Below are 143,973 nucleotides of genomic sequence, written 5' to 3'. Positions count from 1 at the left end.
ATAAACACATAAAAATTGCAGTCCTCTGCTCCCTATTTCATGGGGACGCACTGAAAACCCAGAAGCTCCTGATAATGACTCACAACTTCAAGTTAGTTTTACTGAACGGTATGGCCAAACAAATAAACTGGAAAGTTTAGGGCAGATCCGCATGTAAGGGGACAAATTATGCGGGCCATTCTAGTCTCCACTAGCAACATGGGGAAATACTCGCTGTAGTTTTTTTGACCACAAAAGGCACAATAGGCACAAAGGGGAGTGAAGAAACACGGCATAGAAATAAAACCGTGGATGGGAGGTAAGGGGAGAAAAACTAGAATGAATTTCCCTGAGTCAGTAAAGCAGAAAATAATTGTTACTGTGGGGATCAACTCTGAAAAAGTCTGCAGTGATTAGACTGCCAAACTTTAATAAATTGCAACTCGTGGGTGTTATGTGGTCTAAACAATTCTGTTAAAGGGCTTTTCACCAATGAGTGGAGGCTATGAATAGTGGAAAGACTTAAGACTTCTTTTTTTTCTTTCCAGAACTGCTCACAGAGTTTAGATGCTGCTGTGTCAGAGAATCCAGCTTCAGAAACATAAGAGTTGTCTTTCCGAGAGTCTGATAATCAACAGCTCTGATTAAAGGTGATAGATGTATTGACAGAGCCTAACGCAATTATCCCAAACACAGAACCTAACCTGGAGGGAGTGCTTCTCCACTATCTTAGTTTTTGGGTAGCCATTTTTAACAACAGAGTTGAAATCGCTTTTGGTAGTGTTTCATAGACACGTAGGGGATGTAAATACAGGCAAATGAAAGGTGTGGGGAGCACAAACCCTGTAACACCTATAACATTTCACAGAACCATGGCTCACCAAATTTGGATCCAGGTTTTCAAGTGGGACACAGATATTTTCTTTCTGAAGGAGGAGCCGCAGTTTTGTGCTGGCCAGTCAGAAGCACCTTAGGGTTGTTTTTCAGAGGATTTTAATTTTGACTCAAATGTTCAGGATCTTTTATGTGTTTTTTGACACAAGAGCTGTCTTAGGAGCTTGCCAAGGGGCAGTTATTAGCCCTGTAATTCACAATTTCTGCAGTTGAGCTAATGCAACAGAGCAAGATTAGAAAACAAACCCATTTTGGTATTTCTTTTTCCTTAACGCAGAGGATTTCTGTGATCCCGTTTAGGATGCAGCTTCTAAAACTATTATATATGCACAGATTTGGAGGTGACGAATTGCAGCAGCCAGGGCAAAGAACAGAGAGAGGGATTTCATAATTGGCCTTACCTCTGAAGAAAATGTGATGTGTCACTATGACACTTATATACAGCCTGATACACAATTCTGCATAGCGTGTTCCTGGCTGCAGATCTTAAGGATTTAATCTTCCCTGCCACCATCACCACCTATGGCCCCACGGTTGTGCTGGCACAGCTGTTTGTAACTGCGCTGGGGATCAAACCAATGCTTGGATTAAAAGCAGCACCGTTTTTAGTAACACTTTTTTTTTAACTGAGATCAGTTCTTTTTTCCAGTTTACTGTGTGGCCTTACGTACTGTTGTGCTGACACAGCTGTTGAAAATGTACCTTTTTTGGTGGCAAGACAGGATATGGGAATTTCTACTGTTTTTGCTGGCTTGCCACCAAAAATGGGGGGCTGTATGTGAAACCACACCCCACCCCCCCCCCCAGCAACCCTGAGAGCAAGGCCAGTTGCTGAAATCTCAGCAATTAAAAAGAGAAGCTATTTCTGAGCCTCAGGGAATGTCTGATACCTATAGTTAGTGTGCTGCTTCACTCTGTTGTTCTCCTCTTGCCTGGAGAACAGAACATTTTCTTGACATGTTTTGAAAAGTAACTTAGACCATTGCAGTTACTCAGCTGTAAGTTGTATTTGATGTGTGTCCAAAACTGTATTTTTCAAGTGAGTTCCAGTGAATGCAGTAATAGTAGAAATCTTTCAATGGGCTTTTTGTTTAGTGAAATAAAATGAACAGTTGTTTATCACTGTGTGGAGTGTTTGGTATGCAGCCAATAATAATTTACTAGTTAGTAAGAATTCTGCTAAAACATACATACTTGTGTTGCTTTCTTTTCTTGAGTTCCTGCTTTCTTCCATGCAAGAAATCATTCCAGTGGTCTTAACGGCCATTCCATCACTCGTAAGTGAAATCTGGAATGCTATAAAACCTCATTTACCCTTTCCTCAGTCTCTCCTTGTATATCCTTGCTATATTCCCTAGACCACCTTAGATAATGTCTTTTTTAGCTTAGATTTAAGGCCATAAAAAGCTCTGAAGCAATAACGTAAGTACTTGTGTGATGAAGATTTTTCATGCGGTTTTTCCTCAGGCCTTTCCCCCTCATCCAACCTGTATGTACATGATTAATGATCTCTCTTTGATCAAGCTTCTACATGCATTGCCACTGCAAGTTCTGCTTCGTATAGTTATGTTCAGGCATCTGGATTGCACATGGTAATTTCTTTAGTTTTTTATCTAGTGTCTTCCTTTGCATAAATGACAAACTGAAAGAAAATAGTAGAAAAAGACCTTGCATTATATCTTAAAATATCATCCACGGAGATCTTGAGTTCTTGCGACTCCTGCAGAGTTCATGGAAGTTGCAGCTGCTCAGCATCACTCAGGGTTAGATATTTGGTTTCCTGTTCTTCACATTAATGCTTTTATTCGATCTAAAGCAGGTGCCGTATTCTTATTTGCAAATGTATTTCTCTTTCGTGGATAAGGAATTCAGGTAAGAGTATTAAATTAATTAAAATAGTTATCTGTCACTGTGACATACTACTGGTGAGTAAAACAAGCTGGGTTTTCCACCTAAAAGAAGCTTTGTATAGAACACTGTGCATTATCATGCTAAATTATGGATTTGATGGGAAACAATATGACAAACTCTGATCTCAGTTATGCTGCTGTAAATCCAGAGTAATTCCATTTATTTCAGTGGATTTTTTTTTTTTGTATCTGTAACAGTTTAATTAAGAGGAGACTTTGGTGCTGAGATGATAATCCTGTTCTTGGACCAGGAGCAACATAAAGTCAGCACAGTTATACAGGTCTAAAAGAGTGTTAATGAGGAGTTAGTAACAAGGCAATTATTGCTGCCGGGAATGCTTACAGCTTAAAGAAGGAGATACAGTCACTTCTTTCAAAATAGCTTCAACCCAGCCCTCAGTAAAGTTAAGGAGAAGGCATGGGCATGGTGATTATACATTCCATTCTTGTGTGTGTATGGTCTAAAACAGCTTGGGATTTGTACTGATGCAAACTTCAATCACACAGGGTTATTTTTTTCTTTGAAAGGGCATTTATGTGCATAAGGATGCAGATAGATCTTGAGTACAGTAGGATCTGAGGTCTCTGACATTTCACTGGCTTCTGAGTCTCAGTACCCATGAGAACTGAGTCTGCAGTCAGAAGCAGTTTGTGCTCCTGGATGGGTTATAACATGCCAAACTGAGCCACAGGTTTTCACTCCACAGCTCCTGAAGGAGCACGAAACATACTGCTTTCTATGGGTTTTATGTTTTAAACAGCTTGGCTAATGGTTTTGCCAGGCTGAGCCATAGATAGTTAATTATATCAATGCTAATTTTCTACTTCTTTTTCACACAAGCATCTTATCCAGTGATTCAGACTCATACTGTCCTAACAGGGTAATTAAATATTGGTGTGACTTGGTTGTTAAAATACAGTCCATGATAATTAAAGCTGTATGGGGATAGCAGGATTCTGGGGCCCTGTCCTGGTGCCTGTCCCAGCCAAGTCACAACTTCAAGTCAGGATGAGACCTGGGTGCCTGCTATTCTCCTTCCTCCTTTTCCGCAGTGCCCTTGTTCCTGTGAAAGGAAAAACACTCCAAACATGTCCCTGGTTGGGGCCACTGGGGAGCCTGCAGCCATGGGCACACCACGATCCACACTTGCCATACATTTTAGCCATAGCATTTCCCAAGGCAGTATGGTTCCCCAGTTTGCTTTAACCACTAGACACACACCCCCCCCCACCCCCACCCCGTCATTTAATATGGACTAATTTAATGTTACTGTATGTTAGGGAGTTTATATATGTGCACGTCAATAACCATTACACTAGCAAGAGAGCTGTCCCTATGTATGGCTGTGTTGCCAGCCTGGCCTTAATAGAAACTGCCCTTTCATTTTTGGATGCTGTTCTGACAGTGTTCTTGTTAAGCTGTTTGCTTTTGATAGCTAGAGAGATGCACCTCTTCCTGTTAAGTGGTCAGTTTAGTCCCTTCAGCATAATAACATATTCAAATTAATGTGCTGTCATGCAAGAGACATATGTTAGAGAGCAGACTCTATGCTGTCACAACATTGACTGTTGAGATTTGAGAATGAAATAGCAGTCCTCGTGATGGCCTTCAGGGAAAAGAAGAACACATCTGGTAGCCAGCTCATGAACTGGGATTTGAAGCGCTCTGGAAGCAGACAGACTCTCTTAGCATTAACTACTCATAGATTTTGTATCACCATTATGTGAAGTTTCTGAGCATGCTTAAGATGGGGTTAGATCATCTGCTGGCACACACTGGAAGTGCATTGATTTCTTACATTAATCTTTAAATAGAAAAGCTTTTTATTTGATAGGCATGACTTAAGGCTGGTTTACCTGTGCTATTCATGCTGCCATGGCTGACGTAATTGAAGAATACAAACCATCAGAATGGGCAAGTGAGATTAGATGCTTATAGTGATGCCTTCCCAAGTCCTCTGGAGCAGTGTAACTGCATCTGGGGTGGAAGGGCTTTCGGTACTTTTAACTAAGTTGACTTCTAACTCTAAGCTACGTCTCAGCCCAAATCAGGTGGAAATTACCTCCTTCTCAGTTCAGCCTGCAGAAAGGAAGACATGAGCAGCTCCTAGTCTGCTGTAATGCTGAAGTTTGAACCTTCCTGGCAGGTGAACCCTGCCAACTTGCTGAAGTGAAAGAGTAACACGCATCCCCTGCCCCCTGTGCTGTTGTGAAAGCAGCAACCGGCAGCTGGTGGGAAACAGTAACTTCTGCTGTTTGCAAAGTCAATTCATGCCCGTCCCTAAAGTTGTGCAGCCTCCTTTGAGTGGACTCTTGATTTAGCTGTGTCAGTAAAAGAGTCTGGTAGTCCCAGCCACTTGCCGTTGCCTTTTCCCAGGAATTAATGCCCTCTCATGATGTGTTTGCAGAGATGCTTGTGTGAGTGCCCCTTAACCCACTTCAATCAAACTGGGTTAGCAAAAACCTCCTACTTAATCCATTTAAGCTAAGTCTGGCTCAGGTTGACCAAAGTAGGTTAGGGGGTGTCCACACGAGCCGCTCTGCAGGCAGATCTGAAGAGGTGGTAATTTCCACAAGAAGAAGTAGGACGGGCTGAGCAGGGGGAGTGGATGTGAATCAGCAACTTCTCCCATCCCCTCAGCTGGAGGGAGAAGAGGACGCCCGCCGCTGCCCCACGCTGCGGTCACACGCAGGCGTGCTGGGCAGCTCAGCTGGCAGGCGGAACTTGGGAAGCCACAGCGATGCAGCTGTTTTCCCATACACCCCTTTCCGTAGTTGCAACAGTAGAAACACTTTGTGCAGAGCAGCTGTTGCTGAGAATGCCCAGCAGACGAAAGCCTCTGCGGGCTCCTCAAGCTCTCCTGTTTGAGCGTTTGTCCTTGGTCAGGAGTTGGTGCAGGTGGAGGTCCAAATTATGGTCAAATGAGTGCCAAAGTGGATTCTCGGCATTTGCATTGCCAATTCCCGAGTCAGCCGCAAGCACCCACGTTCCTTTGATGTCTACAGTATGGCAGCTTTCTATAAAAGACGTCTGATACAGAGCTTGGGTAGCGATCGGGCTCGCAGGCCCACATAAAGCATACGTAAGAGCCGGGATCGGTGCTGGGAAGGGCTTCCTTACTTCCAACACAGTGCTGCTGTCACAATCCTGGTCGCGGGGGTTGCAAGTATTTAGCTGTCCCTTTGGTTGGCTTGAGCCTGCAGAGAAGTTTTAACCTCAGATCTGTAGGTTTAGCATTTTCATAAGATTTGGAGTACATTAAAAATATGAAGGGTGATCTAGGGAGTATGTAGGTGTGGGGGCAGGGAGAATATCTGTATAAATTACATGCCAGGGCTGTGACTTTATGTTGAAGGGATAACTACTAACAAGATCTGAAATGTGTCCTAACAATTGCATTCTTGCTGAGGTATTTTTCTCTCTCCATTACCAACTTTAACTGAACTCATTATTTTTTTGTAGTAAGTCAAAGGTCGAAGCAATCTTGCTATTTCAGGAATAAATGACAAAGTTCTCCCCTCTCTCAGATGAGGCAGAAGTTTAGAGGTCACACAGATATCAGAAACACATATGCAAGGGATGTGAATGAAGGAGGAAATATTCACTGCTCTCATCATTTTAGGGCCTAGAGAAAGATGAGGGGCCTTCAGGCAATTCCCAGCCTGATGCTGACCTTCCTTCCTTGTCTCCCTGTCCCTTACCCACTCCTGGATGGGAGGGAGAGGAACTGGGAACAGTAGCTGCATGTTTTCTGAGGAATCTCTGTAGCAGATCTCTATTTATAAGGATTCAGCCAATCTGTGTCCCCCTTATGCAGCACAAAGAGATGAGGCAGGGCAGTGCATCTGCTCATACATATTTCAAATCCCTTTTTTTTTGTCCTTAGGGTTGTTTTCACTTTTATTTTAAAACAGTTAGGGTAAATCTGGCTGCCCTAAAGCTAGCTCCTCTTCTATATAGTTTACTCTTGTTGATTTAAAAACAAGAATCATGAGAAAGATTTGCCAGCATAGCATTTGCTATGCAAAATTTACATGCAGCTGCTTTGAACTAAATTCCCAGCAGAAGTGAAAGGATTTTGAGGCTTCCAGATCTTAGCAGACTACTGTTTTTTGCAGACAGAAATCTGTACGATATGTACTTCTCCAGAGATCCCTCCCAGCCAGCTAGGACTGTACTATCCTTCCCCTACCCCAGTGCGACATATTATCAACTTTTGGGAGGGTATCCTTCTGGACCTAGAAAGTTAATTAGCTCTGCTTGCGAATGCCTGCCACTGAAGTGACTGATTGCTTTTTGGAGGGAAGGAAAACTCTTGTCTCTAGAGTTGAAAAGAGCAAAACCATGCAAATTCGTGTAAATCTTCATGCTTATTTCTCTTCTGTGGGGCAACACTCTTCTCCATATGTGGGGAAAATTTTCCAGCAGTTCTATTTTGGTTTCTGGAGTTGTAGGTTGGATCATAAATCTAGTCTTATAGATAGAGAATATGATGAGGAGTGTTTGAAGGCTGTTTGCAGATCAAATGCTGGTCACTTCAAGTAAGATAGTCTTGCCTTGCCTGACTCCTGCCTGACCAGTTTCACAGAAGCTGAGAATCCGTTGACACTGATAGTTTTTTTGGGTAATGAAACCATGATCTAATCTAGGGCCAAAGTGGTAAACAAGTGGTTTGCTGTTTAGACATGTAAGGCAACTAATGTAATTAAGGTAATGCAGGCCACTTACAGCTGAGGTGAAGATGTCTCCTGCGTTGACACAGGGACCTCCTCACTCCTCCGTGGCCATGCTAACTTCAGCCAGTGGACGCTTTTCTCCTTAGGAGCAGGATCAATTTGATGCCCCGTAAATCTTAGTAGGTATTCTGTTCATTCCTCAGAGAAGTATCATGAGGGTTAATTATTTCTCTGCTCTGACTCAGACAGTGATTTTGTGCCAGAGGATTCTGGCAGTAAGTATAATCCCAGTGATACCCTCAGTGAGGAAACCATTGTTAACGATGTTGATGAGGAAGTGCTAATGGAAGCTGAACCAGAGCCTGATATAGAAATTGAGAGACCTAAGGCAAACAAAGGAAAGAGGTTGGAAACCTGGCTGTTTTCAGCCTTCTGCAGCAGATCTTACGAAAAATAACTCTTTGTCTTCTTCCCCCTTCCCCCCTCCCCATCCAAACGCAGGCTGCAGAATGGATCTCCTGAGGCTGAGCTGTGCTAGAGGGAGGGAGGAGATTTGCTGCTGAAGTGCTGGTGCCGATCGTCGTTCCCCTGGGAAGACGTGCAGCAAGGAGCAGGTTTCAAATAGAGTGTGTCTTCAGCAAAATCGGGCTGCCAGATGGGGCCTGAGGCCCTCGCTCTGCCCAGGCTCCAGAAAGGCATCGCTCCAGAGCCAGTCAGCACTGTGAATTATGAATACGTTGGCCATGTTACTCTGTTTAGGACCTGTACTCTGGAGTTAGATGTTGCATGAATAAAACATGTTTTCCGTACTGTTTTTCTCTATCAGTATTTTATAAAGTCATGATGAGAGACCAGTGATATCTACCTGCTGTGTAACTGTGCTGTGAGAGGCAAAAGGGTTCCCTGTGCCAGCACACAGAGCCAAGCACAACGTAGCCCTTAAGAAGTTTCCCTTGTCCCAAAGAGATTATCTTCCTCTGCTAGTCTCGTGTGGTTTCCAAGGCCCAGTTTAAACACATACAATGACATAGGATAGATAGCTATTTTCCATACATGGCATTGGTTGTTCAGCAGGAAGCATTCATTGCTTTAAGATGGTACTGAAAGGGATTCTCTTCTGCACTCCAAAAGAGAAGCGGGCAGGATTATCTTGGGTCACATCTTTCTTCTATTAGTCAAATGGTGAAACCAGACATCTGAGTTGTTTCAGTCTGTGACCTTACCCAGTGCTTCCTGACAGATCTCACAGCTTTTCTGTTGTCCCTAGTTTATATGCAGGATTCTTCAGTCCCCCTGGCAATCTGCATTCTTTCTTGAGCTTTTTCCTGGTATCTTGGGCCCTTGGGACATCACAGCCTTGCCTTGGTTTCTGTGTGGCTGCATAGCTAACCACTCCAGTAATTCACTGCCTTAGTCTGGATCCCTCCGTTGAACAGGCTTAAAAGTATTCATGGCCTTCTCCAATGTTTCTTGATGCTATTCAACCTATACAGTCTTCTTTCAACTTGCATTCTTCCTGGGATGCCTCCAGAAGCAGAACAGCAGGCTCCAACGTTCCCTGACACTGTGGCCCTTTATAGCAACCAGCAGTTTACACATTTGTCATTCAACTCACAGTCTGCTTCACTGTTCCTGGCATCTTTGGGTTGCTCTCTCTCATTCCCTAACATGCTATAGCCTTCTTCAGGCTCAGCAGCTGCTCCAAGAAGGTTCCTAAGGCTGGGGAGCTTTTTGCTGAAAACGTTTTTCAGATTCTCCCTCATGCTCTCTAGCAATGAATTTTCTTCTATTTTGTGATACAATATGGTTTTCCTTGGCATATTTCTAATTGCTTCGTCATTTACCTTTATTGGTCCCTGATCTCCAGCAGCATGTGTTATTCCCCATAAAATCCGGACACTCTGTGACTTTATTATTTCAAACATACTTGTAGCTATACCCAGCGGTTGTAGCCCTTCTCGATGCAGTTGCATTCACTAACATTCCCTTGTGTTAGCTGACTGTCTTTTGTGTCCCCGACAATTCTCAGCCTTCTCTGGTTTTCATCATCATCCTGAGGCTTGCATCTCATAGAATGGTGAGGGTTTCTCAGAGAGCTCTGTCATGATGATGTCTCCTCTGGTTTTCTGTATCACCCTGGGACCTTTCTTGACATACATATCTTATTCAACTTCCCTTATGTCCCACAGCACTTACACAGGCTTTTCCTACATCCTCAGCAACTTTCATGGTACTCTGATGTCCCCTGGCTGTTATCTGGCTCTCTTTGATCTTTCCCAGCTGAATCGCAGCACTCTCTTAATATCCCTCTCTATCTCTGGCTTGCTAATGGTTATTTCCACATTCTTTTTTAAGTTTGACTCAAAACATTTTTGCTCATCTACAAACATTCACAATCATGCAGCCAAAAAGGACTTCCTGGTAAAGTAGCAGTTCAAGCATTCACTTTGTTTCTCTGACAACTTTTTAAAAAAGAAAATACGTAGCTGTCTTAATGAATTCTGAGAACAGGAGATTGTTACAGCATTTGTAGAAATGTATATGAGCAGTCTGAGACTCTTTTACTAAGTGACTAAAGTAAGGTAAGGACTATACCATGGTGAGCTTGCCCTGTGTGTAAAGACTGCAGAGAGTAAGACTGGCAATGCTCTCAAAAATTCAATCCGTAATAGCAGTGCCTTTGCTTCTCTTTAATAAGATGCGTAGCACTGTTCAATGCAAACTCACCTAGCAATATTTGTAAAGCATTTGCAATATTTGGGTGGTGGGTACTGTGGAAGTTCAGACTGTTGCTATTCTTACATTAGACATCTTTACCTGTAATGATTAATAAGAAAATCCTGAGTTGGATATGATAAAGCAATTTTTACTTGCCTGCAAGCTGGCCTCAAAACATGTTTGAGGTTTGAAGTTTTCAAACAGAAAAAAGAAACAGATGCTGAAGTTTACAAAGCTGTAGAATTGGCTTCATTCTAATATCACCTCTTTTGAAAATACATGAGCATGCAAGTTATATTTCTTATTAGCTATTCATGTCATAGCATCATCATCATCAGACTCATCTCTGCTGGTGTAATGTAAGCCAACTGCATCCATTCTATGTGGATATCATTACAGAGTGAATATTTCTTCATAAAAATTCCAACTCTCAAGCATGTTTGTATACTTTGACTCTCTCCTTGTCCCCAGTGCTTTGATTGCAGTAAGAATCCTGTTCCTGTCATTTGTCTTGTGCAAACATGCGCACCCGTTCCTGGTTTCCACTTACAAAGACTACAAAAAAATCCACATGATATAAATCATACAGTAGTGCATTACAGTTTTATTTAGTTCCTTAGTCAACCATGCTTTTAGTTATATCCAGCACTAGATGCCACGTTTAATTGTGCAAGGGCTACATGCTTATGTGCTTACTTTATTTCCTTTACTGCTGAAGTTCTAAAGCATTCAACAGCACTTTAAATATGGATTTATTACTGCTTACATACCACTGAACTGCAGGGGAGGGAGGATAAAAATGTTACCGACTACAGTGGGGTCAGTTTCTTCTGTTTAGCAGAAGGGGAAGAAGCTGAACCTGGTGCCAGCTATTTTTGCACTAGCCAAGTCCTGTCATCAAAACTGCACGGGGGCTGTGCTAACTTAACTCTGCAGTAGGGTGAGGTTAACTTAAAATTCCAGATGTACGCTTCCACAGACCCCTGGTCCTTCCCTTGCCCTCTCTTTGCTTCGCTCCCTGCAGCCCCTTCTGGGACAAGTGCAGAAGCCATCTCAGCCAGGTGGACATCGTCAGGTGAAGTCTGTGATGGTTGTGACTGCTCTGGAGAACTTAATTCAGCAAGTGATCCAAGTTCAGTCGTGGCCTGACTGGGTATAGATTTTTTTTGAAACATGAAAGCTGAGCTGGACCTGGCAGCTTTTAAAACCTGGAAAATGTGAGGTGAAAGGAAAACCAACAAATATTGAATGCAGTCTATATTACTTTTGCATCAGATAGATGTTTCTTTTATTGTTTTTCCTCAATAGGAATTTCCCCGGCATGAAGGATTCCCCTGTGGGTGCAGGGTGGGCATGACTGCCTTCTTTCCAGATATAGGCTGTCATCATGGAGACTGGCAAATAACCATAGAAGAACTTAGGCTCAAATGGACCTCCAGAGGTAATTTGGTCCAACCTCCATTCCAAGAAGGGCCAAGCAGATGAGGCTGCCCTCTGATAATCCTTCTCTGATAGATGGCCCATGGCAAAAGTAAAGCCTTCAAGTTTAGATTAGAAAAGCATTTCTTAAACTTCTTGCGAGCATAGACCTCTCCTGAATCATATGTCTTCCCAAGATTTTCCTGAGTGCAGCACTTCTGCCCAGACTAGGGAACCGCTAACCTCCACTAATTGATAGCAACAGCTCAAATTCCTCCAAGGTGAGGGAGTGAGAATTGATTATAATTTACTCATTTGAAGTAAGAAGATCTATTTCTTTGCCTTGGAAGAACTGCACTGCAGTGAGCAGTTAGATGAGCTTGCATAAGTACTTGCAGCCATTCTCATGCCCATATTCTGCAGGAAATGAGCAGCATCTGGTAAGTAGATGAATTGCTGTTCTCTATCTTGGTTTTTTTGTGATACCTTTTTTTTCTTTCTGTAATTTACCTAAATTTATGGGTCATACTTCTTAGTTAAGAAGTAAAATATTTTTTCTCTCTCTTAAATGTTTCAGACTCCTTGTGATTCTGTTTGAATCCTTTTTCATTGGAAAGGATACTCTGAGCTGTCTTTGGCCTAGCACTGGATAAGTACCAGAATCGGAGAACTCCTGGTTTACAAGCAGATTGAACACGGGCATTGCAAAATTAAATTTTCTATTGCTTTTGCTTTGTAGTTTGCCTCACGGCTGATGTAGCGGCATTGCCTCTAGCAATGCTCATTCTCTCTTTAGCCTCTGTATTGATATTTCTCCCAATAAGTGAGAAATCTATTTTTGTGAGCATCTTGTGACAACCGTCTCAAGTGACATAAGCCACTGAACAGCTATTGAACATATCTAGGCTAGATTCAGAATAGTAAATTAGAGGGAGAAGTCTCCACATTCAAATAGCAACAACAGATTAATCTGGACAAAATTTTTGTCCTTCAGCTTCTACTTTGTGTGACAACTGTCCGCTTAAAATAGTGTTGAAATGAAAAAGAAAGGAAGCCGCGACAGTACTTTCAGTCCCCCTGCGGAAAGTGTTGGTTCACCCCTAATGCATAATGCACAGCCTCTCCGAAATACACATCCCGTCAGTTCTCAGTACCTGCAATGTTATAAAGCAGTTCAGAAAAGAAAGGGAAGAATAGCTTCTCCAAATGCAGCTAGAGAGAGAAGTTTGAGAGAGCCCTGGATATAATTACCTGAGCTGGAGTCCAGCCAGGAGAATGCTGAGCTAAGGAACACTAAAGTTCTGACTCTGCACAAGGGATCCAGACAAATTTAAAAGAAACTGCAATAACAGAAGTGGGATTTGAGCATCTGGGAAGACGTTTGAGAGAGTGAATGAATACAAACTAAGGCCTCTAGGGAGTCTGATAGGAAACAAAAGGAGCAAAATCAAGAACGGAGGAGTGTAGTGGTAATATATGTGGTACTGACTGTCTTGTACTCCATCAGTGCTCCCTGGTGAAACTGTATCTCGTACATGATCTAAGAGAACTAACTTCTCTGAGTTCATTTAACCCTCTACCCAAGCCAAGCTTCATGAACAAGGATGGAAATGAGACAAGTTATCTCTGTTGTGTTCTTAAATGGCAATGAATAAGAACTGAGTCAGACCTGATAAATACTGTAAATCTTTAACGTAACACCAGGTTAATTAGCCACCATTAAAGGAAAGCTTGTGGAGGAAGAAGGACTTCTCCCTGTTGGGGTGCTCCCCAGCTAAGGAGACCTGGTCTCAGCCTAGAAGGATTTTACCTTTAATCCCAAATTCCTTAAAGGGTAGTTATTCTAGCATACTCCAACACTTGGCCACTGTTTCTTGCTAGCACTGGTATCAAACAAGCATTTCAATTTTCCTTCACTCATACTCTTTTACAAAGTCTTCACAAGTCCACAATCAGCAAACTGATATACCCAACGGAAGGATGATAAGGGGTCTGCTATCGACTGCCTTTCATTTTAAGGTCCTATTCTGTTTTTCTTTGTATTTGCTGGGAGCGAAAAGCATACTCAGGCAGTTACCATTGATCAGACCGTGCACAAAGCTTTTCGGTGCTTCTGTACTGTTCTCATTCAGGCATTCTAAATGGTTTATAAGGTTTGTCAAAGAGAAGTGGTTTAAAAAGGAATGCAAATGAAAAAGCGGAGAGCTGATGGATGAGAGCAGGGAAGGTGGTCCAGAAGGCAATGTTAAAAAAAAGAAAAAAGGAAGGAAAAAAAAAGGAGGGGCTGGAGGGAAGGTGGAACATGAGGAAATCCAAGTGGGGTAGCATCCGGGATTTGAAACTCTGCATTCCTCCCACTGGCAGGTTTTTTCTTACTTTCCCTTAGCTCTTTCTTTTTTCACATTCCTTTTCCCCCAGCTCATTTGTTTTATGCCAAGAGGCTTATTTGTCTTTCCTGGCTTATTTGTAGTGCATCTGGATTTAGGCATTCTGATAAATCAGTTCCTCTGAAGACTGTGATCTAAAAATGAATGTTGGGATGGATTTTGAGCTAATTTAAACTGATATACATCTGATGAAGTGAAGTTTAGCCATGTAAAATTCCACTGCTTGAGCAAATGCATAAACAATGAACATTATTCCCCTTCAGTGTGTCAGAAAAAGAAATAGTCTGCTCCTTCCAAAGAGATTATTTTAAATTTGAAACACGTACCTGTAAATGTCTGTATTTTGCAGTTTTGAAAATCTAAGCATCGAAATGTATTATTTTAACACATACCACACTTCAAGAGATTGTCTTCTACTGAGCATGTTGTTTTTGAGAAGTGGTAAAACTTTCATTAGTTTTATCTGCCTGAATGTATTGGTTTAATGGTGTTTTATTTGTTCCTATAATATCATGTGTGCTTACTGCGCTTTAGCAGACAAATGCCAGGGTCAGAGTGCAAGCTCAGACAACAGCCTGCAATTTTCAGCACCCTGCAGGATTCAGTATTTCATTAGTATTTTTTGGTTTTATTTTATTATTAAACACAGAATGAGAGCACCATAAAACTGATTCATCTTGGTCACTGTTCTTATATGAGTGGCTTGGAATTGAAAAAATATATTTTAGAGACAGCTTTGCTTCTGATCTTAGGGAAATCACCGATGGGAATTAGTTAGGCACTGCTACTTAAAAAAAAGGGCAGATAATTAGAATCCAAATTTTAGTCATGCTGCCTTTGAAAGCAAAACAAAATCAGTAACAATCTGAAATCACGTCCCTTGCCACTTTTCACTTTCGTCAGAGGATGCCCGATTCCCACTAACGCTAAGAGCATTATTCCATTTTGAGAGATGACCTCTGGTGAATTTTGCTGCAGCAGCTACAGGAGTTGCTGCCCCAGGCTTCCCACCCTGCTGCTCTGCTGGAGGTTATCACCACCCGAGCGACGCTGGCAGAAAAGAGTACGTCACACTTCAGTTTCTTGGTGGAAAGCCTGGCTGTCTACTTACATTCACCTCAGCTGGATTTTAATCTGGGTTGGGACCCATTCCGCCATGGAGGTGGAAGCACAGGCTTCCTGCCGCGCACTTGGTCGTCAGGTGGAAACCTACATTAGAAGGATGGGGCAGCCAAGGGTGGCAGCTCTTGATGCTACCACAGCAATACTCATCTGTCAGTGGCGGGGGGAGGCATCAGCGCGCCGGTGTAAGACAACTGCGTGGCAGCAGCAAATTAGGCAAGAAAGAGGTGAGGGACTTGAATAGCAAAATGAACAAAAATACACATATATAGAAACAAGAAAAGGGCAAAATGCTTTAAGATCAACCAAGAATTCATATGGTGAGTAAAGTGATAGTTTATTGGAGAGCTACAACTCGACATCTTTCTTTCCTAACAAATATTTTTCTCTCGCTTCAAGCTACAGTCTGGGTTCTGCTAATTTGCTTCATTAGAAAGGAAAAACCCGAGAGAGAGCCACTGGATGAGTTGGGGCTTTTGCAATGGGAAACGGAAACTTTCAGCTATGTGTCAGTAGTTGCAATGCTGTCTGGATGGGGTCTGATTGTACTACCAGCTAACGCAGTTTAGTATCTTCCGTGAAATGGCTCACTGATGTCAGACCAGGTCCTAGTGACAGCTAATGCTGCTTTGCCACCGGCTGGGCAGTCAGAGCAGAAAGGACAGAGGATGAGCACACAGTGGACACCGACTTATAAAATTGCTTTCAAAACAGCAACAGATAAATCAAGTGAGACAAATATGGGGATAAGCAGCAACAGGTGTGTGCTTTTATATTCATATGCACAAGGGCCAAGTGCCACCACACCAATGGCGCTTAGGCCTTTCATTATCTCTGAAGATATGAGAATTACACACAGAATAAAAGTGCAAGGACATTATGGCGTCCACTGGATCTACCACCTGCCATTAGAGTGAAAAGCTCTCATCAGCTTTAAACATTTGGAGTTCAAAGATACAGGCATGCCAGCCCTAACTAACTGCTGTTAGTTCTTGTCCTTTAGGCCAGCCAGAGACCCAATGTTTAGACGTCTAATTTCTTAATTCATTATTAACCTTAACTCTGACTAGGAGCAAAATACATTTGTCCAGCAAACTGTGTGCAATCGCTCTGGGAACTGCTGAGCTCCTGCCTTTTTGGTGTGCTGTTGAAAATCAAATTATATAGCTTTAGCAACAGAACTATAATTAGGGCCAATGGAAGACTGTGGGTACGATAATATTGTGGATTCTGCAGTTTTTGTCATGTTGCTCCATAATATGCCAGAACCTGGTAGTTTTATTGCTCCGCAGTGCATTAACACTGTCAGTGAAACATCCCCTGCTTCCTGACGTGAAACCGGCCCTTCTGTGAGCACATTGCCAAGGCTGGCCTCAATTTACAGTAATCTGCAACTGTGCTCCTCCTGGAGTCGATGGCAAAGCTCCTGTTAACTTCCGCAGGAGCTGGGCAGGCCTAGGCAGGGAAAAAGCGGGATGGATAAGGAAGATGACAGAGCATAGCTGAGGAGAAAAGAAGGCTGGCTATCGGGTTTCATTATAATCTCTCCAGTTATCACTGGATCTCATCCTGATATCACCAGGAGGTTTGTTCATAGATTCAAATTATGTTGTAACTAAAATTTAATCAGTACTTATTTTCCTGTTCTCCATCACACTATGAAAATCTCTCCTCTAGGCTACTGCCGCTTCTGCTTCTGGGCTCTTTTCCTCCTCAGATCTTCTTCTGCTTATCCCTTATTCCCGCTGCACATCTTTCTTCCAGCCATTTCCAGATCTTGCCTCTTGGGGGGTTTCATTCTCTCCCCTTGCACCATCCAACTCCCAAAATAATCAGCTGTGGGCAGGCTAATGACTGACTGTGATGTGCCATTGCTGGCCCTTTCAGCCAGGAGAATACACCTCCTGAGATCATTCTTTCAGGATGTCAGCAAACTCAGGCAAATGTTACAGGACTGATATCATAGTTGGAAGCTGCCCAGAATCAGTTTTTATCAAAAAAATAACAAAAAAAAATAATATCAAGTTTTAACTCTCGTGACTATAGAGGTGGTCTGAAGACGTAATACAGGTTCAAATAATTACAAAGATAATGCAAGATCCAGGCCCATGCTTCATTCCTTGTGACAGAAGAGGGAAATAAAAATGAAGAAGGAAAAAAAAAGTGAACTAATTGTGGGAAAGAAGCACAGAAAGAGAGGAGGTGGAAAAGAACACAGGGATGGAGAAATACAGAATGCTCTCATTTTTATAGAAAAAGTGTGAAACAAACAAACAAAAAAGAAATAAAAGCCTAAGGAGTGAAGAAAAAATAAAAGAAAGAGGAGCAGGAAGACTAGCGAGATAAGCTTGGGCTCGGTTGAATTCAAGCTGAGCACTGCAGCGAAAAGTTCCAGCTATGGAATTAACAGTCCAGATTCTTTAGATTGCAAAGTTGTCCATGAAGAGACTGGCTCTCCTCTGCGCTTACACAACACCCACCGACTTAGGGACTACCACCACATGAATACTTACTAATGCTAATAATAAAAGGTTGAAGTCATTCTTGTGCACCAGATGACTTGGAGGAACCTCTGCATGAGGTGGCAGAAATAGACTGTATGAAAATGGAAGTGGTCAAAGCAGATGAGCAAGGGTTGAGCTCTAATTCTTGTATTCTTTTGTTTCTTATTTTCTGAATGCATCGACATTACAAGTGCCCTTGAAACTAGTTTACGTGCGCATATATATATACACACACACTCACACACACACATATATATAAAAGAATTTCTTAGCTTTTGAAGGGAGGAAAGTTGATGTCCTCTCACGCGTTACCATATTTACTTCCCTTTGTTTCATTGGAAGGGCTGGAATTCCAGATCCATGTTGAAGCAGAGGTCCACAGACAACTCTTACTATGTAGAAGTGTATCATCCTCTGTGCAAGCTGCAAGGAGACAGGGCATTCACTTTTTTAATGGCTCTCAGTAGGAAAATAGAAAAATACTGCAAGTCAGAAATGCTGGCTTCTATTCCAGATTCTGGGAGGAACACACCTAGGCACAGAGTCAGCTCCTAACCCAGCTGTGAAGTGTCCAGCTCCTAGTTGCTCTAGCTTTTCCTTCTTACAGTCCCAATTTCTCCCCCTCTTACCCTTACCTTTCCTTGTCTCCGTCCCTGTTTCTTAGTCTCTTTCCAGCTTCACATTTTAGGCATCCCCATTGCCACGTTCCAGCTGCCAGGAGCTCCTTCTCCTAGCCCATGTCCTAGGCTCCCCTGCTTCCAAGCTCCCTGGTACTCCAGGTACCCCCTGGTACCTCAACACGGGGCTGCTCCCCCTGCTCTCCCACCCAGCTCTCTGCCATGCCACACGAGTTTAATCCGAGCCTGTCCGTTCTTGACCGAACGAGTGCAGAGCAATTTTCAGAGGTTTGGCCAAACTCGGAGGCTCGCGGTATGAACAACAAAAGGTGCCTCCTTCGTATCAGCACTCATGATCCTTTCCTCCTTCAGAATAAGGATGGGCTAGGATTTCTGCAGAAAAGGATGTGAATGTTTTTAAAGGCAAACAGATACCCTTCTTTCTTGCCTGGGTTACTGTGGCTAGAATTATCCAAAAGTATTCAGATGAGGTGGATACCCAGCATGGTAACTTTCAGCCATCATAGTTAGTACTTGCTAATATTGTAATACTGTAATTCAGCTAGAAAACAGTGACTTAAACGGAGAGTGTAAAAACCTCAGCTACAGGAAGCCTTATCTTTATTATCCATAATGTCACAACCTAATTTACAAAATAGCTATGTCTACTCTGCAAATTGCAGCCGAAGACCTCGGTTCACCTTAAATACATTTACAGTCTCTCAGCCTTCTAAGACAGGGAATTTGTTACCACGCAGGCACAAATGGAGGCACAGAGGCATCAGAGGGCGGTTTAGGCGTACCACAGGGGGAACGGGAGGGAGGAACAGATCCCGCGTTACCCTGAATTCCCATCGTACGCTAAATATCGTCATTTTCTTCCCGTGGTGTCAACAGAGTTCATGAATTAACAGTAACTGAAGCGTAACGTGTGCATTACAGGTGTGCCAGGAAAGGCAGTCAGCAGTGAGGTCTCCTTGTGCTATACACTGGCGAGACACAAACAGTTCTTTTCCCAAGGGCGTTTACGATCCTGGATGCTGTTTGCTGTTGTATCAGTTATGCCAACAGTTAATTAATGCATGACAAAGCCCAACCTACTCAAAGATCCTTATGACTTGCAGGATCGTGGCTTAAGAAATGAAATTAAAAACTCATTCATGACAGTTTTTTGCTGACTTCACCTCACCAGCTTGTTTATCATTAGCACATGACCACGGCTGTCACTGATTTACATATGAAACATAAGAGGGTTTTTTCTCAGATCCTGACGTCCCAAGGCTATGCGTGTGTACATAAAATGTATGTAAAAGAGAGGAGCTCTGTTTTCCAAGTGTGAAAAGGAAATTGTTCTAACGTGAGACATACGTCATTGGCATCCCTTTCCCTCTGTTCCCAAACATGGTAAAGAGCAATAAAGCTGTTTGTGGACTATAATGTCACATCACATAAGAATGCACAGTTCTCATTTTTTTATGCATATATGTATATAACAATCTCAGTGCGGGCATCCAAAGTATTAATGGTTATGAAATACTGAGCAACAGCCATGTATAATAGGTAAATGACACATAGCAAAGGAATCTCCCTTCAAATCAGATAGCACATGAAACCGTTCTGGTCTGTGACAACTACACCACTAGATTTTTTCCATGTTTATCCAAAGTAGCTTAGTAAGCATATCATGCATGCCATTCACTAAGTCTGTGTACCAAAATACAGAGTATGATGACCCTGAGCAAAGTCTGCAGTGCTCGTAAGCTTGTCAAAAAGGGGAACTGGCTGATGTTGCTGCTGCTGTATTTATTTCAATTAATCTTTGTAAGAGAAGTGACAGAAATAGCTCCCATTCTACTACAGCTATTCAGCTGTTATTTCGGTGGAATTATACCTGTGTAACTGTCTTATAAAAAGAGGTAGGAGTTGTGCACATGTTCTTTGAGCTAATGAGACTTCAGAAAAGGTTGTCAAGAATGGCACAAGGCATATCTATTATTTTCCATTCAGAACCAACCCATTTATCTTTTCTGTTTGCTAAAAAGGGCAATTTCAGGGTTTTTCTGGTGACTGTAAAAAATGTAATGCTAGATGCAGGCTTCCTTCTGTCCCATATGTCTTAAGTGTACAAAGCTTTTTTTAGAGAATAGCTTTCTTTCAGGGCAAACCAGTTCTTACTAAAAATAATTCTTATGAGATCAGATAAAATGAGAGGAATGTTTCTGGCGGATCCTGGTGCCTTATTTACAAAAAAATAAGGCCAGATCAGCCTAATCCAGGCCTATAATACAAGGAGAGAGCTGAAGAGCCTTCCCTGTTCCCCAGGGCGGTGGTTGACAAACCGGGAGCTATTTTGGTGGCTGTGGTCAGAGGATGCGAAGATCCCGTACAGACTCCTGCCCTGGCCCCTGGGACTGGCCCACAGAGACCGGCACGGCCACACACTGGGCTTCTTGAAAAGGCACGGGGACAATCTGTGTGCCCATCTGGGCACCTGCAACCGCAAAGCACATGAGCATCTCTTAGAATAGTGGGACCTACCTAGATACGCATCTGTTTAATGAAAAAAATTCAGGTCTAGCTATGACAGAGCTAGAAATACAGCGAGGACTGGCTCCGTGCACGGAGGTGATTCACCCCCCAGCAGGTCTGGAGGTTGCATCCAGTATGAAAGTAAAAACTTTGATGGCTTTTTAGCACTAATGTCCTTTTGACTTTGAACTTCACAGTTCTGTCTCGTCTTCCTTCACACCAATGTCTCCTCTCCAGCCTTTAGTATTGAACAGTGCCAGACCCCCTCTAATTTCTGGTATTGTGTATTATTTTCAATCTTTTTAGCCCGTTATTGAGGTAGACAGCAAGTCCCTGAGGCAGGGGCTTGCATCATCTATTAAAAAAAAATGCTCAGTAATTATTTATGATTCGTTTGTGGGAGAGGATTGCAGCATTTGCGTACATTATTTAATAACAGATATGGACCACAACTGTTAAGCAGACAGAAAGATCCATATTGTCAGGAAGACTGAAGGTGATTTTGCAGATTGCACGTGTTGTCAAAGACCTACGTCAGCAGACAAATTTACTGCATGTGTATGTTCAAATCAAGCCAAAGCATACCCGTTGCCTTTTAGTTGCTTAAATATTTGTTCACACAAAGCATTGTGAATTGCTTATCCACACAGTTACTTGAACTGCATCAAACCAGCTTACATGTAATTACGTGGTCTGGTTTTACATCTAGCTTTCTCTACTCTTCATTTAAGAGCAAACCTGAAAGGTCTGAGAGGGGTTGGGGTCTTTTTCTCCAAATAATGCATTTCCTTATAACAATTTCATTGACTTACTGTGTTAAAAAATTGTCCCTCGATCAGGTTAATTTTATTTTCGAACTAGAAGAAGAATCCCAGGATCCAGTTGTTCATTTATAATTCAGCACTAAGCTAAAGAAACAAGAGCAGAAAATGCATAGTTGTAAATCATGCTAGCAGCCACAGAACAACATAATGCCGAGCAGCCATTTTAGGTCTTCGGTTGCTTTATACCCTTTCCACATAATGAAGCCTGTTAAATGAATCCTTATGGGAATCATTCATGAGGTTTGCATTTTGTACATGAAATTCCAAGTACAAGAGATTAATTTTGTGAAGTAAATGGTCTGTATTCTGTAAAAATTAGTTCAAGGTACCTTTTTTTGGAAAGGGTTCTTGCTTTCTACGCGTAACAATAGTATTATCCTTTTAATAAAACGTAAACCCATTCTCTCTGGAACAAAAAAGAAACAGATTTCAGTGGGATTATTTCAGTCAGAAGGAATAAAGGTGGCAAACACAGTTCCTGGTGTATTTTCTTCAGAAGGATTCCTAGATAGTCTATAGCTAGATACATGGACCGGATCCTACCTTCTCCTCTATTACAGAAACCTCTGAAAGAAACAAACTGTTGCTGTTTCATTTCAGCCTTCAAAGTGAAGCCCTAACAGTGCGTGGAGTAGAGGTTCTTCCTACTAAACGGGTGTAATCCTAGCCCACTCTTCTCGTAATGCTTTGTTGATGAAATTAGCACTCTCTCTCCGTTCCCAAAATTTGCTTGTGGATAGATATATTATTTTTCTCAATGAGAAATAATGCAGGTGTCCAATCAACCCCAAGTTTGTGCATTCATTATTTCTATTTAAGTCACTTAGAACGGTGCAGATGCCTCTTCTATTTGATGATTTGCTTCCAGAGGAAGATTAGAGAATTAATTAAAATATACAATCTAATTTAATTGGAATCATAAGATTTTGTTTCTAGGAAACAACTTATGAGTACAGATGAGTCTAAAGTTGTGCATTTATATCTAAGTATAGAATGTATCATTTCAAGCCGCTCCACCGAAGTTTGAGTCTGAGGTTAGTTTTCAGACTGCGAGTCTAATTTAGTTTCAGAATGGAGAGTACAGCTTAAGATTCCCAACACCCAGAGACCTGGGTGGGGGCGTAGGGGGGGAAACATGTGATTTTGCTTTCAGTTAATTTTAGATTTATTTCTGTTTATGAGATCAGTTGTCTATTTCTAAAAGTGTTTTCGTTTTGGCAGACTCTTCAAATGAAAGGCTTATTTCGAGACATTTCCTGTTGAGTAACTGATGTTACTGCTGCTGAGAGGTAAAGGAAGACATATACAATGCTGAAGGGAACGTATGGGAGTGTCATGGTAATGACAAGCATGAAACCAAAGACTGCCAAGATCTTTCCTTCCATCATAGAGGAGCTTAACAGGCAGTGCAGAGGGAGAACACAGTATATAGCATTAGCAGATCTATCCCTCCAGCCTTTTGGGTCAGCTCTACTAGCCATGTATTCTGAACATGGATTATGATTTGTGTTTCATGTGATCATAACTTCTAACCCTTCCCTTTTCATGTACAAAGATTCCCAGTCAGCTTTGCAAATTATCTATTTTTGGTGAGCACAGGGATTCTTCATCATTTATTTCCATCCTGCTAAAGACACCAGAAACCAGCAAAGCAGAATTCTGCATGATACTCCCATTTGGATGAAGCCATGGTAAAGTGAGATAGAGGCAAAAATTCTATCTTTTGAGTTGAATATTCAGAAATCTTGGCATTTTGATGAATTCTGGAAGACCACTGTTCCCAACTAAGCATTCCTTTCTGTCTTCCCCTACTAATGGTCACTGCTGTGCAATTACTCTGTGGTTTCTGTACCCATCTAAAATTCTTATCCAATTTCACAGCTGTAATAATAAATTTAACATTAAACAAAGAGTTTCTTTATGTAATAACAGGAGAAGAGACAATGAAGATGCAATACTGGACAGTTAAGATGAATCTTTTTTTAATTGCCTTGTGGATACTCTGCTTTTACATTTAAGTCCTCTGAATACACTTAGACAAGCCTTTCCCTGGTTCTTACAGTCAGTCAGAAGTCCTTCGTACAGTTGCCGTAAGAATGCAGTAGCTGGACAGAAATCATTAAACGAGTGAGGTCAGCATCTCAGGAGAGTACGTCTGCAGAACTTGATAGGTAAAAACTAGGTTATGGAAAGTTCTTAGCTTTTGAGGAAAACCTGTTGTAAAGGATTTAGCAAACGTACATAGTAGGGTATAGGAACAGAAACACATTTGTTGCTGCTGGAGAGCTCTCGCAGAAACCAGTAAGATGTGCAAAAGGTGAAAGAGAATTTGAGGGAGAAATGCTTATGAAGCTGAGCGACCTTATGAATTGCAGCTAACAGAATTCTTAAGAGGAAGAACAAAAAGGCAGTCTCTTATGTGCTTCTTTAATGTAATTAATTAATGCATTTCAAACCACTTTTTCTGTGCAAAGGGAACTTAATTATAGCATAAAATTCAGATGCAATTGATATAAAAGATCTTCATGTAAATGAAAATACGAGCTGCTGTGTTTGAAACTGAAGGGAAGAGGAAATGCCCTGTTGTAAGGTCACAGCTTATGTGGGTCAGAGTCTCATCTGATTTGCATGTGCTAAAGGTCCAACTCACACAGAAAGCAACATGCTCAGATGCTTGTGTAGCATATAAACCAGCATTACGTTGTCATGGGTGAGACTGTAATGCAGAGATAATGACGATAATTTGCTTATTTCTATGAGTTAAAAGATCCATTCCAAAATTTGCCTGGAAATACTACAAATGAAGAGCTTTGTAGAGTAAGTTCCTTGATTGAGCTGTGCTCAAGCAGAGACCTTCCCCCAGTCCACACCAGGCTGATCTTCCTGAAAAAATAATCCACTTTGGGCTTTCCTCAGTGATCCATATGTAAGCGGAGGTAAGAACACCTCTTTCTTAGTTAACTTAGGAGTGTAACCAGTATTTGTTTATTAGGGTGAAATTTCCTACATCTCCGTACAAGTCAGTCAAGGATTCAAAAGCAATGCTTTTAGTCTCCTTTTGTTCAGGTTTGATGGCATCACTTCTAGTGATGCGCTTCGACCTAATATGATCTGATTCATGTGTAAAATGCCCTTAGGATTCCTTGGGCTAGTTCATCTTCTGTGCTTTAGCTAGCTCCTCTCCCTTCCCAAGCATAGTCTGCAGCAGCTTCCAGCCTGCTTTGAGTTACCACAAGCACAGTCAACCCGAGAGGACCATTAGGAAGCGGGAATCCCTGCACTTTGGTAGGATGGGGGGCACATCTCCCCTTTCAGCTGTCCTCCAAACACACTATCTATTCCAGATTGTGGAGAAGCACGTGAAGTGAACAATGATTTTTGTCACATGAACCTTGTAATGTGTCTTTTTTAAAACTTCTGTTGAGCTTCCATGATGAAGTTAAGAGATGGAAGGGTGATGCATAGCAGCTTTATTGGAAGAAATGGCTGGCCGCCTTTGGATTTGAAACAAAAATTAAAATGGTAAATGCAAAGCCCACCTCTACAAAGGCAGACTGACTTCGGTATTACATTTTCTCTGGGATCAGGGTTAGAATAATGGTCTATGAAACACTATTATATGGTATTTCTTTAACAACATTCCCTGCCTTTGTAGATCTATATATTATTTTTTTCCTCAGGAAAAAATGCTGATTAATTCCTACAGGCTTTTATAATTTTTTTTTCATTATAATCTCACCACCTTTTTGCTAAAATAACACTTCTTTTCCTGCTCTTGTTCTCAGCTGTTGCTTCAAAGAATCACACAAGGATTTCCCTTGCTGCTGGGTTTTAGGAACAGGCTTGCAAATCTTGCACCGCTTCTCATTCACATCTGCATTTTTCACCCTATCAGTCACCTCTTGTGGAAAGGGACAGGCTTCTCATCTTTCTAGCGTTTTTTTGTCTGAGCATGTTCTTTTACCATCACATCAGGTCATATTACTGATGATTTTATGAATACACCAACCCTATCAGATGCTAATGGTTATGATTGCTACCAGCTTAGGGTTGTTCTAAACCATGAACAGGTAAGAGATGGAAGGCTTTTTATTTACTTGCAGATATGCCAATATCCTAGTTGTACAGTTGTTTTAATAATAATAATTTCAAACATTACAAAGCTGGCACTTCCCCTCCACCCACTGGTGTAGTCACAGCAGAATGAATGGTTCATTGTTGTAAGAGTCATTTCGCTGCACAAGGCAACCCCTATTCACAATTAGAAGGTTAGAAATGTTCAGCCAGTCATGACAATTAAATAATATGATTGTCTGAGCATCCCTTAGGGTTATAAATCAGTCTGTCTTCACACAGTTGGTGCTACCTGTTTTTTATTATAAATCCACAGAATCTTTCAGAGTGACAACAACCCTTGTGGAAATAGTGTTGTGAAATATGATTTCCATTTCCATGGTCAGAAGCAAAGAGCAGTTGGCTGCACCTTGAAGAAAGACATTAGTTTCGTGCACCCAGGACTAGAAATGTTGGAGGGAGCATAGAACAAAGCCACAAAATGGCTTTGAGGAAGCTTTTGAGAAACTGAGCTATGGGAACGTTGAAAAAGCTTGTTTAGTGACACACAGCAGTTGATCTTTTAGGGATAGCTGGTGTCTGAAGAAGCCCATGATAAAATTTACAGCTATTTGGAGGAGGAAAAGACAGGGAAGGTAGAATTTTTCTAAGCATAGTAAGCCTAAGAGAAACAAGGAAAGTTTTACAAAGAAGAGCTTCCTGAGAGTGGAATGTATTCCAGATAGTAAAAGGTTGTTTTTTTAAACAAAACTCTAGAAACGGTCTAGTGAGGAACATTTCTTTATTGGTCTTTCTCTACTTCTATTTTTTTATGTTCTCCAGAAGAGCAATGCTTTCTTACTAGCCAGTTAGAAACCCCAGCATTCTGCAAACATTTGAAAAAGGCCATATTCCTGTGAAAACCTTTAATTTTTTATGTAGACTCTCCAGCAGTACTTCTTAATAAGTGGTATGCTTGGAAAGCAGTCAGTTGACCATAGTACCTAAAATTCCTGACTGCACCATGCCAGTCAGTGGCAAACAATCAGTGTGAGTTGTTTAGAAAAAACCCTGTGAAATAGGAAATAGGATGAGAGACAGTTTTGTTCTGTCTGAAGCTGGAAGGAGCAGGAGAAAATCCATCACTGTTTATATGGTTGTATTTGTGAAACATGGGAGCTAAACTAACAGGAAGTGGAGAATAAATACTCAGCAGAGAAAGCGATTATTGTTGAGATAGAGATCCCTACTGCTGGAAGTGTCACTTAGAGCCAATTGCAAGGAATTCCTTCTCATTGATTTTATAGAGTATATCTTAATTTTGAAATTGTTGCTAACTAGTTATAGTAATAATAATGGCATGTGTTAGTGTTGTAATCTCTTAAGAGCTCATTTCTTCGCATGTCTTTTTATAGAAACATTAATTCATTTGGCAAACATTTTTGTGATGTTCTTTCTAAAATACTGAAGAAGAAGAATATTTTTGCAACTGCTGCTTTGTATATTTTGGGTCTCATGCACGATTTATCACTTACTAAATTTGAAATCCAAATTATGGAGTTGGCTATAGCTATTGCCAGAAAGCAAAATCTGCAGTGCTGGAAAGGACTAAAGAGGTTATCATCATCTTACTAAGCTTCTACCTTTATTGGAACAATATTTGTATTGTAAGTTACTTCCAGCTTTGCAGTCCACAGGTGCTCACTCACAATAGCAAAAGTGTTGTCATTCATGTATAATCGGGACATTATTTTTACTGCAAGTTATTCCAACTTTGCAGTCAGTGGAAACTAACCAGCTATAGTAAAAGCGTTGTCATTCATCTATAACTGGGACAGTACTTTCATCGTAAGTTATTCCAACTTTGCAGTGAATGGAAACTAACCAGCAATAGTAAGCGTGTTGTCAGTCATCTAAAATAGAAGGGAGGAGAAAGGAGAAAGACAGTCAAAAGACAGAACATATTTGCAATGGAGTCACAGTAGAATATTCCCAGGGTTTCACAACATGTTTTGCAATTGTTTGTGGGGTTTTTGGGTGGGTTTTTTTGTCCGTTAAAGATAAATTGCAAAGCACAAGGTAGCTTTAAATTGGTGAAATTTGGTACAGGCTTCCAACGGCAAGGCTATACCACCTCCTTTGGCATCTGCCTACCTAAACTCAGACAGAATGAAGGGGTATGGCGCAGGGAACGTGCTCTGGTAAAGCCAAATCTCTGCCGGTGTTGGGGCCGAGGAATGAGATGAGCAGCTGCCTGCAGAGCTCAATGTGGTTTCAGCTAGAATGTACCAGATAACTAATACCAGCTAACTGAGCTAAGTATTTTAAAGCTAGCTCAGATATGGGAGACTGCAGTGTAGACATCCTCTTAGAGCAATAGCTCTTTCAGGCAAGAAGCCTGCCCTTTTTTAATGCTACAAGTGCACTGTAGGCACTTAACAATTATTAATAATAACTAATTAATAATGGCCCAAATCCTTGGCTGTGGTCGAGGAACTTAAAACATAACTCATCTGGAGTTGTAAGAAAAGATGGCTCAAAAGAATCTTAACCAAATCTTGGGCCAGCTTTGTGCCTGGACTTTCCTCCAGCATAAGATAAAGCAGCAGAGTACAATTTGTTCTAAGACATTAGCAAGGCAGAGCAAAGAACATAATGAATAAATTTCATTGGTAATGCATAAGAAGAATGCAGACTGGTGGCAAATAAGACCATTAGGGGATAAGAGTATAAAATTAGATGGAAAGTAAGAGATGAGATCGGCCTATCGCAGTGGTCCTAAATCAACATGTCATCTCAGAAACCACAAAAGTCAGCAACTGAGTGGAGGTGAATGAAAGACAAGGGTCAAAACAACAATCATAATTTATCTGAGTGTCAGAAAAGCATTTTTACACTTAATACACAATGCATTGATTTACACTCGATAAACAGTATTTACACAAAAAGAGACTTCAGCCCTCACTGAATAGCCTGCAGCACAATACAAATTCTTTTCATGATAAATCTAGGGGGAAAAAAACAATCCATTTTTATTCAAGGAATTTTCACTTAAATATTTGAGTCTACTGGGAACAGACTGAAAGACACATACCATACTCCAGACTCACGTCTACAGAGGCTTGTGGTTAGATTTGCTGATGCTATTTGACAGTACGAGGGGCACTATTAGGAACCGTGGTGGAAAGACGCACAGTGGAATGCTTCAGCTGTTGTTTTCATTCCTCTTTGGAGGTGCTTGATGGAAGATCTATGAATTGTTTACTTGTATAACAGGGAGCAGGGTACGCTGGTAGGAAGACTGAGCTTCACATTAGGGAGTCAAAGGACTGTGTTTGATAGCAAATTTTGCTTCCTTTTCTGGTGATGTTTTGCCTTTTTTACAACAAAACAAAAATATTATTCCATTAGGAAAAGCCCTTGCTGGAGATTGTTGTCGTTATCTGCTGAGTCATGCCAATAACTGTTTATTTTAGCATTCTTAAAGAATTTTAGAGATAGTTTACTTCCCCTCCCTCAGAAGATGGTTGAGAAATACTGCATAATTTCATAAATAAAATAAAGCTAAAGACTTTTGGTCGAAAGCATTTCCTTTAATGGTCTGCTATGCAACACTTCAGCAGTCGGCTGACTCATGGCAACCTGAAATTGAAAATGACTTGGGGGCAAGGGAAAGAAAGAAGAGGACAGGAAGAATTATACTAGCCAGTATATTTTAACTACCTATATAGTAGTCTGATCCTCATCTTGTTCAGCTAACCATGACCTCATGGAATTGGTTCAGGCGTCAGCTCTGTGTCTGGTCCAGAGCAAAAGATGTATTTATAAATTAGATTAACTTAATCAGTGATGAGAATAATATATTAAATTACTTAATTCAATTCTGTTTTGATAATCTTAGATGCTAACAGGAGCGCACTCTCAGAGCCATTTTCTGTTAGCCCACCATTTTTGGAAAGCCCTTCACTATAACCAGAGAGAAAGCTCATGCTTTTGTTGTCGCAATTCTTTCACTTCTATTGTATAGTAAATTGCATTTTTTTTCTATACTAGTTCTATGGAAAATAATCCAAAGAAGTGAAATAAAAAATCTTTTCCTACATATTCAAAGCCCAAACTCTAGACATATTAAGTAAAAAGAACAATAACCTTCAAAAAACCAAAACCACCAGAAAAACCCACTTCCTCCCACTCCAGAAACCTCTCCGACTGTGTATCCTGCATTATGCTATTTACAGATCATCAGAGAAGGCCAAAATGATCTTGTATAAGTGCTGCTGTCCTAGGACACTGACTGTAGTGAGATATATGAAGATCTCGGCTACTTTTTCCTCTTAAATACAAACAGACTTTCCAAAGAAACAAAGACCGCAAAGCGGGAGGTTGTTTCAGAGATGATGGGGGAAACCTCACTGTGAGAGGAAGGATTACTCCGCTTTTTGAAGCTTTTGGATTCTCTGAATGTGTCCAGAACATTAGTCATGCATCCTCCTCATGACCCTGTATTAAGGATGATCCATGCTGATGAGATGCGATGGAGTCGGGCTGGGTTTGCTCAGCAGTAGCCTGCCAAGCCTCTTGCATCTGGTTGATACTAAACAGAAACACATTCTCTTCTGGTTTATGCCTGGGTGAGCCATTTCTCTAGCATTCAAAAAGCCTTCATTAGTCGGGTTGTTTGGAGAGAAGGCACACCATGCTGCTCAACCTGAGCTGGCTTAGCCTTTGGAAACATCTGAATTCCAGTCCTCAGCTGCAGCTGAGCAGCAGAAAATGCAAGAGGGAGGGATGCGAAGTGGCTTTGGGGTATTCCGAGCTGCTTGGATCCGAAGGAAGGAGGGCACGAACACAGTCCTCGGACGCAGGTTAGAAGAGCCATTACGTGGCTCTGCCTCGTAAATTGTCAAGGGCCTCCGGTTATTAGCGTGACACCACCAGCTACGAAGGCTTTCTGCCACATTGTTTTTGTCATTGCCAGGAGAAGGGAGAGAGGTGGGAGGTGATGCGGAGGGCATTAACACCCATGCTGTGCTGCTGGAGGATCCCGTCAGCGAGAAAGATAACGGCAGAATCGCACAAAGTGACTTGGACACATTGAATGATTACAGCTTGAGAACAGGCGGGCCCGCTACAAGAGATTACAGATTTCTCAATGCATAATTCAGTATCATAAACATGTACAAGACACTAACTCATTCTTCTGCTAGACTACTTTAATTTCTTGACAATAACATCGCTAAATTGACCTGGAAAGAAAAAGGCACTCAACATTTATAATTGATTTCTGCCCTATATCATCTTGGCTCCCTTCCTTCTCATGTAACTGCTAATATGAGTTACTGCAGATTTTAGTATTTTGTTACAGATTAATTCAATGGGATTTTTGACTAAGCTAGCGTCCAGAATGACTTTGCACTTGGTGACATCTGCGATGCCAGCATGCAAAATGATTCTTCTGGCATTTTTACAAATTCTATCGTACCACAGAGTATGTCTTGAGAAATCCAGCTATGACCATATCTGATTTGGCTAAGAACACCAAGTAATATAACACAAATAACGATAATAGTTATTTTGCGGGAGTAACAGCTTCTGGCTATTTTCATTCCCTCTCAGGCAGACTTGCAGCCCAGGCATACTTTCAGTGGTTTTTATATACCTGTCACAGTCAAACTTCCTAGTCAAGTAGTCCTATCAGAACAGTCACATTATGATCCTGATTTTTTCTGGTATAGAACTGGGATCTTGGAACGAAATCCTCCTTCTTCTGACTGTCTCTGCTATTCCTTGTACTGATTTATCTGCTGAAGCCCATCAGATATATATCTTAGACGTATCTATATAGATAGTTAGATACAGATCTTAACATTTATATTTGGCTGCCTTCAAGATACTTTTCACCGTCAGAATGGCTTTCTCTTCAAACCTTTTATTTGGAGGGTGTTCTGGTGATGGGAAGCCTAGATCTTAGGAAAGTCGTGATTCCTTAAGAACTGAGGTCCACCATCAGTCATTAGAGTCCTCAGTATTTGCTGGAAGCAATTAAGGTAAATTTATTTACCAGATTCAGTTGTGTCCCCTTCTTCAGACTGCGTTTACATTGTTGTCACAAGTACCCACTTAGTTTTTAAGAGTATGCTGCTGCTTTTCTTCTGATTACTCATCTGCATTTTGTGATTCACCTCTACTGCAACATTTTCATTGACATCATCCCTCTGCCAGTAAAAACATGTTAGTTTTCTTACTAAACTGTTATTCCTTAGCTCCAGTTTCAGAGCCTGTCCTTTTTCCTGAATCAGTATTTTCTAACAATTGACCATTTTTTTCATTGACTAGCTCCTCTCTTGCTGCGTTGCCGACACCATTAATTGACAGTGGACGACCCTGCCTCAGATGCCATACTGATCATGGAAGAGGTCGTCTGCGTAGCGTCAAATACCTGGGATTCATGGTAAAACCCATCAAATGTGTGAAACCCAGATCAGAAAAATATAAGGAATAAATAAACGCTGGTATTTGTTAGGGAAAAATGAAATCAGAGATGCAAAAGCACTAAGATGCCTTAGCGTCACTGGTAAATCGCAAAGACACTTGCTCATCACTGCCGTTAACGGGGACGAAAGAGAACGGGTGCTCGGTCCTTGACAGAGATGAGCTGAGCAGGAGCTGGGTTAAAGTTACGCGTACCGTGTGCTGGATCCGCTGGGAGTACTAAGAGCAAAACGTAAATCTGTATTTAGCACAGACGTGGGGCTACGGAAAGACGTAAAGCTGAAGTAACATTCCCGTACTCCTGACCACGCGTCTCGGGCCCTGCGCTTCCGAGGGCACGGAGAGGCAATGGAAGAGCCACGCAAACCCCGCGTGAATTTACCTGCCGAGCTCACGCAGTGGGCTGCGAGGGTTGCATGTTTTCTTTCCCGCACGCAGGCTCCCGTGTTACCACTGTACCGAGCGCAGGTTACTTGGGGGGGCCACAGACCCCGCTGCAGGGAGCGGAGGGGCCGGGGTGAGGAAGGGGAAGGGTCTGCCCGGTGCAGGGCTTCGCCACCGGCCTTGGCCAGCCCGGAGACCCGCCGAGCTCCGCCGGCCGGGAGCGCAGCCCCCCCCCCTCACCCTCCCCGCCGCTCCGGGGCGTCTCCCGGGCGCCGGCTCACGGCACGACGCCCGAGGCGGGCCCGGTTCCGCTTCCCCTGGCCCGAGGGGCGGGCCGGGACCAGGGTCTCTCCGCGGTGCCCTGCCCTGCCCCGCCGCCGGCCCCGCAGGACAATGGCACGGGGCCGCTGAGCGGGCGGGCGACCGCCGCCTCCCGAGGCCGCGCTGAGGAGCGCTCCCCGGGGCGCCGCCGCCGCCGCCTCACCTGAGGACGCTCCCTCCTGCCCTCCCTCCTTCCCGCCCCCGCGCGGGGCCGCCGAGCCCCATTCACCCGCACGGGCGGCAGCGCGGCGGCGGCGGCGGTGGGCGCGGCCTCCGCGACCCGCCCCTTCCTCCCGCCCCTGCCGCCGCGTCCCCTGCGCGCCGCCGCCGCGCCCCCCGCCCGCCGCCGCTCCCTCCCTCCCTCAGCCCCGCCGGTGTCTCCGGCCTCCCCCGCGCTCCCCGCCCGCCCATTCTCCTCCTCCTCCTCCTCCTCCTCCCCCCCCGCCCTTCCCGCGCGTTGGTTCGCTCCTCCCCGCCCCTTTCCCCCACCTCTCTCGGTCCCCTCCCACCCCCCGGCTCCCCGCGGTGGTCTGGCCCGGCCCGGCGGCGGAGGGAGCGGCGGAGACGGGCGGGGAGGCGCTGGCGGCCGGGGGTCCTCGCTGTCCGTTGACGCGCCGGCCCCTGCGAGAGCGGCGAGGAGCGGAGCGGGGGAGAGAGAGCGGAGCGAGCGAGGAAGCCGGGAGCGGCTCCCCGACCCCGGGCAGCACCATGAGGTGAGGGGCCGGCCCCGGAGCGGGCGGGCCGCCGGGGCGGGGGGTCGTGGTGGTGGGGAAGCTCCGTGCCCTTCGCCTCTAACGGTCCACAGCCGTGAACGGGGCGGGGGGCGGAGGGGGGGGGGGGGGGTTGTCGGCCGGCGGAGGGGGAGGGGGCCGAGCTGAGGGGAGCCCCGCGCTGGGGGAGGGGCCCATTGTTAGTGGCGGGTGGGGGAGGGGCGGCCCCGCCGTCCCCGTCCCCCGCGGCGGCGAAGTTGCGATCGGGGGGCGGCAGCGGGGCCCGGGCCGGGGCGGGAGGGGGGGGGGGGCGGCCCCGCTCCGGCGCCTCCCCCGGGCTGGGCGCGGCGGTGCGCGCCGGCACGGCGTGAGCCCCGGTCGCCCGTCTCTTTTCTTTCTCTCCCGGTGGTGTTTTTTTTTTTTAATAATTCCCCCCCCCCCCCCCCTTCCCTCCGCCTTAACCGGCGGGTGTTGCATTGCAGCAGCAGCTGGGCTTTTCCCTGTGTAATCAATAAAGAGGCGGCGGGGCGGGTGGTGGTGGTGGTGGTGGGGGGGGGGATCCCCCTCTCGGCAGCCGGGAAAGTGTCGCGTTTGGAGGTTTCGGATGTAAACACAGAGGTGGACGGGCTGCGGGTCGGGGAGGAGGGAGGGAGGTGGGTTCCCCCCCCCCCCCCCCCCCGCCCGCCTTCCCGCCGGGGACTCCCGCTCCCCGCCGGCTCATTCATTTGAAGGCGATTTTCTGCCTCCCTGGCCCGCCCCCCCCCCCCCCCCCCCCTCCCCCCGAGCTCTTTTTAGTGCCTGTTCTGTTTCCATAATCTTCTTTCTGGATTGGTGCAGGACCCGGTGAGAAATGCGGCTCGGTAGCCCGAGCGCTGGTCTGTCTGTTGGGGGACGGTGTGCTCCCTGTAGGCCTGTCCCCCACTTAAACAACCGGGGAACCGAGTTACTCTTTTTTTTTTTTTTTTTTTCCCCTCCCACTGGAAGATACTGTCTGCCTTGCAGTTGGATTTGAACCTTCTTTGTCTTAAAGACGACCGTAAGTCGTGAGGTCCTTTGGAGAATAGCTCGGCAAGATCTCTGTGATGAAAATCAGCAAATTCCTCTGCTGCGTAAAACTGATGAGGCATTAGAATTCTCTGTAAATTACAGGAAAATCCTAATTACATTTTTTTGAACTTCAAGGGTTCTCCCCACCCCGTGTGTGTGCACCTTCCATGGAGAGGGTAGCATTGTAGCGGGAAACATGGGAACAGTCTCCCTGCTGGTTTGTTTAGAATCGTGTTCCTGTATTTCCTTCTAGGTTTCTTTGTTAACTGTAGGTATTTATGTCCTATGTTATTTTAAGCTTTGTTTTGTCTTGTGATAATTTATTTTCACTTATTCATGTTGCTCATGTAGAAGCCAGATACCCTGCAAAGAAAAAGTTACAACTCCGAAAACTTATGGTACATATCCAGGTCCCTTAAACAGAGGCTTTTTTTTTTTTTTTTTTTTTTTTAATTATCTTGACAGTCTTTAACACAATGAGTGCTGTTAATCTAGCAAGAGTTGGCATAAATATTTTGAGAAGCCCCACATAAATTTGGTTTTCTTACTGGCCAAAAGTGCTTTAATTGTGCAGGTGATGCGGAGTGAAGTAAGCTATACCAGCAAGACTGTTCTTTTGCTGATGTAACTGTATGTGTGCTAGGACTTCTGCCAGCTTGGAGGGAGCACAAATATTTCTCTTAACCAGCATAACAGGAAAGTGTCTAGGTTGAACCTACCCTTAGGTTGCTTATTTAGATGTTTGAATAGTTGACTTGAAGCAGTTAGTAAATATAGGCAAATGAATATATTATAGGTCTGAAACTTTCTACCTGCTCATGAGTGCAGAGCGTTAAGCTGGTAAGAGGGAGAGGTAGTTGCAAGTTGGATGGTCGCTCTGAGGGATCATTGGATATATCAAAGAAATCTGACTTCAAGAATGCTCAGTTCCAAGCCTTTCACAAAAAGAAGCAAACTGTACCAATTAAACTACACAGGCTAAGAAAATGATGTGGTTAAAGAAGTATTTTCTTTCTATAGAGGCACTATTAAATTGACTCAGTTTTGTTTAATTGGTCCGACTCCAGTATGATGGCAAGCTTTCAATGCACGCTCTCTCTTTGGACTTGTTTAGACTACGATTGATGGTATATTTCTGAAACATGTTTAAACAATATCTTCATGCTGTGTTTTGTTCGGGCAGTGTCTTTTAATGTATTTGCTGGTCAAGGCGAGTTGTGATGGGGGAGGAGTGACAAGGTGCACGGGACAAGTGACCAGCGTTTCATATACAGCTCCTCTATTTGCAGGTAGTGTTAAATCTTAGCAGTTAATACTAAACACATACTTTTTTTGACATGATATTGATGGTCTCCTGGAATGCATGAACTGCATTCTGCCATTGCTGTTCTGCAGGTAATATGCAGTTGGTGCTCCAAAGAATGCAAAAACAAATAAATACTAGAAGTCATTCTGAGATGAGCTGGGGAAAAAAAAAAAAGCCTGCAGTTTCTGTTCTGTCCTTTGGCACATACATGTGCGAGAGCCTATTCCTCAGCCATCACGAGCCTGAACTAATTCTGATAATGATTTTGTGTTAAGGTCTTGCATCTTGTCTGGGTGGTTAGCTCGTCAGTTACTGAAGAGCTAACTGGTTTTTCTTATGTCAAATAAAACTAAACATGATTGTAAAGAGCATCTTCATATTATAAAATCAGCAATTCAGTAAGACACAAACATGAGTGGTACACAATAATTAATTCTTGCAGAAGTCTGGTTTGTCTTCAAATTAAAAGTATATGCTATTTGAGTAGCATCTGTTAGGGGTTTTAGGTTGCTGATAAACTTTGAATATTAAATATCCCAGTTAAATGGTCAAGCCTAAGTATGAAGTTACTCGGTTCAGGAGCCGGCTTGAATAGTGCTTGTGTGTATCTCTCTCCTCCGCTTTAGGTAAACAGTTGATTCCCATGAACACCTGTTGTTCTTATTGTATTGTGGTTAGCTGACTAAGTACTGCTCTTAATATAGTTTCCTGAATGCACTTCATAATAGGTATCCAGGAATAGGCATATTCAGTGATGTTCCCGTTTACTAGCTGACTGGAATGTGGTGGGGGGAAAGGTAGTTAAGATCTAGGTGACAGCACAATTTGGTGCCCCGGTTCTAGTAGTAGCATAACTTCCCATTGTATTCATACAAGAAGAACATGCGTGAACAGACTTTTATTGAAGCATATGTTGAAATCTGTGTTACGGAAGCTGATAAACATAACTGCTAGAGCTGGGATTCTGCAGTGAAGCTTAACTGAATTATCATCAATTTTTATTTTTTTGGTATCTAGCTCATTTTCTATGTTAACTCCAATAAAAATAAATGAGCTTTCCAAGATACTGACTTTTTTTTTAATCAAACTGTACAGCCTTCTCTTGGGATTACTACATCCATTTCTTTGTGTGGGAAAGAATTGTTTTTCATTAGCGTGCTAGTCAGAAAGCAGACTGCTTAGTCTGGTTGCATTACCCAAGTTGCAGGAACTGGGAAAGAAAGAGTATTTTTTAGAATTTTAAATTCTGGTATTTCCAGACCCCAGTATATTCCTGTTTATGACAGGCTACTATGCGTATCATGTTTGTGAATGTTCATTCTGTATTTAAAGAGGGCAAGCAGCTAAATTATTCTAGATTTTGCCTTTTTAGAAAATCATGTCATATTCTCGCTTGTGTTTTAAAGGTAAAAAGATAGCTAAATTTGTGGTCTCTAAACCATATTAAAATTTCTACTTAATTACATTTAGCAGCTATTCTGCTCAAGTATGTTGCTTTAGAATGTAATTCATGTTATCATTTAAAAGTCAGTGTATTTTGTGCCTGGGTTAGTAAGCCTTCATTATATTAAATGTTGTGCTAAGAAAACCGATACCATACTGATTGTTTTTTTGCGTCTTTAATACATGAGTGAAAGCCCACGGCAGAAGTAACAAAACATGTACCTTCACTAGGACTAGGAATTCTTGAAGGAACCCACACACGTTTCCTATGGTTTCCAGAAAAGTGGGTATCCAAGAGCATTGTATTATTAGTGACAGTATTTAAGGTAGTAAAATACCAGAGTAGCAAAGCCATTTATTTCAGTGGTGGCATTAAATTATTGTGTACATCAATATGTAAGGTAGAACTATGGAATTGTGTCTTTAGTTTTAATAGTTGTACAAATAGCATATTTGAAGTAGAAAGCTTAATTTAGTTGAGAAATATCTGACAAAATGTTGGAAGTGCAAGCAGGCAGTTAAATTAGACTGGATACGCGTAACTGCAACCAGTACAATTCCTAAAATTGCTCATATCTCAAGAGTAAAATTGGTGGTGTAATCAGTTGGGGTTTTCTTTCAGGTGGATACAAGAATTCGGGTTACTTTCCCTTTTCTTAAGTAAACTAACAGATGGACTGAGTCATCTGTCTGATAGAAGTGCAGTCTTTAGCTAGCACTTTATTTGTGACAGTTGCGTGTAATTTTTGGACAGGTTGTTTCTGCCTACCTGATACGGAATCTGACAACTGTTTTGCCCTCAAGGTCTCTGGGTAGTTTAGTGAATTATTTTGATAGTAAAAGTATAAGTCTTTAAAAGATTACTGTAAGAATAGAGGACGTGGGAATCAGAATACAATTTTTTTAGAAAAAGCTATTTATGACCATCTTAGCAATTATGTTGTCAGCCTCTAAAAATTAGAAACATTCTGGGAGTGTGTATAATTCAGGAATGCTCTCTGGAAGGGTACGTACAGGTTTTTTCTGACTCTGATTCAGGGCTTCATGTTATTTGTTGTTGGAGGTCAGAAAACAAGACCGAGTGAGTTAGTGTCCTACTTCAGACCACTATAGCGTAAAAGCCTTTTTTCTACACTTCCGTAGAAAGGAGAGGAATTATTCTTCCAGCACCTGTTCCAGCGGATGCTTTGCTAGCACACTTAGGGCATAAGTGACGTGTTTCGGCGCTGCCTGAGGCATGTGATTGGAAATACTTCGTAATGAGGACTGCTTCTTGCCATGCCAATGCACTTCATGCAGAGCTGTTATAGAGGAAAGTTATTGAACCACTGGATAGTCATTTGCTTTCATTACTAGAGAGCAAATGTATTTTGTGAAACAGATATTATTCCCTTCTTTACTTTGACCTTTCATCTAGAATTGCTCTTGACAGTTCATGCCTGCTTCCACTCAGCAGTGTAGAAATACATGTACCAGCTCTCTAAACATCCAGACATGCTTAGGTTTTAAGAGTGCTGTAGTGTTGAGAGAAAGCAGAAGATATGTGCTTTTTATGTTTGATTAAAAAAATTTGACTTTTAGTAGTAGCTACAAGTAAACGTGGCAGAGACAGAAGTCACGCAAGCCTTATTGAACAGCTTAAATATATTAACTAATTTTGTGACGGTGCCTACCTCAGTCCCCCACCCCTGCCTTTCCCTGCCAGTCCTTCGGAATTGTATAAAACTGTTTTGTGTTCTTGGGTGGTTGGCATCTCTCTTGGGATTCATGCAAGAGCAAAGTCACTTTTGTATCTGTCAGTATTCAGACCTGCCAGATGAAAAGACAGTGTTGTGTCCCTACTGTCCCTCTCCGGCCCTGACTTCCCATGTGTTCTCACAAACCTGGAAAAGAGCAAGGTTTTTATGTAGCTTTTTTTTTTTTTTTTGAATAACATACAGAATTTTTTTTCCCCTTTTTCTACCTTATTTTAACTTTCGAATTTTCTGACTTAAGAAATAAAAACACGTATCTAAGTAACTGAGTCTGAAGTAGTTTTGCCTTGTTTTAAAATGCCCTGTACCAATACAGGTTTTAGAGGAAAACATTGGGGTTTATGTCAGATACTCCTAATTAAGTATTATTGTATATAAGAATATAATATTATATAATATATTATATACATTATATATAATAATGTTATAATAATTGATAAGCCTCTCCCTTACTATCAGTTTTTACAAGTCTCCTTCATTGTAACTATTTTGTGACTAATGTGTTAGAAGTTCCAAAAAAGTATGTGAAAAATTATGCTTGCCACCTTTTGACAGTGTTACACATGTGCTGCTCCTGATGTTACAGTTCTGTAGATGCTTATGGGCAGTTTATGGAACTGCTCCTTGGGAGATGATGTGATGTTTTTCTGGGTTTACTGCCCAAATGCTAGTGACAGCCTGGTGGAGCAAACGGGACTGTTCAATGTGATGTGAAATGAATTGTCAGTCTACTCTGGATTAGTTTTTCCAGTTGAACTTCTGGTAATAAGCACATGTTTTGGGTATCTGTGCACAAGTTAATGTGAGGAGTTGAAGTAAGATTCTCTTGCTTTCTGTGAGTAATCTTTAGGCAGGGCTTGTTAAAAGAAAACACAATCAATATTCAGGCAAAAAGAAAATCTGCTCTTAGTTTCACATATTGAAAATTCTTCAGGTGAAGATGGCTTATACAAAGGAGGAATAGTAAAAACTATTTCAGTTTAGTCCCTAACTAGTATGCTTTTTTGCTAAGTGTGTAGGTTGGTAGTGTGGATTTTTTTCTTTCTTTTTTTCCCCTGTTTTTTCTTTTTTTTGTCATTTAAATTATGGTAAAGAAAGGTGCTGACACCCAGTGAAGTATGGGGGAGAGGAGTGGAAACTGATTGCACTCCAGAGGGTGATAGAAAAATGCTACTTTGCTGGACTGGTGTGCTGCCAGAAATAACTCCCTAAACTCTAGTTTGCAGCACAAACAAGATTGGAAGGACTTTGTTTCGCGTGTTCTCTCATTCTTTTGTTATTCTTCACAAATTTGAAACTTCTTCTCTGTTTCCTGAATCAGGTTACAAAATAATCTATACTTATTTCAAATTCCATACAGAAGGTGAGGTGAAGTGGTTGTGTGTTCTGAGTATACTAGCCTAGTTTGAAACCTAGTTTAAAAGAGAAAAAGTTTTAAAACTTGGAATGTAGCAGAATAGTAAAAGAACAAGAGTAATCATTGGTATTGCTAAAGCCTCTATTATGCCTTAGTTGCAGTTTTATAGCAACTAGAGAAATATTTTAATTTTCTTTCTAGAGGAAGTAAATTTTGATGTATTTTGATGTCATTCTCCTTAGAGCAATTTCCTAAAATATAGTTTAATACTTAAATTATTTTTTTTAGGCCACTGACTGCTCTCACTTTATTGCAGGTTACCATACAGTGATACAGTTTTTTTAACTGAAACACTTTGAGGGGCGCCTAGTTAAGGGAATGTTTTATTGTGGTCTCGTCTGGCTACTGGTAAATGCTTTTATATTTCAGTTGTATAGACCAGTGTATGTCTTCATATGTGGTCATATCTGCTAGAATTGTGTGTTTTGTGGAGACTTTCATTGAAGTTGCATTTTCTTCTTCTTGTATGGGATTGAAAGTGCAAATACTAAGTGGGAAGATCATTAGGGTTCTGTTGTAGTTCATGTATGTCCAACAAAACTTCCAATGCTGCTGTATTAGTGGTATTTTTACTGGCATTGGTGGAAAGAGGCAGTTGGTATTTTTAGGTTCCATTCAACTTTCTGGTTGGCTTTGCCAATGTGACTTAAGCATATGCTCTGAGTAAATCTGGGCCTTGAACCTGGTAGTGTTGCTGCTTAAAATTGCTAGCTCTTGAAATAGCTTTTGTTAAATCTAAGTGTTTTTCAGGTACCAAGCTTCCAACTCTACGGTAGCAAGAATTTTTCTTTTCTAGCTGCTCTAGATGTTCATGTCAATAATGCATTACAATGAACAATATACACTGCTACTTGTTTTGAAAACTTGTTTTCTCAGTATATTTTCCTGTTCTATAAAAATCTCTTTCCTCTTCTTTGCTTTCTTTTAAAAGCTTGGAGCCTTTTATAAACAGTGCATAGTGATGTGTACACCTCTTATTTCCTCTCCTGTGTTGAACTTGTGTTGATATTCAAGGAAAGTATATGATCCTTTTGGCAAACCTTAGTCCATTAAACAATGCTGACTCTTCTATAAAAGTACTCAGTCTAAGTTAATGGAACAGATTTTTTTGTTGTCGTTGTTGTGGGATTTGTACTTTAAATTGAACACAGTGAACATACTAGAAAACTTGTACTGTGTTCTTGAACATGTTTACAAAGCCCTTTTTTAGAAAACTGCAATTGGCTACTGTGGATTAAGTTAAATGGTCTTTACAACTTCAGAATAAACATTGTTATCTGTTGTCTCAAATAGATGGTGTGGCCAGATGACAAAACGTTGAAACCTAGTCCAAATTAACCTAATTATGGCAGACATAATGAATCAAAGCAGTGAATGACAGCACTGTTATGAAAATGATCAGTGCTGAAGCCCAGCATTTCTGTATGTTAGGTCTAATCACTGAACACATTACTTAAGAGCAGGTGTAGTTTGGTTGTAGTTACGTACTACTCCAGCAAAAACACTGATTATTTATTTATTTATTAAATTTTGTTTAGAGATACTTTTTCTAGGTCAGAATATTCCTGCTTTGATAGAAGTGTCTGAATATAGTCAGAACTCAAGAAGCTACTATTAAATTTTAATTTATTGTTATACACTGATGTATTTAGTTGAATCACTTCGGTGTGAGTAGAACAGGAGGATGGCGCAGGAAGTAGCTGATAGTTAGTATCTCCATTCAGTGTGTGTATGTTTATGAAAAAAATATATATTGAACACAGGACTGCCTTCCCAGTCAGGTAAGAACTGTCTGGTCTGAAACTGAGTATGGAGGCAGTAGTCACTGTCTATAGTAGTCACTACTTCTCTCTTGGTTAGAGCCTGCTGTTTGGGGGGGGTGAGTGAAGACATGAAAGACCTACGCAGTTCAATGTTCTTCTGACCAAGAGAAGGCTGAGGAGATAGGTTCATCTTAGAAAAGTAGCGGGGAATCCGTGTCTAATCATGAGCAGAAGGAAGAGCAGAGGAATGGCTAGAGCACTTGAGTAGTCAGTTGTTGCTAATAAACTTAATCAGAAGTTGAATCCAGTACTTCAGCTGCTTCTTCAGCATTGGGAATGAGGTTTCGTGGCATTTCAGTGGTCTTGTTGGGTTTTTACCTACTGAGTGGAAATGCAGTCATGGGTTTCAGATGAAAATTTTGACTTGAGATTGAGGAAGAAGACAAAAGCATCAAATACATAAAAGAAGTAAATTAAACAAATTTTGCACCCTCAAGATCTTGTGCTGCGATCTAAAGGATTGTGCTAGTACCATTGTTCTAGTTTCCACAGTATGGTGTCCTGAGTCTAGTAGGCTTTGTTTTAGCTCAGTTGGCTGCATCGTACATGAATTACTCTCAAAATTATTACTGCTGAACTTTACATCTGACCTTACAACTAAGTTGTGAGGTGAAGAAATCTGGACTGATGGATTCAGGGACTTCATTTTGTATTTTCAAAATATCTTTGAGTAGTCTTTTCATAAAGTTTGGAAGAACAGTGCATCTCTGGCTTCTTGGTTTGGCATACTATAAAGGCAACTTTAAAACCAAAAGGTATTCCTGTATATTTTTTTATTTGCTGTACATTTCTTATTCACTGATAGAACAGTTCTATGTTCCTGTAACTGCCAGTTTCCAGCAGTAGCTAAATCCACAAATGGATGGCAGTAAGATAAACACAAAGGTTGCCTTGAAAGTTATGAATACTGTTGCTGTAGTTGTGTTGCTGTAAGGATATAAACAAGACAAAGGTTTTATAAGGAGAGGCAATATCTTTTATTAGATCAACTGCTGCTGTCATGGGGAACAGGACATGTGCAAGCTTTCAGACATTGAAGTGCTGAGTTCCTGAGAAAGTTATTCAATTCTTTGGAGACACCATGTGGAGATTTTGTACTGTGTGGATTGTTGCAGGCACGTTGAAGATACAGGTAAATGTTGTTGTGTGTTTTATAGGTAGCTCATAGTTTTGATGTCTGACGTAGTAGCAATATTTGGTATAATTCTTATTTCAAAGAATAAGGAATTAGGTGCTTGAAAACAGTTAAGCAGCTGTAGGATGCTATTTAAATTGCCATTTGTTTTTGCATTACTCTGCAAAGATGATGTCTCCATAAAGGAAGTGGAGATTGCATTGCAGAGAAAAATGCCAAAAAGTAAAACTGTGAAAATACTTTTCAAATGTTACTGTTTGTGTGTAAAGTGTGAAAGTGTATCTTCCTTTGAAGTATCTGGCTACTGGGAATCACGGGGGGTGGGGGGAGGAATGCTCGGAGTGCCTTGAGGAGCCCATCTGTGTTATTTTTGTGGGGATGTGGTCTTGGTCACTAGTGTAACTTGTGTATAGTAAATCTGTAAGGTGCGGATAGAAGTGGATTGCATTGCAAGGGTTGCATCTTTAGACATGACTAATGCTTAATAATACTTAATAGTAGGTTTTTATTTTTGCGGTATTGAACTCCCTAGTTAGTCATCACAGGATAGAAGAGTGTACAGTTAAGCCAGTTCTGAATACTCTGAATATCTTGCCTTTGATTCATGTGTATCCTTTTTTTAGGGCAGATGGATGCAAAACAAGCAACGTCTCCTCTTGCACTCCTCCCTGCCCCAACAATAAAAAGAAAACACTGTTCCTGATATGTACTGTTAACCTCCGTGTGCTGCCTGTGTATGAAGGTGTTCACTTTTGTAACATTCCCAGTATTTGATGCACAATCTTCACCTACAGTCAGGTGTCTGATTTCTATCTGGTCCATTCTGTGAGTCACAGAAAATTCAGTTGTGAATAAAGAGGGAGAAAAGCAACTGTATGGTATGAAAAATCCTTTTCTGTTTTGAATTGGGAAGTGTTTGTAAGCTTGTTTGTTAATGGTATGCTTTACGTTATCTAGGCCTTATATAGTAAGGTGTTCATAACTTTTTTCCCTAACTTGTTCTTCTAAGTAAATTGCACACATTTTGTAAGCAATGTTGGGATGAAGACTGAGCTGGTAGTGTAACTCTTAGGAATGCTTTCAGGTTTGGTGATTGATATAGTGGCAATCTCCGTATTCAACATCCATATATTTGAAATCCTGCATTTTTTCCTTCTGAATTGAACTGACCTCCCTGTCTTCAAGTATGTCTGCAGTTGGGGTGAGTGTGGGGAGTGGGCTCACCCCAAAGCCCACTAGTCATTAGATATTTTGGTTGTAACTCTCGGGGAGCCTACCATGGTCTTGTCTGGGAAAGGGGAGGGTGTTTAAAAAAACAAACAAACAAGAAAACTGAGACAGTAATCTCCCTAATTTGGTGCTGCATATTTTCATGTAACTTACGATGTATCATTGTATCAATTTGCCAACCAGTTGAGTGATCATAATTTTCCTATTCTTTGGGGAAGAGTGAGAGACTTTATGCAAATCATACTGTTTTACAAAAACTTTCTCTTCTGTGACGAGGAACACGGTTTAGATGTCCACACATAGTTTAGAATCAAAATTCGTAATGGGTCTTAAATTTCAAGTAGTTTGGGTTGATGCTCATTTTTAGTTTTTTGTAAAACAAAACCAACCCCTCAAACAAACACATACAACACAAATAAAACAAAGCAAAACTGTTTAGAAATAAAGCCATAGGCTTTTCTTCCAGAATTCAAGAGTTTTAGGGTTTTTTTACACGGTATGACAAAAATTTGGTATAAAATGATGAAAGCATTCCACACTTAAGAATGGGAATTTATGCATCGAAGAACTTTTTCTTGGATGTTACTATAGAATTAAAATGCTGCTGGCTGTATGCACTGTAGCAGTGAATTTTCTCTCAGAAGCACCATACCCTACAACCATTTAAAAGTACAGAATTATTTAAATGTAAAACAGAGTAGCATCTTTGTTGATGAGGGTAGTGTTTATGCTGTAGATGTTCTGTTTCTCGGTCAGACTGGGGTTAATTGTAGCTTGGCAAGTAAAAAAAAAAGTTCCATATTGTTTTTCTGCAGTAGATTCCTGTTGCTATGCAACAAACAGAATGTCACTTAGTACAGGATATATTAAATTTGTATTCCCGGCACATATCTCTGCACGTTCATTTTATACTTTAACAGGAGGGTATGGTTCTGACTTCCTGTAGGACTGTAGTATGAAGTACATATTTGAGTTTCTATTCTGGTGCTTGCTGTAGCTGCGGTGACGTCAGTGTACTTACAGAGCCTGCCTTTGTTTTCGGATGGATGGGACACCTGTGTAACACTATCAAGCTTCCAACCAGACAAAAAGGGGTGGTGGTTATCTTCCCTGAGGTGGGATGGTATTGCCAAGCAACATGTTAAAGTCTTCAAAAGGGAGAAATTTCTTGTATGGAAAAAATCTTAGGCTGTGAATCTGAAGACCTTTAAATGGGATGCAGAGAAAGTTAATGCAGATGGCACTATATGTATCTTTAAACCAAAAGATCCAGTTAATTTTTAACGATTAGAATTAACTTTGGTATTTGAATATGTTGATACCTCCCCTCCTAACCTCCCCACTCCCCTTAGTGCTAAAACTAACGAATCTCAGCATCCAAACTCCTTTACATTTGCTCTAGATGGATTCTGGAATAAATGTTTAGGGCATGTTTGGGAAAATTACCCTCTATGGTACCAGTAATTAAGTAATGGACAAATGACGACATCTGGTAAGGCATTATTTTATAATCTAGTTAGACTTCCCTAGTGGAAAAGAAGGCAAAAATAATATTTGAAAGCTAGAAGGATGTTAATTTGATCTTTGCTTCAAAGGCTGTCATGCGATGTAGATGACTGAAATACAGAAACTTGAAAGCTGCAGATTTTTAATACTGTGCGTTTAAGAATAAAATGCATGCATTGTGTCTTACGTGCTATGACGTTTATCCTGTATAATAATCCGTCTTATTTTAAGCAGTTCTCTGAATTTTGTTGTGGATTTTGAAAGCCAACTTATAAAATCTAAGCTGAAATTAAGTGAGATACTAAAATTAGCAGGTCAAATACTGTCACTTTTTCTGCTCCTGGAACAGAAATATGCCATTCTCTAACATCTCTTTAAATTGTCAGTCTGAAGCAGATTTGCAAATAGCTGTTTGGTTTTTTTTTTATATGTTATTGTAAATTTACTTATGCGTGGCTTCTTAATGAAGCAGAAGTCAAAAGGAGGAGTCAAAATGAAGTTAGGAAAGATTCAAAACATCTCTCAGTGCTGTTCTCTTGCTCGTTTTACCAAGGGGATGTTTCCAACACATAAAGCATCATTAAAGGAGCAAGCAGCCTTTAATAATACCATTTTCTTTCTTGTAGTCTGCTGCTTAATTCAGAGCTGAAATGCCGGAGTGTTGCATGCCTGTTTGCAAGCAGACCCAATAAAAAGCGTTTTTCTGTGTACACAAAGAGAACCTGATACAACCTAAATAAATTCTTATGGCATTCTGTACTTGGTGAGATCAAACCTGAGCTCTGTCACAGAGAAATTATTTACAGACATGGATGGAGATACTTGGGGGCTTTTTGCTTTCTCTTTTGGGAGGATGAATCTTTGCTTCTGTTGCAGAACTGTTTGGCGAGAATGGAAATACTGCCTGTAGCTTTCAATGCTGTGATGACTTGTTTTAATGGTATCTTTTGGCACAGGAAACAGTAGGAATTTGTAAAACTGCCTCCTTTTCTGGAGGACGGGGCCAGAATGTAATTTAATTGTGAAATTAACAGTTTTATCTCTAATTTTAATGAAATTAACTTATTTTAATGTGTAGAATGAAGAAGTTCTAGAATATGCACAGGAAATTGGAGATGTAAGTTAGAAGGGTGTTGATAGGCTACTCAGGTAAATCTTCAAGGAACTCGAAGTCAAAAATGGATGTTCTAAAACTGCTCTGGTTGTAGGACAAAGAGCATTTAAAAGTTAAATTCTTTAAAATACTAATCAATTTATTTTTATCTTCAGGTTTCTAAACTACCCCTCCACTTTTGTCTGAACCCTAAATCCAACTGTAACATGTGGGAGTAATCTCTTAATTTCTGTTATCATGTAGCACACCTTCTCCTTTTTCCTCCAAGTCTGGTAACAGCTATGATTTTGCTGACAGCATCCAGGGCTAAAGAAAATCTCCACAGAAATCTTATGTTTATAACTTTGGGATGGAGAGGCAAATGATTCAGAGCAAAAATTAACAACTAGGAACAAACACTATTTAAAATATTTTTCCCTTTTGTTTCCTCCAGTCTTTTCTTCCTTACTTTTATTTTTTACTTTGACGGGTTTGTACTGTTGTGCTTCATAGTATAATTGAGTAGCACTCAAAAATCAGCAAAAAGATGCAGCAGGTAAAGCAACAATCCATTTGAATGTTAATGGTTGCCAGATGCAAATAATCTGTGTATGAGTCGTGCATGCTGTTTTGTGTGGTGTTTTTTTTTTGTTTTGGTTTTTGTTTTTGTTTTTTTAAATTTTGAAGCTCAGGTGCTATAAATAGGGCTATTACAAAACAGTCAGCTTTTCATATCCATCATCTTCCCTTAAAAACAAATTAAATTGGGGCAAATCCTGTAGCTTTGATAGTAGTCCAAAGTTCTGTTTGGCTGTTGAAAAGAGATGAATACATTCTTTATGTATGTGTGCTCAGTCATGCTGGCCTACCAGCTCTTGGTCATTAATTAATACCTGTATGCATAGACTATGTGTGGAACGATGTAGAAAGGATGTTGAAGCAAGTGGATGACTATAAGCTATTTTTCCTCCGCTACAGTAGAGGCTGGATTCCGGTTTGCAGACAGAATTAGATTGTGGTTTGAAGGCTTTTTTTTGTTTTTGTTTTAGGTTAGAGAGGTTGGAAAGCCTCTAATGAATGAGGTAGGGAACTGCTTGAAGAGAAGGTGATTTCATGGTCTCAGCTCAGTGTTTTCTGCAAAGACTGCTTTTTATTTTTCAAAGAGTTTCTTTCTGTCCTTTGGTGCTGGCTGAGTTGTTCGGAGTTGTCAGGGATGTTCATTAGCTATATCCTGACTTCTTTTCTTATTAACTGAAGACTATGGGCCTGATCTGTTGAAACATTAAATTATTCAGCATATACCTTAATCCTGCAAAGCACAGAGAACATTATATGGCCATTGAAGACAAAGGGCCCTAAATAATTTTGGATTAAATGATCAACATCAGAAGACTTGGTACACCAGTTACTGTGCTTCAGCTCTCCAATGGAGGAAGCAACTTCCCATCTGTTTCTCCTTTAATTTGCAACTTTTGCTAATTTCTTAAAAGTAAGCATGTTCAAGTTTGAAGCTCTCAGATGCTGTATTTTACGATACTGTGCCTAAATAGCAAATACTGAATTCATCATTCAGAACTAGTTGTGATTAATGTGCAAAAGACATCACCACACATTTAATAATAAAGAAACATACTAGCTGTTCATTTACTCCTCAGTCCATCCATCCTAAGTCAGAGGTAGTAAGTATATAACTAAGACTTTTTAATGGTTTTACAACCACAAGTCACTCCTTCCTCTCATATATAAGCAACCGGAACTTTTAGTCATTCTTAATTCTTGTACTTTTTTTTAAACTCTGAAGGTTATTTTTTTAACCGTATTACAGTATAATTTCTCATGTTGTTTAAAAATTGAAATGACAAGCCAAACATAATGTGCCATGATATTTGAAATACGCATAGATTTGGAACAGCTAAATTCTTAACTGTGTGTGCTTCTTAAAATCAGTCTAACTTGGTAGTTCTTGTCCTGCTGGTAGAGCATGCATGTGAAAGAAACTGAAACTGTGATTACAACAGTGTGTGCTAACCAGAGAGGAACACTGTAACTCCAGGAATCTGTTCTGCTAATACTGGGCTTAATCAGAGTAACTTCAACCAAACTAAGATCCACCAATATTTATCCTTCAGTTGTTATGATAGGAGTGGGGAAGATGCTTGACCCTTAGCTCATTGTTCTAGTGTTTTGCATGGGTTAGGCCAGGTGGCTTTTTCTGAAGATGCTTTGAATTGGTCTATGTTGATTTCTCCTTTACCATATAACCAAAAGACCAGTAATGTTCACCTGTTTTATATAATGGGACAGTCCACTTAGGTGACTCCTTTCAGAGTACTCGGAGGTGCAACTGCTCTATAATGAATAGTGGAATGGGTCACTTTTATGTGTTTTGGCTACATGGCAGATGCAGGCTTGGTTATTAAGGAGGGAGATGTTGTGGTACCCTCTGAGCAGCAAGGAACAGGTTTTCAAAATAACTGTACACACTCTCTGGCTGTATCTTGGGAGCCTCTGGGGGAAAAAACAATGCCAGGGAACAGTCTGGGCAGACAGATTTTTGTTGCAGACTCTGATCTGTAGACTGCAGTTTGGGCACCTCAGTTAAATGTATCTTTAATCTGAGATGGTATCACCTCTATCAGGAAACTTACTCCCATTCTGAATTACCTTTAGAGTTTTTGTCTCACTATGTGATTTAAATCTTTTGTTCTGTATAATAAGGCTTCCATACTCCCTGTGGACAGTAGATTACAGTTCATTCTCCTCTTTGAAGCTACCTCTAGTGTATGTGAGGGTTTATGTTTCTCCTAAGTCTTCTCAAGGTTAGAATCACCAATGTCATTAATCTTTAATTGTGGGCTGTTTTTGAGACCTCCTGCCAGTTGTTACTCTCCTCTTGGTCTACATCATTTGAAAGCCAAGGCTGATTGTTGTCTAGTCTGTCATGTACTGATTTACCTGTTCACTGGAATATACCTAGATGTAGACCTGAACTTTTTTTTTTCCAGTATGCTGGTATTATTCAGATGTCTTAGCCTGTCCTCCTTTCTGCTTGCATCTTCTGGGCTTCTGTCCTCTCTGATGATAGCAAGCATACTCTTCCATCTCTTTATGATACTGCTGCAGCACAGGCATTGCAAAACTACACTTGATATATTTTCTTCGAGTGTAGCATCGATAGCTGCTATCTGAATATGGTTTTCAAAAGTCCTTTCTGCTCTCCTTACAGTAATTTTTGTGTATATCCTTCTAATGAAAATGCCCTGTAAATTCTGTCAAGAACCAAGTCATACTACAGCATCTGCTACTTCCCTATGGTAATCAGCGTAGGACTCCAGAAGACCTAGAAGAAATTGAATTTATTTGACATTATTAGTTCTTAAGTAACATTGGAGATGTTTTTGTTATGTTAGCAGGTTTTTACTAACAGTTTGTGCTGCTGTTTTTCTTAGGATTCAAGTTAAATGTAGGAGCTTTATAAACCTGATAGCTTGCTTCCTTCCCCATTCAGAACCTTGCATCTGCTCTGAGAGGTAACCACTGGGCCGCAGGCTTCTGCAAATCTGATTGACATTCCTCCATGGTCTGAGGTTCTGAACACCAGCTGAAAACATAGTGGGTAGTAATTTCAGGGAAAATTTTACTGAGTCTCTCCTCAGCTTGGAATGGGATCTGTTCAGTGTAAGCCCAACAACTGCAGTCTTCTGAGAACCAAAGCTTGTAGCTAATGACATTCAGGGTTTTCTCATGGGGAAAAAAATCCATAGTAAATGCAGACAAAGTATACAAAAAAGTCATCTGTCATGGCTGAAGCTTGCAAATTTTTACACAGTTGAAAACATGAGCTTTGTAAAAAGCAGCATGGAGCAATCTGTTGCTAGCATCACTAATAGTATCACAGGGAAAAGGCTAAAGCGTAAAGAGTGAGAATGGTATGAGATTCCCTGGTAATGTTCGAGGCATCATGTTGAGAAGGATTACCCTCTTGGGATCCAAGAAGGGTGTAACAGTTTATGGGGTAAGATGTTGGGCTACAGCCTACTGATGATAACCTAAAAGAGGGAAGGATGTTGGTTTTGCAGCAATAACCCTCTTTTTACCATAAACTCTTGTCTTGCTATAGCTACACAACTGCAGTATGCTTCAGATTTTGTTCCCTTACCAGTGGTACTTGTGTGTCGCAGGCACCTGATTGAAATCATTTCAGTTTGACCCAGGCTGTTTACTGCAGTGGATTGTAGCCGAGTTCTGTACTGAATCTAAAATGCTTGAACTTGCTCAGACTTTCAGGAGAAACTCCAGGTTTTCACCAGAATGAGGTATATTGTCCTAATGGGAATCTATATAGTTTAAAAACTTCAAGGAAGTCTAGTGCATTAGAGAATATTTTGTGACTTATAGTCAGTATGTTCTCCTACAGTATAAGCAAATTGTTTGTAGAGCAAAATGTTTTACTTGAGAATAAATGTCTGATTGAAGCTGTTTTATTTTGTATCACAAGAGTTAATTTCACTGAGATGTAATTAGCAGTAGTCATAGCTTCTGCACCTAGCAAAAATACTATCTGAAAAGATAGGTGCAATTTGCCTTCTTTGTACACGGCTTATTTGTGTTTCATAGCAGCCTGAAAGTGTTGGAAATACTGCTACCAGTGTTATCAAATACTAATTTTCTGTGTAGCTAGTTGGTACACTTAGGAGATAAGGTCTTAAACTAATAATCATACATTACTTCTGGAAACCAGCTGAATTTTCATTAAAAATTGTCAGTATGACAACTTCAGTCTGCAAAATGGCATAAAAACATGGAAACCTTTTCATTTTGCTTTCCTTTTGTGTTGCAACAAGCTACTGTTTGTAGTTGTGGTCTTTTCATGGAGTTCCTTTAATCTACTGTACACTGCTGAGTATCTTTAGGTTTAAGTGAGTAACTTCATGCTGCTTGTCTCCCTATTGGATATTAGGCTTAAAAATCTTCATAGATAATATGGAAGAACAGATCAGAAGGGGAATGGGAATGGGGAGAGTGTCCAGTCTTTTTATCCAGCTCTAGTGAATGCACATAAAGAATTTAACTTATTGTAATAAGTAAAATTCAGAGGTGTGAGGTAAGTGACCATTCTTCTTAGCAGTAGCATCAGGTTCCTTTCAAAAAATGAGTGCTGCTTTTTACTCCCACCTGTACATCTTAACTAGCAGGGCCAGCAAAGGCACAAATGAAATTCTGAAATAGATACTTGCATTTTAAACCTCTGTCAGTGGAGTTCTTAATGAAACAAATGCTTTCTCTGTTCACTTGGCAGTCAATGTCTTTCTGTTAGCTCAACCTGCCAGGTGCACTTTCCAGATGATTACTGTAGGGTTACAGATACCTGTAGATGGGATGATCGGGAGAACATCCACAAGGCTGTCTTTATAGCTTGGGCTTGTAGCCCAGAGGTTGTGGAGCTGCTACCAGAAAAATTAATAAGGTAAAGAGGACTTGATTGGTAGTGTAGTTTTCAAACTTGTGTTAATGCATATAGCCATTCTCCTCGATTTCTGTGTTTTACCTCAGTAATTTAGCTCAGCTCAGGGTTTTGGAACTTAATTATGCTCGGTCAAAATAAATGTTGTTTATGAAGCTTATCTGATCTGTGCTTTGTCTAAACTTCAGTAAATGCTGATGAGCAATGTCTAGCACTTGCTAAAATTGTAGTTCATTGTGAGTTTTGTGGAAATTAGAAGCAGAATCATATTTTTTGTCTGAAACTATCTCTGCTTTTTTTTGCTGCTAGTCTTGTCTTAAAAATTTTGAAGTTAATTGAACATTATTAGTATTGACCATTATTTTTCGTAATGCCAATTAAAACTATTTTAAAAAATGCTGGTTTATTCTTATAAAGATCTTTAATTTTTTTTTTTCTGTGATTGGGATTAACTGGACAAACTTCAGCCAAACTATCAATCCTAAATTTAGTTTGTATGTTTAAAATTTTTTTACATCTCTTGTTGTAAAACAGGTTCTTGTCTAAAATGGGAGCTTTTGTTTCCTAGCTTTCAAATGTCTTGATCTGCAGTTTAGGCTAGGCAAGGCTTGGTCAGCTCAAACCATTTTAGAATCGTAGTTGCTTAAGCTCATCTTCAGAGATTATAATTTAAAAAGCCATTTTAAAAAGTCATTGCAGGCTACAGAGGCCCCAAGACTTCCCCCAGTATTTCTCAGTTTGGGGAGAACTTCAGTGACAGCCTGTGTACTCCGTGTGACTATGGCGAAAAATGCTGGGATTATTTGCAGCTCTATTTGATCCGTGGAATGCACTGCATCTATTGTTAGCTCTCCAGCTGAAGCAAGAGCAGGAGTTGTTTTTCTCTTCTGACATTGTCTAGCCAGACCTGCTGCACTGCTGTATTGGTCTTGAGTAGTTAAAGGTGATAGTATTGGCAGACTTCCCAACTTTTTAGTAGCTGTGGGGGAACTGAGATGCAGGAGACCATAATTTATGTGGTTGGTTTTGCTTTTAAATTCTTAAGAAGACTGCAGGCAGTATATCTGTAGAAGCCTATAAAGTTCACTGTTCAGCTTCCCAGTTTGGCTTAGAGTCTCTTGGAAGTATAAGTGCTCATCCTGGATAATTTCTTACCACAGAGATTAAACACTGTGTTTGTGTGTGTGTGATAGTAATGAGGACAAGATTGTTCGCATCTAGCCTGTAAATACAACAGTGTCACTAACCCACATATGTGTGCTCCTTTTGCTGTTGCCAAAGAGATCGTGATCTCTCTTTTTTTTCTTTTTTTTTTTTTTCCTCCCCTTCCCCTCTTCAGTGTAAAATTTGGATACTGAGCCCTTCACAGTTTCTTTGTGGAGCACATAGATCCGATTGTCTCGAATTCAGTCTTAGTCTGCATTGTACTTCAGTGTGTTGTCTTTTTAAATTCCTTACATCTGATAACGTGCTATTAGAGGGGCATGTAGTAATGCTTTTCTGATGTTGCCTGATAGCTAGAGAACAGGGCTTTTAGGGACTTGATTTAAGCTGATTGATTTGTTATGAAATACTAGATAAGAGTATATCAGAAGTATTGTAGCAATAGATTACCTATGAAATTCTGCAAGTAGGTTTGAAAGCTTTTATATCTAAAATTAACATCAGATTAAAAAAAGAAAGCTTGCAAAGATTTCCCCAGTGTTGATCTCTGGGCAGTGTGGCTGTTTAAATAAACTGGGACTTCCTTCTGACTACTTGAAACAATAGAAAATGACTCTTAATCTAAAAGACTTCGCTTCCTATCTTAGATTTAACTCGCTTGATAACAAAACAAAGAAAACAGGATGTATAATTCAAACAAGACAAATTTCAGAGTTCTAGGATACCCTGCCCATGGAAAGAGATAGGTTTTGTGTGAACTAGAGAGATTGCAATATTAGAGTAGCATTAAAAATGAGGGGTGTCCTGTTGGGGCAGACCAGTGGTGGATCTAGTCCCATACTGTGTCCTGGAGAGTAGCAGTAGGAGAAGGTGCTTGGAAGAAACTTAACCTGCAGCCAGTTAGGGATCCCTTTTCTTCCCCCTCTCCCGGCACCCTAGAATTCATTGTTTGTTTTGAGATGTTCTGAAACATGCCTGTTGATGCCTTTTACTATTTATTTTTTAAGAACCTGTTATCCATGAATTCTTATAATCCCTTCTTAGCTTGCTGATCTTATCTGCTTCCACAGCTTCCTGTAGCAACTGTAGAAGTCCAGAAATTCACTGTCTTTGTATGCAAATTTTTAACCTTTAGGGTGGTAAGGGTTGATGTTAAGTCAAATCAAAAGTTCAAATTTGGCAACTGGCTTCACTTTTCCTCCTCATTGTGAGTTCTGCTTCTGTTAAGCAGTCTGTTACGGTATGTAGTACACAGTATAGTGAATATATTTCTTTGCAAGTGAAATAAAAAGGAGGAGCAATCATGTTGCTTGTGCTATGGTAAGGCCAAAAGGGCATTATTAATTTTCCTCAGTGTGGATTAAGTGGATATGCAGATGAAGTAGTTTAAACTATCCAAATAGCACCTTCCAGTTTATTCCTTTTAGCAAATAAAGGTCTGCACTAGTAAAGAAAGATCTTTCTAAACATTTTGACAATTTTTTGACAGGTTACTTTAGTGATTGCTCTAGCAGTTTGTAATATTTTTATGAAACAGTTTCTATAAAAGTATTCTTTGTGTATGTAGCACAGAGGCAGTACAAGTTGCATAATTTGTATGGCTGGAAGGAAGAGCTTGAAACTTGTACAGATACTGTGTATGATTTATACTATGTAAGAACAGGGCTTCCTTGCAGCTATTGCTTCAGGTCACTGCCCTGCTGCTGTACCTCGTTTGTTACTTGTATTACAGGTCAGTATAGTTTTGCTTGGTTTTCTTTCTTTCTCTCTCTTTTTTTTTTTTTTTAACTACACCTAGGTAGATGTGTTTCGAACAAAACACAGAAAACAGAAGTAGAAATCCTATGACACAGAGGAATATTAAATTTGCAAGATTAGTACCTGTAATGCAGAGATGCTAGTACTAAGTCTTCTTTAAATTCACAGAACCCTTGTATGTCAGGAGAAAAGTCAGTAAATTCTTATGGTGTAGTAGTATAGACTCTTCCACATTCCTTTCCTCTAACTCCTTGTTATGAGAGTTGTAAAACCAAAGTGGAGAAAACATGGTGACCTCAGAAGACAGTTATGGTGGCAGCACTCTATATAGCATGACTTTGGTGGAAGTGTTTTAGTTGACACTTGCTTTAGTTGACACTTGGTTTTCAGTGTAAGTATTTATTGCTTGGAAAAAAACCCCTACCATCTATAATATCATGGTTAAAATCTAGTGAAATGCTTGAAATTGCTCTTCTTTTTAAGTTGTATGGTGGCTATTACGGTCTTGTTGCTTATATTTGTGAGTTGGCATAGTTTGTATAATATGAATGCTAGGATTACTCTGGGAATTTTAACATAAATTTCTGGATGTTTTAACTCTTAATCTAGCACTAATGAAGATTTGGAGCTTGATTTCTCTCTTATATCCTCCATTACGCACAGGAGTAGTACTTCAGTGATGGAAGGTGGCAATTTTCTGGGCTTTGGATATCGAAGAGGTTAATAGTGTAATGTTGAAGTACAAGCAAGAAACTGATGAGTAACTCTTCCTGATTTGTTCTGGGGAGTCTGAAATGCTGTTTAAAAAAGTTCACATATAGTGTACACACAGAAGGTATATTTACTTACAGCAAAATTCTTATTTTTTTGTCTGACAGTTGTTAGCTGTAAAGAATGCATGTAGCTGTATGTAAGAAAACGTAGTTGTGTTCTAGTTCATTCAAAATTCAATTAAGTTTCCATGTCAGGACCAAAAGCTGTTTTCATTTACAGTTGTAAAGCTCCCATTGAAAGAAGAGGAGGTTATGTAATTTAAATTTAGGCCAAACTAGGTAACTAGGTTCTTTTGGATGTTTTGAATCAGTGAATGATGCAGAAAAGCCCTTACTTGTCTTGTATGTTAGAACTATGAAGGGGTGGCACCTAGTGAGAATGTACGCTGACCACAATGAGATGCCTTTATAAATGACGTGCTTTGAACTCCATTTTTAAAGTGGATAACTTTTTTAATACACAAAACCTCTGCCTTTTGTTTCCTTTAAAAACTGCTGTGAATTTAATGAATTAACTCTTTGATCCAGTTAAGATGCCAAACTTAGTATTTAACTATTTTGTTTTTCAGCAGTATTTTTGCAGACAACTAGGTGCAAAAATTAGAGTGTACTTAAGTGTTTTGAATGTAACTTCTTTTCATGTGCGCTTTTTTTTTTTTTTCCTGGGAAATCAAACTTCTTGACTGAAAAGGTGTTCAAGGTTTGGTTTGTTTGGGTTTTTTTAATAAATGAATGTGCTGTAAATGGTTGTTTTTTTTTTCCTGATAATTGTTTTCATAGACATATATAATACTGTAACCTAGATTAAAGTACAAAAAATACTGCAATAAATCAGAATTCCTACAAAAATTGTAATGACAACAAATTGGTAATGAAATTCCATTTATAGCAACTTGCTGTTATAATTGAATCATTTAGTTTGAGTTTTGTCACTGGAGTACCCAAAACTGAATATTGATGAATGGTGGACATGATTCTGGCTGTTGTCGCTGCATAAATCTTGCAGAGAACAGCATTTTTTGGCTGTTGTGATTCTACATTGGTGTAGAGAAAACAAACTGAACAAAAAGTGTTCAGCAAGAAGAAATATTTTTCCAATAAAAATCAAAATGATGGGATTGTTAGTTAAATGTAAGTATGGAGATTTCAGATTAATTAAATCTAGGCTACATAGGGTAAACTAAATTTAGACTACTAATCATTACAGTACATATTAATTTAATGCTATGGCTTTCTCTTCAGAGAAAGTGCTGGTGTATTGAAATTCTCTTTGTAAGTGTTCTTAGCTGTTAGCAGGCTTGTTATCAATGGAGAAGGGGTCTCGGGGGAGCTTTCAGTCACAAGTGCTGCCACACCACACCCAGGCTGCTTAGCATGGCTGTTCGGAAAAGTTTCAGTGGATTCTGCAATACCTCACTATTTAAGTAGATGCCACTTAAAACTATAGGAAATGTAGTACAATGATAGAAGTCAATGCTTTGGCTTCTGATCATAAAGAAGCTTCAGAGACATCAGAAACTGAGTGCAACTCTTTAAAGTGTAGTACTTTATGGAAAGTTATTTTAAACGGCTTCAGAATCGAGAATGTGGGGCTTTGTTTCTCTAAAGATATATTTTTCCATTACAGCTATGGTCATGCGAACTCGGACAATGTATTCACTGATTCAAGCTAAAGATTGGTATTTGAAAAAAGAGGACCTGGTGTCTTTCAGATTGCACTTTGAGTCAAACGATGTACACAGAGCAGGACTTTGAGCAAGCATTCTGCAAACAGACCTTGTGTGTACCTTCTGACAGGTTTTTTTATTTCATTTTGTTAAAAATGTAACCTCTTCATATAAGCGGAAGTCAAAACATTCAAAAACATAAATTTGCTGTATGTATCTTGATGACTGCAAATATTGCTGGTAGACTTAAAACTTGCATATAAGCTTCCATTAGCCAGTATTTCTAAAAATGTGACTTTATATACAAAAGAGGAGCATGGATAGTACCAGCCTGATTCTGGGACAAAGAACATCCATGCAAGCTTTCCTACACAACTTTCCTCTCTGTTTTCTTGCAGACGGACTCACACCAATCTATTACAAAAAGCAGAAGAGATGGTTCTGCATTTCCTTTTCATCCTTTAAACATATTTATGCACCTAGCATGAAAGGTCATTCACAGTGGCTGGAGCTTTGAAGAGCAAACAGCACATTTCGGAACCGACACCAAATACCACAAACCCAAAATGATTGAACTTTTCTTAGGAAGAGCGAGTTAATAGTTGTTCAACCTTCAGCGGTCAGTTGTTTAAATCTAATTATCAGAATTGTCCCAAGGTGTTAGAATTTATTCAAATACTGTAGGATTACAGAGGAGAACTGATGCCTGGTTTTTCAGGGACATTGGTAAGGTCAATTGCTCAGGCATTTGTTGTTACTTATTGCTATGGCAGTAGTAGCAGCTAGAGGATAAACATCTGAAGTTATTGGTAACTGAAGGTAAATTCGACTTAAATATGGACTGCAACATCTGAGAATCTAATGCATATATGCTTCTGCAGCTGTGCTGCAGAGCTGGCATAAACTCTGGTAAGGTGGTGAACAGATAGTAAATTGCCATGGTTGCAATTGCCAGGCACCTGCAGATGTTTGTGCTGGCTAACGTCCTTGGGTTTCTAGAACAACTGAAGCACAACAGAGTGTTTTGAGCATTTTGGTAGCAAAGCTGACAGTGCGCTACATGTGAAGAGAAGCTGTACGTGCTCAGGACTTCTGGAACCATCTGTGCCCCAGAACTTTTAAAAGAAGCAGATAAAGGTCCAGACAGTTTGAGAGAAAAATTTGCATTTTTCTTATCAGCTGGAACAAATACCATTTGAGTAAACACAGTGGAATGAGTTTTTGCCAGGCACCTTTATGATCTGAAACATCTGAAACTTAAGTAGAATAACACTAAAACTAAAATGATTAGTTTTACTTCATTAAAAATTGTTGGGAACTGAGTCTAAGAGTCTGTTCCTAGATTGTGTAGGGATTGGTTGTTTCATTTTAAGGAAAATTATTGCTAAAGGCTGATGAGTTCTAGGGATGATAAAGACCGTTAACACATAATGTTGATTATCCTCACTCTTCTCCTATCCCAATCTTCCATCATTTGTGAGGGCGATCCATAAGGATATATTATAGTGCCATGTATAGTATCTGCTGGTTCTCAGAACAGTAATGTAAATGCCTCCTGTGAAGTTAAAGGAAGAAGGATTTCCATTTTGGTGTGTGCCCCCCCCCCCCCCCGAAGTCCCCATCTCTACATGTGCTACCATGTGTAATATTTGAAACTTGGAATGAGAACATTTGTGTCTTATAACGTGTCTGAAATCTTTAGGACAAATGCTGCTTTTTGACCTTAAAAACACACAGTTTAGTCTGTCCATCCGCATATGGGAAACACTTAATGAGGACCTTTATTATGCAAGTACTGCCTTCTTTTGGGGGTGGGCTGGGGGGTGTTGTTTGTTTGTCAGCAGCCCTGAAGGTCTTCTGTGTGTCTCTTGTGGAAGTCGTGTATCTAAGGAGGCAGAACATTCTGCTTTAACCATAGAGAGCTCATTCGGTAATCTGTTATCCTGGGTTTCAGAATTAATCAGGTGCCAATTCATAATTTACCAGGAACATTTCTAAACACAGTTGTATTTGAGGGACTGTTTATCCCAGGCAGATAAGCTAAATACAGATCAGTTGGAGAAGGGTGAGAAAAAACAGTAAGAACACTTCTAAGGATATTAAAGCTGTCTCTCACTTGTGTTGAGGAAGTATTCTGAATTCAGTGTGTGTTTTTTAAGACCCTTTTCCATTTCCTAAACTACTAATGTAAGTGCAAGTGTTTAGATCCTTGCTCAGTTGATTTCTTGCACATAACTTAGTCTCTTGAATGTTAAAGGAAGTTGGGATATTCTGGGCATCCATGTTTTTTACTGCCATGGATACTGAGGGCTGTGATGCAGAGGCTCAAATGACACGGCACAGTGTTTCAGGCCACCAGCTGGTGCTGTAATTGCAAATTAGTTGAGCTGTGGCTTCAGATCCTAATAAAGTTATGCATGCTCTTTCGGTGTTTCTAAGACATGGGACTGGAGCTGTGGTCTGGGAACATCTGAACCAGATTCATTTGGCTGATTGATTCTTACTCCATACCTTCTGAAACAGCAGCCTGCTGATCTGAAAACGATAAAAGCAGCACCTACTAAGTGCTGCAATACATTCAGTAACTCTGCTGGATGTTGACCTTACTTTGCACAGAGCCAGCATCGGTCTCTTCTGTGGCAGGGTTCATCCGCAGCCTATACCTGCGAGCCGAGTGGGCTGGGATGCGAAGTCGCTGACTTGCATTGCTGCAGCGGGGGATCTGAACATCGGGGCTCTGTCCCTCCCTGCGGAGCTGTCAGAAAGGGGTCCTTGCAACTTCTGCCTGGAAGTATGCCCTGGCGGTTGCAGGGCTGCCTACGCACAGGGACGCTCCCACAGTACTGAGCTGAGAAGCAAGAATCAGATAAACTTACCCTGACGTGTTTAACTTTTTCAGGATCTTCTGTGAGATTTCACAATATTTCTAAATAGTCTGTTCTAGTATTTCATTGCTGTTACTGTGAGGGGAATTTTCCTGTTACTCATTGTTGTTTATGGAGGATGTTGTTAGTACATTCTCAGGTTTCTTCCTTTTCGAATGCTTTGCTCTCTTATTTTTTAGCCACCATGTCTTTTTTTGTAGCACTTCTGCCTTCCAGGTGTTTTTTCCAATTTGTATGTCTGCTGTAGTCCAAAGCATGTTACTTTGTGCTTATGTTTTTGGAAAGCTAATTGAAGTTACTTTTTTCCTTATCCTTTAGATTTTACATCTACTTCCATTTTACTCATTATTTATATGGTAATGCTTTATATATCAAAACCATATAAAACTATATACTTAGTATGCAGTGCTCCCCTCTGCCCGGAGTAAGTTGGGTAATGATGAAAGGTAGTGGCTGTCTCCTCTATGTGATCTCTTGTCCTTCCTCGTAGCAACGTAGTACTTTGCATCTAGTCTTGTTACGTGCCTGTGTTACCTGAGCCAGATTGTTACAAACAGTTCCCAAATGACCACTAGCAGTTACAACTTTTTTTTTTTCAGTATGCACTATTTCATGACAAGCTACTCATTAGATTTGTCACAGAAAAGATTGTAAATTGCTAAATCTTACATTCCACAGGTAACTGGGAATCTTTAGTTTTTATGAGTATGTTTTTCATGCTTTAGGGTAGATTTGCCCCTCAGTAGGAAGCTCTTGCTCTTGGCAGTAATGACACTATTTGAATTGTTTTGGCTAAGCCAGTGTTAACATCTCTAGATCTTACAGTATGAATGCTGGTTACTTAATGGAGGTTAAGAAACTCTGCTTTATACATCTGGGGTTTTTATACAATTCTTTTTTTTAAACTTTGTATAAATGTATTCCCTATTGCCTTATGCTGCTATATAAAAAACTTGATTTGTATTTTCATGAATCTGCTCCATAAGCTGAATGTCTTTACCTGATGCAACAGTAGTTCTGGGTAGTTCAGGATGCTGCCTCACCCCTTTGAAGGCTTTTCTAGCTGTTTCTTTAGCTGTCGAGGTGAATGAAACACTGGTGCTCATGGTGGGTCCCACTGTACGCTGTGGCTTGTGAGGAATTGTGAATAGTATTGGGTCCATGCCCAGACTTTTCCAGTTGCTTTGAATGCTCACTTAAAATATGTTGACTGCTTTTCTGACCATTGTTAGGCAGGAAGAGGTAAGACTGCATGCTGGTACTTATTATTGTATTTTTTTCATTTGGGTATTTTCTTTAAAGTGACTATCAAAGTTTTGGGCTTTTTGTGTTGGTTTTGGGGTTCTCTTAAGAATTCATTCTCCTGTGAACATCTGTCTACTAAATTTAACAGATATTAGTTGTTAAAGAACATTGTCTGATGTCCCTGCTAGTGAGGGGAGCTGTGTTGCCATATCTAGATTTAAATAAACTTTGTTTTCTGCTTTGAGTGCAGATGATGCTGTTAGTCTGACAGAGTATCATAACGAAAATGGCTACTGACATTCAAACTACTGTTTTTAAAAATGCCTGAAGTTGATTAGACTCCCTAGGTCACTGGCAGCCTTTGATGGCTGGAATAAAAGCTGAAGTAACTGGTTTCTAAACCAAACCAGAATTTTGGATTATTCAGTAGATTGTGCTGATGGGGTAGCTAGCCAGTTTGCTGGGGCTTCTTGTCTCTTACGGCTTGAAACAGCCTTTCTGTAGCTTTCTCTTTGTTCACTCACTGCTGGCAATCAGAACCTTGAGTCCCCCCTGCTTGTTTTTGCTTCGTATGAGTCCATTTGTCTTAATTTTAGTTTTGTAAAAAGCCATGAAGCACTTCTGAAGCAACCTGTGTGAGGATGCAGAAGCAGAAGAGCTGCATGGAGTAGCATGTGCTTCCAATAATTTATGCTTACATTATCCTCCCTGCCACGTGGGTAGATGGATTCAGAAGTAGTGTGCGATCTGACAAAATATGATTAGTCTGCACTCATTGGTACATGTAGTGTCTGGGAAACCCTGATGTAAGTCTTGAAAAGCTTTATCTCAACAGTCTTTCTTGATAGCCTTTGGGAGTTTTTTTTCCAAAACAAATGACTCACAGCCCTTAGGTACTTCATAGATGCAGTGAGTGCTGTTCTTTGTACATAGGAGGAGGGAGAACAAGCAGTTTACCTTTTTGCTTTTAAAGATAATGATAAACTTTAAAAACAAAACAAAACCCCCCAAACTAATATGCTGATGTATGGGAGAATAAAGGTCATAATGGAAAAAAGTTTAAAGTATATAATTTTCTGAAGTCTATAATAAGCTTGTTAGTGTTTTCTGGAACATTACCTTTTTATTTTATGCATGCAGAAGTGTAAACTAAGTTCCATTGACTTTGTTTCATTTTACATTAACCAAATGTTATTGTTACATTTTATCACATGCTTTTTAAAAAGTGGATTTGCACAATTGAACATGCATACATGGAAAATGGATTATACTGTATCAAGGACCAGCTAACTGAACTGTGGTTGTAGCATATGCCCACATATGGCATAAAGTTGATAATAATAAAACTTCTTTTCTCTGGGTCCCCACAAAATAAATATCTAAGGTTGGTAGTGCAGTCTGCCTTTTTTGTTTGCTTACCTTAATTTTGCACCTAATCACATAATATATTCCAGAATATGAATGCGTAGCTAGTTTAAAAACGCAATATCGTGTTAAGCCCCTTGTCAGGTGCATTGCTTAACTAAGAGTGCTTTTGTGGGGCAGGTAAAAATTGAAGATAACTAAGTCTTGTTAAGTGTGTAGCTGGTGTTATCAAACTGATGTGTGCGGTACAGCATAGTTGTGTATGACTACAGCTTGACTTTAAAAAAAACAACCCCACCAACCCAAACCAAACCAAAACCCAAATGAAAAACCTGAAACTGCCTTAAAACTCTTCATTTGCAAGCAGTACCTAAAGGCCCTGGTTAGAGAGTAGGATTCCCAAACTTTCTGTTAAGAGGCAAGATGCAAGACAGTCCCTGTGTGGTTTAAAGATTAAACTTCTGAATGTACCTGTTAGGAGGGTGTCATGACACTGGAAAAACCCACCCTGGTAGTAAATGCTGTAAATAGCAGAAGTTTGTCCTGTGGTGTGAAGCTGAAGATATCTTAGCACTTAAATGACTGTTGTAGACAGTAACATAATAAATTAAAATGCCAATTAAAATAATGCAAGATTGCCTGGAAAAGGTGGTTTCTAAAATGAAGTTATAGCTGGGGAAGAAAGATAATACAGTGGTTGGACTGTTGATCTACAGTAATGAAAGCCACGTTAAATTTCTAGCTCCATGACAGCCATCTTGTACAATGAAAGAGGCCCATGGGATGCCAGCTGGATTGTGCTGCTTTTATACTTTAAAATAGCATTTTCTGATAATTACTGCTGGATTAGCTGAACTAGTGAAAATCCTTGTTCAGATAAAGCTTTCTGGCACTTGCAGTTAGCACAAACCTAAACAATGGATATGCTGATAAGGAGTCTTAATTTTCTAGCGTGAGCAAAATCATTCTTCAACTCACCTTTGTGTTATAGTTACTCCACTAAATAATCTATTAGCACAAATAATCAATGAATACATAATCATGCTTTTAAATATTCTTTTTCCAGTTGGAGCTTACAAATGATTTTTTTAATTTTTTTTTTTTCCTGTTGGAAAGTAGTGATTGGTATAGGTCTCTAGCTTTTTATTCCTCTGATGTATTTTTAATACTTTTAATATTAAACCACAGAATAAAATCCTTAATTGGCTAGAGCTGCGGTTCTGTTTGGGCTGTTTGTATTGGTGCTTTCTGGACTGAATTCATACCTTCAATTTAATGAGACGTATTTGCTTATGTAATGATTCACTGAAGAAACTTAGGTAAGAAAAGATTAGCAGAAAAATTAAGTACAAAATAGTAGTAAACTATGTAGTGCTTTTGGTTTAAATACTGGGCTTTCAGTGTTAGAAGGTATAGTAAGTTACACTCTTCAAAGAGGAGGCAGTAGAAAAACTGACATCTCGTTTAAAACTAATGCTAGAAAAAGGGTCTAAACATATCTTCCAGTTTTGATAGTAATGTAATAAATGCACTCTTATTAGATCAGGTTTTTTGATCTTATTGCTGTTTCAAAAACTTCTATTTTCCTGTTTTTTTAGTAAAGGAAGCTAGTAACTACTTTTTCTCCCAGCCCTAAAAGGAAAAAATATTTTTGTCAGAACTTTAAGGGACTTTCCGAGTAGTGCTGATAATACCATTGTGTATAAAAGACTTATACCATGGATTTTTTTTAATATAATGCATTATGTATTATATGTATTATATGTATTATAACATATGAAAATATAAAATCCATTGGCTTTTTTCTTTTGAGTAATGTTGTTGCAGATGAATCCACTCTGGAGTCAAGTCTTGTGCCCAGATTGAAATTCACGTGTAGAGGTTTGGATTTGTTGAATAGTTATTTGTGCTTATTCATGCGGCTATGCTTAAAGGTATGAATTGTCATGTCTGGGAAAGTTTTAAAATGTGAAAGTTCTCTTGGAAAGTACAATCTCCTTTTGCTTCTATCACCAGTAGGTGTGATGCAGTTTGTTCTAAAACTTGGGGGTAGAGGTAGGTGGTATTGTTACAGAAGTTCTTCAGGTGAACGTGGCTATGTCTGTAGATCTTAGTGTTTAACAGATAGCATATTTAAGATTAAAGTTATTGTGAAACAGAGTTGACTTTCCAGCCTTAAAATTCAGGTTTTGTTTCAAAACATGAGTATTTGCAAAGCTGAGGTAACAACTGGAGGGACAGCTGAATTGCCTAGGAATTGAGACCAGGAAACCAAGGCAAACAGTTTCTCACGGTTTAACTTGGTAACCGTTTTTCTGGTGTGAAGGCGGATCTCAGTGGCAATGTTTAAGAAGCTAGCAAACAAAACATCCAAAAATGCAGGAAATAAACTATTGCATTCTTAGGCAATAATTACATTGCCAAGAGGCTTGAAATACTAGAAGAGCTGCTTTCTGGAAAAACAAAGTGTGTAATGCCATGATGATGATGTTGATCGATTTTATAACTTTCATGAACTTGCATCATAATTTAGTCATTTCTTAGATGTGTGTGTTGTCTGCTCTGGAGTAAGACTGCTCTTTGTGTTTGGTTTTTTTTTCACAGGGTAACCATTTTTGTGGAGTTTTTGATAATAGACATATTTCAGAGAGGCAAGATATGTTGAAAAATAATTTTTGTGTTACTGAGATGCCAATTCAAATGTCCATTTATACTAGCTACTCTGCATGGATAAAACCCCTTCAGACAAGTGTCTAGAGCACACATCTGCATTGATACACTTCTGTTCAAGGGCTGCGTGCTTACTGCCACTTCACTGTAGCTGCTTAATTTTTATTGTAAGAGAAGCATGAAATAGCTGACACTGAGAAAATCGAACAGCTTCTACTCCATGGTTCATGGTGCATCTAGATCATCCCTTTTTCTAGGACAGAGCATTAGATGTAATGAATGCACAAATGTTAATGTTAATTATTAACTAGTTTGAGTTAGTTACTGCAATTGTCTGTTGGTGTTAAAAGTGGGTCACCGAGACTCAAAATACTTGTGCAGTGAATTCTAGCATTGATTTTCGTATTCCTGTTTGTGCTGTTCTTTGGCTCCTGGTTTGGAGAGGAAGAGTAGAACACTTCAAGCATTTTGCTTATAGCCTCGTTAATGTAAAAGTAACTTGTCCCTTCTGTTAGAATTACAGTAGCACATATATTACAGGACAGAATTATCTGAATCCCTCCACCAGCTCCTGAAAAAGGATTTCCTTTTTAAATCAAGCATGGCTACCATAAAACATTGGTAGAATTTTAAGATCAAACCAGCTTCACTAACTTGTCATCAAAATCATTAGCTGATGAAGCCAAACTTCAGACTTTGGGAAATTTGCGAATTTTTTTGCTGTTAAATAGGACTGTAAGAAAGATATTGATAGGGAAAATAATCACAGGTCTGAATGGTTATAGGTTAATTTAGAGCTGCATTTAATAGAATAGTGTATGTAAGTGGGTTTATACCTAAGGGACTAGATTTTAAAGATAAGCCTTAGTACCTTGAGTGAAGTGTGTTAGTAAAAATTGCTGGAAGAAGTGAGGAATTGGGGTCTGTAGGGTGGAATCAGGACTTTCTTCACGTTAGAGGCTAAATTCTTGACTGACTTGAAGTAAAACTCGGAAAAAGGGCTTCTGAAATAGCTGTGTGAGTAACCACTTCAAGAAGGATATTGTTATTAAGTAGGTTATAGGAGGAGTGAAAAAATAATCACTCATTTAAAAAGTGATATTTAGAGATTAAATGATGTGGGAAAGAAATCAGAGTTATTCAAAATAAGGCTGAATTAGACTTGCCAAAAAGTAATTTAGATCAAAGAAGAGAAGAGTGAAAGAAAAATATGCTATTCAGTAAGTGCAGTAGTTTGGCATGAAAGTTGAATTCATATTTTAATATAGGTGATAACTTGGTGTTCAAAGGCAAATATAAATAAACCATAATTGAAGTGGAAGCAGAATGCTTCCAGGTTGCGTCAACTTGATGATGATAACCTCTCCTTGAATTGTGCTGGAATTTGTATGTGGAAACCTATGCTCAAAAAGGGGAGTAGAGCACTACTGTAGATAGACGTGTAAGTGGAAATTTAGTATTCCTTTGTTATCATAGATGTCTATACTGAGTACACAACATGAGAATGCTCATTAGATCTTCCTGTACAAGGAAGCTAGAGTAACGTTTACAGATCAGTGTTTGCTTACTACACCGTGACTGGTCTTGGGTGGCTGAAGAATTCACTTGCTTAGAGTTTCTTGAATAAGGCCCATAACTTTGCCTTATCCTGGAGCCCTCAGAAATAAGGACAATATTGTCAAGAGGTGTGTTTATATTTGAAGTATTTTGTAGTACAGACCTGTTAAGAGATTTCAGAAATTCATGAATCAATCTTATGTGCTTTGTTGGGTGGAGAGTATGCAAGAAATGAGGCTTGTTCCACAGAAGGCTGCGTCTTTTTGTCTTGTTGACCAACCATAGGTAATTTTGCCATGATGTTTTTCACTTTTTGTTGTCTCAGAAATAATTACTGAAAATTATAAGATTGTTTAGCATTAATTTAGCCTAATTTTTTTCTATTTAGGAGATTTCTACAACTTGTTAATTTAGTATTATCAGTTATTCTTATTTCTAATATTTCCTGGTTTTTTTAAAGGTAATTTTTGTGTATAATTGATATCAAATCTAAAAATGTGAAGTGTGTGTATTGAAAATGTATGTGTGTGTGAACAAGGAACTGGCCTGAATATTAGAACAGTTTACTAGCTGCTGTGGTAAAGTGCCAGGTTAGGAAACTTGTCTTTTAAGTCTTTCAAGTAGAGAGAATTGTTGCCTCTTGCATATGCTTAAGAATACATGTACTGCTTTCTAAAGAAGAATAAGATGGAGTAGAATTAATACAGCACAAGACTAAGCTTTTAGCAGTATATTTATTTTAGGGAACAGAAAGTTTTCAAGATTAACTTGAGAAAATTGAGGTGTTGCTTTGTCTTTGCTGCTTTTTGTGAAGAATAGAAAATAGCTTTGTGCTAGATATTTGTATACCTTTTCAGAGTATTAGGATTACTAACACGTACTCTGCTGGTTTTGTAGTTGCCTATAAAAATGTTAGTTTCAAGTTACTGAAAAAAATTTACTACTCTGGTTGTTCTAATTTTGTAATGGCTTTACAAAATGCTAATAGTCTTTAGGAGAAGAATCTTTGTCATAGTCATAAGCACATCTGTAATGTTTAGGAAGTGTCATCTAGGATCATTGCTTGGAAATTAAATCATTTGAGTAGGATGCTCTCTACTTTTGAGGTATTCACTGGGCTGGTTGGTTATGTGGTAGAAAGGAGACTAGGATGCTTATGAAGCACTGCTGTTCAAACTAAAAACTGAATTTAGTTTATTTAGTGAAGGGTGGCCTTCTAGGTGAGCAAGGTGCATCTGTGCTGACTCACCAGGCACAATATTTGTGAGTACTGAAATATTTAGTTGCACAATGTTATGGTGATGAAGCCAGGGTTTTTAATTGGAGATGCAGTTTTTTCTTTGTTTCAGAAAAAGTTAATCACTTCAGTATCTCAGTTTTGTAAAAAGGTATGATGACACCTGTCTTCTGCAGTGTTTAGTAAGTATCGATTGCTGTGTCAAAGAAGCCACTGTTTTTAAGGCTAGTATTAAGTTTGTTCAGTTTTGAATTTTTCCATGGCTTTCTTGTGAACTTCATGATAAATTCTGTGCCCAGTGAGCTACTTCTGTGTGAAAACACAGGCTAGTCATTGTCAGTTTTTACATTTCTTTTTCTGGCAGGCCATAAATCGGGTGAGTGTTTGAAGCATACAGAGAAAGAATACTGTATTTTGAAATGGGCCTTTTCTTGTCCATTGTTTCTAAATTGGGGAGAGGCACCTCTAGTGAATATTTTCTCCATGCAAACAAACAAGGTGCAGGTCTCCATGCAATCTGTGCCTCTAAGGCGCGCTGCGCGGCGCGGCTTGGTTCAGGGGCAGTTCAGAAAGCAGCACAGGTACAGCTCCTTTTGCTGCTAGTGGGAGGTGTGTGATGAGGCAGAGGTGGAGAAGCAGTGACAGAGGTGAGGAGCAGGAGTTAGTGGATTTGGTTATGAGGAGAGGTGGCCTCACCTGGAGGAGTGAGAACGGCACCTCTCTGGGATTAGGGGATTTGAGGAGTGGGTCATGTTAACCAAGGGCTGTGGAGTGAGTGAAGTAGGGGCAATCGCTGGGGCAAGAAAGCATAAAGTAGTGGAGGGAGGGAGGGAGACAGGAGGTGAAAGAGCTGGGTGGTTGCAGCAGGTAGCACAGTAGACATGAAAAGGGAAAGTATTGCATGCTGACAGAAGGAAGGGGAAGATGTGAAGAGCTTTGGCATACAGGAAAGTTGGACTGATCTAATCAATTAGTGTTATCTTGGAGGAAGGAAGTGAGTAATACCGTGATCAGCCTTGACAGGTGTTTGTCTCATCTTTTCTGAAAAAGAATCTCACATGAAAGGGGATTCTAGCAACTCCTTTGTTAACTGTTCTGGAGCATAACTACAGTTATAATTAATTTTGTCTAATGTTTGACCAAAATTTATTCTTAAAGCTTTTTTCTTCTTTGTTTTCCTCTACATGGAAAACAATGTCACCTGCTTTTTTTTAAAACCACATTTTACTTTTTGTGCCTTACTCCAGTGGGAGTACTGAATTTGATTCCCGTCTATGCATCCGCTGGGTGCTTGAAAAAAAGGGAGGAGGTGAGGGGCCCACATTAGGATTATGTAAGTATTGCATGTAAGATGTTTGGAGTAATCCTCCCACTTTGAGCAGTGTCTGGGTCGAAGTAATGTGCTCAAATTTCTCTGTCTCACTTCACTATACGTCTAATAGTTTCATGGGGTATTTTGGTTTTCTTAATAGTAGTAAGAATGATGAAAAGTTTAGGAAGAGCTGGTGAACACTGAAAACTTGGTTGGTTTGATCTAGAAAGGAACATACTGAGAGGTCTGCTTTCTCTTGGATCTTTACTTACCAAGTCCTTGAGTTCAATGGTTTTTGTTTTGCTCTCCCTAATTCCATCCATAGTTGAAAACTGTAATGTTTTGTTTCTCTTTCACAATCAAATTCAGTGAGTTACTCTGCCAATCATAAAAATCTAAAATAGCTTAGTAAAATGCTATTTTAAATATTCAGACACTTATTCAGTAGTACATGTCAGTGATATAAATACTATAGTTTATTTAAACCTGTTACTTTTAGACATTGAACATTAGAACTACTATTAGTGTTTAAGATCTTTCTTTATAGGCTACAGAAGGAGAGGCTGGTTGAAACTTCAAGTGTGAAATGCATGTTGGTTTTTTGGGGAAGAACATTCCAATAAAATGAGGTGCTAGGGCAGTGATTGTCATAAGTAAGGTACTTATGATATGTCTGCAGTTCAGTGGGATCTTCTCAAAGGAATTTTATTTCTTCTAGAGCCATAGAATGACTTAGTCAAGGTGGGAGTTCTTGGAGTTCATCTGTTCCAGTCCCCTGCTCAGAAGGGGCCATCCTCTAAGTTAGGTCAGGATGTCCAGGGCCTTGTCCAGTTGCATTTTGAAGTCTCCAAGGATGGAGATTCCACAGCTCCTCTGGGCAGCCTGTCCCAGTGTTTCACTGCTTTCTTGGTGCAACTTTTTCTTACCTGGTTGAAAGCTCCTTTTCTGCAACTTTTGACCATTACCTCTCATCCCTCTGTACTGCACTTTTGAAAAGACTCTGACTCTGTATTCTCTGTAATGACCTGTTGAGTAGTTGAGAATGGTAGTTACGTTCCTGCCTTAGCTTAAGACTGAACAAACACAGCTGTCTTGGCTGTTCCTCATGCATCTTTTTCTCTAGCCCCCTTAATGGTTTTCTTTTTGATTTGTTCCAATTTGTCAAAGTATTTTCTTCTGTTGGGGAGCTCAAAACTGGGCACAGTATGCCAGATGTGGTCTGAATAGAGGGGGAATAATCACCTTCTGCAGCTTTGTAGTTATTTTGTCCCAGGTGCAAGTTTTTGCTCTTGCCTTTGAATTTCTTGAGGTTTCTGTCAGCTGGTTTGTCCAACCTGCTGAGACACCTCTGAACAGCTCTACTGTCCAGCATATCAATCTATCCCAATTTAGGGAGAACCATCCATAGGATTGCTGAAGTTCCATTCCATCCCATTTTCCTGATCATTATCAAGGACATTAAACAGCATCAGAGCCGGTATTGACCCCTGAGAAATTCGCCAGTAACAGCTTACCAGTTAGAAGTCAAACTGCTTTCTGCAACCCTTTGAGCCTCTGGCTTCCCATATCTTGGTTCTTGCACTGCTGGAGGATGGTCACAACATTTGCCTTTTTCCAACTGTCAGGAACTTGTCTTGATCACCTTGTAAAGATGTTAGAGTGGCCTCATGATGTCACCACCTAGCTAGCTCCACCCTTGTTGGGTGCATACTATTCAATTCAATAGGTTGTCTGTATCCAATTTATCTAACTGGGGCCCCTAACATAATTTTCCTCTACCACAGTACTCCAGTACTCATGCAGACCTGGGAAGTCAACAAACTTGCCAGCAGAGACCAAAGCAAATACGTGTAGCGTTTTCTGTGTCCTTTGCTGCTAGATAACCTGCCTCTCATCTGCAGTGGAACCACATTTTCCTTGATTAATTCATGTTAATGTCAATGTGGTGTTTAAAAAAAGTGCTCAATTAACAAAATATGATTTTTATTTTCATATTTTTTAGGCGAGATTAAGTTTTAGAAAGACACTTCATAGAAGAATCTTTCTTGTAATGAACTGTGAATTGCATATTCATGTATTAACACCAGGGTTATAATCTCTCAATCTAAGATCAGCCACGTTCCCTTTACATAGCTCTACATCAGAGGCAGCCATTACATTAAACAGGTAATGTAAAAATGCTACTATCTCACTGTTCGAGGAGGAGTTGGACATTGTTTATCTGAAAGTAAAATGAGTTACATGATCCGCAGAGATGGTAATGTAATGACTGATTCTGTTGCAGTGGGTGTTCAGGATCTCAGATTGCCCGGGGAATCTGGACTCTGAAAGCTGTGATTTGTACCATGTGTCAAAAGCTTAAGAAATAACATAATAAGGTCACATTTTGTTACAATATGTATAGAAGATAGGAAGTGTGTATTAAGTTGGTTTTTCATAGGAAGTCATCAACTGTCAGTCTAGTTGCTGAAGATGATGTTGTTTTTCATGTCCACTTAAAAAGGCTTTCCATAGTGCAAATGGGCTCAGATTCATGGAATTGTAACAAGGAGAAAAATGAACCATCAAAAATAGACTATTGGTAGGAAAGAAGTAATGTATCTGGCTAGAGTTTGGCCCTGGTCTTTAAGACCTTTAAGTTAAAAGATTTGAATTTTTAGACCTGTCACGATTGTTCCTATTCAGTACAGGTATTGATTTTGTTGCTGTTAGCTTAGTTCAATTGCAGCGTACCCTGGTGCTTACTAATTGGTTCATTCCCAGATTGTGCTGTAGAGCTTGTTTTCCGTTAGCTTTGTCAAAAGGTAGACAAACCAAGAAACTGATTTTTGATAAAAATCTGTCTTGAGATGGATGAGAGATCATGGTAAGAATATTCTGCTCCTTTTTTACTGTTGTAAAATTACTATCCAGGCAATATTAGCCTTGCAAGCCAAAGGTTTTGCTGCAGTAATGCCACTGTATCATATCTGCATTGAGGAAATGTAATCTATTTAAATTACTGCATAGATTCTGCATAACCTTTTAGTATAAGTAAAGTAGTAAATGCCCTTGAGAAAGATGTTTGAAGAATCAGTGGAAAATGGATTTGATTATAAAAGCGTAGTATTTTCAGGAAAAATATCTGTATAAATTACAAAAAATGCCATGTCTAAGAGAACACCCTGTGTAAGAGGATAAAAGAAACCAAGAATATGGATGGGTACATGGAGGAAGCATAAACCAAATTATCTTATTTCATGGTTCTATGGAGTCTAAATGTAAGACTTTGTTTCACCAGTATAAAAATAATGGCCGGGCAGATATCCACTACCAAGTTCCCCCATAGTACAGTAATACAGACAAGTAAAGGAAAAAAAAAATCAAGGCTAGCAGGTAACCTATGGAAGATTAAGTGATGGAGATGAAGTCCTGAGTTGGATCATGGCTTTTTTGGGTAATAGTTTTGAGCAGCTCTGGTTTTATAGAAGGCGGTGTATACTGTAGATGACAAAAGTTAAGAATTTTATTCTTTGTTTTAAAAAGCAAGACAGCAAATGGTCATTCCTTTTGTCTGCTGAAGTAATTGCTTAAGAAACGCCCCTTCCTTTGTGTATTAAATGATTTTAGTTTCTTTTCCTGTTTGAAAACTGATACCTGGTTTGGGGTAATCATACAGCCTCTTTAGTTTAAGATTTGAGAAGTGACTTCTTGTACTGGTTAAATAGTTCCTTGCCTGAAACGTATACGTGCTAGGTATCTTAATATCATCTTCATTTTCAGATGAAAATTGGAAGGTTATCTTGAGAGAGTATTTATGAATTTAAGTTTAGGATGGAGATTGTAACTAAGTATAATTAGTCATTTATGTACAGTAATATATATTGTAGCATATTATATATATGGGTAGCTATCATTAATATAACTGGATTAATGGTGTTCAAAATCCATTATTTCAGTCCGCTGCTATTAATTCCAATCAATCCTTTGTTTTTGTTGATGTTCGTCTCTGTACTGTTACTATTTCTTGGTTTGACTGTCATTATACTCTCTCTTAGATATTCCTGATTCCCTTTGAGGGGATAGGTGAATTTTTATGTGAATCAGCATACGACAAACCTAGAGACAATACTGAATTGCCAACTCAAAATTACTTTGTCCGTTGTATGAAATACTCTTAGGTTAAATATGGCATGTGGAACAATGTTGGGAAAGCTGGGGCTTATAAATTGGTAGTGCTATGTGAAAAGTAGACTTTCATTTGTCATCAAGCTGCTGTTCTAAATAATGTTTCTTTTTGTGCTTGAGTGTCCTGCAATGATTTCCTTCACCTGTTTGAAATTCACCTGCTGCTATGGAACAAGCTACAACTGCAAAATTGTGAAGGAACAGATTCAGAGCAACAAGAGAAATTTATTTTGTAAATTGCACTTGCTCCAAGAGCAAATTGCTATTAAATTAATGTTAAATGCTTTTATATATGAGATGAAAAGCAATTTTCTTTCACTGGAAAGTGTTCATTGAGCAAAGAAAGTTTAGCTTCAATAAACTGTGTACAAACTAAAACTCTGGAATGGAGTGTTGCGGACTTCTGTGCTGAAAGCAAAGCACTGTTCGTTTGCCAGCTATTAATACGCGTTTAGATTCAGTTTCCCCTGCTCCTTAGCTGTAGGAGTTTTATTTCTAGTTGGGACTTTCCCATGCAGGATTTCCCTTTGGTTTCTGATGTTGCAGCTAATCTGTATTCTGACTAATTCATGAGAAGAAAAAGTGGGAGAGATGAATGAATCCCTTGGTTATCAGAGACGAAAAAGTGGGAGAGATGAATGAATCCCTTGGTTATCAGAGACAAAAAAGTAGGAGAGATGAATGAATCTCTCAGTTATCAGAGACAAAAAAAGTGGGAGAGATGAATCAATCAGTTATCAATCAAAAGTTTTCTAGGCACAGGCAAGTACTAACTCAATTAGCAGGAGAGCTATTAGTGAAGCAATCTGGAACTACTCCCTCTGCATTCACCTCCCATTTGAAGAGCAGCTCTTGTTTGAGTTTGACCTGCTAGAGGAAATCAACAACCAGTTACAGTGTCTGAAGAAGAATCTGTATGAAGACCAGTCAGATAAATCAGCTGGTCTCAATGTCTTATTCTAAAACCTGAATAGCAGATAAATTCTGTGCTAGCTGAAGTGTTGGAGTGGACAAGCCACATCATTTGAAGTTGGATGCAAGTAGCATAGCGTGGCGTAGTTCCTTCTGCTGTACCAACCACATAATGTTCCCCTGCAGCAGTGTATTCAGCTAGGTTTTCGTAATGCAGAAAAAGTTGAGGTTATCACCTTTCAACTGAGGATGAGTTACAGAGGAAATTAGTTTATTTTAAGAACTACTATGTTAACCCTTGCTGAGCCCCAGTGGATTGTATTTTTTCATGATGTCCTGTTGGTGGCATGGATGCCAGTCCAGTTGGCAGGAGGAGATGGTAATTGTTGTACTCGGCTTCCTCTGAGATTTGCTTTTGGCTAAAGTGCTAAAGTTCAAAAAAAAATGAGTAAAATTAAAGGAGTGGATTATGAGTTAAAAACTGAAGTGACCCAAAATTCTTCCCCTCTACCGACTCACATCAACGTACACACACACACACACCCCCGCCAACAAATCCAAACCCCTTCACCTACTCCCCAAAATAAATATTAATCTATGCAGTTGAGTTCAGTCTGGCTGTCAGCAGACCATGGTGTGAGGAGCATATTTGAGGGCATTGGAAACATTTTTATGTTAACTTTAAGATGCTACCGAGTAGCTTAAGTATTGAGTTAAGCTGAATAAGCAGCTTAGAACACATGACAACTTTGTCTACAAAGTGTTTGTTTTAGTTAATAGAAAGTAGGGTTACAGTACTCAGTATGTTGTGGGGGTTTTTTTTGTTGTTCATTGGTTGGTTTTGTTTTTTTTTATTAGTGAAGCGGAGAACAAGCATTTTCACTGTGATGTGCCAGCCGGGGTTCAGGAACAAGCAAGGAAAACCATTTTACAAAACACCACCACCAAGATGTAAAACTTCATATCTGGACCAGTATTTAACTGCTTTTTAAAAATGTGTATTTTGAGATGTTAGTATTGGAAATGTTTGGAGTTTCTTTCTAGCTTTGTGCCACATGGTTTGAAAATCCTAAACAGGCATTTGATGAATCAGCGTCTCTTTCCATTCCTTCTGTCCCACAAAGACTGCACATTTAAGAACATATTGTTATGTTTCTGTAAATTGAGAACATAGCAAAAAAAAAAACCCCAAAACCCCTGAATCACCAGAAAAAGCGGTAGTGGGATACGATTTTCAAAAAACCTCATTGTTACATCACTGACAAAAATACTAAAGGTTGAGAATCAGAGCAATTGCAGGTTTTTCTTGCTCTTGTTAGTATATTTAAATGATCTTTTCTGTGGCTGCAGTCATGCTGTTTTCTGTATGAGTTTGATCATTTAAGTCTGTTTATCCTTTTTAGTTCTTGAGAGAGGAAAACCAAGCATCCACTTTTGGGGGAGAGAAAAAAAAGGCTTGAGTCAGCAGACTGTGCATTGGTGTCACTGTGCATTGAGCTTAAGAACTTGGGATGAGAAAGAATGAACACATTCCATCTGGGCAAAAGAATGATGTCTGTTAGGGTTCAGTTTGCTATGGTTTTTGAGCTTTCTGTATGATCTCATCACTGGAGGAGGAAAGTATATTCTCCCATAAGAATAATCTTATACTTATGATTCATTACTACTGTGGTTTTTTGTTTGAGTCTTTTGAGTGCCAGACCTCCCCCCACTCTTCCACCTCAAATAAAAACCAACCACCCTGTCTTTGGCTTTATATGGTATTGCTGTAGGTGGACTTATCCAGAATAATGGTTGGCTTTAACAATCAGAGCCTTACGTCTTTGTCTAGAGAAGAAGTCCTCCTAACATATATTTATCTAGGTATTTGTCAAGCTTTACATTTTGGGAAGAGAGCTTGTACACTTTGTTTCCTCAGGTTTGTTAAGTACTGTTTTGCATGAATGTTCCTTTTTATGAATTTTCTGTTTTCTGCATATAATTTAATATACTTAGTTTGGTAAGTTTACTTGGGAACAGACAATTTCTGAATTTTTCTTAGTTAATGCTTTAGATTGTCACTTTAGTTCTGCAACCCACTGCCCTAATAAATCAGCAATCAGTTCTTTGAGCAGCTGTGCATTCTGGCAGTAGCATTTGAAGCTGGAGATGGATCCCTTCGCTCACTCTCCTGCATCCCCTAATGAGCTCTCATGTTGGGAAGGTGCAGGCTAATTCAAGTGTAATGGTGTCTGGAACCCTTACACCAGTACAGCACACCAGAAAAAGGAAAATTTGTAGATAGGCAAGTAAACGCGGTAGGATTCTTTTGAAGGCCTAATGACATGGCAAATAGATGAAGACCCTTTTTCTTTTCTTGCAACTGTAAACAATTTGTTTATTTCCCACTAGTGCTATAGTAATGTCTGTTTAAAAAAAAAGTGTTTGTGATCAGACCAAAGTGATTCTGGTGCAGCGAATGAAGTAAGTCATCCTAACATCTTATGGTCAGTTCCTGCAGTCTAAGGGACATGTGCATTACAGAAAGCCCTGTGGACTGTGAAGAGCTCGTGTATAAATACTGAGATCAGTGAAGACCTGTTTCCTGTTAGAAGTACAGCAGGGAAGCGTAATAAGCTTGAAAAGCGAGAAATATGATAAATGATACTGTTCTGATTCACTTGGCTCTTGTTCCTTTGAACTGAAGTTTAAGTTCATATATATTTGTAGAAGAATTCAAAGGGCACTGGCTCAGGTTCTAGTAACAGTCTATATGTTAAACTCGGTATTTTTCTGGGAAAAGGTGGATCATGGAAAGAAAACTAGATCTTGTTTTTCATTGGACCTGTCAAAGATACAGTCATGAGCTAACAGCATGATTTTCAATTTGGTGTAGCCCTTTGAAGTTAGCGGAGTTCAGTTATGCATCTTATTTTTTAAAAGTGAATTTTTTTTGAGGCTTAAATACTTGCTTTATGGTGTCTAATTGCTGTCATATACTGTATATTATATCAAATATTAAACTATCAAATGGTCATTGAAGAGCAGACATAAAAAATCTTCTTTGCTAAAGCTCATGCCTTCATGCTTTTCTTCAAAACAGAATGTAATCACTTTAGAGTGCAGAACTTCTTACTAAGAGAAAGAAATTGAATTATTCTCCCCTACATCTAGTAAAGCACAATTATTGAACCCTGGAAAAAAGCTAGCACACTGTGATGGTTTAATTTCTTTCATTTTCCATTTTACTGCTGCAGTCTGATAAACAAAGTGATGGGTGGTGTGAACTGTTGGCAGGAGGGGAATATGTCACCTTCAGATTGGTACCTGGATATGAAAATTATAGACCTGGAACGTTAACATTTTAGTTATAGGATTTGTGTGAAATGAAGGCAGAAGGCTTATTGTGTAGTGATTGAATAGGTCAACTGGAAATTGTTTGTATTTGTCATTTTTTAAAGTATGTGAATCATCTCATGTCTTTATATAGGTAAGAATAATCCCCTGCTATTAAGAAAATAATTTTATTTTAAATGGAGCATGAAATATTTGAGATCTAGACTTGTGTAATATTTCCAGTTATAAGGCATAGCCTGAGAAGTGGAACTAAAAATAGTTTAACAGTTGTTAAAAGAAAAGCTAGAAATTCTACTCAAGGTCATCTTATTTGCACTTATTAATTGTGCCACTTGAATACCAAATAGTTCTAAAATGATTAGGGTTTTTTCTTGTTATGTTAAATAAAATAAAGTAAAAACTTTCATAAAACTTAGGCCTGTGGAAAGACCGTGGCAGGGCAAAGAGTGAGAATGCTCTGAATAAGAACATCTGAACTTCATGGTCTGTCCTACTAATTAAGTCTTCTGATCACTGTACCATTACTCAGTCATTCTGGTTCTACCTTCATTGTAATTGGAACATATTAGCTTATACTCATAGTCTCAATTTTTAATAGAATCTAAATGATTTTTCTATCTGTCTGACACATGATTGAGGTGAAGTTATTTTTTGGCAAGAACTCTGCAAACCACATGGCTCTGCTTCCAAATCAGTGTCTAGGTCCTGTCACCCATGGTTTTATCATGCCTGTGATTAATCCAAATTCAAATGTAGCAAAAACTTGTTTCGGGTTCAGAAATTTTCCAACTTTTCTGTAATACTGTTATGCATTTTAGAAAAACTTCTACTGTTTGTCATGTACTTTGTGAGCAGTACAGAGTGTTTCTAGGTTTGAACTTTGATATAGCCGTGTGCCAAGATACTCTAAAAATAAAGAAATCCAGAAGGTTCTTGCATTGTCCTCATCTCAGATGAGGGAACCTTCTTATTTACCCTTGGCATGTTTTTAATGGGACTGTGAAACACCTGAAACTTGTAACCAGTTTTATTTTCTTTGCCATCTAATTTTACTTCTTGGATCAAATGCAGTCCTTTCGGTCTAAACTGTAAACTATGCTTAGAAAAGAAGCACTGTATATATTTATGTTATAATTTTACTATCCGTGTATTGAACTAATTTCTGGCTAGAAAAAGGGTGTTCTAATTAGAGGTTGTTATCACGTTCTGATCTAGTTGTTGAATAGATGGTGAGACTAGAACACATGCATTTTTAAAATGAAGAATATATTTCTTCATCTGATCTTGAATCTCTCACGTGCATGAGAGACGTGAACTCGGTATTCCCTCTTCTCCCCTAGCCTTGAAAAGCATCCCAGTTTTGAGCACTTTTCTAATTGTTGGCATGCCATGGAAAGTGTGATAGAAATTGATGCTATGTTTTCTCAAAAAGTATTGAAAGTTAACAAAACAGCTGGATACACTGCTGTATTTTCTTGTGCTGGAAGATGGAAATAAGATACTGGGAAATTCAGCATGGTCTTTAAAAAAAAACCTCACCCCAACAAACAAACAACACCACCCCCAACTGACCAGTAAAAACCCACAAAAAACCCCAAAGAAAGACTGGGTAGGGGTGTGGGGGGGGTGGGGTGTCATCTTCTCCCTCCTTCATAAAATATGAAGAAATATTTCATTACTTTCCTTTGTAATTTATGAAGAATGCATGTCTCTTCAGTCTTCTCAGTTTACCAAACAGCAGGCCACATTCCTTGCAAGCCAGGCATCATGTGCTTTCTGTAATGTTGGATGTGCTGGAGTGGTATGTTCAGAGAATTTGACTTACTGATAAGAAATCATTCCTTTCTATTTTTATTTCCTGTCTGCATCTGGACATTTCCTGTAGAGACAACTTCCGTAGTATCACCCTCTCCTCTCCTAATAAATAGTGTGTTTATGGTGTGTTCTGCTTTCTTGTGTTTCTTGTATGATGACATTCATGATATGCGCTCCCTTTTAACTTTAGGCTGTACCTTAACTTCCAAATGACTGCCATAATCAGGATTAGCTACTGATAGCAATCTCCTGATGAAATTGCACTTTTCAGTAAACAATAAAACCTTTTCTCGGGGAGAAAATATTACATCTAGGTGTCAACTTTGTGAAATATGTCAAAACCAAAAAGTGTTTCAGTTATGAGCAGGTGAATTTTTTGTGCTGCACTTTATCCCATGTGTGTGTTTTCTTCTATATATGTTAAAAGGAGCAAGGGCATTCCGATCCTCATTTCTTGTAGAAGTAATTGCCACTGGAAAATGTAAACTATATGAAGCTAGTACAACTCCAGATTCTTTGTTCTTCAGTCCTTGCAGAAGACTTTGTGTATGGTTATGGCATTTAATTAAAATTAATGGTTGGTGGTGAGGAGAAAGGAAGGAAAAAGTGCAAAAAAAGGACAAGCAAATCTCTTCTTGGTCTCATTCATTTGTAGTTAGGCCTGTTTGTCTTGACCACAGCTTTTCAGAAGAAACACCTTTAAGCAAAATGTTAAAATGATAGCAGTTTTGTATTTTAAAAGGTGCATGTTTCAGCAAGTTGCAAGTATTGCTTTAACATTTTGAATTAAAAAAAGTTAACCAAAAAGATGATCATTTACCATAAGTAGTTTTATGTTCTACTCTAAAATACTTGTATTTTAACAGTGAACAGAGTATCTGCCAAGCACGAGCTGCTGTAATGGTCTACGATGATGCCAATAAGAAATGGGTACCGGCTGGTGGATCAACTGGATTCAGCAGAGTTCATATATATCATCACACAGGCAACAACACATTCAGAGTAGTGGGCAGAAAGATTCAGGATCATCAGGTAAGCAAATATCTGAAAATTTGGAATAGGAATTTTAAGCTATTTTTGTGATTTGATTTTTTTTTTTAACATGAAGAAATATGTCTTCAGTAAAATTATGGGAACTGTAAATAATAAGTTTAATTTTCTTTTATAACTGAAGTAGCAAAACTGTATTATAGCTTTTCCCCCATAAACTAAGCACTTTACATAGCTCCAAGGCAATAGTCCTTGTGAACTCCTACCTTTCCTTCCTACAAATAGGTATAAAGGCTACTGGTGTACACAGAAGTCATCTCATTTTCTTTAAGGCAAAGTGACAACCTAAAAACTTTTCTTCTTCCCTACTCTATGCTGTTAGTTGCAGTCTGTGTAGGTACCAGCAGTTCTCTTGTAGCTCTTCCTGTATTATGAAAAGTTGGATGCATGATATCTCATTTCCTCAGATCACTTCATTCAAAAAACCTTCTAACATTTGGTAATGCTGATCATCAACCTCTTCGAGAGTGAGAAGGCAGGAACAAGGATTACATTTTAATTTCCTTGATGAAGTTATTAGATCTTGATTAAAAGGCAAACTTAGCATTCTGTTTTGAAATATGCTCTGCCTTGTGATACTTGGGGTGGGGTTAAAAAATCTAAGCTTTGTTTGAGGAAGGCTTCTGTATCTGTTTCCCTCTCTCCCAGCATTTCATAAAGTTCTTCTGGTCTGTTCTTCATCATTTATTACACACATGAAGCATAGACTGATAATCTCCCATGTGATTTGTCATTAAATAATTATTCCACGTAATAAATGGTCTCTGTGCATTTATCTGAGAACAAATGTGTTGTTGTTGTTTTTTTCTCCCATTATTCAGTCAAAAAGGTGAGAGGCTACAGTTATCTGTGTGCAATGGGATCCTCTTAGTGGATGGCTTGTAAAAAAAGGTTGTCCTACTGGCTAGAATTTATCACCTTTTTTGTGAGCCATCATGATCTTGCAAAATGATTCCTTGTGATGCATAGAAGTCCACATAAACTGCTACTGAAAGCATTGCAAGCTAAGGGGTGCAGCAGCCACAGAGACGTGATAACTTGGTTAAAAAAAGATTCTAAAAAGCACTCTGTGAACTTAATGGAAAACTGAGTTTCTGAAATCCAAATGCATATTCATGTCAAGTACTCTGCTACTAAAAGTCAGAACTGTTGATACTACTACATTGCTGTTATGAAACATTACTGCATCTTTTGAAATGAGAATGCTTAAGCTACAAAAGATGATACAAAATATCTCATTAGTCCCCTTGTGTATTCTCATCGCTGATTTCATGCGGCATTGGAATTAAAATTGAAATGGTTGTGTGCTTCAACATTGTGATCTTACAGATTATGGGTCTTGAATTAACCCATGTGGTTAAGCAATAAAATCTACGTGAAGCTGAAACTTGTGATGAAACAGTAATTTTAAATATAAGTGGGTTTTCTTAATGATTTTTAGGTGGTAATAAATTGTGCCATTCCGAAAGGGCTGAAGTACAATCAGGCTACACAGACCTTCCACCAGTGGCGTGATGCTAGGCAGGTGTATGGTCTGAATTTTGGCAGCAAAGAAGATGCCAACGTCTTCGCAAGTGCCATGATGCATGCCTTAGAAGTATTAAATTCACAGGAAGCTGGTAAGAGTCTCTCTCTCTCTCTTTTTTAAAAAGATTGTTCAAATACAGAGATGGAAAAACTTCAAATGTTTACGCATAAAAGTCAGTAAGTCTTGTTTCTAATAATGATTCAGCCTCTAGCCATGTTAATTATTTAGGTGTTTTATCTGCCTAATTACTGCTTCTTAATAGTGAACCTCAACTTGACTGCCATATGTGTAAATGCAATTCCTAACAAGCAAACTTATTTTCGTGTTATCTATGACATACAGAAACTTGCTGACTTGGCTTGCCTTTTTTTTTTTAAGGAAACAAAACCGAAACACCTGACCCCTCAATCAGGGTACTTTTCAGGATTTCTAGAGACATCCAGTGTTCTTAATGTGTATTGGTATTTTTGATTCTCATTGAGTACTGGTTTGCTATGAAAATGGTTTTTTTTCCTCGAGACTTTGGAATTCAGGTCATCCTCTTTGGCAGTTCTTACCATACAGAGTTTTCTAGCTTGGAGACCTTGGATCCAGGGGTAACATTCAGATGAACCCATATAATTTAGACAACAGCTGTATCATCTAATTTGTTTGGAGAACAGGGTGACATAGAGGGTTTAAACCATTGGTGAAAAAATTAGTGGCTTTCGGTCTTCAGGTGGTGTCTGTAATATGTTCTAGATAGGCTCTACAGCAAATTCATCAGTGTAACACTGGGATACACGCAGAGGGAGGTTTTATTTTAAAAGAGACTTTTGTGTTCTTGTAACCAAATAGAATTCTTTTGTCCTTATTAAACTTTAAAAATTGCCCGTGTAACAAGAGAGAGTACTTCTGTGCCAGTTTTCTTTCTCTTGTGTAGAAGAGAGGCTGTAGATAACCTTACTAGGGCTGTCTCAACTACAGCAAAAAAGGGTGACTCTATCTAAAGTTGCTTTTCATTCTGATAGTTGTTTCAAGACTTAACCTTTGGAAGCTAAGCTACCTAGACTAAGGATTCTGTAGTGCTTATACAGTTATGCAGCATATGAGGCCAAAATAGAAAGGGTAGCTAGAAGTATAAGGTTTCTTTTGCCAGCTAAAATAATCCAGTTGTGTATCCCATTCTCCTACCTCTCAGTTAGACATTTTCTCTTCTAAATCCCTTAGTTTTCCTTTCCCTAAGGGTTACGCAATTGTAAACGTTTCACGCGTTCTGACTGTTTATCATCTATCTCCCAACCAACACTTGGGAACGTATGAAGCGTTGGTTTCTACTCATTTGATGTAAAGTCTGAAAAGGCCTGATTTATGGTAATTACCACACATTTTAGGGTTTTATGTTGTTTCCCATTATGTGTACTTAAAGAGTTTGGTACAGCATGTTTCAAACATGTGTATGTGTATATACACGTATATGTATTTTCATCATTTCATTTAACTCCTCCTCCTAACACTAAAACTGAGCTACGAGAGAGGCTGAAATGACATAGGCAGGCATGACAGTGCTCATTTTTCAATTGGTCAGTGTGTCTGTTCTTTCATTTCATGGATGATTGTGATTTGTCTAATGACTAGCTCTCTTGCTGCTTTATGCAAAGTATATGTGAGCTAACAACTATGTTGTTATATTCTTCAGTACTAGAAATTTTATTGAACTAAGATGCCACTTCAATTTGCAAAGACTTGGATAAAACTAAAAACGATTTTGGGGGTTTCTTTAAATGTAACTTTAGTAATACAAATATGTCATTCAAACAGTAGCCTAGAATCAGTGTAATTCTACAGGAGCAGATGACTCACTGAAAATTACTCTTTATCACGTTGCATCACTTCAGTAACCTCTTAAATGGTGAGGGGAGCTGAGCTTTGCAATGAGTCTAAAAAATGGTGTACTTAAAATGCAGTCCTCTGCTCATCCCAAATCACGAATTCTTCCAAATCATTCTGCCAGTAGTCTCTTCATTGATCTCTGAAGTGGCCCTTCAGTTTGAGTTTGTTTGCTTCATTCAATTTAATACTACTTAATCTCTGATGATTGGGAGGTTGTTTTCAGGTGGATTTTTATGTGGCTCCTGAAATGAGAGTTGAGCATGACTGTCATACAGTGTCCTGGTTGCTGGCTATAGTGCTTTAGTCTACCTACTTTGTTCTTAACAGCTTTGAGATGTAGGTCTGACAAGAACATGAATTAAATTGTGTAATTATGTTTGATAGTGACTGGTTGTAACCTTTAAGTTTTCTGAATTGTAAGGTAGTCGCTTTGTTTCTCCTTCGTGTGATTTGACGTGGTAGTAATAGGCACAAGTCAAAATGTATTAACTGGCTGCATCGCAAACTAATGGTGGACAGCATCAGCACAGGAGGAGATAACTAACTGTTCTTTAACTTCTGTCAGCCAAGAAGGACTGTGGCTGTTTAAGATTAGCTATCACTTCCCTATTTCACAGACGTACAGGTGCTCCAGCTTCCATAAAGATGAAATAAAAACAAAGCTTAACATTATCAGCATTGCTTCAGCAGATGTCTGAAGATGAGCAGTTTTGCACTGCTGCGTGTAAAAAAAAAAAAATCATAATTATGCATATAGAATCACTTTGTAAGCCTGTTACCATTTCCAGACAATGTTTAAAGATAAATGTTCATAATGTATCTGTGTTAGAATACTGTCAACAACTGTTCCTATGTTTTATCAGCTGGCAGGGTTTGTCAGTGTATGATCTACATATTACTTGATTTTTCTGACCTGTGTCAGTGTAAGAAGTAAAAAAGATCGAGTATCTTACTGAATATTCTGCTTCAATACTGGAACTAGGATACTAAGTAGCTTGCAGTTTAGAAACAAACTGATTGGACTCCTTGCTCAAAGTCTAATGCATTTCTTTTCTCTATAGTTGGTATAACTTCCTGAAAGCACAGCTAAAAATGAATTCTTGTTGTTTTTTGGTTGGTTTTTTTTTCCTCCCCCCTAGCTTCTCTGACATAGCTGAGTACTTAGACCAGTCACTGTGGCTCTGAGGCTCTACTATTAGCTCCTCATTTTAGGAAATGGATTGCAACTGCCTCCTCCCCCTTATAAAGAAATTAGTCCTTTTTGAAAAGGTGTTGGGGGCTATATGTTATGAAAGGAATTCATGCTAATACGTGAAGGTCATTACATTATATATCGATAGTTTTGGTTCTTCAATTTATCTGTTAGACTTTTAAAAATTCTAACATATGCAGTCCTAGTTGGTATTCTGATGATACTGTTTCAAAAATCCGCACCTGAAGAGGATGACTTGTCTAATAATTTATGTAAATTGCTGTGTTTCCTAGTATATCCGAAACAGCATACAGAATCTCCAACTCAAGTAAAATAAAGCCATCCTATATAGATAACATCCCTTTTACACTAGAATTGCTTACAATTAAAGTCTGATTCTTGGAATATCCTTATTTTCTGCTGTGTTTTTATCATTTTGGCAATTTCTTTTATGAGCTTGGTCATTTGAAGTTGTATTTTATTCATAAGAGGAAAGCAGTTTTAATGTTAGCTGAGCATACTGTTCAGAAATTCATAAAGCTGTAGTTGAATTTTAAACTTTATGCAACGGTTCACAGAAATCTAAATACTGAAGAATATTAAAGATTATTTTGTGGACATCCTTTTGGTTTGCAAGTCAGCTCTTACTTAGGGCTCTCTTGCTCTTTTTTTAAAAAAAGTAAAATCATATAGTCTCCTCTTGCATGTATTTGAAAAATGTCATTGATCTTTGCTTGCAGTTGGCATCCTCAGCTCTTCTACTACTGGCATACTTTGAGGTTGTTTAATTTAGGATCTCCCTCTAGTGGATCCACAGAAGTAGAGGCGAAGACCCTGGGTTGCCTGTACCACTGAGCATCCAGTGACAGGCTTTTTGTCATTCCAGTGAGTTCAGAATGTAGAGTTAAAGTGTCTGAAGTTGGAGTAGAGTAAAGGTTTTACTACAACTGGCAATTTTCTTCTAAAAAAACAGGATAAGTTTGCCTCAAAGGACTTTGAAGTCATGGCTGCCTTATCAGTGAAACTGTTTGAAATACTCTGCGTGTCTAGGGTTTTCTTTTCTTTCCCCCAATTTACAGTGCTGATCATGTGATCATCCTAATTTCTGTTATGCTTGAGCTCTGTTTATTTAAATCAATGTAAAAGTTAGTGTTTTCACTCCTTTCTGGTTTGCATAATTGCATTAGCCAGTAGCTATTCAACCTGACCCTATTTTCCTGCTGGCTAGTTGAGCAGTTTGTAGGCCACCTGCAAATCCAGAAGAGAAAGACAACAACACAGGACTTCACTTTCTCCTGGAATTTTAAGGTAGACTACTAATGCTACAAGTTCCTGCCCTATACTCTTTAGGAGATGTGTTAAAAATGAACCAAGATTTGTTTCTGACACTCATTTGGGAAAATTTTGGAAGTCTTACTGATTTCCTTAAACAATTGTCTGAGGTGGTCAAAAGTTACACCTTTATCAAATGACAAGTATGTGTCATCAGTTTAAGAGGTCATTTGAGGAGGATTTCTGGCTTTAAGGCTGTGTGCAGTGTGTTCAGATATTCAGTAAGTGGTCTTAATTGTCTAGAGTAAAGATGGCTGCTTTCTGCGAAGGCTTTGCGTTGCCTTACAAAGAAAATTTTCATGTCTGCATTAAGTAGAGCTCAGTGTTGCAATCAAAGTGACTCTGGAATGAGAGAAAAGCCTCAATGAAGGGAAATTAGATGGCTGAGAAAATTCTCTTGATGTGTGAGAAAATGGATTATTCCTTTGAAGGAATAAGGGCAAGTAAGGGAAGTGTGTGTTGGGGGATGGGAGGAACAAAGGGGTATCATACTCAGTTTTGCTGCAAAAAGTACCTTCTAGTTCAGCTGGAATTGATGTTGTTTTGTGTGGCATCTGTCTTCAGTCTCAGGAAAGCCTTGCTAAGAGAATAAGAAACTAAATGTGAGATTTATATATGTGTAATTTGCATTTGAAGAGATACTTGTTGTTCGTTGTTCGTTGCAGAAGATGAAAAGCAAAAGAAGAACTGAAAGATGTCATACAACTGTAAATAAGCCTATTCTAATTTCTTCTAATAGAATTACATATATGTAAGATTCATGATGGTTTTCTTACTAATTTTTAATAGTTATATATTGGTTCTTGAAAAGGTTTTGGGATATTCTGGATATATTGCTTTAAATGACACTTCAATTCATAGGAAAATGGGAAGAGGAAAAAGAAACAGTGTCCAGGGTCTCTTTATTTTGTTAGTCTAATCTTGGAAAAAAACCCCTGAGTTCTTTGAAATTATTAGTAACCCTAGAAGTTGGGTTGTCCAGTTATTAAATAATCAAACCTTTATGGGGAAAAGATGCATGCTTTTTCCACAACTGTGTACTGATATGCGGTCCTTTTTCTTACAGCAAAGATAGTTCATTAAATCCTTGCTGATAGGGGAATGCACTTACTCATATCATAGATTGAATAATTTAGGATCTCTGGGAAATGCAAACTGAAACAAAAACTGGGGTTGCCTAGTTGGAATATGTGTAGAGACTATAGGTGACTGAAAGGAGAACTGTATATGCAGGGCTGGGGGAGGATCTCAGATGCTCGTCCTTGCACTGTTTTGGTTCACGTCATGCTAAAACTTGTTTTGAGAGAAGAATTATTCTACTGCAATGAAGTAATTATTGCAAGCTTCTGGAGCAGGGCGTCAGTGCTCACTGTCAGAATGGGAGTAACGTGATGTGGTTTTATTACCTGTATTGTCAGAAGTTGGAGAATATATGTTTTTGCTAGTAACTTTTTTCTTTGCCTTTTAAATATCGGATTAATTAAAGATTTTTGTTGTTGTTTGTAGAGTTTTATAACGGCTAATCCTGATTAACCAATCCTGATTTATATGCCAAAATATCGACCTAAAGGAAGTTCCAGCTGTTTATTGGACAAAATACTTCCATTCCATTTTAATTGTATATAAAATTATTGAAAGATTCATCAGTGTTAGTTGTGGTATTTGGAAGTGAAGGGAGAGTTGCTAAGTTTTTAGAGTTATACTCATTTTTAAGGGTTGCTTGTGTGGCATTTCTGATTCCTGTGGTTCTTCAGAATTAGTGTTGTATCAGGGGAAAGCATTAAAGTTTGGGTGGGCAACCCGAAGAATTTCATTTAAAATTTGGCAGTTGGTCTTATCTGCATAGCAAACATGTATACAAGTACCTTAATTTTGTGGATAAAGTTTTGTTTAATAAACATTGGGGAATATTAATATATTTTTCTCTTGAGGGTTCATATTGTTGTCTTAAAAATATTACCAGTGGAAGTTGGTATATTAAAGCTATATTAAATTATATATATTTATTATAGCTATATTAAATCTGCTCCCTTTTGGGAATGGGGTGTTGTCATAAAATCATGAACATAATTGTGGAAGTACAGCTTTGTTAGAAGGGCTCATTTCCATAGTATTATATACAAATAGTGGCAGTCATCATCTGTAACACTGCTATTTAACCATATTTTGACAGAACTGGGAAAAAAAGTAATAAATACCCTACAGTAGATGGCATTGATATATTTGATTTTCAGTACTTGCTTTTTTAGGATTGTGGTACTGTAGTTTCATTAAGCAACCGTAGTACTCTAGTGCTGAAGCTTTGTCTCTTGTCTCCTCCTGCATAAAAGGACGGCTGAGGGAAACTGCAAGTCTGCTTGAGGTCAAGCTAGTGCTGAGCCAAGCCTAGCACCCAGGTTATCAGCACTCAGTTTCCAAGGCTCTGCTGACAGTGATAGGAGGCTCTGCTGACATTGATAGGAGACTTCTCTCTACTTAAATTCAAATGTATTTTAATATTTTTGTTGTTCTTGTCCCCTTTTATTACCTTGATCAGGTGAAATTGCTTGTGAAGTGAAATGGAAAGCATTTACTTTCAGTGTAGAAAATTAACATAGTTACCACTTTGCTAAAACAAATCAAAGCAATGAGTAAATTAACTCAGTCCAAAGTACTTACAAAATGGTAGCCACGTATGAGGAAGTAGATATTTGAAGGAAAGAGAACTCTTAGCTGGAAGATGATTCACCCGAATGGAAGTGCTAGAGAATAGTTTTGTCACTTGTTAATGCCCTAGTTTTATATGCCCATCGTAGTTTTGCATATAAATCCATAATACAAGTCCAGGTCTTGAGGAGTGGTGTCATTTTGCTTCTGCTGAAGGCTAACAGGCACGTCTCCCCAGACTTTGCTCTGTAATGTCCTAGAGCAGGACAGGCTCTGAATAGGAGGGGAAAGAGCAAGAGACAAGTGAAAGCGGTTACGTCACCATAATAACTTTTCTTATTGCTTCCTAACACAGATCTCTGAAAAAGCCTGCTTTCTATTCATTCAGAAAACCTTTAAACATTTACTAAAACACGCTTTTGCTTTTTCTTTTTTTTTTTAAGTTCTTATATTCTGTAACAGAAATGCATCTTTTTGCTGCGGCTTTGAACTCTTGCCTCGGGTGTGTTCTTTGCTTAGTAGGTGTACTCAAACTGTCCTTAATGAAAATCTTTTCTAAAGATTATAATTAGTCAGTACACTTATCTCTATAGCATATGCCTATATAAATTAACTTGCTGTCTCCTTTCAGTCCATTTTTCCTTTGAAAAGTCAGTCTGATATTCAAATCAAAGTATGACTGTATAATTAGAATGTTGCTTATTTTGGGCACTAACATACTGAGACATGAAAGAGTGGGAATTGTTAATTACTGAGTTGTTTATATAAACTGTTTCTCTGGGGGAAAAATTGAGATCTTCACCTCAAACTAAAATTCTCGGGTATGATAGTTGACCAACTTTTTTGAAGGGTACTAGGTTTGGAAAAAATTTGGTTTAGTCTTTTAATGCTATAATCTGAACAGTACGGTAATTGCAGGAGTGGGGTTTTTTTGTATGTGTTTTGGCTTTCTTGAACAACAGGGCCTGTGGGATTCTGAGAAAGATTTCACATGATCTGACTGCCAGCGGTCCCCCAAAAAAACACTTCTACATTTACGTTACCAGCTCCTAAGCAAGCCTGTCCAGCCAAATTAACATACAGACTGTAGCTCATTCTATAACCCGTGGTACATGTATTGTTCCAATCTTGAACAGTAGATACTTGGGGGTTTTTTAGGGCTATTACCTCATAGGAATGTGATGGCTTCAGTGTCAGCCAGGTGCTATGTCAACACTGCTAGCATAAGCCAGGTGACATTAAAGAAGTGGAGTGGAGAGTTTGGTGTGAAACTCCAAAGCAGACAATATAATTGAAAGATTGAGGGAACTGATGAACTGAAAGGCATTGAGGGAGGAGAAACCATGTGTTTCCATCTCCAGCTTGCTAATTATACATCCACAGGGTTGTGCAACTGGAATTAATTCAGCTCTTGAACAGAGATCTGGAGAAAAGAAGTCAATTAATGGTGAAAATGAAGTTAAGGAGTTTGACAAACTACAACTCTGGTTGTGGTTTATAAAAGGTGATATTGGGGGTGCTTAATCTGGTTGAAGCAGCCCCCAGCAGTATGATGTTGTTCTCTGAGCTATGCCAGCATAGTTGTCTGTGTGACTGCGTGAAGAACTGGAACTGGTCCTGATCTAGCTGGTGAAAACACTTCTTGCTTTTTTTCCCTGGGATTTTTAATGCATTGGATTTCCAGTCCATCTCTCACTACACAGTTGCCTGACCTGTCATAGAGGAAGGGTGATGCAAAGGTGAGAATAAGCTGAAAAACAGAAAGCATTGAAACTGGAACGGCTGCTGAACAAATTAGTATGAAATTATATCTTCTGTTTGTCAGAGTGTGCTGCAGAGCGCACCATCTGTGCTTTCTTTAGAAAAAGAAAGATGTTAGGTTTTCCTTAAAACTCAGAATGAATAGACCATTCAGCCTCGTCTCTTACTTGGCTTGTACCAGTTCTGAAGTTAAAGTGATCCTGTAGAAGGATCAGACTTTTTTTCCAGGCGGTATCTGTGAATATTTCTCCTCGGGGTTGATGTTTCTGAAGTATCTTGAAGTGTTCAAAAGCCTCTGAGAGAGCTTTTTATTAGCTAGCTCCTGCTTATTTATTTATTATACCATCTGTCCCACTATCCAGACAATTGTATTTTAGCAATGAAGTGGTGGTCTTGGCTTGCCGTAATAAATCTTATAGGATAAAACATACTTTTCTACCTGGTATGTAACTTGGAACTTGCTAATGTCCATTAGCATGGTGGTTGTTAAGAATCTATGCATGCAGAGAGGAATTTGTCAGACAACAGGCCAAACGACTTGGTAGCTGAACTTTTCTTTCTTGAAAGCCTTCGATATACTCAGATTACATTTCCTTATGGCAAAAATGTATGAGAAATACTAGAATAACTATGTTAGTTGTTAGCAGGTCATTGTGTTCAGCTGTCTTGCATGCATGGCTATGAAAGAAGCACATAACTTACCGGAGTGGGTTGACCAGGTTGTGCTAGCTTGGCTTGCTGGTGGTTGTGTTCTGCAGAATTGACAGAGAAGGTGATTTTCTGACAGACATTGCTCTAAAACAAAGTTTGAGGCTATGAGAACAGGTTTTTCTGATAGCTAGGCTGGTTGGAATAGCCAGTGTTAAGTGATGCTAGATGGTTGGTGTCCAGTGGTGCTACCAAAAGCAAGAGTTAGGGGACACTGGTAGAAAGGTTGTAGAGTGGCGGTCCACGCTCAGCTACTGCAGCATGATAATACCTTGTTCAAAAAACCCTGTTAAATGCTCTCAAAGATTAAATGGATGGAAGTTTGAAGTTTTCATTTCTACTGTATTTTCAGTACAAAATAGTTCCAGTTGGTAAATGGCCATAGTATGACCATTTCTTCTTATTTTTGTTCTTTGTAATTAATTTTTAGATCAATGTGTGTTATACTGAGAAATGGTAGATCTGAGGGAAAGGAGTATATTGGACGTGGCAAGCGGTTGTGGTGTATAGCACTTTCAAGCAGCAACACAGCTGCTGCTGGGTTGTGTCTACTTCTAAAAGTCCATGAAAGGCTGCAGCATGGTGCAGACAGCAAATAGCCCAGCTGCTTGGGAGCTGCATTCATGGCTTAATGGGCATAAAGGCTTTCTAACCTGTCATGCAGGGGGGATGACAGAAGAGGATGTGTGACTCAAGAAGTTTTGAAGCAGAAATGTTTTCCAGATGAGCAATATGACAGATGTTTCTACTTACTGATAACTTAATTATCATTGCAGTTAAATCCTTTGAATTAAAAATAATACAGATTTGTATCTGTGGGTATCTCTTGGAGATACTCCAAGCAAAAGTAGTACATTCAGGGCAACGTCATGTACTTAGGTATAAGGACCTAATGCTTGCTGAAAAGAATAAACAAGGAAGACACAACCTCTGTAGTACACTTTCTGCTTTTATCTAATAGAAGTAAGTTCTTAGATTACTTTTCAGCTGTAGGTTACAGTAGACAGTATACACTCTTATAATTTTCAGGATTCATTGTATTTATGCCCACGGTGGAAACAGTACTATGCTGTTTTGAGTAAATGAACCTTTTTGTGTAACCTTTAAAGAGGGCACTTGTTTGCCGAGTCTGAGGCAGACTGCCTGTCCTTGATGTCTCAGTATATCACATATAGTCTTTTTGTGTTATTTGGATGATTTTCACAAGTTCAGATGGCAAACAAGTTTTACATTTTGATATTTGAGATGGGGGAGTTCTCATTGCAACTCCATTACTCTAACTAGTTTGGTGGAATCTCAGCAAGAAATTAGTGTTTTGCTTTGGGACCTTTTCAGTACTTCATACATTTCTATTGTTTTTAATCCTGCTTGCTTATAAATTCCATTATCTTAAGTGTAGCTATGGTCTAAATAATTCAATTTCCTGGTTTACTGCCCATTTTTACAGAAACAATGCATTCATGATCTATTGTATTCCATTCCACACTTCTTCATCATTCGCTTCTGGTAATTCTTTTTAAATAATTTTGTGCTGTAAGTACATTTGTGAGGAAAACTGAAAAGCCTTTTTGTTTTTAGAAGAAAGATCTGGCATATACAATTGTTTGAAAGATGTATGATTCAGAATTGCCCATCAGTAAAAGTCGAAGATGAGTTTGCATGTCCTTCTCTTTCACATTTCTTGTGCTTAGCAGAATGCACAGTTTGTATATTTGTTGTATGCCTTTGTTCCTTTGGACACAATACTTACCTATCCAAAAAAGAAGGTCTTTGATCCAAGTTGGTGAGCTAAAATCTGAGTAAATTTTGGTGTGAACTTTAGAGACATACTTTATCTTCCTTCTCTCGATATGGTGATAAGCTTCTGATGTTTTTTCTCCTGTTCTTCCCCCCACCCCCCATTTCCAGTGTTCTATTTAGGTGAGTGTTTTAATTTTTTGAGCCTTTTCTGTTCCTCTAACAGTACTTGTTCATTTTTTTAAGAAAATCTCAGACTTGGAGTGCTTTTCAAAGCTTTATCAAGTTCCATCATATGTAAAATTTATTTTGCATTTCTGTGAAACTTTCTCATCCATGTGAAATAAATCCATTCTGTAAATATGTAAGGTAACATTTGTTGCAGTTTTTATTTGCGGTATTATGTTGTTGGGCTTGTTTGGCTTAAAAAGCAGAAGTAAACAGTTCTTCTAATGTCATGTGATGGCTGGCCTTTTTCCTTGATTTTGTGCTTTTTTGCATATTAAAAGTTCAAATCATTAATTTATGGTCTGTTTTCACTTTTAGGTCCTACATTGCCTCGACAGAATTCACAGCTTCCCTCTCAAGTACAAAATGGTCCATCGCAAGAAGAATTGGAAATCCAGAGAAGGTACAGTATTAAAAGTGATCAGCTGTTCAGTTAAAGAACATAGTAACTCCTCACTAATGATGAGAAATTAAATGTCAAGGACTTACAATTACTCTCTTGCATTAGGACAACATTTGTATGCATGCAGTTTTCAGTAGCGCAGCTTTCAGTGTAAAAACTTTGATCATAGCTAGATCCCTTGTTCATGATCTCCACCCATTCAAACAATGCAATTGCTATTGGCCTGTCATGAAAGAGTTGAAGATCAAATGAGAAGATTTCACTGCTGTCATTTCCAACCAGACTAATTAATTTTCCAGTGACTGTTGTCTTCAGTTTTTGAGACATGCTTATGAAGAAAGTGGCAAGCAAGGAAGGAAGTTTTAACCTTCAGAACTAGAGAATTAAATCACAATGGAGAATGATAATTTTTCTTCCTGAATGTGGATGCACTAGATCAAAATATTGGAAATGTTGTTCACCTTTATACTGTATTAGTTCTTTAGCAAAGAAACTTTCATTTCCTGCTTTCAGTGTATAAATTTATGGAACCTTTAGTAGTTCTAGCTTTCAGCTGTAGCAATACTGGTTATATCTGTGCTGCTCTCAGGGAGTAGTCCATGTTCCCTTGACCAGTTGGCATTCCTCCGAGCTAAGCTGTTCCCTTCAATGTGAAGCCACTGCACCCTGTCACATGCCCTGTGGGATATTCTTTAGACCCATAGCATTTTTAACATACAGAGGTTTTGCAGTTCCTTTTAATAATCACTCTGCATTGATCAAGTGCCCAGGTTCTGGGAACAAACTTTCTAGTTGCGATATTCCCACTTTTGTTGTGTGGCAATGTGGGTTAGTGCTGTAGGTTGAGTGTCTGGGATATGGGTAAGTGAAATGGCAAAGTCTTCTAGGATAGTGCTATCAGACTGGGTTAAGTGAAAACAAGAAGACCTTGGGCTGTCTCAAGCATTGCACCACATTGCCTGTGGTGCAATGCTGGATAATTTTACGATCGAAATACTCCGAGGAGATTAGCTGTTCCCTTCCAGAAGGGATGCTGGGAGCAATTTAGGTCACATGCAGTACAGATGCAGGGAACAGGATCCATGAATAAATAGGAAGTGGTCCAGATTCATGGTGTAAATGCTCTTAACAGCTTTCAGTGGTAACTGGAAAGATATTTTAACATGTTGGGTCTAATTGGCACCGACATTTTTCCTATTTTGATATTTTGCATTTAGTTTGCAAAGGTGAGCAGAACCAGATTGCTAATTTGGGAGTAATTCATATTATAGATTTGATAAACTAGCTCTATGTGGTGAACAAAGTTTTGACATCAAAATTAGTCATACTTGTCCATCTCTTCTCTGCAGTATGCTCTTAAATCTGAGCAGGGATCGCTTTATCTGAAAGTTTCCTTGTTTAAAAACAAATAGCAAGAAGCTCATTACAAATCTGTCTGTGTTTACGTGCAAGTTTGCTGTCGTGATAAAGGTCTTTTATGTCACTCTTTCTGACAGACTTTTAAAAAGCGCTTTTTTTTCTGTTCTACAGTAGTGGCTTTTAATATTTTTATTTCCCATCTGTTCCTTTAGAAGGCTGTATTAATTGAGCTTTATAAAAGCTGAAATACTTTTCAAAGAAGCATTGTAGATAGACATCTCTTCAGAAAAAAGTGCTGCCCCATATTAAGAGCTCTGCAAGTCTCTTGAAGTTTTTTTTCTATGTAAAGGACATATTATCAGGTGGCGTTCTTATAGCTTCACTTTCTCATTTGATCAGTGTGGTCTACTTGTTTTCATCTAATATAATGCCCTCTTTGAAGTCTGGTCCTGGTTTTGATTTGGTTTTCCCCTAAAAAAGGATGAAGAAGTGGAATGAGTGTTTACTCACATTGCTAGCCAGATTGTCTGTGGAAAGACTATTGCCGCTGTGTTATTAAGCCTGAGAAGAACACGTAATTTTGTTAAGACATTTCACAAATGCTTCTCCAGTGTTTTCACTGCTGTAACTATATGGTTATAATACAGTTAAACTAACTCTTAAGCTAGAACTTCTGTGGTAACTGTCTTTCAGCTTTCAGACTGTAATAACAATAGTCTTACTACCATGATGTAGAGAGTAGTAAATAGTCGGGAAGAAAAGGTTTAGATATATATTACTTTTAACATATCTACAAGTGACATTTCTAGTCTTAGTAAAGGATAAAGGCAGTGTGGGCAGAATTGAATTCTGTGGGGAGCAGGAAGACTACAGGGAATGCAAGAGAAGGGAATAAATGTTACTGCGTAGGAAGGAACACGGGGTTTGTGATGGATCAGTAGAAAGGCAGGCTTTGCTAAGTCTATTGCTCGTGAAATGTGTGTCTGTGGGGTGGGGGTTTTGTTTAAGATGTGGCTTGGTAATAGTTGTCTTCAAGTGCTGGTCTCATATCCCTTCCCTTAAGTGTACTGGGATTCAGTAGTGTTTGATGGACTGCCATGTTAAGTTCAGGAAAATATTTATCAAAATTATTCTAAGCCTGAGGAAAAAAAATCTGCTTCCATAAAAATTAAAGTTGAAAAAGGGACCCTGTGGAGGTTGTCTAGTCCAACCTTCTGCTTAAAGCAGGACTAATTTCAACGTTAAATTTATGTGGCTTGGAGCTTCAGGGTTTTCCTAGGCATAAATAGAAACATTTCCTCAGAAATGTTTTGCCAAAGGAGTGACTGGTGAAGAATGGTGTATTAAAGAGAGTTCTTCAACTGATCTGATGTTTTCCTTTACTTTTATAACCGGTGTTCAAGAATCTTGGGGAAATTGAGAACTGAAGAATTAAGTTAGATCATTGCCAACAAAACTGTATTATTTTGGTTCAAAGATTTTTCTCTATTTTAGATGCCTTACATTTTGAGTAAAAGTGCTAAAGTAGTAATAGTACCTTGCTTATTTTGCTGCAGAGCTTGTTACTAGAATATTTGCATTGTTTACTGTGCAGTGATGACAATCTGTAAAGCCGCTAGGACCAGATGTGCGATCTAAAACACTGAGGTTTTTGAGGCCAAGATTATACATGAGGTGTTCAATGAAATAGTTTTGTCTGGTGAATTGATAACTTCGTTACTGTCTTTTAAGAAACCTTAACGCATGGTGTATGCTTTCCCTGTCAGGGAGTACTTGAAGATAACTGTAATTTTCCTTAACTTGCACTCATTTAAGTACAGTAATAACAGGCTTTAAAATGCTCCAGCTTCCATTTTCAGTCCTCAAAAATGAAGGGATTTTTTGTTATACAAGTTATTTTTCATTTTGTCAGAGTGGTAGTCAGGCAGTGTTTATAAATTCCACTGGTTGTTTGATAATGAGCCAACTTCAGTTGGCATACATATTTGTTAATAACTTCAGAGTTACTTAATGTCAAATACCATTTAAAATATAAGATTAGTTCATAGCATGCCTGTGTGTGCTACTAGTGCATGTAAATTTACCTTCTCTTCCAGCCATGATAACTATGTTGTCAGAAATATGAGTCACTGAGTTGGTAATCTAATATGACACTTGGGAATTTAATGAGTTAATGTTTATAAATAACTTCAAAATCATCACTGCTTCATAAATAAAGAGACCAAGAACACAAGAAACAGAGAAAGTGTATAGATTGTAAGGAATAATGAAGGTATACAAGCCACCTGTTATCCTTCAGGGACGTAATGGACCAAAACTTGACCGACTTCTGTCGTAAGTACTCAAAAATGTTAAAGTTCACCAAAGCAACAGCAGAGTATTAGGGACTCTTGTTATTGTTGAATACTTCAAGTTTGCTTACAGTTTTAGTTTGTATCATAGATTGGGATGATACTGTTAAAACTTGGTGTGCGACTGTGCTAGAAAGTAGTATTGATATGGTGTGGTTTTCGTAACATCTTTTGGAAGGCGTCTTAGTTTTAGATAGTGCAAGTTCAGAGGCTGACAAGGGTAGCAGTTTCTTATTTACTGATAGACTTAAAGGAATGTTTTGTATTTTACAGATTAAAAATATTTTTTCTGATATTTTCCTAATCTTAATTTTTAACTACAGTAAAAGAATTTGTATTTTTTCCCTGTAAATCAGTTATTATTACATATATAATTCCTGAGCTGTTTTGAAAATGTGTGGAAATACTGAAAGAAAAAAAACCTGCATCCCACAATTGAGTAGCAATGTAGCTATAATAATTTAAAGGAGGGGAAGTTTGCCCATCACTTTCCTGTCCCTGGTAGCATGGTTTCTGCTGATTTCCCGCAGCCCGTGACCTTTCCCTAGTTAGTGGCCAGATGTACTGTTCCCAGTTTTCCTTTGCTTATGAAACTGTGCCATTTATCCAACTGATTATTTTGAGGAAGTAGGATTTCTGAGCAAACAGTTATAATCAGAGATATGCATATGAATATGATACAGTAGTTGGCTTTTTGGTTTAAGGTATAAGAGTGGTCAGTAGAATACTGTCATATGACTGTATTGTGTGCTATGCATGTTAAAAAACCTGCATGAAGTTTGCATCCTACAGGCATGGTTTAGGTGGAATCAAAGGGGTTTTTTAATGCCTAAGCTAAGGGTTTCCAGCAGATCAAAGTAAAATCAGTGTAAACTTTGAAAGTTCAGCTTGCTGAGGTAGTTTCATTGGGCAGCCTGCAGCTATTTGGATCTTTCCAGCCTCTGCATTGCATAGTAGAATGGGAGACAAAAGGAGGCAGAAGCAAAAAGACCCGTCAGACAGTGTTGTCTTGGCTTTTTTTCTTTTTTTTTTTTTTTTTTTGTTTTGTTTTGTTTTGTTTGTTTGTTACCTTTTTTCCCCTCTTGCCCTCAAAGTTTCTGGAAAACAGAGTTCTGGTAAAATAGTAACTTTTTTTTTTAGTACCTCTCTTTTTCTGTCCATTCACAGTTTCTTCCCATCCACAGTAAAGTTTTCCTTAGTTCTGTCAAGTCTAGCTTTCAGAGACTTAATAACTGGCTTTATGGAGAGGTAATGGGTGCTGTCTGGTTACAAGTACTATAAAGCTATAAATGTTGGATAACATTGACATGTTTAGCAGACTGAGAAGAGCACTCTTCCATTAAGCAGTCTTGACTACACATGAAATTGGGATTAGAAATTCTACAGTTTTTCCAGATTTTTTGTTACTGTGATTCCCTTTTATGAAATCAGTTCTGTCCTGACTGTACTCACTAGAATTATACCACTGAGACAGAGTTGCCAGTGAAAGTAGATTTTTCTACTACTGAGATTCTTATTTTTTTTCTAAAATTTTATGTGTACAGATGACTTCCTGCCATCTGGCTTCTGCCGGAAAAGTTCATGTTCTGTTAATTTACATAATATATTGAAAAGATCAAGGTGAGGAAAACTAGGCTTGATGAGGTTTGATCAAAGAGCATTAATAGATCCCCTTGTCTATTAGAATTTCTGTATCTAATAACCTTTAGGTTTCTAGTTGCCTCATGTCTTCATCGTGGTCGCTGGTTACAAGTTTTTGCTTGACTGATAAAACCTAGTTCTTTCTCTTATTTTCTTATTTCCAACTAAAATGTGGTTTGAGCTTGTAACATAAAAGCTTGTTGTTAGACCTTAAATCCCTTTTGATCAAGGAAATGAAAGCCTGTTAGTTTGACTTTGGTAATGTGAAAAGCTTTAGAACTACTTTTGAAGAAAAAAATAATTAACCAGATAAAACATAGCACAGTAAACTGTACCCAGATAGTGTTTTCTTTTGCAAAAGCAGAAAGGCTATTCATGCAGTGTTCCTGGGCTTTAGTAAAGCATTTGGCAGGTACCAAGAGGGAATTTCCTAGTTGAGGTGGAAGAGAGGAGGATTGCTGTGGAAGTGTGAGGAGCGTAAGAACAGGCAGTTCCTCCTGCATCAATGGGACTGGGAACAATCAAATTTTATTTGATGTTTTGCTGAACAAAGCAAGTCCTTGCTGCTGCTGCGAGTTGAGATACATGGGTATGAAGGAGGAGCTGGATGATGTTGCAGATTTTGATGATCAAAATGGAATGAGAAATAATACATAGAAGGCATCCTGTTTTTAGACATTTTTAGGGGGAAAAAACCACCAACCTGTAGACCAAATACTAGTGTTGAGGATGTCTTAATACTAGTGTACAGGGAAAATCAAATTGGCGGTGAAAGCGTTACATGCAATGGTGATCAATCAGGAGAAAGCTGCCTGAACATTGGAAATAACTATGATGATCTCTAGATTTCCTTAGTGTTTCAAAATCGTGGTACATGTAGTTAATTAAATGCCTCTATAATTTTGTATTAAATTAGGTGTAAAGTGTTCTTTGATACAAATGTTTTAAAAAGACATAATTTGAAACAGTCTCACCTTTCACTACTGTTTAAAGAACCAGAGGTCCACCACTGTTGAAACTGGAAGTAACTGTCAGTTCCAGAGCATATACGTAAACTCACTTCAAAACCTCTTGCCTTTTGAACAGTCAAACTTTGCAGATCTTCTAAGTGTCTGTTTCTTGCCCATTTTATCAAGTTGACTAGCTCTTGTCTGGGCTTCTCTGAAACCATGTGGAGTATGCTCAGGTAGAAGCTGTCCAGAGTGCCTAGGACTTGGGGAAAAAAATAAAGCTACCTTGTAGTTGTAGTGAGAGCATACAGCAAAAGTTCAGTTTGGGTGTGCAAAGTGAAGTTCATGCAACTGAGAGAGCTTAGGAAGATGCGAAGAGCTTAAATATTGATCAGTTCTGCTGAGGTTATGTTATTGGTGCATCAAGTGTACTTTTTATTCATGAAGATTCTTGGTCTCAGTGGAGGCCGCCAGTGGTTGATGGAAATTTGCAATCTGTATTGACATGATTTAGGCTGTATTTTCTCTTTGTAAATGAATTACAAAATTTGGGGTGTGGTGTGTGTTAATTCCATGATACGTAAGCATTAATGTGTAGGCTTTGAGATACATTTTCAGTAGGTTTATGTCACCATATAGGAGAGTGAGCTCTGTGGTAAATGCTGAATTTTGGAATGATGAATAAATATTTGATATTAAAGATGGAAGAGCAAGTTTAATGTCGATATTCAGTTTTTATTATTCAGATAAGTTCCTGCAAATTTGAAGGGCCATAGCAGACACACCTTTTCCTTTTCTGAACTTGTGCAGCAGACGATCAGAAGGTTAAGCTATTAAAACTCAAACTAGCAGCTAAGTTCAAAATAATCAACAAGTTAAAGGACTTTTTATTTTTTTTATATACATGCTTTTAACAGCGATAAAGTAGCTTGACTGTATCTCGTTAAATTGATGTCCATAGAGTGCATGCAGTTCCTTGCAGTCACAACGTAGCTGCTCTTCTGTGGACGGCAACATGCTTCAGATGGAGCTGAGGTCACCCTGCATCTGGTGCTGGCGCCTCCAGCTCAGTTACGCATTGTGTAGCCTGTTTGCAGCCAGCTGCTCTATTTGTTGCGGTGACTCAGTGGTGGGAGGAGGAGAGCCAACATGTGAGATGTATTCTAGTAAGGAGCGACTGTTGGATTAGATAATGCTATCTATGCCCACATGCTGGGGCTTTCAGCATTTTAGAATAAAACTCTAAACATTACTGTCTTGTTTATTGCTCCATAGATTGAGGCAGGGTTAGCGGAGCTGGTGCAAGAGCTCAGAGCAGCACTGAAAGCCTAGGCATACTGAGACTCCAGGACTGGAATATTACAGACGTCTTCTCATAGTGTTAGACATTGCAATGCAACTTTTACAATTGGTGAACATGTTTTAATGATTAAACATATTTTAATATTTACTTAATTGGTAAATGTAAGTTTAATGGCCACATAAACAACAGTTTGAACACTCCATTGGACTGATGATTCTAGTTTTAATTATAGTTTATATTATACTCTTACCTTTAGAACTTTGACATAGTAGTGTTATTCCTAGATTTCTTGTTTATGTTGGGTTATAAAACTTAAATTTAAAAAAAATCTAGTAAAGCACAGGACGAAAGATGCATACATTGTTGAATACTTTTGTGTAATCACGATTGGTTTCTTATACAAAATGTCTTAATGGTAACTTTCAGAATAGTTAGTGCAGAATATACTACTGCAATGTTTTAAGCTAGCAATAGTCTAGCAACGTTTCTGTTGCCTTTTGGGTGTTATCCTTGTGTCTGTCTTCTGCCGTGCCATGTTTGTTTGTTTTAGAATAGGTAACAGCACAAGCAAGAAACTATTATTCAAATAGTGTGCGACCCAGACCTGAAAATCTTTACTCGGGAGACTCTGTTTTATGATTTTTAGTTCCGCGTTATTTTTTTAGTGGCTCAGGTGATGGTTTTTGGTGTCCTCTTTCAATACACTCATGTTATTAGTGATTCCCCCCCCCCCCCCCCCATCCTTCTTGTTGTTGCATCTTTAAGCAGACAGAACAGAGCTAGTATTCCTATTGATCTGAGTGATTTGATGCCCTGCTTTGACACCCAAGTTTTTCAGCCAAGAAAGAATGGAATACAAAATTGGTGTGTTCATAAATGATGACTGACAGCTGTCAAATACTATGTATTATCTGCCTGCAGCTGACCTCTTCACTCAATGCAGCAATTCCTTCAGTCAGGTCTGTTCCTCAAGGTATTTTTTTCTGCAGGCTTTGTCTTGGTTCTTTGTTTTCTATAGTGAGTTTTAAAATTAAATACTTCAAACCAGTTTCTGTTCATCTTGGAATGTTTATCAGCTCAGTGCCTGTTGAATTTGGACGTGATACAAAGATGCTTTTGTCTGTACTGTTCATGGAAATACCTCTGTTTTTAATGTATCTGGCTTCGTGACAAGAAGCCTTTTGGGTTCGTGGCTGAATTCTGTTATTCAGGTTGATATATGGTCGTCTTGGTACAGTTTCCTGTCATCTTTTTAGGAAAAAATTTAATGGCTTGATCTCACATTCAAGAGCAAAGCAAGCCAGTGTTAGGATCCTGAAGATTTATGTGGATGTACAGAAAAACTTCCACTTGAGGAAACAAGGTGACCTGCCAGAGCAGACAGCTATTCACTTTCGCATACTTTCAGCAATGAATTTGTTACTTGCAGGTTTTTTTCCTCTTGGAGCCCTTGTGACAGCAGCTCTGTTCTTTGACACCATGAGAGTTGCTTAGTGTTGAGGCAAACTTTCTCTAGTGGAAGGACAGTCTTTCCACAAACTGAGATACTTGCAGTAACTCTTCTGTAGGTGACCAAGGTACAGGCTTAAATGTGAAAAGTGTTCCAGAAAAGGACGGGTTCTTTCTGGCTTTTAAGTCTGCTCTGACACAGAACCTTGTTTTACCAGTAAACATTGATGTTTCTTAATCTAGCTGAGATCTTTGTCTTCCCTTCAACCCATGTTCTAATGACCATATTTTAAGAGAGTTGATTGAGGCTTCAATTCTTTTGGTTGACTATGTTGAAGTCTTTAGCAAAAGGACCAGAGGATCTCTGTCAGTCATTTACTTCCAGGACCAGAAGCTAAAACAACCACTTATTTCTGGTCCTCCCCCCAAAAAAGGTAACATAATATTATTAATTTGGGATAGCTCCCTAGTTGACCATCAGACACGAGTTGTTCAATGCAGTGATGTTACTTGCTAAAGGCATAATGGAAAGTGATTTCGGTACACGTGTGGTACTGGCTTATTTCATATAACATCAAGAGCTGAGACAGTAGCACTTCTTAATTGTTATTACCTTCTATGACCTGATTCAGAACAAACTAGGAAGGCTTTGTGTGTACCTGGGTAAATTAACTGCAATTTTGTTTTGCAGTTGTCATGTAGGAGAAATTCTAAACACTTTCACCGTCATGGAATGTGGGTGTTTTTCAGCAGGGATGCAACAGTGTGTCGTTAACTCTGCTCATTACATTTTTCTCCTTGTGTTATTTGAAGAATCTGGTCATGCTCTTGATTCTTGACTGCCCAAAGAACTGCAGGATTAATGCTGATAGAGTTAAAAGTCACAAGTTAGTATCCTTCTTCATTCTTAGAATTGCTTTGCCTTAGCATAATGAGCATTTCACCATAAAATAGCTTTCTGGGGCATTTTTAGTACCTCTTTAGCTTTTTCAAAAGTTGTCTTGGTAGCTAGATACTGTGCTTTCTAAGGCTGAAGGATTTTCATGTATTGCTTTCCCAGTGTTCTTGAACATTCATGCTTTAGAACTACCAAAGTCTTGACATTTTAGAAATGCTTTAATTGATGTGGAATGACTTCTTTAAGCTACTAATGCTTTTGCGTAATACAATTTTGATCTCTGACAAAATTTTAAAATAAAATTACTTTATCTAATGCTAACTAAACAAAGCTGGGGGATTTAATGCAAGCAAATTTTTTCTCTTCTTTTTTTAATAAGCAAAATGAGTTCTTAATCTTTTTAAGCTGCAACTTTAACACTTGTTAAGCTGTAGTTCATTCTTAGTTTATGAAATTCATCTTTTCTCATTAAGTTGTGTTAAAGCAACTTGATTGCATTACTGGCATTCTGATCTTTTGACCTGTGCCACTTTTAGTTTTCTGTTCAAAAGGTTTATTAAAATTGTTAAAATGACTGTAAAAATGTAGTGGTTTGTGGTGTGCGGTGCTTTTTTTGTTGGGAGTTTGTTGGGGCTTTTGGGTTGGTTTTTTTTTTTTTTTTTGTTTGGGGGGTTTTTGTGTTGGTTTTTTTGCTTGTCCTTGTTGACAAAGGGATGCTTCAGCAACATATAATGAGAATAAACTTAAAAATATTCTCAACAATGGTGTATTTCATCTCGTATATCTTAACTGCATGGAGATTTTATACAAGATAAGCAATGTTTGCAAGGTATTTTGCTGCCCTCTCTTGGTAGAGCGCTTGTATTGTAAGCAAAGTGCTCGACTTGTTCATAGTTTTTATTTGTACATTTCAAAAGGAAATATTTTCCAAAAAATATGTATTTATTTTTACAAAAATAAAATGTTAACTACTGAATTATGCCATATTTATTTAATGATGAGAACTTTTTTATTTGAGTTCTGTGTATATGAAAGTGTTTGTCTCGCTGCCTTTTATCTGTATCTCAGTAGACAGCCAATACAATTTGATAGTGTTGGTTGCTGACTGAAATATTTTTTTGCTTTGGATTAAGTTTAAAGCGTGTAAACACTTAGGTACATTTTGTTATGACACATGGCTATTGTGTGTCTTTGTAGCTCTCTAAAGAGGAGGAAACCCCCAGGTAGTTTCAGGGACATATTAACACATATTAGGAGAACTTGTCAATTGCAAACAGTTTGATTTAGGCGTACATCTCATGCTTTAGGTAAAGTTGCATGTAATTACATGCTATATAGAGACAGAGTATACATTTATATACACCCCCACCCCCCATATACTATAGCGTATATAAAGCATACATATACACACGTGCACTTACCCTCTCAATAGTTAGAAAAACTTGAAGTAAAACCGTTCTGGGCCAGGGCAAACACCTGGAGTGCTTCCCTCTGCTACTCTCCTATCCTCTGGGCATTGCTGGTTCAATAGCTGCTTGTGTGTGATGCAATTTCTGTTTTCTAAATGACCTTTAATTGTTTGATGTTATTTTGTGGTTTTTTTTGTTGGGTTTGGGTTTGGGTTTGGGGGGGGAGGGGGGGGGGGTTGGTTTGGTTTTTTGTTGGCTTTTTTTTTTTTCCCCCTTTCCTGTGGGCTTTTTCCTACTCTTTCTTTGAATCACTCTGGCAAGGAGTTCCATAGCTCATCTGCCTGATGTGCAGAGGTGCTTTTTTCCTTTGAGCTTTCCTCTTATTAGTTGCATCAAATCTTTCCTCCCAGCTGTTGTATTGGGATGTCCTCATCACTCAGGATTTTATAGACCAGAATGCAGAATTCCAGCTTTTTTAGTTATTTTTAAATGGAAACTGTTTGGTACATTTGATCATAGTGTTGCTGTTCTTTGAACCTTTTCAGTTCTGCTGTTTTCATCCTTTTGAGGTGGGAACAGAGATACAGGGTTGGTGAAGCAGGATGATGGTATTTTCTATACTGCTCTGTAATCCTTTCCTGGTGTATAGCATCTGGTTTATGTTTTTGAACAGAACATGTCAATGAATGTTGTCATAGAACTGTCTATTGTAACTGTCTTAGTTGTAACCCTAATATCTCCTTCCTGAGTCAGCAGTCAAATCGAAGTCCAACATTTTATATTATATGAATTTAGTAGATTTCCTCTCTCTCCCTTGCATCACTTCACTTGTATCTCAGTTGAGTTTTATTTGCCAATTTTAATGCCCAGTTACTTGGAACTAGAAGATCCATCAGTAGTTCTTCATAATCAGCCATCATCCTTGCTATCCTAAATAACTTAATATCAAGGAGCTTAGTCAAGAACACCTCACTGTTTCTTTTCCAGGCTGCTTCTGAAGACATGCAATGGCACAGCTCTTGGTATGGCTTAGTGCAGAACTGCCTTGGTGATGCTGCTGTTGTGTGAAAAGTGACCTATATTGAGGTTCTATTTCTGTAAAGAAATTAAGAACTTCGGAAAAAGAAAATTTAAATATCTGGCAGTTGCTTGATGTGTTGTTAAACCTAGTGAACTGATACCTTCTAGTTTTATAAACTAAATATAACGTGAAATGTTTATAACCTCAAATGCCTTATCCACATTTTAGTTTTAGGATTAACAGTGTGTACATTTCTAGGTAGAATATGCTGATTTCTGGCAAATGAATGTAAAAAAATGAACAAAATGAACAAGACTGCTTTGGAGTCTGTAAATGTTGACTACTGCTCTGAATAGTCTTTTAGCTACAAACATATGTGCATCCGCCTCTCCCTTACAAAAAAAGAGCCTAAAATGACCAAGTTGAAGTTAGCCATGATGAAAACCCCGCTTTCCTCTAATAACAGATTTTATCTGAGGGAAAAAGAGCACATAGTAAAATCAGTTTTGTACAATACATAGCAAGCAAAAATGTAATGCCAAAAATAATTTTAATATCTCTTTTGGAGCTTGAATTTCTGTGGTTTATATTGTACTCTCATGATATTTTGTAGAAATCCCCTATTGGTTCCAAATATGTATCAGTCAATTACCAGACTTTTTGGTGGACTTCAGAGGCTAAAAATCAAGCATTTAACAAGCTGAGTTGCAGCCCTAATTTCTTAGTGACTCCTGTTACAACTTCATTATATGGGAGAACAGGAGCTGAGGGAAGAACTGATACAGGAGCAGAAATATTTTGCTGCTTCTGAGGATGCTGGGTAACAAGTTCCTTAGGGAAGAGTCCTTTTGCTGTTCGTAACTGGAACTTGATTGCTTACAGCAATTATGAATTTTCAATATCTACCAGGTTTTTTTTTTCATAAAGGAAAAACATTGGTCTGAAAGAGGATGGACTTCAATAGTAACAGTGCATGGGCTGGGGTTTCCGTTCTGCCAGTATTTTCTGGGCATGAATAGGAGTGAAATAGCTGACGTTCCCCTCATTTTCAGACTTCAGTTTTATATGGCTCTAAGCATATAGTATAGAATTACCAATGAACTTTCCAAGTAAGATTGCCCAGTGGCAGTCTATAGAAGACACACATCTAGTAGCTCAAGGTGTCAAAATTTAGGTCTCCTTTTTGCTTTATAGTTAAAAGCTGTCTGTGCTTTGTATTTGTTGAGAAGCTATCTTCAATTGGCATCTGAAGCGTGGCAGAAAAAAATGGCTGTGTGCTTCATATACAAGTTTTTAAATGTCATGATATTTTTTTGAAAATAAGAATTCAAATAGAGGATGATAACTAACAATATTATCAGTGATATATATTGGCAGGAACATACTGGCCACAGCTTTGAGGAGGATGTGCCTAATTTTTGTTTTAGTAGTGAGTTCCCCGAAGAGATGAAAAAGCTTTGAAAATCAAAAAGCTATATTTCAGCCATCTAAAAACATATATCTTTTAAAAATATAATTTAAAAAAAACCCTAAACCAAAAAACTAAAGAAAATACAAAACAAGTTGAGGGAAAAAAAGCAAAAGGGTTGTTTACAGCTTTTCCCACTGTATTTTTGCAGGAAAGTCCTTTCTTTCAGCCAACCTAGTGGCTTTGGCAGCAAATTTTGCATGATTCCTTCTTACCCTTAGCAAGTTCTTTATATTTCCTCTGCCTGGCTTTTACTTGTTTTCCTGCTCTCCACATCTTCTCCCTCTCTGCTTTCCTTTGAAAAGACTCCCATGAGCTGGAAACCCTGCCAGCTCCCTGCAGTGTTTCCTTGGCTGCTGCACCCTGGATTTTTTTTTCTGACCATGTCCAGTTTTCCTCTGCCTTCAGGGTGTTCTCATCTTGATGCCAGTTAAGTTGTATGTGCATATAGTATTATGCAAGTGGAGAGGGACGTGTACATTTTGATGTTTCTGTAAAATTTGGATAAATGCTAGCTGACTAGTTCATTTGAAAAACATAATTTGTTTGAGGGTGGGGTTTTTTAATGGGTATTTGTGTTACTGCTATTTCACTGTACTTTTATTCACTGCTTCGAGTATAAAATACTATGCAAAGCACAAATGTAACTCCATATTCCAAACTGTGAAGATTGTATCAGTTAGTAAATTATCAGCAGCAGCTTTCTATTCTTACCTCTTGAAAGCTGTCTCTTGGAATGTTAAATTAGTTAAGAGGAAATTGGATATATGATTCTTTTTACCGTAAACATAATAAAACTATTATCCGGCTCAGGAAAATGACATGTAGAATTAAGAATTTTATGTAGGTACAAATGCTGTGCTCTTGTTCTCGCTGGTGCAAAGACTGTTGACTAGTTCATCTGTTCTTGTCCTCTAACAGTTGCTCAATATTTTTGGTTTTTGCTTTGCAACTTAGTTTGGTTTTTTGTTTGTTTGTGTTTTTTATGATTGTAGGCAGTTGCAAGAGCAACAGAGGCAGAAGGAGCTGGAACGGGAGAGGCTGGATCGTGAACGAATGGAACGGGAGAGGCTGGAGAGGGAGAGGCTAGAAAGGGAAAGACTTGAAAGAGAGCGTCTAGAACAGGAGCAACTGGAGAGAGAACGGCAAGAAAGGGAACGGCAAGAGCGCCTAGAAAGGGAGAGACAAGAGAAGGAGAGGCAGGATCGAGAAAGACTGGAACGACTTGAACGGGAAAGGCAAGAAAGAGAACGGCAAGAACAGTTGGAAAGGGAACAACTGGAATGGGAGAGAGAGAGAAGAATTTCAAATGCTGGTAAGAATTTAAAAACCAAGTGTATTCAAGTACTAGACTACGCTTTATGAGTTTGGGTGATGGAGTGGGAGAGAAGCAACAAAGGGCAGTGAGTACAGTGGTGTAACAACAGTCAGTATTTCAGGCTTCTGTTTGCCAGACTTGCTTCCTTTTTTTTATGGCAAGAAGTCCCAAGAGCTTTGACTTTCCTGTCATAATTTCCCATTAATGCTGAAATAAATTTTTTTTCACTATTTGCTCACTCCATTGCCATACTCTCTGATTGCTTGAAGAACTCGAATCATATTGGGCACCTCCAACATTGGTTAAAGAATGATGAGTTACAATTCTGTTATCGTTGTTTGCTCTATTCAACAAGATGTGTTCTTGTAACCTAATTTGGAAAAAAACCCCAAACAACCAACAACAACTAAAACTAAACATATCAGCTTGAGTGTGTTAATGTAGAAGGTATGTACCTATATAAGGCAAAGTAGTAGTGTGAGAAATGCCTTTCAGTATGAAGTCTTGCTTAATTTATCATTGTAGTAACATTACAGTGAAATGTATTGTATGCATGTGGAGATAAGATAATGCACTGCCTGCGGAAATGTATCCAGTGATAACTGAAAGCTTTCTCATTTTGGTAATATAATGGAACATTAGTCAAGCACTTGGTTGTTCTTTAGTAACAAACTCAATTTATGTAAGAAGTCAGCTCATGGTAAAAGTCAGGGAATACTATGTAAGAGCTAGTCATTTTAGAGCAGAGGGTTTTATCGGTAGTTTTATTCCCAGTACTTCCAAGTTTGCGATGGAGCTTTTTCTGGGGAAGAGAAAGATGATACTTACTTGCTGCCTATGGTATGAGTTTTATTAGTGGAGTCGTAACAAATGTTAAGATCACTACACTTGCTTGCAGTTTGCAACCAAACAAGAAGATAAAAGCTGATGAAAGACTGATTAATCAACCCTATATCTAATCCATCTCACAGATGGGATTTGAGAAGACTTACTGTAAAACGTACTTGTAAATTCAAATGTTGGCACAAAAATAGTTGGTAAAATTTAAAAGCAGCTGTGATAATATGTAAAACTTTCCTAACAGTATTTTCACTTGTGCCTAATCCTCTGGTACTAACTGTAGTCTACATTTATACATTTTGTTTGAATGCTGGTTTTGTTGCTTCATTAGCTCCCTTTTTCTCTTTCTCCTTTTTTTATCCTGCCTTTGCTGCTGCTTTCCATCTTCTGTCCAGCTCCATCTTTCGACAACTCCCCGTATAGCACTCCACTTCCTGAATACTCCAGTTGCCAGCCTCCTTCAGCACCTCCTCCATCATATGCAAAAGCAGTCTCAGCACCAATGTCGGAGGCCACACCGGAGTACGCTGTAGTGACTTCTGCACCACCGACTTCCACTCCCCCTACACCGCCTCTAAGGCACTCTGCATCACGTTTTGCTACATCTTTAGGCTCAGCTTTCCACCCCGTTCTCCCCCATTACGCTACGGTTCCTCGTCCGCTGAACAAAAGTTCTCGGCCCCCTTCTCCCGTCAATGCCCCGGCGACTCTGCCTCCAAATACAAAGCCTGTCGCCTGGTCTGCGCCCAGTTTTGCCCCCCTTCCCCCGTCTCCTCCAGTAATGATAAGCAGTCCCCCAGGCAAAGCTACTGGTCCGAGACCTGTCCTCCCAGTGTCGGCTTCTAATCCAGTGACCCAAACGTCTACGTCTCCCACGGCTTCTAACGGGCTTCCTGAAAACCTGGCTTACCCGGTTCCTTCACCTTCTACCTCAGGTCCAACTCCGCCTCCGCCGCCTCCCCCCCCTCCACTGCCTTCCTTTCCGCCTCTGTCACTCTCTGGACCTCAAGCTTCTCCTTCTCCCAACTCCCCGAATGCCTCGACTCCCTCATCCAAGCCTAGTGTTCTCCCTTCTCCCTCTGCAGCTACCCCTGCCTCTGTTGAGAACTCTCTAAACTCTGTGCTGGGAGACTCCTCTGCTTCTGAGCCAGTCTTGCAGGCAGCCTCTCAGCCGATTGAACCTACGACCCAGCAGGGTAAGGCTTTCTGTTATTGCTACTAATGCACTAATCAGGAATGCAGTCGAAACCAATTGGTATCAAAGCCCGTAACTGCCCCAAAGAATTAATACGATGCTTCCGAAGTTGCAGTGATCTTAATACCACAACGAAATACCGTTTGGAAACTGGGGTAAGGGAAACCTTAAAGCTCCGTGGATAAGAGCCGGCATTCTGTGGCCTGTCGTAGGTAAAATTCTGATTCCTTAAGCTCTCACCTGTCGAGGACAGAGCTTGTCGACTACCTGCTTGGTGAACCTAGCACTGTTAGTTTATTTGAAATGTGGTGTTAATAGGCAGCATCATTAGTTTCCTAACGGCAGCCAACATGGAAGGATGTATGTGCAGCTTTGGACATGCGAATGACCTTAAGCAAGGGATAATCTGAACCGGTTTGATACTCTGTGTAGTTTCAAATTTAGAAAGTAGTATGTAACACCTACAGCATTTCTTTCTGTACAGTGGTCGTATTTTGATATATGGCTGCATGTGCGCATATATATACACACACATACATACATACATACATACACACACAAAAGATGGGTCTTCCTGTGGTATTCTACCAGCATAGATAAAAAGACTTTAGAGAAAAAGTTTGGTTAAGCAGGTGACAGTCTTAATGGACACTGTACCAATATGATAGAAATGTGTTTTACACAGATGTAAACGTCTCTGTTAACCTGAATCCTGCTTTTATATTGATTTAATAGATTTAGGTCTTTGTATGTAAGTCTGCAGTAGCTCAGCTAAAGGTGTGGGTGGCGCGACTCTGGGGGATGAGCAGGCTGTGGCTTCATCACACACAAGTCATGCAGAGTAAATCCTGCTTATACTCTCTTGTCTGAAATGAAGGTGTGAGCTACTCTGGGATGGAGTGGAAAATAGGGCAAATGGCCTCACCTGTAGTATGGAATAAAAGCGTGCACTTGGATGGTGAGTGACACCAAGGGAGTTGAAAGGCTTTTAAATTTATACAGTGGTTAGCAGAGTAGGAAACCAGGAAGACTCCTGTGTGAAATTCCTGCCTGTAGAGGTTGCTTAAGGTAGTTGCTCAGCTTTTTTAGTAGCTTACGGCAGTTTGGGTGAGGCAGGGAGGATGTGCAGGGCTGTTTTCTTAGTCACAATTTCTTAAACTGTTCCTATAATAACAACACAGTAATCATCAGAATATTCTTTCTTCAAAACACATTTTGTATTGCATATCAATGTGAATTTAAAGCATTAAAGGAATCATGGATAAAAAAATAGAAAAGCTTGTTCCCATCAGCTTAAAATACATCAGTCTTCTGTCTCACTAATTAGCATTTGTATTAAATTATTAAAGTTGATTCTTGGAATCTTTTTTTAGAGGAAAAATTTTTATACGGCTTAGAAATTAGTGTTGGAACTCAAACAGTTCAAGGGTTCAGGTGTTTGGGTGGCATGTTAAATGCTTGTTAGTACAATGAAAAGTCACTCTGTGTTTAGCACCATTTGGACAAACAGTATTTATTGTTCCTATGTGGTCTGTTGCTCGTGCCTTGCTTGACTCTTTATAAAAGCTTTGCCTGTTCCCCGGTGTAAGATTCTTCTTGGTTGCAGCACAGAACCTGACTGGAGGGGTTTTGTATGTAAAATCCTCTGAAACTGTCTGATCTCTTATAGCATATTATGTAATATTTTTAGTGCATTTAATAAGAATGCTTCTCTCCTGCTGAAACTTGCAGTGTTTTCTTGCCTATAAAAAGGATCCTTACCAGTATTAATGTCTCATACACTGAGCAAAAGAACCAGTATCTCGGTGGACATAAGATCTTTCTTTTCTAAATCCTTAATATAGTCTATTTGTTTTGTCTTTGATACTAGGTGTTGTCCAAGGACCACCTGCACCTCCTCCCCCACCGCCCCTACCCCCTGGCCCAGCTCAGTCCTCAGTAGCAGCCCCACCTCCTCCTGGCCCACCACCACCACCTCCACTTCCACCTTCAGGGCCTCCACCGCCGCCACCACCACCTCCTCCGCTTCCTAGCCAAGTTCCTCCCGTTCCCCTTCCACCTCCTGCTCCCCCTCTCCCCGCCTCTGGATTTTCAGTGGGATTTGTGTCTGAAGAAAATCGCCCTTTAACTGGACTAGCAGCTGCACTTGCTGGAGCCAAACTTAGGAAAGTCTCACGGGTAAATGCAACTCTTTTTGTTCCTTTCTCCAATTCCTAAGTCCTGTCTTCCTGAACTGGTTGTAATTTTTGTTCGAGATTAATGGCATATCAAGACTTCTGGGGTGGGCTTAATTCACTATTCAGAAAGCATTACAGGATGTACTACCAGCCCATCGCATTCTTTATACATTTGTTTCTTTCTCATACGTGAACTTTGCTGCTTGCATTAAGTCAGCTATAATTTTATGTGCACATCTGCTGTTACTTCGTGTATTATGCAGGGTGAAGACTCCTCCAGTTCAAGTGGAGGAGGAGGAGGCTCTGCTTCATCTAAAACAGAGAGTGGCCGTGGAAATGGTCCGCTTCCCTTGGGAGGCAGTGGGCTGATGGAAGAAATGAGCGCCCTGCTAGCCAGGAGGTAAGGAGCTGTTTCGGCTGTGCTCCAGATGCTTAGTCATCACAGAGGTAGGATTTTGGGTGCCTGTTTGCGGCTGGCTAAGGATCAAATAAACATCAGATTGCTCATGTGGTTGCTTTGTGAAGTTGATAATGTTTTATGAATAGCATTTTTACTTGAGTGTAATCAAGTACTTCTGTGTAAGTCTTTGTGCAGCAGTAGGGGAGGGGATACAGACTTCAAGAGGAGAAAGAATTGCCCAGTCGCTTTGGCAGGAGGGCTTTGTCCTTGAAAGTATTTTGAAAGTACCTTTTTAAACACTAATTGTCAATTATCTAGCCATCAGGCTGTATATGTCTCTAATTACACTAAACAACATTCTTCCATCTTAAAGCCATGATGATCTGAGTAACTTTTGTTTCTGCTTGTAGGAGAAGAATTGCTGAAAAGGGATCAACAGAACCAGAGCAGAAAGAAGATAAAACTGTGAGTTGAGAAACTTTATCTATTTCACATTATTCAGTACTATATTATGAGAAAGATTCTAATAGTGTACATGAGATATCAGTTGTACTTTACCATATATATACACATAACCACTCTTTTGTGAAGTGCATAGTGCTTGCACATTTTCTACATACAATTGAGCAGAACCATTTAAATCTCTAAAAAGCAAAATAAATATTTAAACAGTTGAGATTAATTTGTTAGATTCACAAGAGTCAAAGGTGATTTTTTTTTTCTCTCCTCTTCCCCCCTTTCTCCCTCTCTCCTACCTTTTAATCAGGAAGAATCAGAGTCTTCAACGTCTAAAGTTTCTTCAACAAGCACACCTGGTAAGTAGCACAGGTTTGTGAACTCTGTGACTCTATAATGCTAGTGAATGTGCATGAGTTGGGACAGAAGTTTGTTTCCTTCAAGGCAGACGTGCAAGACTATCAGAGTCAGACAGAAACAGTTGCCACTTCCAGGTACCTTAGTAAAGATTCCTTCACATGCAAGTGTCCTTTCTAAATCAATATAAGTGCATGGAGTAGAAATTCTTTAACCATGATTCCTCTGCTGAGGAATGCTTGTGGCAGAGTTTGGAACTGTGTAGCCAATGATTCTGCTGCAGTCGGTAAGGAAAGCTTACATCTCGCCAATTCTGTAGTTGGCCAAGGTGCATTGTCAGCATGCATATGTATTCATACTATAAATGCTTGTGTTACAAGGACTCAAGTGACACTTAAGACTTTCTTTTCCTGTCCTTCAGTAGTACCTTCTTGTACTCTTAGCTTCCCTGGCCACCTCCCCCTATGTGCATACAAAAGGGGGAGGATGTGCCATGTAACCTGAAGTTTGTCATCCCAAAAGATACTGGAAGCAGAAGGAAAATGACTGGGTAATGAATATACCAGTTTTCCAGTATATTCTAGCTTTCTCTGTTGATTGTTTGTCCATGTGTATACTTCTTCATTAGATGATTCAGCCGCTTGATGGTGTGTAGGCCTTAATATGGAAAACTGCTGCTGTAGAGTGAACAAAACCCAGGTGGCCATTGGCTGTAGTATAAAAAGGAGAGCTAGGAGCCAAGTGTGTCTGGATGGAAATAACTGGAAACCTGTTATTATTGAGATACAGTAGTCTAAAGAAATTAGACTGCAAGGCAATAAATGACTTAAATCAAGTTCCACACACACCCCCACCCCCCCCCCCCAGCTTAGGAGTTTATTTCATTCTGTTAAACACAGGGATGATCTTAGCCTTGGGGAAATGACTGCTTTTGGAACACTTCTAATAATAATATAGGTCCCAAAGAGGGAAATCAAAAACAGTGGAAGTGGAGTGGTTCCTTTAATTGGTTGTCAAAATAAGAAGCCTCATCAGACTTCTTTAAAATGTCAAATGCATCCGAAGGTTTGACTGTTTCCTTCCAATGGAGAGATTTAACTTTGTTTCTTGATGATGTACAATGCTCTAATAGTGCTGTGCCTCATCATTGGAACATGTCTTCAAAATATTTAAGAGGACTGCTTGGCATACTGAGCAGCGGCCAGGTCAAAAATTTGTGTAATTATGTCTAATTACCATTAATAATATAACTGAAATTGTTATACACAGACTTGCTAGGATTTACTTCTTTGGCGTTGCGCTTACCCTGTGTGCTGTTGTGGTGAACTATCAGAGTTCCACATTCTTTGTCAGGAGTATGATGTTGAAAGGGGAGACATTTCTTCTGTCCTGTGCTTGGGTCTCCTTTCATTTATTTTGACACATTTCAACTCTGTTAAGGGGCTGTACTCTCTCTCCCCCTGTTGCTTACAGGGAGAGTTACACCATGATTACTTACACATACTAGTCCTTTTTTGTATATGGTGTATTCTTTCTAGGGGAAGAAACAGTCACATAAAGCTAAGTAAAACCTAAGTTACAGCGTGTTAAGAAATAATATAAACAAGCTCAAAACCATGGGTTAGGCAACAGATATATGACCCTTGGATAATGTCACTGTTTCAGCTAGGTAAGGATAATCATGGGGTCCTTCAGCAAGCTGTAGCCATAGCAGTTTCTCAATTTTGCAGATAGAGCTAAAATAACTCCTTGGCAGGACAAGTCCTGAAGCCTGCTATATCAAATTAAGCTTAAGACTTACTACTAGCACTGGCAACCTGTAGTAGGCTGGGTCACAGGCTATGCTAGCAGGCGTCTGCAATTCAGATACTCTTCTCAGGATCTAGCTGCATCCCAGAGAACTGTCTGGTCAATATGAGACTCTGAAAGGGCATTTCTGCCTGTTAGCTTGCCCAGCTTAGCAGAGCTGAGCAGTACAAGAGAAAAGGAACAAAACAAACCCAGATCTGAAATAAAGACTAATATCAGTGGCACATTAAAGTCCTGAGTAAGTAATGATAGCAAGTAAGTAATAACAATTCACACTACAGAAGGACTGTTTTAACTTGTGCAGATTGTAAGGAATGAAAACCTGATCCATAAGGAATGAAGCATTTGTGGTGATAGGTATGTCCTGAGGAAGGGGTTAGGTGAGACCACTAAAGGAAAAAAAATCAATCTCATTCACCATGTGAGAACACAAAATAAACAGTCCTTAACTGAACTGTTTGCCTTCTTTTGGCTGTGATTTCTGTCTGTCTGCTGTTGACAAACCAACCTGCACAATAAAGCTGGCTTTCACATGTGACTTTAGATCGCTGTAATAAACTCAGGATAACAAGTCAAAGTTTATTTGAGAGCATTCTAAGCAGAACTGAAAGCAGGCTCCATAATGGAAAGTGAAGCATAAGCACATATAAAGATAGGTTGGGCTTTTTAAACTTGACTACAAATTAGACTTATGCCTATAAACTAGGCCCAAAAGTCCTCTTCCGCAGTGTGTAATAGACTGCTTGCCCATAGAGTATAAGCTGCCCGGATGGGAGAAGAGATGCACAGTAAAACTTTGTCTGGTATCATGGGTGGTGAGTAAACTATGATCTCTTCTGGATCCTAGGGCAACGTACCTTTATTTTTGAGTCTGTATTATTTTGAAAGGGGGAAATTGCATATTGCAACTTTTTGTCTTTTTGGGGACAAGACTTTGGAAAATAAATACCTTGTTGCTGAAAGGTATTTTATCTGTGTGAGGTTGTATCATGCCTGCTGTCTCTTCATTGAAATTGACACTGAATTAATCTTCTATAATTCATTAACAGCTCAGGAAAACTCCTTTACCTTAGAAACATCTTCCCCTAGTGTTTTAAGGTATTTGGTTATAGTTCCAGAATTCCGTGTTTCACAACTGAAGCAATCAGATACTTAAAGTATAGGCAGACTTTCTCCCAGTTGGATTAAGAATCAAATGACATTTACAATGTCTAGAACAAAAGTGAGACTTTAAAATGCTATCGCAACATAAATGGTAGTATGACTAAAAATAAGATGAATACAACAGGAGGTAGTTTAGTATGAAAAACCTAATGCAATGTAGTAACAAAAAACCTAACAGCAGCTGACTTAAGTTGCCAGGAACTTGAAGTTTCCTCACATAAATTACACAACGAATAGAAAAAGAGTTTTTAATCTTCTCACTATGTTTTCCAGAACTAACAAGAAAGCCTTGGGAAAGAACAAATACAGTGAATGGAAGCAAGTCACCTGTTATCTCCAGGTACTCCCTTTTGTACCAGCTATCTTTTCCTTATGTATGCTGTTGTTGCTCATGCTGCTAAAGATACTGGGCAAAAATCACCTTAATATAGTATTAAAAGCAAAACGTATGGGTGTAAAATGACTGCTGTGAAACTGCTTTTGGCAGTTTTAATTAAGAATGAAGAGTTGCTTTTGGAGAATGCTAGTAAATGAAACTTTTGACAGTAAAATCAAAAGTAAAACCCCAAAAGATTACTTAACAATTGCTGGTGTATAACTTCAATTATTAAGGTGTATGTTTGCCTGCAGCAATGTTTAATTCTTCTATTTCTTTAAATTTTTAAGTCTGAAATTTCTTGCAAGGGAAAACCAAATTCAGTGCTGTGATTCATATATTCATTAGTAAATTTAGTGAATAGGTTTTCTCCTTTCTTTTTCTGTGCTAGTCATAGAATGGTTATCTAGATATATAAGTCATCTGGGTAAATTTGATTCCGTGACAGTTCTCAGTAGCTGTCTCATGCCAATCCAAGGAAGTCTATCCTAAAGAACCGTAGAAATATATCCTACATCCTTCAGTGCATTAACCAATCTTTGGTAACTTGTCAGGTGGAACTTTGGTAGGCAGTGGGCATTTCAGTATGCAAAAGAGTGAAATGGCTGCTTTAGCATTTTTTTTTTTTTTTGAGTTATATTTAATTGCCATTTACGTTAAGCAGAAAGCTTGTTCATTTTAGAATTCCTGTATAGTCTGCATACAGAGGTTAAAGGATTCTGATCTGTGATAATCTGACAGTGTTACCTGAATTCCTTGAGAGAAAACAAAAGTACATGTTAAACTTGAGAATGCTGTGTTTGAAATGACTTGAATTCTCCTTAAAATTCTGGCCTGTTGGAAACAGCTACGCAAGATTTGGTGATTAGAGAAGAGCAACGAATTATTGTCTAAGTGGCATCACTTGTGGTTGAGATTGCCATCGAAGTCTTCAGTTCTAAAACTGCAGCACTAAACACTCAGCCTGTATCAGTATTCTTGTCTGTCTTTCAGAAGTAACTAAGTCCAGGAGCCTAAAATGTCTGCAGCCTTGATTCTGGTTGCTTGCTTTGGTTTTTTATCAAAAAGCAGGTGACATTGGTGGTGATGTCCTCTCTGCTATACTGTCAGTGTAGCAAAATACTGCTTTACCTTTAGCCTTGACTTCCCCTTACCTTCTTCCCCCTCACCCCCTGGTAGGTCTTGCCTGCTTTAACCAAGATCTCTTGTTTTCAAGCAGATCAAGGTGTCAATACATGGCATTGAGGGGGAACTTGTCACAGAAGTAATTTGTGTAAGGAATCCTAAAGAGCATTTTAGATTTCATATTGTTTAAGATAGTTGCTGACCTGGCCCTTTTGCTATAGATACCCTATGGATAAGCAATTGAAGAAAGGAAAGTGAAGGGATTAGTAAATAGAGCAATTCTCCATAACAGACTCCTTTGGGGAGTCTGAGATGTCCTTAAGTCTGTATTCTACCTGTCCCTACAACCATAGCTTCTTGTAAACTCTTTTATACATCTTATTTCATTGATCTTGTTTCAGCTGTTGAAATTCAGAGGTTACTGAGGTCTGTTTAAAAATGTTTTCTGACCTAGAGGAGTACAGAGAAGTCTTGAGACTTCTCTTGAGATGTATTGAGAAAATCTCTCCATCAAGCTCTTGTCTTCAGTCATCCAATGGAAAATGTTGATAGAATTCAGCTTGATGAGAGCCTCACTGGGTGTACGCTCTAAAAAGTACTTTCAAAATAAGAATTCCATGTTTGTTAAATGTCAGTATTATTTTCCAGTGCTGTCATAACCTGTTGGAAGGTGCAATAGCGTGTATTTTAAGGCTGCTTGTACAGTTTTATAGTCAATGTTGTTTGCCCTGCCAGGATGAGGAATGTTTCATGGACTGAGAAAGAAAAGGTATTAGTAGAAGTCTCTCTTGAATATCTTTGCATTTTTCTTGATTCTCTACAGTTGCCAAGCCTATCTCAGCAAGCAGCTTGTTAAAGTAGCTTTCTTTGAGTGCGTTAGTGAAAGGGAGCTGCTATTTGAAACACTAATAATGTGTTTGCCAAAAGGGAATATCTTTCACCTGGTAAGGCTCAAGAACCTGCTTCTGGCCTCTGCAGAGAGGATATGAGTCATTTACGGGGATAAAATAAAGCATACCTAAGAAACTGGCGAGTAAGCAAAATTTTCTCTTCAGAGCTTCCAAACAGGTAGACAATGAAGGACTTGTTGTTCAGAATGAATGTTCTAAGTATTTTAAAATAACTAGTGTCCTGTTTAAATTCAGGCCTTTTTTTTTGTAGCAGACTTTGAAAAGATTTAAGCTATGTGTTTTTAATATTTCCTTAAACATTCAAATAGAACTCTTGGGACACAACTAGTGAAACTCCATGGTATTTAAGGTGCTAAAACTGAACAAAATTAAGACCTATTATAGCTTGTTAAGGTAGTGTTTCTCCCCTTCTTAGACGGGAATCTCCATGGAAAAATCTGCTTGCTTCTGAAAACAGGTTCTATGATTCATTAAACAGGTATCATCCTGTTGGGGTTTGAGACTTTGTAATAATCATTTTGACCAGTTCAGGGTTGGACTTTTTCTACATGGATTGGTAATCACCACACGCACCACCAGGTTCCTCTTAATATTTTGTCCTGTTGAGCCCATTTTTGGACTGCTTAAAAGCAGATGGTGTCAAAAGCAAATTGAGATGGCTTAAGAACCAGCTATGAATTCATGTTAAATACTGGTTTTCTGGCAGTCGCCACTTGCAAAGGTACAAATTCCTGTTGGATATGCCAGGATTTAGTGAACCATTTGCAGTGGTCTGAGAAGCAGGTTTTTAAAAATATAAATTTAGATACACAGGAATAGCAATTAATTTTGCAGGTGAGTTTTCACATGTGCTTTCCACAATTTAAGTAAAGATAACAAATAGATTTTGCCTGGCAAACATCGGAAGGGAAGAAAGAAAAAAAAAAAGGGGGGGGGGGGGGACTTGTTAGAATAAGTGAATGTTTCTGTTGGGAACATTCACAAGTTAGAATTAACATAATGTGTATTTTAAGCTGTAGATCTCAGTTTCACACTCTGTAGTGGTAGTCATAAAATACTGACATTGAAAGCCTTCAGGTTTTAAGAGCTTTCCATAGGTAAAACATGTTACAAAGCCCCTCAGAAGTACTAAGTCAAATTCCAGCTTTGTTTTTCATGAAGGCAGTCATCGTGGTGACTACTTAATCTTTTGTACGAAAAGTTCCCCTTTTAGCTACTTATCTTGGGTGGTGTTTTCTGCATGTTGGCATGAATAAAATCTTTATCTTGCATGCTTGATTTAAGGTGTTTTAGGGACTATTGAGGTTGCCTCACTGTCCTGTTAGGCAATGCTATGAAAAACCACACGGGAGAGCTCTTTAGCCTTCTTAGGATTGAATGATTGGGATGTTTTTTTCACTAAATTTCAATAGCTAATGTTTTTCTTAATGGCAACTGCATTCACCATTAATCTTTCTTCTGAGCAAGTTGAAGAAGGAAAAATAGGATAATTTTGCGGGGAAGACAGCTAGATTTGCCTGAAATTAGAAATTATCTAGTTTACAAATTACAGGCTTTCATATTTGAATGAAGAATGTCTTGCATTTCAGAAAGCAAAAATGGAATACATTCTTAAGACTGAGTGGTAGAGTTTATAAAGAGGCTTTCCTATTGAGATTTTTGACAGATAGGAGTCTATAGTGTATGATTGGTAGAGCTATCTTTTCTAAGAATTCTAAAGATCTGAAGCAAAAGAAACATGAAGCAGTCTGTCTGTGGAGAGCTCTTCTTTAAAGTAATCTCATTAAAATATTAGTCGTCAGTCATTTTATTAAAATATTAAAGTATATTCTTGTTTAGGTTCTTCTATTAAGGCAGGTAATAGGTGCTTGTTACCCATTGCTAGGAATCGCATCTGATTCTTTTTTCAGTCATGTTGGGTAAATGCTGTAATGCCATGGTGTATGGGGACAAAGCAATAGTCAATGGAAATAATCAGAAACTATGTATGGAGAATCTGAAAAACTCATCCTATTCTGCATGGAGTAAGTCAGTGTTCACAGTTTGAGGTCTAAACTGCAAGTAACGCTTCAAATTCCAGATATGTGATGAAGCAGCAATTGCCAAAGATCTCATCTTGAATGGTTTTGAGCTTGGAATTTTTTCATAACAAACTAAGCACGGTTGATACGTAAGGAGTTTTATAAAAGATCCTAAGCTGTGGTTTGTCTTCATAGCATTAGCGCACACTGTAGATTTTCTGGTGGTTGCAAGGTGAATTCTGTTTTCCAGCTTCTTCCGCTATCAAATTATTGAGTATTTTGTCTTCTGTCTTACTTGGTAGATCATGTTTTCATTTCGGTGTGTTTCAAGCAACAATAATGTTAGCAATTTCTCTATTTGAACTTATGCTTAAACAGCTGTAGACTTAGATGTAAACAGCAGTAGCAATTGACTATTGTGATCCCAAATGAAGAACCGAGCTGGTATAACAACACAGGGTGTTCCTGCACCTCTCTGCTTTGATGCAAAGTGCAGCAACAAAGGGACAGTTAATACAATCCCTTCTGCTGACTCTCTTTTGTGTGGTTAACTACTGGCAGTTTTTTCCTAAATGGGTGCCACTAGGCTTGACATAACTAACTTGTCATTGCACAGAAGTAATTGTGAAGCATTAAAATAAATTGTCTAGAGGTTTCTACCACCTACACTGGAATTGGTGCCTTTTGAAAAGATGAATGGACTCAGGTGTACCAATTTAAAATGTCCTGTCACCATAATTACTTGGTAGCTATGAATGTGTATGAAGGTTTTAATGAATTTTTTTAATGTGCCAGGCTCTTCAATGACACAGGCACACCCTACTGCAGGTTAGGGGGAGGAAAAATAGGCAACTCTTGTGTCCCATGTTGTTTCTTAACATTTTTCACACTGGGAACCTACAAGAGGTAAAAGTATCTTCTGGAGAGCACAAACCTGAGAAAGTTTCTGTAGTACCAAAATGAAATTTTGGTGTGTGTGCCCTTTTCTGTTGGGAGTCACTTTTTAAGCATTTTGCTTCCGTTGGCAAATAAGAAAATAGTCCTGTCAAGTTATTAAAGTCATCAAGACAATCCAGTATAAGGCTCATTCAGCTCGTACTGAACAAAGACAGTGTATTCAGACAGTTTCTTCATGGATAAACTGCTGTCTTGTAAGGGAAGAAGCATGAAAACTGAAGGTAGTGATTTTGTAAAAACAAACAAACAAAGAAATGTATGTATAGGTTCACTATTCTTTTTCTTCTGAGAACAGTTTTTTTGTTAGCTAAATAAAAGTACGTTAATAAATGGAAAAACTAAAGCAATGGATGTACCGCTTGTGCTCCTCACACCTGCTTTGTTCTGAAAAAAGATAGTTTTATACTGTTTATTTGAGAGAAGGTAAAGTGTAGAACTGTCTTCCCTTCTGGTTTGTCTTTTTTTGTTCCTGGCCACCTTCCATCATAATAAATAAGACTGCACGTTCAGGTAACAAATCCAGAAAAATGCAGTGTTTAATGAATTCCTTCAATTTGAGAATTTTGAAGTGAGTTGAGGCCAGGCTTTTTAGTTCAGTGAGGCCACATACAAGGATGATGAAATAGGACCCAATTTAGTCTACTAATACCCTGCCCTTCCTTAACGTTAGCATACTGTGATAATTCTAAACATTGGGGAAACCTCTTGATGTGAACTGTCAGCAATTTTATCAACAGCTTATTTTTGGCTTAACGTTTTTTTTAGACCAATGGAGAGAATGTTAGCCAAGATGTAAAAAGTAATTAAGAACAGCAGAACTATTCCTCCCTCTTTGTCACGCACCACCCACCCATCCATCCCTGCATTGGAGAACCATTTCTGTATTCCTGCTGTTAGGATCTAGGTTCTGTCTCTGCTCATGGCTGTAGGTATGCAAAGCCCTGTGGAAGTGTAGTAAGTACATGAGTCTGAGTTACACCTTGTATAAACAGAGGGGACCAGAAAAGAGAAGCGAGAAGGTAGAAAACGAGCTGCTTCTGGAATGCATGTTAAAAACTCAAGATGATCTTGGTAAGCAAATTTTTGACGTCTTAAGAGAGTATTATGTAAGCAAACATTGAACATGACATAGTCCAAAAACACTAGAGCTTCCTCTAAAGTATTATCTTACAAATATTGCTGCTGTTACTGTATTTGCGTTCAGTATAGAAAGCAATTGATGGAATAATTTAGGTTGGAGGGGAGTTAGATAAGGTTGCTCAGCCATGTCCTGTCAAATGTTGAAAATCTGCCAGGATGATTCCACAGCATTCATACAGTTAAAGCATCAACATGTAGTCATTAGTTAGTGGGAGTGTTTCTTTGAGAGAGCCTCTTTTAAAATGAGTAAGCAATTGAAAAGGCAGAAGGGAAAGTATTTGACATTTGAAGGCATTGAGCTTTTCATGCCCATTATGAAAAAATCGGAAACCACTGACAGTGAAATCTGTCTGCTACTTGAAAAGTTCTTGTTTTGAACTAATAACTCTTATTCTTATGGTAATTAATATTTCCAATGTGTGGAAAATGTTCTTGGTTGTTGCTTTCTATTCTGTGTGGTATTTTGGGTCTGCCTGATTTTTTCCCACCCTCCCACTCCCAACATTTTTTTTTATTCTGATTCTTTACTATATTTTCGATAGTTGAATGTTAGCAAGTTTGACGGCAAAGTCCTATGTGTCCTGTAATAAGAAGTGACCAGTAATTCATGGATGTCTTTTTTGTACTGCAGACCAAAATCTACACCAACGGGGCAACCCAGTGCCAATGGAGTACAGTCAGAAGGTCTAGATTATGACAGATTGAAGCAGGTATGTATGTAATGCTTTGAATAGAAAACTTGCGTATAAGGGCTTGTAGCTGTCCAATACCAGTTTTTAACTGTTTTGTTAACTAGTTCCAAACTTAAATAATGATTTAGTAATTATTAGTTATTACGCTTCCCCAGACATGTCTCAGTATTCTTAGGAGCTGTAACTGTAGGATGGTGGCTTACACAGCCCCATTACTTTCTCACAGATGCTTGTTCTTGCTTTTGCATTGGACAGCACACACAAGGTGGTGTTGATACTATGAATGGAACTGGAAAACCGGTTTGCCTGGAAAACCTTTCCTTCTCTTCTCTCTATGCAAACAAACGAACGGCAAGCCCTCAGAGCAGTTCTAGCAGAACAAGTATTACTATGTTTTAATATCAGATATGAGCACCCATGGTCATGAATGTGGTGGTGAAAGAGCATCCAGTGATACCCCCTTTTGTGTAGCTATCCTGGCTAAGAGCAGAGGGTAGTCTTGTGGGAAGAAGGTGGTAGTCGCCTGCTGTCAGATGAGGAAAAGATGTTATGGGATGCTTTGTGAGTTACCTGTAGGTGGCAGGCCTTTGTCAAGTACAGTTGCTAAACAGACAAACCTGTGCAACCAGAGGCTCAGCAAGGGTTCTCTTGTGACTTGTATGAAGACAGGAGCTATCAGTTAAGAGCATTAGTGATCTGTAGACTGAGCAGACATTCCACATTCCTAAAAACAGAAGCACTCAGAGGGGCAAGTGAGTGTAAGGTATTTGTGTTCCTCTGACTACTGAGAAGTCCCCTGTTGCCGAGGAGGCCCTAAGGTGATCATCTTTGCTCCGGCTGGTAGGTGCTTTCAGTGCAGGTGTCCTTTTGAGAGCAGTTGTTGCCTGAGGCATTGGGCTGATGCTGACCTGAGTAGACTTGTGTAAAGCGTTTTGGAGTTGTCCATGTGCGAGAATGCTACTGTGTATTTTTGCCCTGTTGTGCTTCATGGTGCACTTCGTAATTTTTGGGCTCTTTGGGAACTGTGAGGCCAACGTGCAGCAGGGAAACCTGATTCCCGTGGGTGAACAGCATTTCAGCATGGTGTCCCTGGTGTAGGTGGCAGTCTTGAAGAGGGGTGGTATGATGGGGGTGGCTGGCCTGCTGGTGGCTTGCTGAGTGATGCTTGGGGAAAAGCAGTACTGCACTTTCTCAGGGCCAGTCTCAATTGTGTGGTATGGGGAGTCATGTTTGAGGTCTAGCCAGTGCTTTTCTGCCACATTTGTCCATGCTGAGCTGGTGGAAGCTCTTTTTCTTGGGGAGCATGTTGAGATGGTGCTAGTTAACTTTACTGGCAGAGACTATGAGCACGCAGTGTATTGTGGGTGTGAACTGCCTCTTTTCCAGGCAAGGCTCTGCTGAAGTTGGATCCCTGCCCTTGGAAAGGGGAGCGATGTGCTTGCTGTTGCCGGGGGCCTCTACATTCAGGAGTCTGTAGAGCGGTGGTTGGTTGTACAGTGGGCGGGTTCCAGACTTGGTGGGTTTGGGAGGTGGTTGGTTGTAGGGGTGTGGTGGTGGTGGCAGCAGTGGTTTTTAGAGGGGTGTGAATTGTGGAGTTGGAGGTGAAGGATCTTCCTGAAGTGGTGTTTGGCTCAACTGGCTGGTCCCTGAGTAGGGAGGGAGGTTCTGGAGCAGGTTCTACCTTGTTGGTTGGTTCTAGAGCAGAGGGGGTTCCGGCTCAGCGGTCTGTTCCAGAGTGAGTTCCTGGTTGGTTGGTTATTCTAGAGCATGGGTTCTGGCTCAGTGGGTGGTTCTAGAGCAGGTTCTGGTGTTGTGGCTGATTCTAGATCATAGTCTGGCTATGGGTGGTTCTACAGCATGTTCTGGTCCAGTGGGTGGTTCTGGGGTGTGTGGGGGGTTGTTCTAGAATCCAGTTGAAGGGGTACTCCTGTCATCTCAAAAGGATTTGTGGTACTCTTGGTACAGCTTCCATGAAATGCTGCTGCTGATAGCAGTCTGGCTGCCTTTATTTAAATTCTGGGTTTTTTTTCTGAGGTGCTTTTTTTTTTCTTCTCTGTGGATCTTTTGAGTTGAAGGCACAGAGGATGGGGATCCTATCAGCCCATAAAGCACAGCTCTCCCAGGTTTCCAGCATGCCGACTCTCGCTGCCTCTGTTAAGATTCTTTTCTCTGGAGGCAAAATTGTCTCTCACTGTTTCTACTGGACACATGGCAAGCTCTTACTTGCCACTGCTTTTCCCAGCAACTGCTAGCCATGCTGCTGCTCCAAGGCTTCTTCCTGTTTGCCCAAGAGTCTTGTCTAAGACTTGGCGAACTGGGAGACCTGCCTCTGCAGCTTTGGTACGTGCTTTTATGCCAGGAATGACTTCAGGCAGGGAAGGTGTGTCCACGCATGTGTCTTCCACTGACAGCTTGTAAAGGACTCAAGTCCAGAGTACACTAGAGTAATTGCACACTCCATTGCAAACAGCATGCTAACCCCAAAGCTGAAAAAGAAACAGCTGAAATCATATGGATGAGTTTCCTGATGACTACAGAGTTGGCCAGGAGGTGACCGTCTCCTCTGCAGAAGCAGACACTACCCCCCACTCTGCTTGTAAAAACATTGTCACCAAATCATCAGTTAACATCACTTAGACGAAAGGATGGATAATACAGCAAGCAGGGGACGGTACTTCACTCTGTTACCTTCATTCCTTCACATTCCAGTTGGTGACAGGGAATACCTTGATCTCCCTTTTTTCTTTTTTTTTCTTTGAATATTTCCTTGGCTTGCAGTTTTTAGTTAGCTACTTTTTTTTGCATTCCACATAACATTTTGTCTGTAGCAAAGCTTTCTTAAAGGGATGTGCCAAGTTTTTTAGTTCTGGGTTGGGGGTATTTTTTGTTTTTTGGGGGGTTGGTTGGTGTGTTTTTTCGCGGGCAGGGGTGATGTTGTTTTTACACTTTTTTTTTATTTAGCAATTACATTAGTGCAATGTTCTAACTTCAGTATGTCCCTTCTCCTCTCATAAGTTCTACAGGAATCAATTTGTAGAACTTCTGCAGAAGGTTTTCTCTTCATTGTGCCTGCAGTAAGAATGTTTTAGGGATCCTTTAGATTTTGGGGATGAACTTGGAAGCTAAAGTGTGGGTTATGCATTTCAGAAGGGTTAAAGGTTGGAAGAATTTTGTATTTCTCTCTGCAGAAAATTACAGGTGGGAAAACTAATCTGTTCCTGTTGCAAAACTAATCTATTATTTATGCTCTGACACCATAGGACATTTTAGATGAAATGAGGAAGGAGTTAACGAAATTAAAGGAAGAACTCATTGATGGTAGGTATCAATCTGCTGCTGCTGTTCAGTCTTCGAAAAAGTAGCTACAGGTGCACAACAATGTAAATATAATGTGTTTCTAGCCTGAGAATGATATATTGGTAAAAGTAGCTTTGTTCTTAGTCTGGTGGCATACTTTCATTTGTGACAGACCTGTTCTGATTGATGTGCTTCAGTGTTCTCTTTCCTGTGTGTTTTGTTTTAATAGAACATTGACACCAAGTAGTATCTCTTAAAAGTTGTTGGAGGGATGCTGTATATGAGTGATTTGCAGTTATCCTTAATATCATGTGGTGGTAGGTGGGTTATTCTTAAATAATCCAGAGCTGCTGAGGTGCATATTTCAAAACTGGAATACTCAGACTAGGATTATGCTTCCAGCTTTCAGTCTTCTGTCTGGTCTGTAACATAAGAGTCAAAGAAAAGAATTCTTATGATTTTCATTTTTATTTTAACAGAAGTTATTTTCCTAAGTAGTCCTTTGTAGTTAAGGGAAATCATTGAGAAAGCATAATCTTAAAGGTCCACCAGTCAAGAAGTAAACAAAACTCTGTGTGATTTACTACCTTGGTGTGCTTTTTTTTTTTTTTTTTTTTTTCTTTATGGAAAGTATCAAAATAAAGTGGGGGAGGGAAGTCATATTAAACTGATACCACTGCTGGTAAAATATCAGGTGTCATCAACTGATGTTGTAGAATGAGCTGGCTGGTTTTGTGCTACAGAGAATGCAGTGCTTTTCCATATATTTTGACTGTGCTGTATACCACAGCCTTTTAGAACAGTAAGATGCAAACAAGGGAGGGCCCTGAGGCTGCTCTTAAAACAAACAAACAAATTAAAATAAATGAGCCCACACATATGCTCTGTGATAATCCCAGTGGTAGTGACTGTCATCAGATAAGGTCATAGACTTGCTGGAGATGCAGAACTGAAAAATAAGATGGTAACAAAAATTTTACAGGAGGAAAAAGGGTACTGCCTGGTTAAGAATGACACTTGTCTGAAGCTACATGAAGCTATCTTATGTATAGGTTATTTATGTTATAAGACTGTTGGAGCAGGGTGAGCCTTCTTTAAGTGGTTAGTTGTGTTTCTGGCTTTCTGCCTTGACTGATGATTTGTTAACTTTTCTCTCTCTCCCTCTCTTTCTCTCTAGCTATCAGACAGGAACTCAGCAAGTCGAATACTGCATAGAAAGACTAGTACTAAGCCGATGTGACTCTTTAACTTGGTATAAAACTGACTACGTTTTGTGAGCTGTTAGAAGAAAACGGAGACAGACAAACACTCGGAAGGAGGGAGAAACAACCTATTCTGAAAAGCTTCAGACACATCACTCTGGTGATATGCTATTCCCCTCCTAGTTTGCAGCTTTTTTCTGACCTTTACAGCAGGGTGGAAAAGACTCTTAAAGTTACTGTAATGATTATGCAGAAATTCCTATACCTATCAGACAAGATCACAGTGCTTTGAAGTATACTCATGTCAAGATAAAATTGCACATGTTTCAGAATTTGTTGTTAAGACAAAAAACAGGGAAAAGCTTGGGAAGGCTTTTCAGAGAGGTTTTCTTTATTAATGAAGGAGTTAGCAAGTTATACTGTTGTACTTCAAATGTATCTCAGGTTTGTCTTCCTATCATATCTGATATTTCCATGAATAATTTAAAAGATCAGATGTGTAGAAGTTCAGTTCACAAAACATGGAATAATTAGAAATGCGCACTTTTAAAGGGCGATATTTGTAAGTGAATGACTTAGACAGTGATGACATATCAAGGTTTTGGAATTTTTTGATAGGAAGCCTCTCTAGTTAGCCTTCATGCAATTTTATAGGAAAATAAAAAAAGCAAATACAGTCCAGAGTTTAAAGATGTAGATGCCTTCCTACATTGTTACAATGCTTTACCAAATCCAAGACTTCTACATAATGCGAATCAGCAGTCAAATGTAAATCATTAGTATGTTGTAGATTTACAGTAGATTTTGGGGCTTTTTTTAGATTTATGCATGTGGACATTTTTGTAATGTAACACAACACAGCCAGCTTTTTAATTAAAAGAAAAATTGCATGTCACAGAGTAGCCTTTTCATTTGTAAGGCTTAATTTATGCCCAGAAAGATGCGGGATGAGGGAGGGGGAAGGTGACACATTTTTATTACTTTCTACACTTTTTCTTCATCTTACATGCATGTGTAATAATGAGGAAAACGTGACTTTTATCAGTAACCATGTTAATGGAACCAGGTACTTAATCCTTTTGTATCTTTTTTCAGTTTTCTATTTGAAATTCAGTAATACTTCCATAATGGTTCTGAAACTCCCATGTGAACCTAACTCATTTCTTGGTGAGAGAACAAACATGTAGGCATCTGAATTACTGAGGATGCCCCTGTGTAAGTGCGTTATCCTTTACCTTTTTACCATGACCCTCTGCTTCACTCTTTTCTGAGACTCCTTTTTTGATTGTTTAATGAAACAGGACAGCAGTTACTTACCTTAGAACGACGGAGCATCAGGTCACAGTAAATGCCCCCTTCTCCTGATTTATCTGCCACCCTCCTTCCAAAAAACTCAAAACCGACAAAAAACTCTACAGTTCCACACAACCCAAACACTGAAAAACAGCAATGGTATGCCATTGGTTTCAGTCAACAATTTGAGAATCATTTTTAGGGGAGATGATACCTTTCTGTTTCCTGGGGTTTTCAGATTTTATGCTTGTAAATTTTATTTTATTTTTTTAATTTTTTTTAATGTGGTACAGTTCAGTGGAATAGAAATTCTGTGAATTGGATCTGTAGCGCTTTGGACAAAGAATGTGGATCAAAATCTTCCCTTTTCCTTTGCACTGTCAATTTTTCTGAGCCGTAACAGTGCCATGTTTGCTTTGGGATCTGCGGTGATCCAAAAGAAAAGTTTACTTACAACTTTTGGAGAGATTAATGTTTCAGCTTAAAATATATGCAGCTCCATTCATAGGACAAATGCTTTCAATAACATACTGTCTTAAGTGCTGAACACCAAAGCAAAACAGCACTTACAGCTTTGGAAAGGCTTCAATGGGTAATTTTTCTCCAATTCAAACATTTCCTGTTTCTATAGATTCAAATTCTAAGAGAAGACTACAGTGGAAATATTGCCTAACTCCATTTATTAATAATTTTTTAAAAAGAAAAAAGAAAAACAAAAACATTTTTCTGCATGCGTTTATTGAAGGCATTAAAAAAAATCCGTAGTAAGCTTGTCAAGTACTGTTTTTCTCAAAACAAGAGGAGGCATTTTCATCTTTGTTGATGTAACTTTTTGTTTCACATGGACTTTTTGAGCATCAAGGACGTTTACCTTTGTCAGAAATCATGTTTGATTTGTTTCTAGGAGAGTTCAGGAGTAGCATAGTGGAATAGCATGAATGGGTATAAGTGGTCCAAATTAAAGGCTGAACTACTAGATTGTGCAAGGAACTGGCTTATGCACTAAACGTTTTGTGCCTTGGTCTACAATTAACATGATTTCTGTTTAAAAGAAAAAAGAACAGATGTCGTCTTTTGTGCTGCTTCTACATACATACTTTCTGTAATCCCAAACTGCCGAATTGGTTCTTTCCAGAAAATTGGATTGAATTAAAGATTACTGTAGACATTTCCTGTCTTACTGACAGTTGCACCGTTTCCAGAGATTTCAGTATTGAAAATGAACTGCAGAAGCTAAGATTATTTTGCATACTGGTAACTTAAGTTCTTTAAAAACCATATTGTGGTGGTTCTGTGCTTTTGTACAATGGATGTCTTAAGCTGAGGGCAGTTTAGGGGATCCTTTCTAATGCCAGGAAGGCATTGCTTTCCTCAACACTGTGATCTGACCCGTGATAAACCTGCACTATAGACAAGTGGCTACCAAGTCAACTGCAAACCAACTGAATGTAAAAATCTTAGTGCTGGTGCTGAAATCTCTTCAGATAGTCATAATGATTTCCAGTTCATTGTTTTAAAAAGTTAGCGAGCATCAAGTGTCAATCAAAGACTGAAGATGATCACTAATGAATGTTGACTTTTCATGCATTTAGGTTTACCTTCTTTTTAGTTTCTCAGTTCATTCTCTGCTATTTTTATCATATTGTGTCATTTTAAATTTCTTACATGCTAACGTTTTGTTTGAGCGAATGAAATAAAATTGCAATATATACACGTTGCCACCATTTATTTCTGGAACTTTGTAGAAGACTCTCTGAGGTTTACTACTCAAATTCCCCAGATTTTTAATGACCAATTCCTTACTCATTGATTCCACCCCTCCTTTCTGTTTCTCCATCAGAAGATTCAGTAGAGAAAAGTAAAGACTTGCCTTACTAAGAATGTAATTGCAGGGACTGTGTAACATTCATGAACGGTAACTGCTGTACATAAATTAAAATCCATTTTAAATGTATGATTTGATTTACATTCTCTCACGGCATACACTTCGGTCTCTGTATCCATGGAGAACTTGGAAGGGAGGGAGAGGGAAAGACTAGGTGAAAAATAATTGCAGTTAGTCCGACTTTTTCTCTTGCTCCTTTTATGTTCTTGACTTATTTTCAATACTGGTAATAAAGACAACCTACCATGAAAGATTAATATAGCTTTCTGTACACTAAGGACAGTTTTGCTCAATTTGTCTTACAGCAGAATATTGAGAGTAGCTGTTTAAATGTCCTTGACTTAGTATCCCAAAAGCTGTACTTCTCTGCTGTTGTTGGTTGTTGGTTTTTGTTCAGAGAGGTAATGCAATAATCCTGCTTTGGCAAACCACTGGACCCAGTGCCAATTTTGACACGAACCTTAATGAGTTATAAAGGCTTTTATTTAAATAAAATTATCACTAGATTCTAAAATGGTCTGCTATTGTTGGGGTAGTGTTCAGGCATAAGTATAAACATTTCTGATTTAAATTTCTGAACAGTGTTATACAATCTTATCTGTCAAGTGTCTAGAGATATATGGTATCTACTTTTTAAAGTTGTGTATTACAAAAGTAGGAACGTGGTCTGCGGTTGATCAAATTAGTGATTATCAGCACTTTACACAGGCTCTTCTGAAAACGTTTAATTGGGCTCAGTTCCAGTGCTAATTATTACTTGCCAGTGCATCTCTTATGATTAATCATACAAAGCTTGCAAAATCAAGAGAAGATGCCCTCTGTTTTCGGTAGGTGAACAAGACTGGCCTGATGGGGAGCAAGGAAAAAGTGTCCCAAACTGGATTTTTGCCCAAGACTAACAATTCTTTGGGGGACTGTAAATTTTCCTGACTGTGTAGGCAATCGCTGTGGGAGGTTTGATAGAGAGCGGGTGAAAAGGGAAGGAGCTGGTGATTTCAGTGGAACTGGGGCCAGTGCAAAGTACTTGAAGAACAGGCTAAAGTTCACTTAAATCTTTTGTCTTGGGGCATGATTTTTGTGGTATGAAAGCACTGAGGATTATTTAATGAATGCTCAGTTACATGCTATCTAGGAGAGTCTTAACGGAGAGAGAATTAGTAAGTCTGTTAAATCAACTGTCACAATATATATTTACACATTCAAAAGAGTGTATCTTTAAGTCAGACCATAGCAAGGTCTGACAGGAGTTAAATATTTTAATTCCTTGGGAGATGGTCACCTAAGACTGCTGAAATTGATATGTCATGACAGGAAATATATTCACATTGATTTAGGTTTATAATCTTAATTAAAAAATGTGTAATAGAACTTGGTGTAATTATCCAAGCTACAGAAGAGGAGCTGTAGTTCTAGATGTTGGGAAAGCTCAGCAAAACCTTAAAGTCACAGCACTAGTGTCTGCATGTTACCTGGTAATCGGCACCTTCATTCATTGCACAGGGGGTTCTTCAGGTAGTTGGTCATCACAGCGATGCTGAAAGTCGGGGAGCTGTGTAAAATTACCTCCATTTTAGAAATAGATCCCAGCTGAACTTTCGGTCATTATATAAATGTGTTTTCTAACATTTATTTTATAGAGCTTGGTGTCCTGAATCTTACTCAATGAGCATTCTTTATTCAGTGTCCTACCTTGATAAACTGTTAAATGGCGAAGATGAGAAGCGACTACTGCAGATGAACTGTATTGCTGCTCTGGTTGTTGCAGTTTTCTCTGTGGTGGTGCTTAATTTTGCCATCACTGTTGTTCAGCTATGTGGACCACCTTCTCCTCCCTTCCCAACCTGTTCTAGAGCTGTTGCCGTTGTGACATTTTCACTTCTCCTTGTGACTGCAGGTCTCTTCTGCAACTGTTCAAGCACAGTAGAGTTGGAAGTGATCTCCTGTCATTATCCTGTGCTTACCATCTTAAATTTTAAGTGTCATTTTTTATCACCAGCCAGCTGGAGCCACTTAAGTCTCTACTGAATCTCTGAACAACTTTGAACTCAGCAATAAAGTTATCTATGCTAACTGTGCTCAAAGTGTGCTGAACTATATCCTGGTTTTCTTTACAGAGCCTGTAGGAGTTGGTCCGCAAGCTGTTGTTGCAGGCAGAGAAAAAAAAAAAAAACCAGTAGCGAGGAAGTGGGTGTAAGAAGAGAAAGTGTAAGGGAGTTCTGGAATTGTTCAGTGTAGGCTGATACCTGCAGGGAAGGAAGCAGCTAGAAATCAGCAGGGCTGCAAGAGGCCTGAAAACTCGCCAACAGGTTTCAAACCCAGTCTGGATGCTGCTGGAATCTCCAAATTGAGATAGTCAGCAGAGGTGGCTTTCTGGGAAGTTTAAGGTTGCTTGCCCATTGTTGTAGGCCTAGTACATTAAAAAAAACCCACAAAACAACAACAAAAAAACCAAACCAAAATAAAACCCTCTCTGTTGAAGGTAAATTCTCTGCTGCTTGACATTTCACATCCCCCCACTCCCCCCAGTAGTGTATTGTGAAAGCAGTTTGACCCTACGTAGTTCGGTAACTCCTGTGATGCTGCAGAACCAGCCCCAGCTTAGGCCGAGTCCTTTATCTCTGCTAGTGAACGATGCACACATTTGAGATGAAATTGGCCAAAAATGTGCATTACCATCTCTGCCCAGTCATCTTTGCTCCGCTAACGAGAAAAGCTCTCTACAGCTCTCGGTCCCACAGGTTGATGACACACTACAGTGTAAGAAGTGGAGAGGGGCCTGAGAGGAGTCCAGTCAGTCCACGGAGTTGGTCCATCAAGGGACTTCACAGGGTAAGTGAAAAATCCTTTCCTTGTTCAGAGTGAGCAATTGCAGAAATGCAGTCCTGAGGAGTGCTGGCTGGTACTGCCGGGTGCCCGTGATGCTGGGAAGACACTGGCATTCATGAGAGACTGTTGGCACATACGCTGGTTTTGTCAGCAGATCTTCTTCAAGAATAACTGGAATAATCTGCGTTAGTGCAGTGCTCCTTGTAGCCTGACCCGAAGGGCAAAGCTTTGTATTCTGCATATAATGCAGCCTCAAACGTTATTTTAACTCAGATATTTGCCGGAGTGTTTGGATTGTCAGAGGCGAGAACCTTTTTATATCCTACTGTTACGCTACATCTTATGAGTTGTTTGGGAGTGGATCTCTCTGGTACAAAGCCAGTTTACACGTTCAACCTCCCAAAAGCAACTTTTGAAGTAGGAGTTAGTCACTTTGAAAACTGGAATTGGCACTGTTATGTGACTTAATGGAGCGTATGTAAAGAGATGACCATTGCACCCAGAAGCAGTGGGGAAGCTGAGGAGTTCAATCCTGTCAGACGCTGGAAGTTCAGGTGCGTTGGAGGTGCAGTGCCTAATAAATACTGTGTACCCAAAGGGAGCCTGCAGTTAGCTAGGGATGTGCAGGTTCAGGCTTTGTCTGATGATGAAGAGGCCGTATTCCAGCAGTGAAAGGAAATCAACTGCTTGTCGCCTTTTCTCTTTTGTTTTTGGTTTGTGTTTTTCCTTAAGTCTTTATTATTGAAGAGACTAGGAAGTGACACTACATGAAGTTGGAGATGGGAGTATCTCTCTAACATGGCAGGTCAATGTGTGGTCAAGACATTTTTGAATGCAATATTGCTGGATGAGGCCTCTCAATCTGCTTTGGTTGTCCTGTTTCTAGTTCATGGGGGGAAAAAAATATCCTTCAAGAGATTTAAATACTCTTCTCCGATACCCTGGAGTCAAGCAAACATATGTGAAGTTGTGACAAACTCATACCAAGTCTTCACAAGGTCATATTCCCATGTGGATCTCAAACTACACAAAAGGGGAACACACAGGCCGCATGCTAGTAACAGCTTTCAAGTATTTTTTAAATAAACTATTTAAAAAAATAAAAGCAATCTTCAAAGAATCTTTTACACAATGATAACTTGCAAGCTGAAAATATGCAGGTTCTGCAATTTATTGGTTGTAACTGAAAACACGAGTTTTCAGTTATTTACTCAATCTGTTAGTTTGTATTACTTTTCAAATGTGTTTCCATCTCTTATTTCACCTGTGTAATACTTGGTGAACTGCTATGTGCTATAATAGTTTCTCATTGAGTCAGCGAGATCCTCTGTGCTCTCATTGAGGAGCAAACAGTTTTGAATTCTGCTGAACGGCTGGGCTTCGTTACCACTTGCAGTTAGCAGCACCGGGTGATTGGAAAGAAAAATCTTCGTGTGAACTATTTGACATGGTGTAATGGAAGTGCATCTGAAAGTCACCTGAAGGTAGAGAGCTCTAGGGATGGGCTTAGGGGTGGGAAGGAGGTAGTGGACCTTTAGGGAAAGTAGGTAAAGAAATCACAAGCCCACAGCAGTGGTGGGCAATGAGAGGACTCCAGAAGAGAGGGTTTCTGACAGCCCCAAATGCAAATTCCTTCCTTGAAAACGAAGGAATAGAGTTGCAAAAGGCTTTGAAGATGGTGGCACGTTTAGTATAGTCAAAATAATGAATGTTGGTTGGAGCATCTGGGTTTCATTTCATGCGTTCCCAAGCACTGTGTGTGAGGAAAACCAGAGGTGATGATGTTAATAATCAAGGGGGGGGCACAGGGGGACGGATGGACGGACGAGCACTTTATAAAATACTGTATTTTTCTTGCTGTATTACTTTTCACTTGTATGTTTTCATTTTTCGTTAAACGGCATAGAAACGTAAGGTGAAATGTATAACCGAAGTCATGTCTTCTACATCTTTGACTAATATAAAGGGAGGGGAGTTCAGGTCTGAAACATCGCTCCCCACGGGCAGAGCCTCGCAGGGTTACAGCTCGAGGTCTGAACGTTGCGCAGACAGACCCAGCACAGCCTGTCTGCGAAGCCTTGAGCACAACCAGGGCCTGTGCCAGCACTGAACTCTTGGCTTTTTCATTGCGTAATAAATTGTTCATTACATGTTATGTATCTGCTGAAGGAGAACTTCATTGCCATGAAGTCATTGGTCTTCTGGGGAAAAAAACAATGCCTGTAAGTGTCAACCAGTCAGCCTGCAACCTTTAGAGCAAATAAGTCATTATATATAATTTACCCTTTACGTTATTCTAAAGGCAATGGGGTTTGTGCTTTGTTGAACTGGACCCTAATCACATATGTTTCTCTATATGCTCTCAGCTAGTATGGATAAAAATGTTGCATATTTTCAAGCCCTGAGTCTTCTCAGATTCTCTAAAGTCAATACGCATTGTATTACAGCGTTTGGTCTCTTTGGTCTGAAATGTTTCCAGCTGTCAAATGTGGTTGTCTTGTATTTATAAAATCTAGTGAATACTGCCCAGCGTTTTTTATGCATCTATGAAAAATACGTAAGCAATAAAATATGACATGAATTACAGGAAATGGCTTTTTTACTGGAGGTTGGGAATCCTGCTTCTAATACCGTTGGGGGTGCGATAGAATAACTCAAAGTATTTTTAATTGCTTACTTCCAATCAATATGCTCCGGAACAGCGTGCCTTTTACGTACGGTGTTGCATGTTATGAATGGCCTAGTAACTTGGCATACTGTAACATGACTACAATATAGCACCTGTAGTATGCTGTGATTAAGGAATAAGAGTCATTTGGTTGCATTTCTAAACTAAATTGATTTGCTAAATAACTGAGATACAGATAATGAATAAATAAGTAGCAATTACTGACAAGTAATGTTTCCTTTTTGAGTAAGGAGCTGGATAGCATCATCAGCGAGTGCAGTTTGGAGCCAGTGTTACAGGGTGATGAAGCCATTAGAAGCTTTGGGGGATTTTTGAACTCTGCTACTGAGTTTCAGTAGTACTAAATTTGCTAGAGCTAAGGAAAACAGCTTTTTATGGAGAAGTTCCTCAGTAATTCAGAAATGGCTTGATGTCTGCTTTAAAAGGAATAAAAATGGAAAGGTTCCAATTACACAGTTATCTCAGTCTTTTTTTTTTTTTTTTTAGATGTCATTGCCAAAGCTTATGCTCCCAGAGGAAGACTTCAGTGCAGTGCTGCAAAGATGCATCACAGCTGAATTGAGATTCTGTATTGCAAACAGTGACTTAAAAATGTTCCTTTTATATTTTATGAACTGCATATAGATTTCATATTCCCATTAATTTCACTTTTTCCTCATGAAAATATGTTGGTTTGGAAGGAGGTGGGAGGGGCTGGGGGGAAGCTTGTATTACAAGTTTCTTGGTGATAACAGATTAAATTTTCTTTGCCTTCTCATATCTATGCTTTCCTGGTTAGAAGAGGTGCTATTTTGATACAGTGCTGTATCAGTTTTCTTTTTGAAATAAATACTGATTATTTGGCATGAATGTAAGATGTGTAGTTTTTTTCTAGCGATAGAGTACTGATTTTTCTGGTGGTGTAGAAAGGTAGTTGAAGTGCTTGAGAGAGGCAGAAACCAGAAAAGTCTCTGCTCTGTGATGGCTTGCTTTTCACAAAAGGATTTAGATGCTCAACATGTAGAACAATGAGGAAAACCAAAACGGATTTGTTTCATAGTCATCATAGTTTCAGTCTAGGGGATATCCTACAGTACAGCTGAAGCATCGCTGAACTATTAGTTGAACTGTTCCCTTCAAAACTGTTCCCTTCCTCTGGAGAACAACTTTCTTCAAGTGTTTTTATTCCTAAAATAGCTTCAGAAAAGGCAGGCATGACTGTTCAGTCGTGGTCTTTTTAGGCTTAAATTTGTCTTTAAAGGTAGACACATGGATATGGATTCATGTTCTTCCTCTAGGCTTCCCAAAGTCTCCTCCCTCAGCAGCCTCTCACTTGCCTGTTGATCAAGGTTCTCCTCTCCTACCACACACGTGGCAGAGCCTCAGCTGGATTTTGAGGCAGGCACAAGGCATTTCAGTTTCTCTAGCCTTTTTTTTTTTTTTTTTTTTAACCTGCTTTATTTCTGCTAGCTGGTCTGGCAGTTGATCAGCCCGGACTGCCAGGAGGTGGCAATAACCTCTAACCTCTCTGTGATCGCGCCTGAGTTTATACAAATAACCACCTTGTGAAGCAAACCTTAACCTCCTACCAAAACCTTAGGCCTCCAGATGTCTGATTAAACGCTAAACGTGAAAAATGCTTTCCTTCCTTTGTGAACTCTTGCATCCTTTCTCATGTATATTCATCACATGGAGCTTATTTCAAGGAAATACAACTTATTTGCCCCATACTACTGAGGAAAGCGCTCCAATTTAACCAAAACAAGAACCTAAAAGCTGAAATACTGCTGCTGCTGCCGCCACTTAATTTCTGCAAAGGTTACAGTAGGTAGTAATTGTAGTGGTCATTCCAGTGCTGCCGTACCGAGCTCATCGGCTCTTTTTCTTGAGCCTGCCATCATCCAGCAGTTAGAAACAGCATAGCCTGTTTAACAAAACCCTGTTTATGTCAGCTGCAAAGACTAACCCTGTAAGCCTGAAGGCATTTTTATTTAAGCTAAAAAGGTGTGGTTTTTTATAGTTAAAAGGCATTTTTTCATTTAACTTACAAAGTATTTGTTAATTCAAAGTTAGCTTTGGCTTTATAAACTGAAATTCTGTGCTGCAGCTGCCGGAGGGGCGGACAGAAGTCTGACCTCACCTAGAAAACAGTATTGTGTCAAGGATACACAATATGGATTCTGGATTGTGCTCCTGGCTTTGTTGGCACAGCATCCTTCTAAGCTACAGCCAGCTGGTTTTTCTTAGTACTTCTGTTGCCTTGATTTTTGTAATTGAACAAAAGCAGATGCATACCTGTCTGCTACAGCATTTAATAGTTTCACTAGTGATTGTGAGTAGTGTTATTAGACTGTTTCACAGTTACTCTGATCTTGTCAGATAACAGAAGATAGAAATTGGCTGTGGCTGGTTTCTGTGCCAGCTCTTCCTCCAAACTGTTTTTTTTGTGTTGCACACGATCTCGGTGTTTGGTTGCGAAGAAAACTCCTACAGTGCGAGTAGAGAGCTTGTAGGGAGAGCAGAGCATCTAGCGTGATGCTAAGGATGAACTGCCCCGTTCACATCAGCGTTTTGCCCTTGTCGCCTGCTTGACGGTGAGAGTTGCAGGAATCTCATTTGATGCCAGAAGACATCACTCACAGACTAGTGTTTTTTCAAGTGTAGGAGCTGAAATCTTTGTAGCCATTGGTTGTATATTTGAAATGTTTCTGGAGATACAAACATCAAATCTTCATCTCATGCGGTTAAGCACGTTGTAAAAGTTGTCTATCTTCGCTTTTAGTAAATGTACAATATGTGGGAATGCACAGGCCTAAATATGCTCAGAGAGGGGACTCAATGTTTGCATGGGTTTAAAGAGACTTTGAAGTTTACTGTTTTCCATTGCTCAGTTTCCACAGTTGCACTTTTGTGGTGTCCTTTACTAATTTTATCTAGGTCTTCATTTTCCCAAATAGAATCAGTCTTCAGTATGACAAAAGGTATGAAGATTTTTGGAGGACAGGGTGAGAAGCAAATGTGAAGTGGGTCAAGTAAAATTATTTTCTTGCAAGTCATGCTTAAAATTGATCAATTTTGTCATATGTAAAAAATGCAAAGCTTTATAGTAGGGAACAGTACAGAGTCAGACACCTTAATTTCTCCCAGATGCTGTGAAGATACAGATGGCTGGTATAATAAAGCACAAAAGCGCTCTACGTGGCTAGTGGATTTTCAGCATTTTATCTTTCCAAAGCAAATGGAGCTTGGCAGCACAAGGCAGTTCTTGTGTTGGAGGCTGGGTGGTGTTCATTTAAGATCTTTGAGCCATCTTGATTTCTTTCCCTTGCGGTGTTAAGGCCTTGTAGATAACATAAATTATGTAATTTTCCAGTCAGATCACTGTGCAAAACAGTAGAATATACTGTAGAAAGTGCCACAAATTATGCAGCTTCATTGCTCAACTATTAAAATATTCCCAAAAGACTTTTTGTAGCTTCTTGTGAACTGAAGATTTGGCTGGTTTTGTTGGCCTTTTGAGATACAGAAGAAATACGAAGTCAATACCATAACAGTTTACAGAAATGTACTTAATTTAATGAACTCCCGGCTGCTGAACTAAGCGGTTACTAAAGTTTCCATTTTATCAGCTCTAGAACCACCCGATGCCCTCGACTGTGAGCCAGAACCCAGCCTAGAACCACAACCTGATCTAGAACCTCCTTCCCCTACACTCTGGGGGTCACCAGTTCATCCAAATGCCAGTGGATGAACAGCCCTCACTTCCAACTCCATCCTTCGGGCTACAGAGAATGCAGTGCTTTTCCCTATACTTCAATCAGGAATTGTCTCTTTGCTATCAGAGGGGTTTTTTCCTCTATTCAGTATTTTTACTGTGCTGTGTACCGCAGCCTTTTAGAGCAGCACGATGCAAATAGTGATTATGGAGTTGCATTCTTTTCTGCTGATGCCTCAGTTACCCTTCTTCAATAGCATGGTATTTCCTTTGTGTGCTGTATTTTTAAATTGTATGTTTTGGGGGATAAAGGGATTCATACAGGTTTGCACAAAGAAAGGGTCTTCGACTCAGTGGAGAGACATTTCTATACTACTAATCATATATATGACCTTCAGAGTCTTTTTTTTTTTTTTTTTTTTTTTTTTTTTGTACTTTGGTCTGGAGTTTAGTATTTCAGGGTTTCTGAGCTTCCAGGACTGCAGTGGATGAGATGTCCTGCTCAGTTCAGGGCAGAGGTTGGGATTTTCTGGTATGCCTTATCAGCCAAAAAGTTCTGAGCCTCTAGATATGGAGCTGCTTTGCAAATCTCTGTTAATGTGACTTTGGTTACGGTAATTATTAATTAAGTTTAGGTTCCAGAAGACCTGCATCCCACCATATTTCACTGGGGCTTTATTAGCAATCATATTCTAGTATTGTGTTGGTTCCCTACAGCCAGAGTCCCGTCATACCAGGATCATCTTCAGTTATATCCAAAAATAATGATTCTGTAATGAATGGAAAAATAGTCTGGCTGCAGTTATGGAGGAGGAGGGAGGAGGCAGGCGATGTGGACTATGCTGCTTGGCATAATGCTCTTTGCCATTAAGCAAGTGGAAAAAAATACCTGACAAGTATCAGGACACAGTAGTACAAACACCCAAGCATTTACTCCAGTATCAATAATGCAATTTAAAAACAAAAGCTTATGAAATTACCCATTAAGAATGCTCAAACTGGAGTGTTACTCACATGACTGTATATTAATGAGCAAATAATCATTTGCTGTGAAATCACCCAGCAAAGGCTGCAGCTGGAGTAAATTGCAGGGCGGTTCCACTCCAGATACAATGCCCAATATTGTGCTATGTCATGGGAAACATGTAAAATAGCTGGAGCTAATGAAGAGGAAAAATAAGGTCTGTGGGAACAGAGGTATGAATTTTAAGGGGGGGGTGGA

At 39.3% G+C, this 143,973-nt stretch overlaps 1 protein-coding gene across 3 annotated transcripts; it reads left to right on the top strand.

Moving 5' to 3' along the window:
* The first annotated feature begins 33,306 nt into the window (after positions 1–33,306).
* On the top strand, positions 33,307–134,004 carry ENAH (ENAH actin regulator). 3 transcript variants are annotated; one of them, XM_049833676.1, is made up of 14 exons: positions 33,307–33,543; positions 81,488–81,653; positions 83,113–83,290; positions 94,994–95,078; positions 109,923–110,242; positions 111,481–112,281; positions 114,151–114,458; positions 114,721–114,857; positions 115,268–115,322; positions 115,624–115,672; positions 118,917–118,983; positions 125,805–125,883; positions 129,126–129,183; positions 130,340–134,004. In XM_049833676.1, exons 1-14 carry the CDS (start codon positions 33,539–33,541, stop codon positions 130,375–130,377), a joined length of 2,346 nt encoding a protein of 781 aa, XP_049689633.1. In that variant the 5' UTR covers positions 33,307–33,538; the 3' UTR covers positions 130,378–134,004. The 3 variants fall into 3 exon arrangements, with proteins under 3 accessions (XP_049689633.1, XP_049689634.1, XP_049689635.1); XM_049833677.1 differs by having other exon boundaries at positions 112,171–112,281; positions 130,340–134,003; XM_049833678.1 differs by lacking the exon at positions 111,481–112,281 and having other exon boundaries at positions 130,340–134,002.
* Positions 134,005–143,973: the final 9,969 nt, after the last annotated feature.

This window comes from Accipiter gentilis, chromosome 30, assembly GCF_929443795.1.
Source record: "Accipiter gentilis chromosome 30, bAccGen1.1, whole genome shotgun sequence".
NCBI lineage: Eukaryota > Metazoa > Chordata > Aves > Accipitriformes > Accipitridae > Astur > Astur gentilis.
Note: the sequence above shows the minus strand (reverse complement) of the source record. Positions and strands in the feature narration are given on the sequence as shown.

Coding starts and splice junctions, on each gene's coding strand:
- ENAH (XM_049833676.1), top strand. Junction 115,673..118,916: donor TTCTTCAACAAGCACACCTG/GTAAGTAGCACA, acceptor TATGTTTTCCAG/AACTAACAAGAAAGCCTTGG. Junction 118,984..125,804: donor AAGTCACCTGTTATCTCCAG/GTACTCCCTTTT, acceptor TTTGTACTGCAG/ACCAAAATCTACACCAACGG.